At 45.4% G+C, this 142,692-nt stretch overlaps 1 protein-coding gene and 1 long non-coding RNA gene across 10 annotated transcripts; both read left to right on the top strand.

The window, feature by feature from the left end:
- Positions 1 to 43,562: 43,562 nt before the first annotated feature.
- Positions 43,563 to 141,962, top strand: TNRC6C (trinucleotide repeat containing adaptor 6C). 9 transcript variants are annotated; one of them, XM_069032844.1, is made up of 25 exons: positions 43,563 to 43,862; positions 43,980 to 44,648; positions 63,812 to 63,911; positions 64,760 to 64,781; positions 87,277 to 87,630; positions 104,812 to 107,403; positions 114,470 to 114,679; positions 115,881 to 116,047; positions 116,691 to 116,795; positions 117,239 to 117,319; positions 117,943 to 118,000; positions 118,208 to 118,353; positions 123,610 to 123,783; positions 125,028 to 125,174; positions 125,612 to 125,734; positions 126,980 to 127,063; positions 127,384 to 127,615; positions 129,290 to 129,457; positions 130,528 to 130,719; positions 130,861 to 131,004; positions 133,712 to 133,828; positions 136,120 to 136,314; positions 137,622 to 137,692; positions 138,456 to 138,595; positions 139,820 to 141,962. In XM_069032844.1, exons 3-25 carry the CDS (start codon positions 63,849 to 63,851, stop codon positions 140,178 to 140,180), a joined length of 5,946 nt encoding a protein of 1,981 aa, XP_068888945.1. In that variant the 5' UTR covers positions 43,563 to 43,862; positions 43,980 to 44,648; positions 63,812 to 63,848; the 3' UTR covers positions 140,181 to 141,962. The 9 variants fall into 9 exon arrangements, with proteins under 9 accessions (XP_068888945.1, XP_068888946.1, XP_068888947.1 ...); XM_069032845.1 differs by lacking the exon at positions 43,563 to 43,862 and having other exon boundaries at positions 43,875 to 44,648; positions 114,473 to 114,679; XM_069032846.1 differs by lacking the exon at positions 43,563 to 43,862 and having other exon boundaries at positions 43,875 to 44,648; positions 123,634 to 123,783.
- LOC138120304 (uncharacterized) lies at positions 68,549 to 76,112 on the top strand. Its single transcript, XR_011155820.1, has 3 exons — positions 68,549 to 68,603; positions 69,791 to 69,847; positions 74,734 to 76,112. It is a non-coding gene; the product is annotated as an uncharacterized lncRNA (long non-coding RNA).
- Positions 141,963 to 142,692: the final 730 nt, after the last annotated feature.

The raw sequence follows: 142,692 nt of genomic DNA, 5'->3' as shown, positions 1-142,692 counted from the left end.
TGGGACTCCATCATCCATCCCCCTTCTCAGCTCTCTCTTTCATCTTGGCCAGCCACCCTCGAGGTGTGCTTTGTCTTTAAGCATCGCCTTCATCTCACGTGAGAAGCAGGCGAGTGAAGTGGTGCAAGGTGAGACAGCTGGATTTTAGCAGAAGAGCACAAATGCAATAAATACAATTTTGGCAGTTGCTTCTGTGTGGAAGCTGGGATGGATCCCTGGGTTAGGACACCCGGATCCTCAGTTGAGCTGTCCCTCCAGATTCCCTGTGCAGCTGCTAGGCAGTGCTAGTGCACAACTCAGCTCCTCCTAAGGTGCATGTCAGAAAATAGGTCAGATGGATTGTGCTTTAAATGGGCTCGTTTTCCTAAAGGCGGTTGTGCTGACGAGCACAGATGCAGATCCTTCTGCATGTCTGGAGTGGGGGCAGCACCCACCCTGGGGAACCAGCAGCATTGTTGTGTGGGAAAGGATGCTGATATCACTCCTGTTTTCCCCAGGTAGCATCAGTCTCCCACACCCAGAGTTGTCTCAGGGCTCAGTGCCAAGCCCCAAACCATTGTCAGGTATCCTGAGCACACTGAGCTGCCAGGGTGCAGCTCCTGCCACGCCAACCTGTGTCCCCAGGGCTCCCTGAGCTTGGGGACTGATGGCAAACTGCAGAGAAACTGTTCATAGTCATTCCTGCACAGGGCAGCAGTGGGAGCAGCCTGGTCCTGGTGCCTGAGCATCTCCTGCTTCCCTCCTGGAGCAGCAAACTCGTTTCTCAATGTCTTTCAGAGACAGCTTGTGCCCTGCTCACCCTTTCCAACAATCAGGCTGGCTGCAGGGGCAGTGCTAAAGAGCCTCCTTGAGAGAGGAGGGCTGGGGAAGCCTCTTTTAGGGGAAATGTCAGCTCCCAGATCCAGCCTGAGCAACCCCTTCCCAGCAGCTGGAGGCGTGAGGTGCAAGCAGTGCACTCTGCTTAGGGAATGTACTCAGTTTCAATATTTAGAAATGAGATTGCCATCAGATGGGGGCAGGAAGCACAGAGAGCTGCTCAGGAGGGGCAACAACCAGCACAGGGAGGTGATAATGGCAGAGACTGAGTGTAAGACCTCAGAGGAGGTAAGCAGTGTGTTCAGTTTAGAGCCATTCCCCCTTGTCCTGTCACAGCAGGCCCTTGCCCCGAGTCCCTCTCCAGCTCTCCTGGAGCCCCTTTAGGCACTGGAAGGAGCTCTGAGGTCTCCCTGGAGCCTTCTCTTCTCCGGGTGATCATCCCCAGCTCTCCTGGTCTGGCTCCAGAGTAGAGGGGTTCCAGCTCTTGGAGCACTTCCATGGCCTCCTCTGGACTTGTTCCAGCAGCTCCACATCCTTCTGATGTTGGAGACTCCAGAGCTGGAAGCAGCTCCAGGTGGCAGGTCAGAAGCAGAAGTCCTCACCCCTGGGCACAGGAGAGCAGAAGCACCAACCCAGCAGCTGAGCAGAGCCTGCAAACCCTCTGCGGCTGCTTCCAACCCGCAGGCAAGCTCTGGATGTTCTCCCTTCCTTCTCCGGGTGCCTGCCCCGGGATGGGAAGGGAGAAGCTTGCAAATAAAGGGGGGGGGGGGTGTGTGCAGACAGCCCCGCCCGCTGCACGCGTGCTGCAGCCCTGCATCGCCCCCGCATCGCCGGCACTGCCACAGCCCCGGGCTGCTGGAAATGTCTGCGGAGAGCTGAACAGACGGGAATTTGGGGAGACAGGGAAAAGAGGGAGGGCGCTGCAGCCTGATGGAAACCCCGGCAGCACCTTAACCCCGTCAGCACAGCCTGGCATCACCCGCCGCGCTGATGGGAAGTGGCAAGAGAAGGAGATGCTTTATCGGCGCTGGGTTATGGAAGGGGCAGGCAGCTGAAGGCGACGGGCTATTGTCTGAGAGAGGAAATTTATTACAGGGCACCGCACAAAGCCTAAATTAGGCTACCCAGGAGCAGGAAAAAAAAAAAACCCAAACCCTTGGTGTGTGTGATATGTATGCAGAGCTTGTCATACCGAGTAATGTGGTGCAATAGGGCTGAACCAGGCAGAAATGGGCTGTGAGGCTGCTGCTCTGCCTCCCTCTCTCTCTGTGGTGTTGTTGTTGTTGTTGCAGCGGGACCTTAATGGTGTTCTTTAAACAGATGCTTGAGAAGTCGTACTCCAGCGAGCAGCGATTAAAACAAAAACAAAAACAAAAACAAAAACAAAAACAAAAACAACCAAACAAAACAAAAAAGAAGAAGAAAAGAGGGAATAAAAAAAAATAGGAGAAAGAAAAAAAAAAGAGGAGAAAGGGGAAAAAAAGAGGGGAAAAAATGTTAAAAGCACAAGATTGGCAGAAATCATTTTTCAAAAGAAAAGAGCTTGGGGGTGGGGATGAGATGGGAGAAGACTGTCAGGCTGTGGAAAAGTTTAATAAATTCCATGTCACTCTAAAGACCGTCATGTGCAGAGTTGCCCAAGGCCAATAAAACCCGATAAACCTCTGATAGGCTGGCTCTGCTGCACGGGCACGCGTTATTGCTTTGATACCTTACACAAAAATAGGGTGCTTTTTTGTTGTTTTTGATATGGTAAGAGGCCTTGCAGTGTGCTGTTCTTTATAAGAGATATATATAAAATCCATGATAAAAACACCAAAGGATTTAAGTGTGTAGCTGTCATCAGTTACTATTTAACTGAGCGAAACATGTTAAAAGCAGCAACAATACAATATAGCAGTGAACGCATGAGAGCTCAGGCAATCTTCCTCCCACATTTAAGAGAAAGTGCTTTTTAAAACCGTAATCTTGGTCGGATTCACGGGGAGGGGGAGAAGGCGAGATGAAGAAAGCACGGAGAAACATCTCTTCTTTTTGTTTAACTTCAGCAAGTCATTTATTTGCCTGATGTGGCAAGCCTTGGAGTATTTGCTTAATTTCTCTCCCAGGAATGGCTTGGCTGAAGGAATGTGTTGAGGCTGAGAGCAGCCTGGTTCTCAGCACAGGATGGGAAGCAGCAGCATCACCTGTGCTCCCACCTTTGGGTGGTTCAGCCGAGCTCTCCCAGCCTTTATTTCCCTCCGTGGTCCCTGTGGGAGCACAGGGATGATGTCCAGGGCACGCTGGCACAGTGCACCTTTGCACACTGGTCAGTGCATGGAAAAGGGCTGCTGGAGCACCAAATCTGGTGGTCTCTCCTTGCTGGGAATGGAACTGGTGTTTGCACCAGCACTGAGGCAGTTTTAGGTCCTTGCCTGTGATCCCTGAGCTTTGAAATGACCTGGGAGTCACCATTAAAAATGGGGTGAAGCTGCCTGGCTCGTGGCCAGTGGCGCAGCGTGCAGCTCTGCCCAGGGCTGGCCCAGTTTCCCTGGTGTCCCTCTGAGCTCCAGTAAAACCAAAGGATGTGGAGTGGGCAGGGAAAACAACGCAGATGGGCAGCGTGGGGCTGTGGTGGTGGGGGAGGCTGGCCCCAGGGAGGGGTTTCTGTGCCAATTTTCCAAGCCCTTTTCCTTGCCCTGGAGAAGCTGGATGGCAGAGCTGGATCCCCGCTGTCCCACAGTGCAGCACCACCACTTCTCTATTTCTTACCCTTTTTTTCCCCTTTGCTGCTGTTTGTCCTGCTGTACCTGGAAGGCAAATGGGTCAGGATTCAAACACGCCCAGTGCCAAACTGGTTGATATTTGGGGCTTAATGGTTGCCTCTCTAAGGAGCTGGAAGTCACAACCACGAGTTTGGAACAAGTGCAGGAGCCTGCAGAGAGCTGGGACCAGCTCCCCCCAAGCCCTGCTCTGAATTTCCACATAACTTTTCTCACACATTTATCTCCTGGGCAAGCTGAAGTTTTGCAGGTTTGGGTGTCTCTACAAAGCTGGATAGTTGGAATATTTGGGCAAGGGCAGTTTGGTTGGCTGCAGCAGGCAAGGCAGTGTAAGAAACCCTTTTTTTTTTTATTGGTACATGAGAAGTACTTGCAGGGTGTCGTTTCCAAAGATGAAATTTGGCCTGGGAAGAGCTGCTGTTGAGAACTGCTTCTCGTTGTTCTGCAAGAAATTGGATTTGATTCATCTGAGTTAAAAACCTTTGATAATCATACGCTTACCATAGCCAATACATTTTTCTCCTCAACTCCCAGCTGTTTTCTATAATTCTCTCCCTCATCCAGACACATTTCTCAGGGGAAAACACAACTCCAGAAAAATCCTCCTCTTCCCTCAGTGCCATAGTCGGCAGGAAGGTGCTCACTTCCAGGCTTTGGAAAATACACACAAATATAGGCTCTCAAAATGGGGGAGTTTGCCTGTTTTCCCCCTCTGGGAATGACTGAGATTCTTTCTGAAGGATCTTCGGAGCAAAACTTAAGAGAGCTTGAAATTTAATTCCAGCAGTTTGGAAGATCCAAGCTGAATCTCCTTTTGTGCTGGGGAACTTTGGGTGAGTCACCCAAGCTCTTGGCCTTTCCCTGGCCAAACAGAGCCAGGACTTTGCCTTTTTTTCCACAACTCCCTGCTTTTGCCTGTTAAAGTTCAAAATATTTTGTGTCTGGAAGATGCAGTCCTGGATGGTCCCTCTCTCTTATATTGTATTTGCAACATCTGTCTGTGGAAGGACAAGCCAGAAGCACCCAAGCAGCATTTTACAGAGGGAGAAAATGTGGCTTTATCCAACGTGTTGCTTCTGGTGAGATAAACAGTGATTTCCTGGTAAAATTCCTGCTTGCATAAAGCTTTTCCTCTCCTCTGGCTTCCTTCAGGAGGCCACAGCTCAGCTCAGTGCAAGGAGGATGTGCTTATACAGATACCTGCTGAAGGGAAAGGTACAGAAAAGGATCTGGAAATGTTTAGTGTTGTCCACATATCAGCAGAGTTCACTCTGTTCATCATAATCCCATTTTCTGCCTCAGACGTGTCATTACTGCCCACCGGATTTGGGGAGATAGCAGCAGGAAATGAGCTGGAAAAACATCAGACAGTTTGGGTCTTCTTTTAAAAAGTCATTAACACCTTTAATATATTTAATGAACTACAAGCAGCCCTCGGAGTGGAGAAGGATAAATTCCCTGCGGGTGAGACAGTGAAGGGAGGCTCTGCAGAGAGGCAGGAGGAAAGTGCTGGGTTTATTTGGGCTGGAGGGCAAGGAGAGCTGAGGGCATGCCCTGTCCAAGTGGCAAGGGCAAGAAGGGAGATAAGAAAGGCAGGAGAGTGTGGTTCCCTCTCCTCGGGGCGCTCCGTGGGCAAACAGAGATGTGCAGGTGGCTCCCACCCGTGCTGCCCTGTGCCAGCAATATTGCAAAGGTGTTGTCACCATGAAGGTGACACCATCACCTGCCTGTAGTGCACCTCTGAGAGAGGCACACATCACCCGCCCCTGGTTCACAGCAGGCAGGCCCAGCTGAGCCCACCCCTGTTTGCTGTTCGCCGCTTTCTGAAGCAGACCAGAAAAGGGAGGTGAAGCCAAGGTATTGTCCCAGGCTGAGCCAAATTCCTCACTGCCCACAGTGCTCCAAAGTGGCAGCTGTAGAACTCCACCCTTTTAGCCATTGTTAGGCTGGGGCGATGCATCCCTGGGGAGCCCCTGCTGCCGGCTGATGCCGGCCAAACTCTGGCACTTCTGGTTTGGCACCGCCAGCTCCGACCTGTGCACCTCTCCAGAGCCCTGGGAGCTGCACACAGGCTCTGCCACTGCCCTTTCCTGCTGGCTGCAGCCTTCTCTGACTGTGATAAAGCACTGGAGATATTGCTCTTCCTATGCACACCTACGAGCAGATCTAATTTGCAGCACATCTCTCGGGTGGGGAGAGGAATTTATCCTTCTGACAGGTAGAGAGGGGCCAAGCACCTTGTCCAAAGTATGGAGAGAGTCTGAATTAACAGGGACTCAACCCAGACCTGAACTGGTGCCCCAGCTCCTGGCACACACTCCCTGCCTGCTGGCAGCTGCTGAAGCATGAGGGGAGAGCAGAGCAATTTGTTTTGCAGGTTGCTTATTTGTAATGACAAGCTCTTTTTGGGTTTTGCAGCACTTTAAAATTGTCCGGGTTGTCATGTCCCCCGTCCTCAGGGCTCCCATGGGGGGCAGAGGTGGGGAGCTGGGATGAAGAGGGGGCACAGGCTGGCGAGGGGCAGTGCTGGGGGCTGCCCGGGGGCTCTGCTGCACAGCCCTGCTGGCAGGGAGTGCTGGCTCCAGGCAGGAGCCCTGGGCTCCCTTCCAGGCCAAGGAGAGCTTACAGGATTTAGCAGGCATAAGCTACAGTGCCACTTCCCTGCTCTCTTGGCCCTTTTCATATTGACCCCGTCAGTCTGGTACAAATTTGTCACCTCCCCAGTTTGTCCCAGTCACTGCATCTCCAGTCCCATCCCAGTTGCTGCCCCTTGGGCATCTCAGCCCAGATCCTCCCTTCTCTGGCTCTTTCCCAACCCCATCTCTGCACCAAGGCAGTGTCCAGCACCCAGGGGACAGCCCTACCTCCCTCCTCACCTTTGTGCAGCACAGTGAAAAGCACATGGCAAAGGGTAAGGCCTCGGCCATCACACTCTGCATTTCGAGTTCCTCCTCCAAAGCGGGAAAAATTGGCCAAAAAATTTCCTGCCAACACAACTCTCCCCATCCTCCCCACAAAACCAGCTGGGCTGCAGAGGCTGGAGATGGTGCTGGGACATTTGGAGAGGCACACGCTGCAGAAAGTTTCAACCCAAACAATTAAATCCCTGAAAGAATTTCCAAAAGCGCCTAAGCAGGTTACGTGCCTAATTCTCCGAGCCCAATGGGACTTGGACATCTAATCTTCTTAGCTGCTTTTGAAAATCTTTGCCAGGTGCCTGTTTGCATGTTTAGGTACTCTAAAACCTTTGCGAGTCTGAGCTGTGGAGTGTGGTCAGTTTGGGTCAAGCAGAATTGCAGCAAATCCCATCTGGAGACGGTTATTTGGGCTTAAATCTGAGCTGGGCAAGCAGCAGGGTCCCCAGCCCTGCTGAGGGACACCATATGTCCTTCGTCATTTTGCTTTATTCTACTTTTTGGCAGATTTATCATGGGTAAGGCAGCAAGGCAGAGCCTTCCCCGTGGGCCCTGCCCGGAGAGCATCGGCTCTGTCAGGTACCACAAAAAGAGACTCTGCTGTCAAAACACTCCCTTGTGCTGTGGGGTTTTTGGCAAATCTGGCCCATAATGAGCATTGCTGTGTGTGACTAAAGCTCCAGGCCAGGAGGAGCAAAGGCAAAGATTCCAAACAAGAGCAGTGCCTGGTTGAAATTGGAGCAGCTCTTCGTGGAACAGCAACGCTTCTGTCCTTGCAGTGCTGCTGAAAATCAGAAACTGACTGCACAAAGCACTGAGCTCTTGGCCAACACCTCTGATAGAAGGAGAAACACGGACTCTTCAGAGTTTTGGAAAATCAGGCCACAGGTTTTGAGTCTGAAACACAGACCTCTATGAAACCCTTGGCTGTAGGACAGCAAGGACAATCCCGATCTGTGGGAACAGAGGGAGATGCTCCTGCAGACACCGTGAGAAGAAGGACTCAGAAATGCTGTGTGCTGAAACCTCAGGAGAGCAGCAGCAGCGCCCAGCAGCCCGGGGGATGCCCACATTGCCACATCCACCAACTCCAAGCCCTGCCAACCTCCCCACGCTTGGGACTCTGACCCCTCCTTTATCCAACCCTACCCCACCCCCAAAAAGTGACCCCGTTTTCTGGGAAATTATTTCCAGTGCTGTAATTGCAGGCTGGAAATTAGACCCCAGCCTTCAAAGAGCGGGCTCTGAAGTGCACATTAGCTCTCTGCCGGGATGAGGCATCGTACCAGTCCCTGCTCGTCTCCTGCCTGAAATTATGTTTGACTACAGGGCATGAAATGTTATTCATCCTTCCCCATCTCCCTCCCATCCGTTTCTATTCAGATTCAGCACCGAGTGGTAGCAGCAGCAGGTATATGAAAAGGATTTTCAGGTGTTCATGTGTCTTTTCTTTCTTTTTTTCCCCCGGTTCCCCTTTTATACATGAGAAAGCAGCATGAAAGGCAAAGCAAATGAGAACGGGGAAGAAAGTGCTGGATTTAGAGCAATCTGTGAGCACGGGGGTGTTTGTTATCTGCAAGGATGGCACCGTGGTGTGCGGGGTGAGTGGCAGCGTGGCCCCAAGAGCCACCTCTGCGATGGCTGTGGTCAAGGCTGGCGTGGAAAGGGTGGTGCCGAGGCAGCTGATGGGCACGAGGTTAATTCTCATTTCACTCCCTGGCAGTAGCAATTTCACGGATCTCGTCATCTGTGGACAGTTGCAGAAAGGGGAGATCAGAAATGACAAATATCTACATTACCTTCAGAGATTAAAATGCCACCAAATGGTCTTTTAATATGAAAGCACCGGTGGTTCTGGGATTTGGTTGGTTTAAGGGACCGCTGTCAGTTTGGGATTCTTTAAATTCAATTTTATATTTTTTAAAGAACAAAACATACCGAGAAAAACATTCAAAAATTGCAGAGGTAGCTGGAATTTGGAGGCTACCATGAAAAGCAGACTGGATATCCAGGCTGGACATCTCCCATCTGCATGGATAATTGATAATCATGTATTTTTCCCACCAGTCAAAACCAGAGTTAGTTTTAAATAGATAGAACTGGCTCTTGCCATTTTCTTGTCAGTGTTATCTCATTAGGATCAATACTTTTCTTTGCTTTTCTATAAGCCTGGGAAAATCAGGGGGATGGATTTCCTCTAACAGGATAAAATCCTTGCAAAGGACTTTGGAGAGGTGAGATAAGAAATTAACATTAAGGAACGTGATCGCTATCGTTCGCAGAGGTTTTGCTGCTGAACCCCACCTGAAGCTTGTTTTCCAGCACATTTACATTTCCAACAAGCTACAGCTCTTGCTGATTTGAAGCTGCAGGGTGTAAAAACCCCCCGGGGCTCTGCTTGGCTGAGAATTGTCTATCCCTGCACGTAGGAAAGCTGGTGTGATGCCGACCTTGAGGCTCCAACGGGACACGGGAAGAGGGGCAGGAGGGTGGAGGGGATGTGCAGACGTTGTGTGCTTGTGATCCTGCTCAGGGCAAATTAAAGCGGAGCTGTGCAAGGCTTTTATTTCATTTTTCCTGCTGGGGAGCAGCAGCGGAGGTCCCTGATGGAAGATCCATCCCTGCTCCTGTGCGACCCGAGGGTGCTTTGGGTTATTTTTCCTTGTGTTGTTTCTTCCCTCCCCTTATCTCTGCTCCTCTGTAGCTGCCACCAGCTCTGTTCTTGTGCTGTGGCAGGGGAGAGAAGGGGAGTGAGGGAATCACCGTGGGGTCTGGGTCAGGTCCTGGGGTGCTCAGGTGAGGAGGAGGTGCCTGGCACAGCAGCATCCCTGTGCTGCCCTGCCCAGCGCCGGCTCTGTCCCGGCTCTGTCCCGGCTCCCGGCTCGTGCTGCTGTTCGCTGCTGGATGCCGGGACACGCCATAAATCAAAAGCTTCTTGTGCCCTTTGATTAATGCCCGGGGAGGCGTGGGATGGCATTGCTGGTGTCCTCAGCCTGGGAGGGGGGTGGCAGAGATGGATCTGGAGAGCTGCCCCAATTAGCATTTGGGGAGCAGTGCGGGCACGGCCAGGGCAGTGTCTGGCTGGGGCAGGACAAAGGGGGGTGCTCTCTCCCCCCCCTGCCAGATCAGCAGCTTGGGAAGGGTGAGAAACAACCTGGATCACATCTTTGCAGGTGTCCTGAGCAAGAGGAATTTAAGGTGTTTAAAGAGAAGAGACAGGGTGACTCTCCAGGCATTTAAGGAGAGTCCTTCTGGTTTGGCTTAGAGAGAAACCAGAGGATGGAAAATGAAATGGGAGGGTGATGGGAGCTGGCTGATGGGGGTGGGAACTGGACAGCTCAGGAGCAAACGAGACATGACAGAAAGGGGGGAGATAATTTAACAGGCTTGGCCTGATATTGTCCTTCATAGTCATGTCTTGATTTGCTCTTGCTTTAGGTTTGTCAGATCTGATTTTGCACAGAAGATGCAGGGGGGGACTGGTCTGCACCGCCTGTGCTGCGCAGAGGTGCCTGCACAGCTGCCTGTTGCTCCTCCAAGCCACAAACATGCAAGAAACATTTGGTTTTAAATGCCTGGAAGTATTTTCACGTTGTTAGAATGACCTCTTCTTCACCATGTGCCTTCTTGAGAGCTGTTGTGCTATTTTTGCTCCGAATTTCAAAACAAATCCCACCCCCTAAGGCAGAAACCAAGAGCAGGAACCATCAGGAACTGTCAGCTTTGCTGAACTAACCAAAAACTGAGATTTCCAACAAAAGCCTTTGACTTCTGGTGTTCACCTCGAAGCAACAGGCTGCAACCCCCTCAGCTTCACCCCGCTCCCGAGGCTTGGCAGCTCCCCCGCTGCAGGAGGTGTTTGTGGTGGAGCAAGGGGAAGGTTTGGGGGGATTTATGTTCTGCTGGAGCCTCAGGCAGGCCCAGCCGTGTCCCCGTGGCTTCAGCTCACAGCCCACCAGGCTTCTGCATCAGCTGTGGTGGGATGTTGAGGTTGAGGTATAAATCTGTGCCCTGAAAGCTGCTGGGCACCAACTTTTCCAGCGAGAGGGGATGTCACAAGCTCCCCTTCAGGGCAGCAAATCTCCCGTCATTCCCCGTGGTTCCTGGGCTCACCCTCGCTGATTTTTTCCCTGCTGTGACAGTCTGGGGGAACAGGACACACAGATGGCTGTGAGGACAAGCCACAGCCCCTGGGCACTGCAGTCAGACCCCAGGGGCTGGCAGCACCAGCTCAGCTCCAGGAGCCCACATGGATCCTGCTCCCAGCCCTGCCCAGTGCAGGTGGGTCCTGAGCCAACCTTGTGCTGGTCCACGAGGAATTCCCAGGCCTTGATGGGTGAAGGGTGCTCCCTAAGAATGGTGCAGCCTCAGTCCCCAAGGTCACCACAGGTTGGAGGCCCCTCTTCCAGTTCTACAAAATAATAATAATAATAATAATAGTAGTAGTAGTAGTAGTAGTAGTAGTAGTGGTTGGCTGCCCCCTTTTCCAGCTTCACATATAACAATCAACATCGTCATCATCATGCTTTTAATTTTTAACCGAAACGGCCACATAAAACAATTTCTTAAGCCCTTTTGCCCATGGAAAATGCTTTACAAGGGCATAAAAGACAAGCTCTAATTTTCCTGCCTGGCCTTTTCTCATGGCTGTTGCCTGGCACAGCTCCTCAGGCACAGGTTCTGGCAGCTTTGCAGGCCGGTCTTTCCCCGGAGGGCAGGCAGGACATGCCTCCACCCTCTGCAAAGCCAAGGCGGGGGGAGCTGCCGGCAGCCAGGAGCTCTCAGGACGGGGCTGCTGCTGCGAGAGGCTCTGATTGCAGCTCCCCTGCAGGTATTTGCTTCGGTCTCCTCAGGCCAGGCTCTCCTGGGCTCCTGCTGGGACATGAAGCCACTGCCCAGGGCACAGCACCGCAGGCTGGCACGGCTCTGCAGCAGCTCTGACGGGGCACACGCAGCTCTGCAGTAATTTAAAAACCATCCCTCAAATCCCAGCCTCCTGGACCGAGCCAGATGGGGATTAGAAGGGGTTTGCCACCAAAAAAAAAAAAAAAAAATCTCAAGGCATGTCCCGGTGGTGAATTTAGCGATCACAGAGGTTGGTAATTACAGGGAGGGGGTGAATCCTGGCTCATGGGATGCCCTGCAGGGCTGGGAGCTCCGTTTGCTGCTCCCCAGCCGCTCGGGAAGCACTGCTGGAGTGCTCAGGGTGACACTGCAGGTGACACAGCCCTGGTCACGGCTCACTGAAGTACCAGGGGGTCCTGGGGGCGATGTCACAGCCCCGATGAGCCGTCCTGGGAGCTGGCACGGGGGGACAGCTCAGCGGCTGTGTCCAAGGGGGTCTCTGCTGGGCTCTGGGTGTGTTGTTAGTCCAGGGGGGAGGCTGGGCTGCCCCTCCCAGGCAGCTCCTGCCGAATCGGTGGAAAAAATGTCTGTCCTTCCTTGGGTAAATCCCACCTCGTCTTTCCCAGGCTGTGGAGGGGCTGGCCCTCTCCCCCAGGTCTGAGCTGCCCTGTCGGGGGGCACAGCGTGAGGGACTGGGAGGAGCCTCTCCCCAAATGCAGGGTGCCGGCGCTGTGCACAGATGTTCCCACTGGGAAAAGCCCTGCACTGCTCGATCCTGATAGGAGCTCCTCTTTGATACGAACTCCTCTGTGGCTGTGTGGGAGTGACACGATGTTCCCTGTGGGTTTAACACTGCAGAGCCACAACCAGAGCTGGAGGAAGGGCAACAGGACCCCCAAAGCCCATGCTGGAATAAACTCTGCTGGCCCTGGATCTGCACTAAGCCTCATGCATGTAATGCAGGGATGAGATGCTGAGGCTCAGACCCTTTTCCTCAGGTGTTCCTTCCTGGGAGAAAGGAGCTGCACAGTGCCCAGGGCAGAGATGGACATCACCAGCCAGCCCTGCCATGCTGCCTTCCCTTGTGGCAGCCCCAGCGCCACTCAGTTTATCAGCAGCCTGGTCCAAGGTAAATTTTAATTGTCCACATCCCTCTGATGCCCACTTCAATAGGCTGGGCAGGCTGCCCCAGGATCCAGCACACAAGGAAGGTGAGATGATCTGTTCTTAAAAGGACGTTGCCCAGTGATTTTTCACAAGGCTTTGAACAGTTTTGCTGATTCTTTTATTTTTAATTGGTTCCCCTTGGAAAACTCGTGCCGGAATCTGTGTCCTTTCATCATTTTGTGCCGCCGTTGATGCCAGCAGTGTGCTCAGAACCGCGCGGGACGTGCGAGGGGCTGGGGTCGCCTCAAACATCCTGCCCATAAACTAGGTCAGCGTTTGACAAAGGGATTTTAGCTGGTGCTGCCATCCCAGTGCAAAGCCAGTGGGGGTGGTTCTGGGGAGGTTTGGTTTGAAGAGCCCCATGGAAAGGTTTTCCTTGCCCTGAGCAGCGTCCTCTGTGTCTGGAGGAGGTGCTTTGGGGTCATGGGTGTCTGCAGCCATTCCCCGGGACCAAAACCCGACCTGGAATGACTGTGTGGGTCTGCTGTGTGGTGGGGAAGGGGAAAGGCAGAACTGCCAGCTTTGTGCTGGGGTTAGATGGGGCTGGAGCTGGGACAGCAGCACCTTGCACCCACCACCCCCAGACAGCACCCTCCAGCCCAGGGAAAGCCTTTGAGCAGCATTTGGGGATTGTGTCACTGGGTCTTGTTACTCCTGGGCTCCACCCTGGCTCCTTTGGGAAGTCCCTTACGTGCACCATCCTCTCAGCCATGGGGTGACACCTGAGCAGTGCCACAGTCCTGGCTGCCACCACAACAACCCCGGTCTGGGACCCACCACCATCCCCACCAACCTTAGCTGTGGCCTCAGGGCCACAGTGTATGGACTCCTGTTCCCTGCCAGGCAGGAGGGTCACCCATGAGAGCTGCAGGAGTCTGCCACAGAAGGAGGGAGGGAGAAAAAATACAAGGAGATAGAAACTTTTTTTTTTTAAATTACTTTTACAAAACAATGATATGCAAAGTGCCTGATTTCCTTCACTTGAGGCCAGCTCAGTGCCATGTGTGGCTCAGCAGTGATGTTTCCATTGCCTGAGTAGGTGCAATGAGGCACCACCCACACACCAGCACTGCCACTTTCACCTTTCCATGAGCTGAGAAACCCATCTGGGCAGTGCTTTCCTCATCCCCTTCTCTCACTGCTTCCCCTTTGCTTGTTTCTTGCTCCTAACAGTCCTTCTCTTATTTAACCTCCTGCCCTTTGAGCTTCACGTTTCCTGGGCCAAAGGGTTCAGTGCAGCCTTGTCCTGTGGAGCACAGCCATAAGGGGCAGGTGTGAAGGGAAGCGTTGGGGTTTTGGAACAGAATCACAGAAATCTCAGAATGGTTTGGGTTGGAAGGGAATTGAACATCTTGTTCCATCCCCCTGCCGTGGGCAGAGACTCCTTCCACCTGACCAGATGGTTCAGGGCCTCATCCAACCTGGCCCTGAACACTTCCAGGGAGGGGGCAGCCACAGCTTCTCTGGGCACCCTGTGTCTTCATAGATGTAATAAAATATTGCTGCAGTCAGGAGTGGACCAGTGGAGAGAACTGGGCAGTGCTGCCCATGCACAAGAGCAGAGCTGGTGTCCCACACCCTGCTCAGCCTCAGAGAGGAGGTGGGTGTGAGGCTGTGCCAGGGCAGGGGTGTTTCATCTCCTTCTGTGAGCTCAGCACTGCCCATGTGATGGGCTGGGGACACAGACCTTCACCCTGACCTCTGCTTGGGCACCGGTGTTGTCACCACCTTTGAAAACAGTTTTATACTCCTCACTGATTTCTCAAAATAATTTGGTTCGTGGCTTTTTGGAGTCCAGTGACCATTTAGAGAAGCTGTATATGTTTTTCAGCACAGCACAGGGGATGTTTTGGTGGGTCACAGCAGTGCCAGATCCATCAGTGTGTCCAGGGATGCTGCTCAGAGCTCAGGAATTCAACTGGGGTCAAACCCAGGGGAGCTCAGCACCAGCTGCTGTGACCAGGGACAGGTCTGGAGAGGCAGCACCAGGGAGCAGAGCACCCCCAGCACCTCTCAGCAGCACTGGGAAGCAGGAACCCACCGAGGGAAGGTGCTGGCCCCACATGCACCACCCCAGCTGTGGAGCAAGGGGGTGACGGTGCTGCTCGGGGTCACAGCTGGCAGCCTGGAGTGGAGGGAAGAGTGTTCCAAAACCCAGCAGGAAAACAGAAATCCCCCACACAGCAAACTGCCTCCACTTCCACCCTCGTTCCCCCGGTTGTGCTTCCCTCCCCAGCTCCCTCCGTGGTCCAAGACAAAGGGGATGGTGACACTTTGTCACTTCTTTCAGCTGCTGTGCTCACCAACACTTCTCTTTGCTAGAGGAGGTGATGGGTGTCCCAGAAGTAGCTCTGGAGCTGGCTGGGGATGGAGCCTGGAGCCAGAAACATCTCCGTGCCCCTCCACCTCCCCCAGGTAGGCTGCCTGCCTCCATTTTTCCTGCTGCCATAGACCTGCCTTTAACAAGTCTTTAAAGATAATGAAAGGACTTACAAAGCTTAATATGAGTCAAAGTGTTTTCAAGAAATGTCAGCTGCCACATGTCTCTATTTAAATAGGGAAAGGGGTTTTTTTTCCCATCTGTAAGGCACAAAACCACACCGCTGAGTTAATTCATGAAAATGCCATGGAAAGTGGCAGTGAGAAGTAAAAAGGGAAAAATGACCAGGTCAGCTCCACTGCCAAGGATGAGTGAAGTGCTGAAAGGCTGAACAGAAAACGCGGTGTTTGAAGAGATTTGGTGCCTGATTTAACGCCTTCCTTCCCTCTGTAGTTCCTGTGCTATTGTATCGCACACGATGGGCCCTGGAGCAGAGGCTGTGCTCCAGCCGGTACATTTGTACCTTCAGCAGGAAAGAAATATGCAAAAAAGGATTTTTTTTTCTTTTTGTGGGGGGGTGAGTGACATTTTCCTTCAATAGCCTTTATCTCCTGTCCTTGTGCAACAAATCTTGTGCCCAGCTCAGACCTGCCCTCGACCTCCGGAGCCTCCGGGTGTTTCCCAGTGCAGACCCCAGACCTCAGGGCTCCCTCCAGTTTTGTTTGCATGTGGAAAAGGGTCTTGCATCTCCCTCCAGGGAATCTGGATGTTCCTTTGAGAGAGAAAACCCTTTCTCTGTGGCAGTAAGAACCCCCAGTCCCCACACACACAGCCACGTGCTCGGGTGTTGCTGCGCACATGCTGTGCCAGGAGGCAGGAGCTGGGAGCTGGGGTTCAGGAGCTGGGAGCAGGAACTGGGAGCAGGAGCTGGGGTTCAGGAGCTGGGAGCAGGAACTGGGAGCAGGAGCTGGGAGCAGGAGCTGGGGTTCAGGAACTGGGAGCAGGAGCTGGGGTTCAGGAGCTGGGAGCAGGAGCTGGGAGCAGGAGCTGGGTTCAGGAACTGGGAGCAGGAGCTAGGGTTCAGGAACTGGGAGCAGGAGCTGGAGTTCAGGAGCTGGGAGCAGGAGCTGGGGTTCAGGAGCTGGGAGCAGGAGCTGGGTTCAGGAACTGGGAGCAGGAGCTGGGGTTCAGGAGCTGGGAGCAGGAGCTGGGAGCAGGAGCTGGGGTTCAGGAGCTGGGAGCAGGAACTGGGAGCAGGAGCTGGGAGCAGGAGCTGGGAGCAGGAGCTGGGGTTCAGGAGCTGGGAGCAGGAGCTGGGAGCAGGATCTGGGGTTCAGGAGCTGGGAGCAGGAGCTGAGGTTCAGGAGCTGGGAGCAGGAGCTGGGAGCAGGAGCTGGGGTTCAGGAACTGGGAGCAGGAGCTGGGAGCAGGAGCTGGGTTCAGGAACTGGGAGCAGGAGCTGGGAGCAGGAGCTGGGTTCAGGAACTGGGAGCAGGAGCTGGAGTTCAGGAGCTGGGAGCAGGAGCTGGGGTTCAGGAGCTGGGAGCAGGGGCTGGGAGCAGGAACTGGGATCAGGAGCTGGGGTTCAGGAGCTGGGAGCAGGAGCCTGCAGCCCAGTGGCTGTTTGCACAGTGAGATTCTATTAGCTGAGTTACTGCTGTAATTTCCTAATGGGACGGGGAGCGCTCAGAAAATGATAGAAGTGTGTAATTAAACCAAGCCTATCTGAGGATCTTCCATTACACCATGGTAATTTCTGGATCTCCACGTCCTTCTCTCCCTTTTTTAGAAGTGGGAGAGAAGGGAGGCGTGAGCGTGGCGCTTTTCCCTTGAAGCCGTAGGTAGCGCACCTTTATGGTCATAAATCCCTGCTTATTTATGATCCAGGGAAGTTAACCTTCCAAATCAGATTACACAGATAATTCTGTGCCTTGCCTTTACCTGGCTGGCAGGAAGAAGAGCTGCCAGGGAAGAGGCACTTATTCCAGCAGTGGAATGTGTTGTGTGTAGGAATTTAGCAACATCTTTCTGAATAAATGGAGAGCTCTCCTTTGGGACTCACTGTTTTTTATTGCAGGAGCTATTAAAACACCATGAGAGCAGCAGGGATCAGGGCAGCAGGTTTGGTCTATTTGCAGAGGGTAGTTAACCTGGTTATTTAGAGTCCAGCTGTAGATGTTCCTCCCTATTCCTTAACTGCAAAGAGTAAAAGCCACAGCAGTTTGCAAATTCTCCTTCCACGCCCCACTTTCAGGACTTGCTGCTCTCTGCCCGTTGCTCAGGGACCTGCTCCTGACACCCAGGGCAGGTCTGCCAGTACCTGCTGTGATCAAACACTGCCAGACCCAGCAAAACATCACAGCAGAGATGCAAGATTCCCACTGAAGCAGGCAAGAGCCAACATTTTAAAGACAAAGCCAGGCAGCCCAGGTTTTGCTCCAGAAAAAGCCTCACTGGAAGATGCCAGGAGGCTGACAATAGGTGCTGTGCACAGAACAGAGATGTCTCCTTTAGGGTTGTTCTGGGCACAAGCCCTCTGGTGACTGATGTCTGACACCTTCAATGCAAAGTTTCTCTTCACTGGGTCTGGTTTTTAACGCTGCAGCCCCTCCACTCTCGGTGAGGTGAGCACAAACTTTGCCCATCCAGGCAGCTTAGAATAAAGCACCAAGGAAAGAGCATCTGCAAAACACCTTTGCCTGGCCTTTCAAGTTATCCTGATCTTCAAACTGCTGCTAACACAGTCCCATCCTCATTGGGAATATCAGCTTTTCTTAGATCCTTTTCTGATTTACAGTGTTATTGTTGGGACAGGGTAAACAGTTACTTAATGCAAGCAGATATTTTATGGCAAGGAGGGATCTGAGATGCAAAATTTAGACCTGCAAGAAAGCAAAACATCCCCAGAGCTGCACTGAATTTGATTCAAGGCTCCTGGGGTTATAGTGGGACAAGAAGAATAGCAGATTTGCATGGCCCTTCTTCTCCTTCAATCAAGTATTTCATCATTTTGATGCAAATAAGAGATCCGTGACCGACTTGCTGAGATCTGTGCAAGGGCTCTGTGCATCTCCCTGGCAGCTGGCAGAGTTCTTCATTATCCCACAGCCCTTGGACCAACATCCCACACCCTTTTCTTCTCTTCCTTTGAAAACTTTGGCTCTCCTTCTAATTAAATGGCTCTGCTCCAGCATCAGCATCCCTTGGTGGGACCAGACTCAGCAGTCATGTGAAAGGTGAAAGCTGGGGTTTCCCTCTGAGGAGATGTTGGGCACACTGGCAATTTGGGGTGAGTTTCCCCCCTCTGTGCCCTCTGTTAGTTTTAGACAGGTTGGAACACAAGTGGAAATGCAGAACCTCTACCTTAAGAGAGAGACAGAGTAACTACCCAGCAGGTCAGACATGCAAATCTGAATCTGAGGTCCTCATCACAGCCTGATAATATTGGCTAAGGGTGGCAGAGAGGATATTCCTCATACAGCCTCTGTGAGTCAGTTCTGGAAAGGAATAAATCCTGATGCCTGGAATTTCCTGGGCAGAGGCTGCAACCTGCCAAATTTGACCACAGAGACAGTCCAACCACCAGGAATTGTTTTAAGTCCAACAAACGAGATCCTCTAGTGACCTAAGATCCATTGGGATATGGCCCTCCAGAGATGACAATGGAATAATTTAGGTCAGAAAAGACCTTTAAGGTCATCAAGTCTGACCATTAACCCAAGGCCAAGGCCACCACTGTCCCATGTCCCCAAGTGCCACGTCTATATGTTATTTTAATACCTCTAGGGATGGCAACTCCACCACCTCCCTGGTAAGGATAGAGCAGATGACAGGAAAGATGGGAATCTGACAAAAACACCTCCCTGCTGCATGAAATGAGTGTCACTACATGGAATGAGAGTCACTACATGAAATGAGAGTTACTACATGAAATGAGTGTCATAGCAGTAAAAAGGATGGGAGAAGAGAGACGAAAACAACCCAAACATGCAGAAATCTGTGAGGTCTCTGGAATCCCACAGCTACTTCAGGCCTGCCTGGGATGCCAAGTACTTGGCAAAGACAAGATTCAGGCAAGCAGGATGTTATTCTGCATTCCTATCAGAACACTCAGAGATTTGTATCCTTAGGTTATTGGCATCCTGGGACTGTGGATTATTATAGAGCTGTGAATTACCACCTCTACCTGTCACAGACGTGACTGAAGTGCCCAGCTGGAGACAGCAGACTCCAGACAGCTACTGCAGCACCCAGGACCTGTTCATTCAATGTAACACATCAGCAACTGGACCCATCTAATCACTTGGATGCATCTAATCCTGGAAGGAGAGGTTTGAAACAAACACTCCTGGTCTTTCAGCAAAGGGTCCCAGCTGGAGGTTTGGTGGTGGCAGGAACCGTGCAGAGGGGCACCTTCCTCACTGCTCAGGTGCCTGTGGATTCACCTGCTGTTAGTTTCTTAGAGATGTGCTGTGGACTCTCTAAGCAAAACAAGTCTAGATTTCAGTACTTGTCCAGGGTTACTCTGCAAAGAGACCGCAGGCCCTTTGAGCAAAATCCTCCCCTCCCCATAGATCTTCGAATTCTGCTCGTGCTAAGGAGGTAATGAGTGTGATCCATGCTGCAGCCTGGCCCCTGCATCAGGAGTATCCATTGCATGGACTTGATTAGGCTGTTGGGCAGCAATGGGGTCGGGGAGGTGGGTCAGGAGGTGACAAGCTCCTTCATTTATTAATGCCCACGGAAGGGTGTCCTGGGCAGCGCTGCTCTGCTCTGCAACTGCTCCAAGGACAGCAGCGAGGTAGAGACGAACAAATCAGCTATGAAAATTATACCCTTGCCTTTCCACTTAGGAAAACATTATCTGTGCACCCTGGTGGAGGTCTGGCTAATGATAAATGGGTGCTAATGGGAGGGAGGGAGTAGATCTGCCAGTCGTGGTACGTGTTACCCATCCCTTCCCCAGCACAGGGCACGAGCTGTGCAGGGAACCTTCGTCCTCTTCATCACCTGGGTGAGGAAAATGAGAGGCACACCTGGGCATGCACAAGGCCCCCTCTCATTCCCAGGGAGTTCCTGACACTGTGGATTTTGTGACCTGCGTTTTGGATGCAGCTCACCTAACCGCAATTAAACTTTTTAATTAGTGAAAGCTCATACCCAGCAGTGAAGAAACACGTCTTTGGCATTTGCTCACACCGTGCTCTGTGTGTCTGTGCCTTGCAGCTCAGCCTTGATGGAGTTCTGGTTCCCTTTCTCTGCATGACTACAGCAGTATCTTTCTGCAAATTAATCTGTTTTAGCGCTTTATTTTTGCTGGAGAAATTCTCAGCACCAAAACAACCCTGGTGTGGGGGTAAGGGAGTGATGAGGAGTGAGTTCTCTCAGCTGATCCTCACCGTGAGCAGAAAATGCCTGAATTTTGGTACAGTTTTGATCCAAATCTGCATCTCATTTTGGATGGGATGAACCAAACCAGCCCCTCAAACCTCCAGGGCAGATTGTAACTCATTGAAAAAAGAAAAAAAAGAGCAGTTACTTTTTCCTTTATCCTTCACCAAACATGCAAACCCCATGCTTTCAACAATTAGTCTCAAACATATTTTTTCTCTTCCCATCTATTATTCCTTACCTGAGTAATCTCCACCTATTGTGTGGAGCTTCTTAGATCAGACATTAATGTATTTCTCAAAGGTAATCTTTAAATACCCAGGCTGATTTCATAAAGGGGAAGATATTTTTGGTCTTTTCTAAGCCATTTGTTTTGAGGGAGTCTTGGAGGAAAGGTTATATGTATTTATTATGAAAATGCAAGAACATTTTAATGAGAAAATACAGCGTTAAATATATTTCATGTGTATTTATTTCTCAGAAAACTCATATTGTTCAGTCTTTGGTTGGAAGCCAAGCACTTGTAACAGTTACCTGGCATGATGTGGCCCCGTGACAGAAAGTCTAATGAAGACTTTCTTGATAGGAATGTAATTGTAAAGAAAAAAATGATTAAAAAATTGGTTCCAGTGCTCTGTGATCCAAGGGTTCATTTGTTTCCTCATTCATGCACTAAACAAGTCCCTAATTAATCTTGAACCTTGGAGAAAGGAGACTAGATTGGCATCTTCTGAATACGAACGTACTTCTCATTTTGGAAAGTTTGAAGAGGCTCTTAAGCATTCTCTTTTAATGGTATTTTTGCAAGGATTTAAAGTGGCTTCATTAGCCTGCCAAAGCCACTAATTGCATTACCATATTTTTAAACTTAGGAGATTCCTTTAAAAAAAAAAAAAAATTAGATTAATTTGCTGGCTGAAAGCGACTGAAGTGTTCAGTGGAACCAGCGTGGCACCCAGCAGCGTGTGGCTGCTGGGGCTGCCCCCGGAGGTGCCACCTCTGCTGTCCCTCCTGGGCGATTCAGGCAGCAGGATCTCTCACCCTGGACACGGCTCTGCCCATGGAAACCTGCCTGAATTCCTGCCCAAGCCGGGCAGGAGCAAATCCTCATGCAGGGGCAAAGCTGTGCTGGATCTGTTTGGGTCAGAAATGCAGAACCAACTGACCTCTCCCACATCAGCTTTAGCTGGGGAATAAAGTGCTGATTGTGTTCTGAGCAGCTCTTCTCCATCAACGTGGGTGCTGAGCAAAAGCCCCCCCAGCTCTGGGGGTGCAGGCCATGCTGAGCACTCACCCTGCCACAGCCCTTCCATGTCCAGCAGGCAGAACCCTCCTGTAATCCCAGGTCTTTTGGAGGAAAAGTGGCGGTGCTGATTAACTCCTGCTCCTCCGTTCCTCTGTGCTGTGAAGTGTGAAAGGGATCGAGTCAAAGCCTCAGATGGAAAGTGCCAGCCAAGTTCAAAGTGTGGCTGTGTTAGTCCAGCTGTTCTTATTACAGTAAATAGGCACCTGAACTGTAATGAGGTCACTTCCCTGGATCTTGCTTGTGTTCGGCCCCAGGTGGCTTATCTAAGGTAATATGAATAATAGGAACAAGATAAGATAAGGCTGTTAGCCCCAAACAATATTATCAGCCTGTGATTTTAGCTGCCTACCTACTCCATCCTGACAGCGAGGGATAAAAGACAACCTAAAACTCCAGCTTTGGAGACTTACAAAAGCCTTGTTAAAGCCCGAATGAGAGCTCCGAGAAGAAATATTACCCTGTCTGGGGGAAGGGGGTGGAGGAGAATCAAGGGCACCAAGAAGAAAATACAGCTCACGGTTGAGGGAGTTGGGTTTTTTTCTTCCTTTGCAAATGTGTTCTTGCTCATTTCATTGTGAGCACCACAATATATTATCAGCTTTCACGGAAGTGAAGAGTCGCCGAGGTTTCATTAGTTATGTTTATGCCAATAGGAATAAATCTCTGCAGTCATCAGAACAGGTTTGCTCACACTCCCGGTCCTGACTGGGGAATTTCACTGGCCACATCCCTGTTGTGCTGGTGGAGCAGATATAGTTTGAGATATACTTTGGCCTTATTGATTTGAAGGCTTCTTCATTACTTCTCCAGCACTGCAGATCAATAGCCATGCCTAGAGCAGCATAATAGATTTTTTTAAAAAATCAATTAAACAGAATATTTTTAACAGAGCCTAGTGCAAAATTCTGTTGCATTTGATATGTGCGTTTTAAGCCTTGCTGCGTTCACCTGCAGACCCTTATGCCTTGCTAAGGAATGGGAGTCTTTGTTTCAGCATCCCTGTGCTGTGGTGTTCAGCCTCCAAAGGAGGAGGAATGACTCAAGATTAGAAACAAGAACCACCCAGCTTTTCTCCTTTGAAACCCATATTCATCACTGCAGCCTCTCCAGAAAGTGAAATAATGTTTGTGGTCTTGGCTCAATCCCCAGTGGACAATAATTCAGTTAAAATATACCAAAATCTGTCATGCTTTTTCCTTGCTCCACATCTCTGAGCACCAGGAGATGAGCTCCTCTTAAATTAGCTTTCATGCTCGAGGGGTTTCCTTGTGCATGCAGAGCCTGATCCTGTCCCCGCTGGGGCTGGTGACAAATTCCCTATTGATTTTGGTGGCCTGGGACTGGGGTCAGGCAGCAGCGTGGCTGAGGGCAGCCCTGGGTCTTGCTGCCATCCTTGAGCTGGGAAAAGCAGCTCCTCCTGTCCTGGGGTCCTGTGGGACTGTGTAGGTGGTGCCTGGCCCTGGAGCCGGCTGGGAATCTTCTGTGTCAGATTTTTGCAGCAGTGCAAGTGGTTAACATGGTATAACAGAGGCAGGTAAACCCTTATGGGAAGGAAAGCACTCATATTTCAGAAGCTTTTCCCCAGTGGAAGGATGTAATGAAGGGTTCCGGTGGTGTTCTGAATGGTGATGCTCAATAAGACCTTTTCCCAGCCAGAGGTCCCTCAGATGGGGCCACTTAAGGTCATCCCATGGGCAGCCAAAACCAGATTTCCCCATCATTCTTCTTCCTTCTCCCTCCTTCCCACCTTTTCCAGCTCCATACCAGCTGCTCTGGGCTGCCTCAGCCACTGGCCACACTCCCACCATTTCTTCCTAAGCCCTGGGTTGAATTACTTCTTTGAATTATTTGCATGGCAAACGACACAGGTGGATATTTTCAGAACCTGCCTTGTCACATCCCAGCACGGCAGCTGCAGCCACCTTGGGCTGGTTTGGCTGGGGCCTTTTTCCTTTGCAAAATGCAAATATTTGTGGCCACAACCCCTGATGCACTTGGAGCTGCAAACTGTGGGAGTTTCTCAGCGATCCGAGCCAGGTGTGCACGTTGAGGGCCTCACACACCAAAGCTTTAGGGCAGAGGTGCAGATCCCCCTCCCACTGTCTGAGAGCCAGGCTGCTCCAGCCCCATTCCCAGGGAGATGCCGTCCTGGGAGATGATTTGGAGGAGACAGACTCTGCATTGCTGTTGTAGGAAGAACGTGTTGGCCAGGCAGGGAGCTGAGAGAGGCTCCTCTGATACAGCCAGCGCCTCAGATGTCTGCAGCTGGGAGGTCTGGAAGCCTCCTGGTTTTCTTCTTTCTGTCATCCACGTGTGTGGGGGATGTGAGAACCACTTCCAGAAAGCCATGTCTTCCCTCTGCTCCCTCGGTTTTAAGTTTAAACATCTCATGCAATCCAAACAGCTTAAAAACATTGTTTAAACCTGGAAAGGGGAGTGAGGCACAGCTTGAGCACGTGGGTTGGAGCCCACCCAGCCCATCACAGCCTGGGCAGCTCAAGTTTAAAGGCCAGGGAGGTGTTTTCTGTGTGGATGTGAGCTGGGGAAGAAGCAGCAATGACAGTGAGCTGCCAGGCCTGCCTGGGGCAGTGGTGGAGGGCTGGGGGCCATGGGAGGGCTGGGCTGGGGGCTGCCAGCCGGGGTGGGCTGTGCCAGCGGGGCAGGTCGGGGCGGCAGCGCTCGCACATGCACTCTGCTCATTCATTTTTCATGCCTCATTTTCAGGCCTGCCTGATTTATGAACCTCATTCTTCCTTCCCCTTGGTTTAAATTTATCTTCGGAAAACAAAGCCGGGGTTTAGAGCAGACCCTCCCTTCCCTCGAGACGGAGGAGCCCGAGTTGGTTTAAGGCCACCAGCTTTAACCAGGGCACGAGTGGTGCCCTGGGGACCTGGAGCCTCTTGGGTGAGCAGCTGCCCCCACAAGTGATGATCTCCCTGCTCCAGGTCCTGCCTTCACCTTGAGGCCCATCCAGTCCTTGGCAGGAGCTCAGCCAGCAGAAAGCCACCCCGTTTGCCAGCAGTGGGTTTCCCTGGGAAGCACCAGAGCTGGAATCTGGAGTGGGCTGGGAAAGCAGACAAGGAAAGGCAGTGAGACAGGGAATACGGAGACAAGGGGAGTGGCTGGATATTGTGGGGATGGGAGGTCTCCTGCCCCACCTCTGAGGCTTCTCCTGCTGTCCCACCAGCCTCTGGCTTCCCCCCCTGACCTCGCTAACCCAGCAGGGACCACCACGGGGGCTGCCCCAGCCCTTCACTGACACAGCCAGCAGGGCAGCTCCAACTCCTCGCTGGTGCCAGCAGCTCACTTTGATATCCTGCACTGGCACAGCTCCTCTGGAATTGCCCCATCTCCCTCTGGCACAAATTACCCACCCTTAGCTCTCATGTATTTCATGCAGACACCCGGGGAACAGAGTGAGGAGCTGAAGAGCTCGGGATTAGAGGGGAAATGCAGCCCATGGAGCTGGGATGGGACTTGCAGCCAGGCTGCTGTGGTGGCATTGCTGGAGCTGAGCTGTCCCCTGGGCAGCCAGGCACGAGGCCTTTCCCTGATGGCTCAGGGCTACCTGGGGTTCGCCTTTTCCATGCTGCAGGGCTGAGGCAGGTCTCTGGCCTTTCCAAAGGTCACCACGATCCCACAGCATCCTTCTCCACTGAAAAGGTGCCAAAGCTGGGGACAGCAATTCCCGTGGTGGCACTGCCCTGGCACAGGTCCTGGCGTGCCCATGCATCTTCTGCCGGGCATCGCTGACCTTCCCACGGCTTCAGCAGCGCCAGCACTGCGGATAATTACTCAGAGGGCTAAGAAAAGACCTCGTTATTAGGAAGCTTTTTTTCCCCCCGATTATCTTTCAGCTAATTTTTCCCCAGTTCTTAATTTGCGCCTGGCTCCTCGGAGCCGTTTCAGATCTGTCAAGTGCTCTCGGTGAAACGCTTGTTTTTGTTTGACTAACACGTTCTGGGGGAGGGGGCCGGCGCTGCTTTGGAAGAGCCGGTCTGTTTGCTTTGGTGATAGCAATGATATTTGGGAGAGACAGATGGAAGGCACTTTTTATTTTCTGCAGACACTTTATGATCCAAGCTGCTCATATTGTATAAGAGAGGCCAGATGCCTTGTTAATTCATAGACATGTTTACAGCATGGAGCTTCTAATAGGTGAATATGAATACTAAATAGTGATTAGTGCTTGTCTGACAGACGTCTCCCTCCTGACTGAAATTGGATCTAAGTTTGACCTTTGGTGAGGGAGGAAGGTATTCTGGTATATTACAAGCCTTTTTTTAAAATATAAATATCCCTTCCCTGCATGTAGAAAGACAAATCCTTTACCGACAAATCCTTTTTCTTCCCACTGAAGGATGTATTTGCCCTAAAGACACGCCAACCTGCCAAGCTGGGTTCTGGCCCCTGTCCCTGTGTCACTGTGGAAATGGAGGGGGAATCTTCTCTTTAAGAAGTTGTGTTAACCGGGGAGCGTGAGCCCAGTGGTGCTTTAGTGCCCTTGGGTGGCATTTTGGCTTTCTGAGAGGGACTGAGCAGCACCATGGCTTTCCCCCTGCATCTCCAGGCTTCTCTGGGATGTTCCTGGTTGGACAAAAGCTGGTGCAACCCATTGGTGTCTCTGCACCCTGTGCAGGGGGAGAGGCTGGAGCACCAAACCAAACACACAGGATGGAAGGGTTAGAGACGGGAGAAGGGAAAGGCAATGGGGAGAGAAAATAATTAACAAAGAGACTTAATTTAAGAGCAACCTCAGCACTGCTGGTGGAAGGGGCCACCAGCTCTTTCAGAGCATGGACCAGGGTGCCAGGACTCTGTTCATCCCATCCACGAGTCTTCACAGCACCTCCCTACAGGACCCAGAGCTTCATGCACATGGAAAACCCTTCAAGGAGCAGCATCCAATGTACCTTTAATTGTCCTTGATGTGATGTGACACCCATAAACAAGAGCCAGCACCCCGGGATGGGCTCTCTGACACGTGGTCTGGCTGCTCTGGAGGCAGCAGAGGTGGGGGGCTGGTTTGTGGAAGAGAAAGCGAGGAAAGAAGGCACAGGTCTCAAAAGCAGGTGTTATTTCGGTAAACTGCTCTTTAAAGACAAGCAAGCACAGACTTCTCATCTTTCCTCAAGGAATCGCTCCCATTTGGGGAACTGCAGATGTCTTTGGGAGGACCTCGAAGCAGAGGGAGAGCTGCAAGGGGCTGTCAGCAAGGTCCCCACCTTCTGTGGCTGTGCCACTTCTCCCTGGGGCCTGCTTCAGTGGCACCAAACCCATGGAACCTGGGGAACACAGCAGGACACCTGCACAGCCCTGGGAGCACCTCGGGTGACCTATCCAGGGCTTCCCAGGAGCACCCCCTTGACCACACTGTCTGTTATGGGCACCAGGTATTTCCCAGCCTGCTTTGGCTGGGAGAGCTTTGTGACACTCAGAGACCTGGTGGGACTTTGGGAAGCAGAGAGGATGCTAAGGGAAAGCCGAGTGTGCAGTAACCCAGCTTCCAGGCTTTATGGCTGTGCCGAGCAGTCATGGGGCACTCCTGGGTCACCAGCTGGGCACATCCAGGTGGAGGGATGGTCCTGAGCCAGCAGGAGAGCAGAGGCAGCCGAGGGGGCAGCCAGAGTGTGGAGTGAGAGAAGAGGAGTCAGGCCCTACATCCCAAGCCAGGCTTCCCACCCCCAGCCTGGCTCCCTACGGGTGCAAGGCAGCAGCACTTATGATGTCCCTGCATCACCAGAGCATCCTTTAACTGGTGTAAAATCATCTCATGCCCATCCAAGGTGCTTTTAAGGCTACTTTGGGACCAAGGGACAGCGTATGAATTATCACCCAGCATCGCCCCACTAAGCTGAGTGGGGCTGCACCCAAGGTAAGGGAGACTGAGCTCAGTCCCCTACACCCAGCACCCACCGTGCTCCAGCTCCTCCCAGCACCCAGCGGTTCCCAGCTGAGGCTGCTCATCATTTTCCATGGTTCCCCAGGTTCTGGTGGTGGCAGGCACTGGCACCCACCAGCTGTGTGGGGCAGAGAAGGGCCTGACTCCTGCCACAGCCCCACTGACTCGCAGCACATCAAGGCAGAGCTGCTGCTTCCTCTGGAGATGCAGCCCCAGCCTGCTGCCTGTGATCACGGCTGGGTGCAGTGCTTGCCTTGACTCGCTTTCATCCCTTTCCTTTTCACTTCATCCTTAAAATTAGATATTAAGTTTATTCCCCAATTAGACCAGGAAATGATAAAATGTTTGGTTTGGGGGATTTTTAGTTTTATTTTTTTCTTTTAAAGGCTCACTCTTGCTGTGAATTTATTGGGTATTGCTGACAGTAGAGGAAATCCTGTGGTTTTTGCTTTCCCTGCTTGTTGTTCAGATGTGAAGGTACAGAGGACGCCTCAACCCTTGAGTGAGCTCAGCTCTCACACGAGGCAGAGAGAGCACAAGCAACTGAGCAAAATCAGTCCCCGACTCTCATTTCTGATCTCAGCCTCCCCTCTGTTTGGACTGGGAGCTGAAGCAGGAATGTGGTTTTGGCAAACAACCTTAAAAAGTAAATTGATTGCTCTGTGGACTGAAAATCACACTCTTTCTCCTCTAACCAGCTCCACTCTGCAGGGAAACAAGCCGATAAATGAACAAGGAAAGAGACCTGGCCTTGAGAGCTCAGCAAAGCTAGAAGGTGGCAGGTCATGGGGGCTGTTCCTGCAGGTTAGTGGGGCTGATGCTCCTGCCCTGCTCGCACCCTAGAACCGGCCTCTGTCTCTGGAGAGGAGGAGAGAAGGGATTTACCACATAAAACACCACTAAGGACTTTGCTTTCTGTCCCAGCTGAGTGCACGTTGGTGACCATAAGCCAGATGATGTGTATCTATTTTGTGTGTGTGTTTGTATGTATGTACAGAACAGAGATAAGCTTGTTGCAGGTTCTCTCAAGGCAGACTCTGCCTCCTCCCAGCTGGAAGGGAGGGAGCAAACCCACAGCATCTTGCACTGGCATTAGTGCCTTCCCCAGACTCCCTGGGCTGTTTGCCTGTGCTGGTGTGGGGCTGGTGCTGACAGCTTAAGCAGGTGGTGCTGCCTGCTCCCATCCTGGAGCTGCTTTGGGTCCAGCCCATATCCCTTCCCAAAATGATGGTCCAGCAAATTCCAGCACCCTTGTGTACACTGGGCTGGATGGGACGAGGGGGCTCTGGCTCCAGGGCAGGGGTGGCAGAGGGACTGCAGGTCTCCCAGTGATGCCCTGCATGTATTTAACCCCCTGCAGTCAGCAGGCAGGAGAAATGTCCTCTGCCTTACCAAAGCTCCAAGTGACTCCTCTATTCTCTGCCTGTGACATTTCCAGGGGGGCCCTGGCTGCCACGCAGGGCTCTGGCTCTCAGCTCTGCCAGAAAAAAATGATGGTGTTTGGAGCTGGGGTTTTGGCTCAGACCCATCTTGAGCAATATTGTTTCTCTTGTTTTCGAAACCATAATGCACTGCACTTGGTGGTGATGTCAGGTACTTGTGGATTGTAATTACTGTGTAACCCAGCAGCCTGGAGAGGGATGTCTCAGGAGGGGCAGCATGAGGGGAAGGAAACTTAGTCCTTTATGAAATGCAGATGTTTTTAAAGGGCTGTAATTAACTGGACTGGATGCAGAGTACTGCAAATATAAAAGTTTAACAGGCTTTTGATTTTAAATGTTTGCTGTGTACTTCCAGGGTTCACTCAGTTCTGTAGTGCACAATTTCAGTCCTGTCTGTGCTGCCCCCAGAATCATCCTTGTGCTCCAGGTTCAGATCTTGCCATGGTGCTTTTTCTTCTTAGCCCAGACACTGAGGAGCACCTAAACTCTCTGTGCAGGGCTGTGTCCCTCAGCCCTGTCCCTCAGCATGGCACAGGCTGGAAACTGGCTTCAGGACGATGAGGAGAATGAGGCAAGATGGGCAGCATGGAAAAGAAAAACAAACCCCCCCCCCCCCAGCGCTCGCAGCTGAATAGGAGCGAGCTCTCCAACCCCGAGTTATGAATTTTGTCAATGAAATTAGCCAACAATGTTTGGGAAAGAATAAAAATAAAGCAGTGAGAGCTCAAAGGAAAACTAGACGAGCCCTGGGAGTGAATGGGGGCTTTGTTCGGGCTCTGGTCCCTTCAATAGGCAGCCTGAAAGCCGGTGAGTCACGGCGCTGCTGCCCGGGCGCGGGGCCTCCCGAACGGCCAGGGGGAAAATCCGCCTCGCTCCCATCCGACAGGCTGACCAGCGACAGAATAAAGTTAATTTACTGTTAAAGCTAATTTGTTGGGTGAGAGAAGGGAAACGAGAAGCACGTTATAATAAATGCAGCAGCGGAGAGGCTGCGGGAAGAGCGTCTGAGCGAGGGCTGTCCCTTGTGCCCGGATAACGGGGTCGCTTGTGGCTTTGGGTCTCACGTTGCTCCAGGGCACAGCCCAGGGACCCCAGGAACACTCTGCAGGGAGAAACCACCTTAACACAGGAGCTCCCTGGTACAGCGGCGGCGTGATGCCAGTGAAGGGATGTGCAGGAGCTCAGCCACATCCACGGCCGCGCTTCCTGGGGACACCCCTGAGGCTGGCACCGGAGCCCCAGATCCGTGTCAGCCCGAGCTGGCGGCGAGCCCGGCGCGTGTTCCGGTGGCTGCAGCGCAGGCAGGGGCGGGCAGCACCTTCGGTCACAGCAGCTGTGGTTTGCCCACGGGGTGGGCTCTGTGGGGCTGCGCAGAGGGGTGCATTCCCAGGCTGTGATTTCATCCCCATCCCTGGCCACGCACTCAAACCTTTGGAGAACCGGGAAGCGCTCCCTGCACAGATCCGTGAGGGTGAAGATAGCACGGGGAGGGCGGAACAGGGACCATTTTGTGCCAAACCACTCCTGTCCGTAACATGGGGTTCTGCAGTGCAGAGCCCTGAGCGTGGTTTGGTGGGAGTAGCTGCTGTTTCCAAACAAAGGGCTCCTTTCTTCCCAGCAGCCAGAGGTAGCTGGTGTGAGCTGAATACAGCCTTCCTCCAGCCTTTGTTCCATGCTACCTCGCCCATCCCAGCACTTGGTACTCGGCATCGGACAAATATAGAGCAGGAAAGAGATGGTCCATCCCCCACGGGGCTCGGAGAAGCTGCCTGGCTTTGTCCCACCACTTCATCCCTGGCCCTTCCCAGAGCCGGGGACGTCCCAGCTGAGCGTGGTGGCTGTGCAGGGTGAAGGACTCCCCGCCTGGCACTGGCTCGGTGTGCCGGCAGCCGTGCCCCCAAGCTCCTGCCCCCCCGTCCTGGCCCCGGGCACGCCGCCACGCTGCTGCGCTTTCAGACAGGCACGGCTTGTCTTGGGAGGCGGCTGCTGAGCCGGGGAATTAGGGCATTGCCGGGGCTGTCCGGCTGGAGGCCGGGGCTGCACTGGGGGAGCGCGGCAGCGGCACTGCTCAGCCCTCGGAGGTGGAAAAGCTGGGACCAAGAGCCAGTGCCAGGGACTTGTGTGGATGTCCAGGCTGTGACCCAGTGCCATGCACTGGTGTGGATGTCCAGGCTGTGACCTGGTGCCAGGCACTGGTGTGAGTGTCCAGGCTCTGATCCAATGCCAGGCACTGGTGTGGATGTCCAGGCTGTGAGCCGGTGCCAGGCACTGGTGTGGATGTCCAGGCTGTGACCAAGAGCCAGGCACTGGTGTGGATGTCCAGGCTGTGACCCGATGCCAGGCACTGGTGTGGATGTCCAGGCTGTGAGGTGGTGCCAGGCACTGGTGTGGATGTCCAGGCTGTGACCCGGTGCCATGCACTGGTGTGGATGTCCAGGCTGTGACCCGGTGCCAGGGACTGGTGTGGATGTCCAGGCTGTGACCCGGTGCCAGGCACTGGTGTGGATGTCCAGGCTGTGAGGTGGTGCCAGGCACTGGTGTGGATGTCCAGGCTGTGAGCCAGTGCCACAAGCCAGTGCAAACATCCAGCCTTAACAGGGCTCTCCTGTGGTCCAAAGGGCAGATGTCCATTATCAGCTCCCTCGCCAGGCCAGCCAGTATCTAATGAAGCAGAGAGGCACCAAGATCGTTTCTGGCTGACACATCGCTTGGGAGGGAATTGTAATGGTTTGTTACAGTGTTTTAAAATCTGGGTTAAGCTCAGGAATGGCACAGCAGAGGTAAATGTCAGACAGCAACAAAACGGTGCCATCTCCCCTTCCCAGCTGCATGAGGCCATGTTGTGACCAAAGCAATCCTCCTTTCTGCTCACATCACCTTTCCGGATTTATCATTTTAATGTTCTCTGGGCCACCAAGCCCCACAGCTGTAAATTAATTTTTAAAGTAATACAGGTTTTAAAACTTCCATCTGCTTTAATGAGCTTGGGGGAATCCTGTTGTATTAAAAAACATGCATGCAATTATTTTTCCATCTTGGGTTTCACCAGTTCCCAGCACCACTCGGTGATGACATCTTCTTCCCCTCTCCAAAGTGTTTTCTTGTGATAATGTGGCATTGTATCCTGATGGTGTGTGTGTTTTGCTGCACGTGGGCAAGGCTAGAGAGGACTTCTCTAAGGACGAAGCAGTATCATTAGCAGGTCCCTCGGTGGCTCCCAGTCACCTTTCCATTAATCCAGTTCTGCATCACAGAATTACGCAGCGGCTAATGAACAGCTCCAGCGCCAGGAGCCTGGAGGTACCGCATTAACCGGACGTCTCTTTGAACTGTCTGATTTCTGGTGGGAAAACTTCATGGAAAAACGAGATTGTGTTTGTTTTCACAGCCTTCTGCATCTGTTTTTAAATATTTGCTCACAGTAGTTCTGGGGTTTTTTTCTCTCTCTTTTTTTTTTTTTTTTATTAGCAATTAGCCTAATAAGGCACCTTTTCATTGCTTTGCATGTAGATTAACCACTTCAGAGAGTACAAAATAAACATTTTGCAATGCATGCATGTATCTTCTGGAAAAGATGAGTAACTTGCTTCCACTGAGACAAAGTCCTCTTAACATCAGGGTTTTGTTCTAATCATTAGTGCCCGAGATTTTTTTTTTTTTTTGTTCCCTTTTATTTCCCCTAAGACAACTCCTTACAGCGTTTGTTAACCTGAATTTTTAACACAATTAATCCTTATTTAGCCGGTGCATTCAAAATGATGCTCTTTATAAGTAACAAATAAATAGCCTGAGATTGTGCAACTTCCTTCTGGTGTTTGAGCATTTAGAAGATGCATCTCGATCAGCCTGGCTGGCTCTCAGTCGCACCAGGAGCACAGCCAGTGAGCTGCTGTGCACTTCGTGGCGACCCTCCTCTAGTTTTTCTCCTCTGTATTTGTAGGATTTAAACTTTTTCCTGGCTTCTCTGTAGAGCGTTGTGTTCCCAAATGAGCAGGGAGCAGCAGGGAGAAACAGGCAGCACGACTGCACCGGTGTGATGTACTTGGCCAAGGAGGTTAAAAACAACCTCATTGTTGACGCCCTTGCCATGGCAACCTGGTAGAGCCCCCGAGGTCCTGGATGCAGCACGCTCCACTTTCACCTTCATTTTCACTGTTAGACTGGAGCTACCCAGTGCTTGATTCAAAGGCACCAAGCACAAGTGAAGCCCTGAAACCTCAGCCAAAATCAAGCCCTGGGTGAGGGATGCCGAGTGGCTGCACTGACCCAAGGTGGTGGGGGACACGGGCTGCCTCTGCACCCCACGATGAGCCCCCCAGGATGTCCCTCTGAGGATGTGCTTCCCAGGATGTACTCCCAGGATGTGCCCTTGATGATGTGTCCCCGAGGATGTGCCCCCAGGGATGTGTCCACAGGGTGGGCCCTGAGGATGTTATCCCAGGAGGTACCCCTGAGGATGCGTACCTCAGGATGTGCCCTGAGGAACTTATCCCAGGATGTACCCCCAAGGATGTGTCCCCAAGATAAGCCCCTGAGGATGTACCCCCAGGATGTCCCCCCGAGGATGTGCCCCCCAGGATGCGCTGCTGGCTGCTGGCTCCTCCCAGGCTGGCCCGGGCATGGCCCCAGCTCTAATAAGATCAGTCCTGCGGCGCGTTCCCTGAGCAGCAGGAACAATGAGCCTCTGTCCCACACGCTGCCACAGTGAGAACAAGAACCAGGCTGAAAAACAGAGAGAAAAAACAGGAGGAGGGGAGGAGAAAGATCTTCATTTCTGAGCGAAGCTGTGCCCGTGTTCGCCTACTGCCTGGGCGAAGCTGAGCCACGCAATCAGTACTCAGTGCTGCTGAGGGACAATGTGGATTTTTGCCTTAACCACCTCCCTCCAGGGACCCCTTGCTCCTCTCGTGCCCACATGGCCCCTTTCCAGAGGGGTGACAAATTCCACATCACTGCAAAGGAATTTGCTTTCACTTCCAGAGATATTGGACCAGGCTGGGTGCAGCAGGGTGGCCCCTTCCCTGTCAGCATCTCCCGAGGGGGGCTTGCTGTGCTGCCCTGGGGGCAGGGAATGCCTCCTCCTCCTTCTCCTCCTCCTCCTCCTCCTCCTCCTCCCATGAGCAAATGGAGTCAGTGCTCCAAACATGGAGGATATCCAGCAGTGAAATGGAGATCGATACATGGACACCACACTGTCCTAAACCACGGAGTCACAGAATGGTTTGGGTTGGGTTGGAAGGGACCTTAAAGGTCATCTAGTTCAACCCCGCACCTGGAGGCGTTGCAACTACTTTTGCTTTTGTTCCAGGCTCTAGCCTAAATGACAGCTGCAGGTTCTTGGGGAATTTGATCTTCCTCCCACCTTCAGGGCCAGGACAAGCCCAAGGTTTCCCACTGAGCTCCTGGCCCTGCTCCGGGCTGGGTCCCCTGAACACTCCTCACCCTCCAGGAGTGCGGCCACAGCAGAGCCCAGGGCCGTCAGCAGGACAGCGATGACCTTGGACCAACCAGGTTGTGCCAGCCCCACAGCCTACGGATTTTCTTTGGAAAGGATTTTAGGAGAGAAGCTCTCAGGAGAAGGTCCTGAATCGTGCTCTTCCCTGCTGCTTCTTTGCCTAAATCTTTCCCCTGGGCCAAGCAATTAGTTGGTGTGACTCAGTGGCTTTGATGGAGCACTGCTGATTTACACCAGCTGATGAGCTGCTCTGATTTTCTTACAGAAAATCACAGTTAGGCTGTTACACTTAACCTGTACTAAACTGTGCATGAATGATTTATTGTGTACTTCTCATGCAAATGACATTAATAGACTCTGTCATACATAGGAGAAGATGCTAGAAGATTACTAAAAGCTGCTGCACTTAAAAATGTTTCAGAAGAAAATAATGTCTTATATTGTATCACCTGAGAAATCCATCTGATCTCCCCTTGAAACACGAACATGAGAGAGCAGTGAAGGTTGTGCTGCATCGTGTGCAGTACCTTGAGGCTGTAACAGAGAAGCTACAAGAAGTATTTTAAAGGAGTATATATTGATACCCAGAGCTGCGTTACGAGCAGGGAGAGAGCTGTTTTCCTCACGGTACATCGTTCAACCCGCCTCGTGATCCAGGAGTGTTTGATGACTTCAGGATCAGACTGCAGAGAAGAAACAAACCAAAAGCAGTCCTGTCTAATTAACTGAACATATTTACATGTGTAAAACTCTCCTGTAGTCCTCGTAATGACTAATGCATAATTATGCACAGACAAATCCCCACAGTAAACACAAATATTTTTGTTTGTGATTATTTATCTCAGGAGAGCTTGGCAATTTGTCAGGGCTTTGCTGAGCTTCTCGGCTGAGCCGGGCGAGGTGTGGGCAGCGGGCGACTGCCGTGGTCACCACGGGAGCCCTTTCAGCCATGCAGCAATAGAGGAGGGCAGCTTTGGGCTCACAAAACGCCTTTGCATTGAGAAATGTAGATTTATGGAATCACAGAATTGTTTAGGTTGGAAAGAACCTTTCAGATCAAGTCCAAGCGTTAACCCAGCACTGCCAAAACTACCGCCAGACCATGTCCCTCAGCACCACAGCTACACATCCTTTAAATACCTCCAGGGATGGTTTGGATCAAAACAAAATATTTTGCAAGTTTATTCTGATTCCATGGAAATACTGTGATTTCTCCCAATTCTAGGCAACATTCACAACCTTGTCATTCGACAACCCCCTCTCTTTTGTGTTGTCTCCCCCAGACTGCTGGGATGGAACAGGCTCACGTGTGCTCATCCTGTCTAGATGTTACCAGGTGATGTTTGTCCACAGAGAAAAGTCATGTCCCTGTGGCTCCTTCCTCTCTCCATGTTCAGTTATCTGAGCTGCAGGAGCCAAGTAGGTTTTGTACTTTATACTTTGACTTCAGGTTTTGCTGTCCTGGCTCACCCCAGGGCATTTCACTGCTCAGCTGCAGGGACAGACAAATCTCCCCTACCCAGCCCCTGACCAGGGCCTGTTTGATATCAGCCCTGATGTCCCTGGTTTCAGTGGGGCATCTGTACCAGAAAATCCATCGTGTTTTGATTCTACCCAGCACATTGTGGTGGTCTGGAAGGCTGTGGGGAAGAAGAGCATGGGGCAGAATCCCCAAGCCAGCACTGCAGCAGGTACAGGCAGCTGTGGGAGTGTTTGCCCAGTGGCCTGAGCTCGCTGGACATGTGGGAGCTCTGATCAACCCTGCTGGTGTCACATCTCCTCCTCAACTTGCCATCACCCTGTCTGGGAGCCGTGTCACATCTCACCCCACCCTGGTGCTCCTGCCTGAACCTCCCCAGGGCCACCAGGATCTCGGTCTGCTCTCCGAGCCCTCTGTGCCACATCATCTTAATCCATGGAGCCATGCAACCCCCAGTGATAAATTCATCACTTACTCACTGGCTTTCCTCCGAAAATCCTCTTCAGGGAACAATTCTCCCAGGTCTAATACAGTGACTAATTGATAACTTTCTTTAAGGGGACTGCACGATAACTTTCTTTAAAGCAGTATATTATGATCAGCGGGTCTTCCAAGGAGTGTGCTGTTCTCTTAATTCTCACCTTCATTATTTTAATACCTCTGTAAAATGGATTTCTAATGGATCTATATTGCCATAAAACTTTAGGGATGGTGGGTGGGTGTCAATAAATTCTTTGCAATCTGAGCAGCTCCGCCAGCCGGGTAGGGAGCAGAGTGACAGGCTCTGGGGAGAAGCCAGGTCTTGACTCAGGATTGCAGCTTCCAGCGGCGTGACCTTCCCTGATTTGACCCAATCCTGCTGTTTCTGAACACCTTGCAAAACTTCATTAAGCAGCATGACTAGTATCTGTCACAAGTAATTCTTTCTCTCCCACCTCCTCACCCCAGGGATAAGTCATATCAGCTCTGTCAGGAATACAGAAGCTGCCCTAGGTACAATCCAACCCGAAGTGTTGATTCCTGGTGAGTCTGTGCAGAGTAACAGTCATGACATCAGAGACATTCACCCAAAGTTCCCAAGGCAGGCAATAAATGTACATTATACTGGCATCAATCCCTTTCAAAATGTTCTCTGCCCCCGACAGAGATGGAAGGCAGCACCAGGATGCCCAGCTTAATCAAAGAAAGAAAGAAGTGGATGTTACAGCCCTCTGAAAATATGGGAAGGTTTTAGAGAGGTCGAATTATTCCCATGTCTATCAGCCAGGACATTGGGAAAAGCTCTTTTACCACTGGATCCATCACCTGGTCTCACAAAAACTGCCCAAGAATCTCATTTTTGTCTCATCTATACGGGCTATCATAACTCATTTTTACCTTGAACATTGAAGTTGCTGGCCCAGCAACTGCTTGGAAAGGAGCTGCAGCTGTAAGCATTTGCCATTCTGCCATCCTTTACCCTGCAAAGCTCCCAGGATTAGGAGGTGATGGAGTGAGGGTGATGCCCACACTTAGCACCTGTGATAAAAATAAATCCTCCAGCAGAAATCTTGGAGGCCAAAATCTGTTCTGTTGCCTTGTTCCACTGCCAGCATGAGATGACTGACATATGTCATAAAAGTCCTGCTGCAAAACCCCACCAAAGGCTGGTGTGTCCTAAGGCAATGGTGTTGGGCTGCCACAGGCGCTGCAGAACCAGTGTGGGAGCAATGCCTGGCCTGAGGACTGGGGTTTATTTTTTAAATTAAGTATTTCCAAATTCTTTCACCACTGCTTTGATAGCTGGTAGGGTGCCAGAAGGAATTCTCCTGACCACTGGTTTCAGAAGAATTTTCATCCCTTAGGTGTTTCTTGGGTGCAGCTGTTTGAGCTGCCAAAGAAGGTCAGACTGGTATACACAGCAAATTAACCTTTTTGTGGCCTGCCCCCAACTCCGCTTTATTTCCATTGGGCTGAGAGACTTGCAAACAGGTAGGAAAACCAAAAGCACCTTGACATTTGAGCACATCATGAAAACAGCTCCAGTGCTTCCCACATGTGCAGGAGGCTCTGTATGGGGTGAAGATAAAAATCTACAAGCTGAATTCTAGCTTGGAAAAACCTTTTTGGAATGGCTTCTTTTCAGCAAAGAAGCACTGGCAGCTTCCTCCCAGTTCATTGAAATGTTGGGTAATCAGGGCTTTTTCCCTTTCTGCTGCAGGATTTTTATTACACACACTTGGCTTGGTGCCCCTATCAGCACCAGAGGTGACAACTCCAGTGTTTCACTGGGGGTTTGCATGCTCAGCAAGGGTTTTCTGTACAAAACCGGGGTTTTCTGTAACATCCGCAGCCGTGCCTGGATGATGAGCGCTGTCTGTGCCACTGCAACACTCTGTGTCTTCCCTCTGCTTGCTCCAGCCCCCTTGTACCAATAAGTGATGACCTAAAAAACAGAGGAAGAGAGGCTGATTAATGGCAGTACTTTTATTCTCAGAAGCACAACGGGAAATTTGCATCCCTGCACATTCCTCCAGCCTATAGACTTAACCCGAGGTGCCACATTCACAGCTTCCAACCTCTAAACCATTGCTTCCTCTCCCCCAAAACAACCTATAGGGTAAATTATGGGGTGAGCTATAGGGTAAGCAAACCCTGGGCTCTGAGCCCTCAGGATTATGTATTTATTGTAAAACAGCTATTGATAATAAGCAGAACGTGTTATCACTGCTGCTGCGGCAGGCGGGGTAGGGAGTCATGTGCTTCTCGCTCGCTTTTTGGCCTCAGGACACTTGTGTTCCTGTTTGTACAATAGCTCTGCTTGGAGAGCAAGAATAAAAAATACCTTGTTTTCCCCCCTGCCAGATTGCTGTTTAGCATCGTGCTACATCTCTCTCATGGGAAATACAGGTTAGAGACTCTCAGCTTGGGGAGGGATTGAATCCAGATGTTGTGTTTTCTGGGCGAATGTTTCGAGCATTTCGTTGTTACACAAAAAAAGGGGAACTGGCTCATCCAAGGCAGGGGTAAGAGGTGAACTGTCAGACTCCTGCTCACCACAGTGGGTTTGCTGATGTGAAATGTGTGGGCCAGACAACAGGAGGAACCCGGATACCAGGGTTTCAGGAGCCCTTTCTGCTTCAGGCCAGTGCCATGGAGAGGATATTTCATATAGGTACATATGGGTACATATGGGTACAACCACCCTGATGTGGAGGTCTCACAGCAGGGCATGGTCCCAGCGAATGGGAGGAAAGTGTGGGGAAAGAAACATAAGTTATGAAAGTGAGTTTTTCCAATAAAAAATGATGTATAAGTTCAGTACAGTTCATTAATGGTTGAATCAAAGATCTTTGAGGTCTTTTCCAATTTAACAATTCTATGATTCCGTGATTCTATGATTCTGTTTAAGTGTTCACCCCAAAGACACAATTCCTGGTAGGGTGGCCAGGAGGGATGTGCTTGCATCCTTCAGAGGGACTCTGTACAAACATCTTGCACGTTCTTATTCTCCTTGGAAAACTCGGGAAGAGCCCATGGTATCCTGGATCCTGGCTGCCCAGTGCAATCTTGCCCACTCAGCCTCTGAGCATCAGCTCAGACAAGGGAGAGCCTTGGAGGTGTAGCTTCACTTTGTGTGGGCTCTGGGAAATGCTGTTCAGCATCAGAGACCGGATTGTCCTTAAGGAATGAGGTTATGCCATTGGAGCATGGCCAGTGCTCGAGTCAGGCTTTGACACTAATTTTGTGTGTGCTCATTATTGCTGGGTAAGAAGTGCAAGAAGTGCTTGGTGACAATTTTGTGCTTGGTGACGATTTTGTGCTCGGTTGGATGATACAAAACCAAGCAAGAGGTGTAAAGCCTGCAGTGGAGGAATATTTTGCCTCGGTGTGATTGAGCCACCCCAACACAGCCCTGAATGTGTGAAGACCTTTGCTTAGCTCCTCTTTGGCACTCTCAGCAGAGAAAACGCTGCATCTGTGTGAGTGCCTGGCTCTTTGTGCTCAGAGCCACCCACCCACCATGGGGACACTTTGGTCACAGCCCTTTCCCCGAGACACAAGCAGACTGGGGAGGTGGAGGTTTACAAGGCAGCAGTGGAATTCCTCCTGCTCTGCGAGCACTGAACCGCTGGCATCATCTGTCCCTTTTCCTCCCCTTCACACCAGCTCACATCTGTTCTTACTCACGTGTGACAAAAAGCCACTACCTGAGCGCTGGGGGGAAGGAGAGGCTTCAAAGGCAGCAGCAGCTCCTGTGCTGGAGCAGCTCTGGAAAAGCACAGCTCAAGGAGAAGCCTGTGCCCTACCAGGGTCCTGTCAGCTCAGGCTGAGGGGCAATTAGGGGACAGATGTACCATCCGTGGTGACAGCAGCCACCAGCTGGTACCGAGCTTCAGCTCATGGTGCTGGGGGGGCAAACGTGCCCAGATCTATGTGAGCACCCAGGATCTGTGCAAGCTCCCAAGGAGAACAACCGGGGGAGTGGGAGGGCAAAACCCCAGCAGGAGAGCAAAGTAGGGGAAAAAAAATCAAAATTACATTGGATAAAGCCCTGTATTCATATCAATGGTAAAAGAGCTCAGGTAAGATAGGAAAGGTTTATTAGAATGTGTTTTTACCCGTTAAGGACAGTATTTTAGAACACGGGTGTCAAACACAACGGGCTCTCTGTGGGGCTGTGGTTACATCATGCTTTTGATGGTAATTTTGCCAGGGCCAAGAAAACAGATTAGTACACAAATCACTTTCAGTTTTATTCCATTTTGACATTTCAGGGTCTCCAGCAGCTTGGCACCACTCTGCGAAGCCAGAAATATTTGTGTGTTAAAAGTGTGTTTTGAATTACAAATATTTCAACGTTCACAACACATAATTTAGGGAACCAGGAACATTCCTCGGCGCAATTGCCAAGCAGAGTTTTTGGTGCAGGGCAGCCTTCTGTAGGTGCACGGTGAGAATGCTGTGCCATAAGCAGGGCATGTGGCCTCTTCTGTTCTGCCTCTCTGGAGTGGATGGCTTATCAGGAGAGCAAAAGCTCCTTGGAGAGCAGCAGTGATGAGCTGCTGCTGCTCCGGGGCAGGTTGGGAAGGAGTCTATAGGTGCTGACCTACATTTAAGCAAGGAGAGTGAGGGGAAGCTGAGCTGGTCCTTGGGATGACAAAAAGGCATTTTCCCTCCAAGCCAGGTCTGCCACCATCCTGGCGGATGAATTCACTCCCGGTGAAAGGTGCCAGACTGACATTCAAAACGTGGGGAGGGGGAAAAAAGAGCCTTGTTCTTAATAATTCTTTCCTTTCTTTGTGCTGATGAAGTACAATGGGACATTTAAATCTGATTTTTATAACATTTTGCATCGCTATAGATCACGGTCTGACCTGGAGAAGACACTTTGTTCTGACTACAATGATCTGGTATTTCATATTTTAGTGGTTTTTTTCGTCTTCCCCATAGCGTTTCTGTTGCATTCTGGCACAATATGGGCTCCCTCCAGTGGTCAAGGGGATCCGGGCTCCTGGTGTCGTTTGCCCAGGGGCTGGCACAGGCTGGCTTGGGGGCTGGCATCACCAAATGCCAACAGGAGTCATGCTGGGGGTGTGCTTCTTTCACCCCAAATCCCCTGCTGTGGGTGCCGTCCCACCGGCCGCAGTAACAGCCCTGCTCTGTGACCCGTGCTCCATTCAGATTTAAGTGGAACTGAGCAAATAAAGATTCAGGCTCTGGATTTCCTTGCAGTTCCCAAGACGTTCGCTGCAGAAGGGGGAGAGGAGGCAGGAGAGGAGAGAGAACCGGCGAAGATCTGCTGAAAGACCCAGACACAACAATTTTTAGCTAAAATGACTCATTTCTTTGCATTCCGCTCTTCCCGTGGTATTTTGAGACCAGATCCTGACTTTCTCCTGACAGAAGCAGTTAATGTGGTTATTGTGGGGGACAAGTCAGCCGCTACCACTCTGAAATGTGACATTTCCATCTCCACCTCCCCGAGGTGCACAATTCCCGGCGGCTCCCCCGGCTTGCTCAGCCGCGAGCGCATTTTAAACCCCAGAATTATTTTTGGAGGCACCTGGGTAGGACGGGGATCCCCTCCGATGGCCAAGAGCCCAGCAAGGGCTGTGCTGGAGGGTGTCCTGGAGGGCTGGGCCGTGTCCAGGGATACCCCGAGAGTGTCACCCAGGGGTGTCCCTGCACGTGTGTGCTCACAGCTCTGTGCGCACCTACAGCTGGGTGGGTGCGCTCGGACACGCACTCCGTGCACGCTGCTCATGCCAGGGCACGGATATATCCAGAGGGATGGATGTTTAAGGCAAGGGATGCTGTCAGAGAGGGGGCTGCTGGAAACTCGGGGTGCAGCAGGACCGTGGTTAATCCCCCTTTCCACCCTAACAGAGCCCCAACCTGCGGGGGGGGGGGGGGGGGGGGGGGGTGAGGAGGGGTGAAGGCACCGACACCCATTTGCAAGGGGTGCGGGGGAAGGCACCCTTTTGGGGAGGCAGCCCCTTTATACCCCTTTGGGGGGTACAGCTCTCCTGCCACCCCCATCCCCAAGGGTAGAATGCTCCTAATGCTGCTCGCCCGGGGTGTGCGTGTGTGTGAATGCACCGACACCCATTTGCACGGGAGCGGGGATGAAGCCCCTCAGCACCGCTTGGGGGGGGTCGGGCACAGCTCTCCCCTTCCCCCAACCTCCCGGGGGGGTGCGCGATGGAGGGGTGAGTGCTCCGACGCCCATCTGCATGGGGGTGTGTGCGTATGAAGCCCTTCTGCACTCCTTTCGGGGGGGGGGGGGGGGCACAGCCCCTCTACACCCCTTTGGGGGGACACAGCCCCTCTACACCCCTTTGGGGGGACACATCTCTCTCGCCTTCTCTCACCCCCCCCACGGCGGGGGTTTGTGCGGGGGAGGGGTGAATTAGTGAATTCGCACCTGCCGTTTGCACGGGGAGGCTGTGTGTGTGTGTGTGTGGATGCACCGACACCCATCTGCCCGGGTGGGGGGTGGGGGTGACCCCCCTGCACCCCTTTAGGGGTGGGAGTGGGGGCACAGCTCTCCTCCGCCCCCTCCCCCCCCCCCACCGAGGCGCGCGCGCGGCGGTGGCGGGAGGGCGCGCGCCTTCGCGGGGGGGGGGGCGGAGTAGGGGGCGTGGCCCGCGGCGCGCGCGCGCGGCCTCGTCGCTGTTTGGCTGCGGCGGCCGCGCTCATTTGCATATCGGCGGGTGCTCCCCCCCCCCCCCGCTCCCCGCCTGCGTCACGTGCTCGGGGGGGGGGGGGGGGAGCGCGGCACTTCCTGTTCGCGGCCAGCGCGGGAGGGGGCGCGCGCGGAGCCGCCCCGCGGTCTCGCGCTGCCTGGCGGGGCTCTGTCAGTCAGCGACAAAATGGCCGCGGCGGCGGCAGCGGCGGCAGCGGCTCCTCTGCTCCCCAGGGCGGCACCGGCGGCAGCGGCGGCGGCGCGGAGGAGCGGGGGACCGGCCCGGCAGCACTGAGCCCGGCACCGCCTGCCCTGCGAGCGGACGAGGCGAGAGCGAGCGGGAGAGACGGCGAGAGGCGCTGCGTCCCCCCCCCCCCCCTCCCCCTCAGCACCCCGGCGGACCGACCGACCCTGCCCGAGGCGCTGCTGCGGCTCCCCGGGGACACGCCGCCGCCTCGGCTGCCCCGCTCCCCGCCGACCCCCGGGTCCCAGCTCCTCCCGCCGCCCACCCGGGTCCCTGCCGGATCTCTGCGGAGGACACGGAGAGAGCCGCGGGATCTCCCGCCCCCCCCCCCACCCCCGCCTGCCCGCGGATCCCGCTGCGAGCCAGGCACACAGACTGTCGGGTTTCCCCGCTCCCTCCTCCCTCCGTGAAAGACTTTGCTGGATCCTCCTCCCCGGATCCCCTCCCCGCGCTCGCTCCTTCCTGCGGGAGCGGCTGCAGGATCCTCCTCCCGCCCCGGATCGCCCGCGGGGTCCCTGCGGAGCCGCGGACCCTCCTCCCCTCGCAGAGACACCGCTGGATCCTCCGCCCCCCCCCCGGACCTCCCGGCGGGATCCTCCTCCTGCCCGCAGCCCCATGTGAGACTCCGCATCCCCCCCGTGCCTCCGAGGTGGTGTTTTATTTTTTTTTTTTTTTCCCCTCCTCCTTTTATTTTGAAGGGGGGATCCATCTTAAAACTCTTTTCTGGATCCCCAGTTTCTCTTTTTGATTTGCACTTTTTGAAAAGCCCTCAGATGCTCCTCCATGTGGACTGAGAACCCATCAAGACACACACACGAGAACTCATCCCGATCAACTCCAAATCCTGGCTTTTCGTGGGTTTTGCTGCAACACATAAAAGCAAACTTGTATTTAAGACACACTCGTGCAAAAATTTAGCTGGGGACTTGAACGTGTATTTTGTCTTGGTTTCTTGGTCTTGGTTATTTTTTTGTTGTCTTTTTTTTCTTTTTTCTTTTTTCTTTTTTTTTTTTTTTTGCTTCACTGGAAATCGAAAGCTTGTTTTGGAATTGGACCTGCTTTTGCTGCACTTCTCTTCTGGGCTGGATAACACTGAAGCTCTTTGCTTTTCTACTTGGATAGTGTTTTCCTGTTGATCTGTTGGGTTTTTTTTTCATCTCCTGTGTGGCAGACTTTTTTTTTCCCTGAGGGGGGTAAACAAACGACGACGACAACAACAAAAAACTTAATTTTTTGGCCGTGTGAGATTTTTTTTCGTATTCATATTCGTGAAATTACGGGTACACTTACAAAAAAAAATTTTAAAAAAGCGTTAAAAATAAGAAAGGAACACGTCAGAAAGACCCCTACACGGTAGACAAAATACTCACTTGTTTCCTTACAGCAAGACTGAATCGAAAGCTGCCAAAGAGCCCCATAAAGAAAAGACTAAAAGGTAAGAAGGGGTAAGAGCCTCTCTTAATCCGGGCACGGTAGAAGTTAGCAGGGGAAGAGACCTGCAAAGCCGGTGCATTCCTCCTTTTTCACAAGTCTAAACTAGATTATTATTATTTTTAGACTGCTTATTAGTCAGCGAAGCAAGAAACACCCCAAAACATTTCAAAATCCATTTTATTTTTATACAATTCTTTAAAATGTGCTCAACCTCCGGATTTTTTTTTTTTTTTTAATGCTAGAATTAATTCCGTAATTTTTCTCTGTCCGGAATCGCTGTTTCTCCCTGAACAGCGAGCAGAAAGTGCCATTTGTGAACATGTTGTGCTGCTCAGACCCGACATGAAGGCAGCTTCTGGTGCAAGGCATGAGCGTGTGCTCTTGCTTTAGAACTTACACCGTGTGAAAATTATCGCAGAGCGGCTTGGAGATGATCCCAGGGCTGGAAAATTGGCATGGCCAGCGGTGCTGTCCTGTGGGCGAGCACATGAGCTCCAGCTTTGTCCTTCATGGCTGCTTTCTCTTAAAAGTTAAATATCTCGATTTGGGTTATTTTTCCTCTTTCCCGCCACGTAATGAGGTTGTGGGGATCCGCAGTAATTTTCTCCTGAGTATTCACAGAGAGATCTTCGTCTAAACCTGGAATGTCCAGGGGGAGAAAGAATATTAAACAGAGTTTATCCTTCAACTGCGACACAGAAGGGGAGGAAAATGGGGAGGGCTCAGTTGTTAACCTGAGAAATCTTGAAACACTGGAAGTTTATTAATTGTTTTAGGCTTCTTTGTTTGTATCACAAGTTTGTGTCAAAGGTTAATCTTCTTAATATGTAATTAGTTGAAGGTTCAATTATGGGATTTATTGAACTCAATTGGGTTTTCCCCCCTGTTTTCCCATTAAAAATAATACTGCAGGTCTTTGTGGCTAGTTTATTTTCTGCTACAACTCGAGTGTATCTGCGAGAAGAGATTTATTCAATTATTCTAACAGCCAGTTTAAATTTAGAAATAATCTTTGGGACGTCATACCCGTGTCTGTTGCATATTTTTCCCTCTCGTTTGCATATGTATGTATCTGGTGAATTATGCTAATTTATATACAGAAATTTGCTGTGGACATTAGGCCGGTTAAGGTAATTAAAATTCCAATAAATCCCGCTGATAGTGGGCTGGTCGGTGGTGCAGAGCTTTAAATCAGGTGGGTGTCGGTGGTGCTGTGGACCTGAGGACAATGCCAGAGCGGAGGAGCAGAACATCTGCACTGCTGCTGGATGCACTGGGAGAGCGAGGCATGGCTTCCAAATCCTGCCCTCATTCCTTGCGGTGGGTGGGTTTTTTTGGATTCCCCGACGACTGAGAATTTAAATGCAGCTTCCTCTCGGATGTTACAGTTTTTTAAAAATAATAATTTAGAGAAAGTAGTGGGAAGGTACACACAAGATTCTCACTGCTTCCCCTGGTGTTTTCCAAGGAAATAGGAGGTGACTTGGCAGTGGGTGCAACCTGTGCTTAGCACATCACAGAGTTTTCCACAACCGCGGTTCCTCGGGTTCAGGAATCCCTGGGATGTCTGGCTGGCTGCTCCTGTGTGTTATTTGTGAGCTCAAAATGGTGTGCTGAGGAACAGCCCCCGGATGCGCTGGCGTCCCTGCTCTGGCTTCTGGAATTCTTTCCAGAACGTGAAAGCATCAGTGTTAGCCATGGATACCCCAGTGAGGAAGCTGCTGCAGCCTGTGGAGGCTCGGTCTGCCCTGGGTAGCCCTGGTGGTGCTTTTTGGGTGAGATTGCAGAATGCCGGCTGGTGGGTAACCTAACCTGGCTGCTTCCGAGCCCGCGACTCAGTCTGTGAAAAAGGCTGTAGTAAATCAGATTAATTTGAACTTTTTTTTTTTAGGGAAAATGAGTGCTTAAGGGCACCAGCAGTAGAGCAATAAAGCCTTGTGTGGCTTTGTCCTTATCTTCAAAGGGGAACGGATCATTTCTGACTGGAAGTGATCTGCCTGGCTTCCTGAGATGAGGAAGGTTCATTTCAGTCCAGCCCCCGGAGAACAGGTGCTGCCATAGGGGAAGCTGCTGGAGCCAGGACTCGCTCCAGGGCAAGAGGGATGGGTATTAGTAGGGGCTGTATTTTAGGCGATATTTTATACTTTTGTTTAAAGGTTTTGTTTGTAGCAATGAAAGAAACAGGGCAGACAAACCTTTTTATTGAGAGCTCCTCTGGATTGCAGCAGGATATATTTAGGGTGTATTAATGTTCCTGTTCTATGTGTGGATTCCCGTATTGATAGATTTAAGTCTGGGTATCCATCAGACTAAGAGCTGTTGTGTTACACACGGGTGGTTTGTGTGTGCTGTACATCAGCTTTACAGCACATGGATTATTTTGGAGCTGTCGGTGCAGGGCGTCAGTCCCAGTGCCTGGGAATGTCCTTGTGAGCAGCCTTGGGCTGTGCCATTTCCCCGCTGGCCACAGCAGAGTGGAGTTTGCTCTGGGACACTGCCCTTGGGCTTAAAAAACCATTTTGGGGACTTGGAGGTTCACCCTCAGCCCTGGCATCTTGGCTTCTTCCAAAATCTGTATCTGATCACCTGTGAGTGGATGGGTTTGCCCACTGCAAAGCCTGCTGGACCTGGCTGGGATCAATGAAAACCCCACCTCTCCGGCCTAATTTCTGGTTTCTTTTCCAGGATTTGTCTTTTCTAATAAGATAACACGCTGTGCTTTTGATAAGTTGAGACCTTTCACTGATGTTTGAGGGAAGTAAGGTAATTCTATACTCTTTTTGCTTGAAAGAGGTTTTTAAGACTTTGAAAATAATGGGATGAAAGTTCCTTAGAATGAGAAAAACATAATTGGGCATAAGACTACTTTTAATCTAAAGATTCTATGTTGAAGTTCTCAAAGCTCCCATGTTCCATACCTTGCCAAGTATGGACTGACAATAAAACAAGATAAAAGTTCAAGGTTTTGTCAGGCAGGGGCTTATAATCTCCTGGTGTAGTGGAGCCAACTGTTGCTGAGTGGCAGCCTTGTAGAAAGCATAGCTTTAAATTAGTCTAGAAATAAAACCGCTTATTTTTCCGTTTTTCATTCACTTCATTCAGAAAGGCCGAGAATTTTATTGACAGAGTTACTGCCTGCTGTTCACTCAAATTGACCTACACTTCTCCAGACCGTTCAGATGCTCCATGCGATGGAGACTCCTTTTCTCTTTCGTGTTGCATTTATTAAAAGCCCAATGGCAGCGTTTACTTTCAGTTTTAGCTGTGAAGACTTAACCAAGAGCGGGGGATGTGGGAACGGGTAATATGTTAACTTAGCAGCTGGCCTCGCCGAGATAAACATGCGCTTTTCCAAATGCTGTCATCTGGCCCCTTTCCAAAACAAGCTGAAGGAGGAGGTCAGGGGTGGAGCCATCCCCTGCTTCAGTAAAAAGAGGCTTTCATTTGGAAAGAATTGCCAGATCTTATTGACTACAAGAACTGCAGATTTAAAATAAAAATGACCAAACCTCTCCTGAGTAAACCAAATGGTCTCTCTTGATTACTTAAATTTAAGTGTCTTGTTACAGTGCTGCTTCTCTTTGAAGGTTCAGCAGCTTCAATGCAGATTGCATATTGCTGCTTTTTAAAAAAAACAGTGCTTTATGTAAGACTTTGAACACGAGAACTGATGAAAAATGTATAATCTTTGGTTGCAGTAGAGACCTGCAACACAGAAGTGCTATTGTTTTAATTGTTTAAAATTCAGATTACAAGATAATGGTAATACCATTAGAAGGTTTCCCCTTGGCCTAGGAGCTGCAGGTAGGAGTGTGTCGATCCCTCAGTATTAAAGATGAATGATAAGGAAACCTCTTAAATGCCTGTGACGCTGCAGTCTAGCCAATTTAGGATCAGCTGATGCCTTCTAGTGATAATGGCTTGAGGTTTTCAGCTGTATTATGAAGATATCAGCCAGGGCAAATAGTGTTTAGAAGAGAAGTATACTTTATTGAATGGAGAGATGATCTAGAAGTGACAGTAAATTGCATTACTAAATGATCTATGTGCTCTGCGCCATCTCTTCACTGGCAAATGCTATTGGTAAAATGAAAGATGGTTATTCTTAATATATGAAAGCAGAGGAATCAAAGTATTATTTGATCTCCCTTTAGGAATCTGTGCTATTTAGGAAAATTGTCAACTGAAAGCATGGCTAAGTTGTACATCTTAAGTGTCAGAAGGAGATGTACTTATGCTTATTTTATCATTACTTAATCATGGTTAACTTCACTGTGAATTCCCAAACACAGTTACAACTGTGTTTTCTGAAACTTCATTTGTGCACCTTCCTACCTTGTAGGAATACCTCACGAATATGTTTTAAAATCTCCCACCCAAGATAAAAATGTCTGGATTTCATCCTAAACAAACTGCCTGTTCCTGCACAGAACAGTCACTGTGCTCTTTGAGGTTATGTCAAAGATGGTGGAAAATGCAGCACTACCTTAAAATATGCATCTAATTCTTTTGTCTTTTTTTTTTTGAAGTGTAGCATGTCTCTCTCTTCCTCCCAATAAAAAGGCTTCTGTCGCTGGAGGCAGCTGTAAAATGACTGGCTGTTCATGCATCTCAAGGTTCAGGGTACCAGGCAAATCTGAGTGAGTTTTGGTCTCAACCCTGGGTGTGAATCAGCACTGTAATTTTTCAGCACTGAGGTCTTGAACGTAGTTGTAATTCAAGTTCATAAAATATTAGAAGCCCTGACGGTCCTGAGGTCTGGTTTCTGGAGCTCTTCCCCATGGGTTTGCAGCCAAGGATGGCTGAGAGTGAGAACAGTTATCTGTGCTGCAGCAGTGATGGTTTATGGCTGGGTGCCCAGATTGTCTGGCTTTGCACACAGCTTTATAGTTTGCCTTTGAGGGCTGTGGAGGAGGTGGAAGTCATTTGTAATAAACAGCTATCTGCAGCCTGCTTTTTCTGGGGTTTGAAATGTACAGCCATTTAAAAAATTGCAAGCTAGATGTACATTTACTTAGATTTCAGTCCAGAACTTCTATGTTTTAGGAGCTTTGATTAGGAGAAATGGTAACAATTGCTTATTGCTTTGTATTGAAAATACCTAATATTTATCCCTTGGATGTTTGGGCTGTTTTTTAAGCTCTGCATTGCTAGACAATGAGATTTTTCAGGTTGGTTTTTTTTTTTTGGTTGGGTTTTTGTTGTTTTTTTTTTTTTTTTTATTTGAGAGAAAAATTGACTTGTCAAATCAGTCGGCATCCTTTGTGGTAATTAAGCCCCAGAGAAAAATATGTTTATATTTCTCAAAATAGTTTACATGCAGCTACCAGCTATAGGCTCATTTAGGAAAAGATAACACCCATCTCCCTTCCACCTCAAGGAAAACAACCACCCTGGGCTATGTTTAGTGGCTGCCCATGGGTGTTTTCCGGAGGCAGATCCGTTCTTCCCTCCACTTCTCTCCCCCCAGCTTCTTTTTTGTGGGGTCTGTGCATGTTTTCCCATGCTGACTTTCTGAAGGGATGGTGGTGCTCCCTTTGTTATGGTCTTGCCCAAGAGGAGTCTCTTAGAATGGCATTACCTGATTTTTCTGAGATGTGCTGCTTTCCTTCCTATTCCTTTCTTCCCTTCCTGTGTTCTGTATGCTCAAAGTTTACAGTTTTCTCTCTCATCCTGCATTTCCAAAGCTTCCTGATGGGAAGTGGGAGAGCGTTTTGTTTTGATGGAGGGATAGGGGCACTTGCTGTGGCTTGGATATGTTCTGGGTGGTCAGTACGTCCACAGATCGATTATTAGTCCAGGCTGACTTCTGCCAAGTCTATTTTAAGCTCAGCCAGATATCTGTGTTGTGTCAGTCTGATTTCAGTCCTGCTCTAGCCTCCGACTCTCAGGTCTTTTACTTCTTCAGAATTCCAAAGTGTTTTCATGGCTGATGCTCCCGTCATTCATTGGTGCTGACAATGGAGATCCTTGTTTTTAAACAGTAGCTGGTTACTGGTAAACAAAAGAGCATCAGCCCAGTGCTTTAACACAAACCATTCTAGAAAAAAGGAGCAGTTCAGGGAGAATGCCAAGGAAAAAAAAAAATCAGCTGTACAGATGCATAATGTGCCGACTGCCATTTTCCTGTGTTCCTACAAGGTCATTAATGGGCCATAGAAGGTGGTCTTGGGTGGTGTTTGTAATGTTTTTGCTTGAACATACTGTGTATGTTCACAGTAGCCTTGAGGATGATACTGCACATGAAATATGAAGTTAAAATCTTTAGTAGCACTGCAGGCATAACCTAATGGGGGGGGGTGTAAATTAAGTAAGTCTCTTTACACAAGTGTTTTACCAAAGGCAGTCTGGAGCAGGATTCCTCATTATCCCTCTGCTAACATCATTCTGTCGATCTGCAGGTCTCAACTTTCCTCTTCTCAGTGTTTTTACTTGCACTTACCAAGTGCACAAGCTTACTTAACAGGAGAATTGCTTCCAGTGTTTGTGTTGTCTGAATTTTTACCACAGTGTCAGCTTTGAAATGGGTGCTGCGCTTGAAATTTTTTCTTTTACAAAAGATGCTCCATCTCTGCAAATCTAATCATCCTTATCTCCTTATGTTGTCGTGGCTGGAATGCTGGAAGTACCTAGTACTATACCTCATTCCTGTTTCATGATGCAGAAAAAATTGCTTTTAGTTAAAAATAACCTGTTGGCATACATATGCTGTTCACATCTTTCTGCCTATTGGTTTCTCTTTGCTGATGTAAACTATAATGAAGTATATGTTTACCTTAAGTCTTTCAAAAATAAATTAATATGGAAGATGCAGCATCCTCTGATAGGGAAGGAGGAGAGCCTCGTGGTAGCGAACTAAATGCTATTTAATGGTTTCGAGTATGATCATAATAAAATACATCTGTCTGACCCAGGTGTGGAGCTAAATTTGGTCTCTCACAGTAATAGAACTGCTGCTGTTAAGGAGCAGAGTCTCTGTATAAATAGCACTGTTTTGGGTGAAAGATTTATTATCTGGGACTTGGTGGAGCTTGGTGAATGTGTAATTTTTACTATTTCTATTCTTCTAATCAATGTCATAGAACTCAACTCCTTCACTCTGGAAAAGAATGGTCCGAGTAAGTCTCACTACACCAACAGTACATTAGAGATGTCAGTCTTTATACTCTGCTACCTCATTTACATGTAATAATTGAATAAAGCAATGGTTGGCTTAGTGGATGGATGTTTACATAATGTAAAGATTTGCTTAAAAAAAGACCCTCAACTTTAATTTTTTCTTACATTTGTGAGAATGAAATTTGTTTCATAGATTTCTAGGTGAAATACTGCAGTGATGACAAAACTCGTTGCTTTTGAAGCCAACAACCCAGACTGATAGATGTAATCTGTTTTATCTGGGTGATACTGCAACACTGATAGTCCAACTGCACTGAAATTGTGCTTCCATCCTCCCCCATCCCCAATCCCTCAGTCAGCATCCAGACAAGCAAGAGCTGCTCTTTCTAGAATTCTGTCTGCATCTACTGGTCAGATAACGTACTTGGAGACATATTGGATATATTTCTGAGAATATTTGCTCCCCTGGGTGTTTCATGCAGTAAATGAAGGCATGAAATAGTTGTTACTAAGATCATAATTGACCATAAATTGATTTCCAAAGTGGTATTTACTGCAACTAGTTTTCCTGTCCTGGAAGATCATTTATGGCTATTTCCTTTCCTGATCTCTCTCCCACCCTGCCTCTCCTCCCCCACGGAGCTGCTATTCATTTGCTAAGTTGAAAAATGGATGATGGCCCATTCTGATGCTGGGTCTGATGCTCTAATTTATGCTTTTACTATGGAAAGTGAAGTAGAGGAACAGAGAAGTTTATTTCCATTAAGTTCATCAAGTTCTAAGGATTACCCTTTCAGCACTGCAGAGCTAATCTTTTAAACTCTGGTAGGTTTGTGGAAGGAAAGGTGCTAGCGTGGATTATGCTGTTTCCTTAATTTTGGATGATAGGATAAATCTTTTACTGAATCCAGTTTCCAGCCTAAAGATAGGTACAGAGTAACTGTTTCTTATCTTATTCAAATTATGTTACTATCTTAATTTTCAAATTTAAAACAGCATTGCAGCTGAAGATACAGTGGAACAAAAACATACTAGCTTCAAAATGGATTAAAATCTTCAAAAAGTGTTGTCTTTAAGTTAAATGACATGATCATGGTGAACAACATTTTGATTTTTGTAGTTAAATACTAGGAGTGTATAAAGTGCACAAACCAAGTAGATTTTCTTCATTTGTGTTTAAATTTTCATGTATTTGCAGTGCACAACTTTTAGTACAGTTCTATTAGTCTGTAGTATGTTTTGTCTTCCTTGACTTGGATCAAATTTGGTGTTAACCTCCTGCCGAGAATTCCAGGACCCCTGACATTTTATTGTGACTCTTGATTAGCTCACCAGGGTTCCTGCTAAGAATTCTTCTTTCTTTCATTTGATAAATTGAATTCCCTATTCACAGTGCCTTTAAATAGAATGGTATTTGGAAAACTTGAAGACAACAGCTTGAATGTTCAATGAGCTCACTCAGCAAATTTAAAAATGCAGAAGAAGGAAATTATGGGTTTGTGTATTCTGAAATCTTCTAAAAGAATAAACATTTTACAAAAACTTAAATCTCCATCATCATATTTGCTTTAAGTGTATTTCCCTTTTGGTTTCTAAGACAAGGAGTTCTTTTATCATCTCTTTTCCCTTTTGCCTCTTGTTTTGCCTTGTTGTGTCAGGAGCTGTGCGTTCACCTCACCTGTCCATGTGGGGCAGCTGTGGTGAGGTGACACAGTACAGAGGGACTTCAGCTTCCCAAGGCAGTTCGTGTGTTGTAGTGTGGAGAGAGAGCACCTCGTCCTTCCCATGCTGGGCTCTACAGCATGAGGAACAGTGTCCTGACTTCTTTCTGATCATAGATCTTGAGACACCCCTTCCCTGTGAGGCCACTGTCCTTTGACTCCCCCATCCAGGTCTCCCCGTGAGCTTCCTGGAGTCAGGGCTGCAGCAGTGTCCTGTATCTCCCACGATTTGTGCCTTCTGAGGTGACACCTGGAGATCTCAGTGGGGTGGTAGCAGAGGCTCAGCCCCTGTCTTCCTGGAGATTGGCTTCTACAGTTTCTGCCACACATTTGGGGTATGGTTTTAATATCACAGGAAAACCTGGGCTGGAGCGGACCTTAGGTCATCTCAGATGGGCAGATGAGTGTTTAGGTGGAGTGACACATGTGTCTGGTCACTGCTGCTCCTCACTGTCTTGCTGGTGTGTGGTGTTCTTCTTAGACGTGCCTGGTACAGTTTCCCTGCCTGTGGGTAGGAATGAAGGAAGTGTGTGTGCATTTTTCCACTGTGCCTGTGGCCGGAAGTCTGCCTAAGGATAGGTATTGCTCACCTTCCTGGGCCTGTTTTAATTGCACTGGAACCACTCATGAACATGGACACTCAGTGGTGGACCTGTGTGCCTCTGCCTGCTCTAAGCTGAGTGTTTTTTGCTGAAGATGTCAGCATCACCTTATTCCCAGAGTAAGCACAAGAGCAGCACCATCAACACATCTGTCTTTAGGGTAAATTCTGTTTCCTATTTTTTGATGCTGTAGGTTGTGTTGTCCAGCTCCACCTATGTGAGAGCACCAATCTGATCTTCAGCTCTGGCAATAAGTAAGTTCACTGTGCTTTCACCTGCTGCTGACAAAGTGATTTGGCTCAGAAATAATTCAGTACTGGCACCTAACTGTGATGGAACGGGGAAAGGAGGATTTCTGGAAATCCCTACAGGCAAAACGGTGCATCATTATAGTTACGCAAACTTGCTTTTCAAAAGTCTTTTCAACAGAGGAGCATAAAGGCTTAGCTGTGCTTGCTGGAGGGCTCTGAAGGTTTGCTGTACAGTGCTCCCAGCTGTGGCCTGTCCCTCCTGAACCTGGTGCTGCCAGACAGGTGACTGACTGACTGACTGACTGACTGACTGACTGACTGACTCCATCAGGCTCCGTCCCTGGGAGTGGTCAGCTCTGAGCCTGGTGGCAAAACATCCTGTGGAGCTGCTGCTTCTCTTCCAGTTTCCTGGCTGCCTACATTGCAGTATCCCTGTGCAGCTGCCCCAGGAAGCAGTGCTCCTCTAAAGTGTTCTTGGAGTTCAGCTAAACAGAGCCAGCAGCTTGTCCATGGATTGCTTCTGCTCTCGGGTCAGCTAAAGGGTGACACTTGGTCAGTGAAGGGGGCTTTTCCTCTGCTGGCACAGGGCTCTCATCTTCTGAAGTATTTGCAGATACCAAAATAGCCAACAGTATCTGGAGAGACAAACATGCTGTGCCCTTGCTGAGCTGCTGGATTCCAAAGCTGTTTTCCTTTGTGCATTATGTCCCAGGAAGACTGGGGACGAGCTGTGGAGCAGATGCCAGATCAACTGCTGGTAGCTATCACCAGGCCTGGGAGGGAGGCAGTGCTGGGCGAGTAAATCTGGTTATCTGCACTCTTCACAGTGTGTAGCTTAATTTTTCCATCAGTCTGTGTTTGCTGGGGGAGGAGGGCTGTTTTTCGTAGCATGTTTCTTGCTGTTTGTAGCCTGCTTTGAGTGATGAATTTAATGCAAGCTTTTTTTTGGGATGTGGGGCTTTTTTTCTCTTGGTCTTTGCACACCCTGAGTGGTGCCCATGGTGGGGTACTTAAGGTCTTCTGGGGTGTTGTCAGCAGATTGAGGGAGTAAATTCTGGTATAGTTTGTGCCTGAAATGCATAAATGGGTGAAGTTTGGTGTACAGTATTCTAGCCCATGCCCAGATTTACCCACTGACTCCTTAAGCATGTTGGAGCTTGTGTGTACACTAATAGGCCTGCACTGTGGAGAGCAACACCTCCACAGGAGAGGGGATGTGCCTGTGTGGGGGCATCCCTGTGGGATTATCTACATGAATCTCTTCATTTGAATTGGAACTTCCATGACTGATCAAGTGATTGTCCTCACTTGCTGTGCTTTGATTGGCGTCATGTGTCTTGGAGTGCAGTTATCAGATTCCTTTTAAATAAAACGTCGCTGGATGATGAGTTCCAAGGGTGCAGTTAATGCTTTCTGCATGGGAGCAGGCTGGAGCCAGGCTCCACCTGAAACAGGGATGGTGTGAGTAGGAAATCCTCTGCAGTGACAGTTTTGCTCTGCAGGTGCACTCTGGTGTGCACTACTTAGTAATGAAGGGGTAACAAACATCTGAAACATTCCCATTTGTACTCCAGTACTCTAATCAGTACCCATCCCTCTCAGCTAACACACCAGGAGAAACTGGAGTGTAAACAAACCCAAAAGGAAATCTCTAGATGAAACACAAAAACTCCCAAGTCCTGCAAACATTTTCTGTGACTTGGCAGTGCTCAAATACGGGCTCTTCAAACTTCTGGCTTACCAGTCATAGTTCATCTGCATCCTTAGTTTGTAAAACATTTTCTTCTCTGGAATTTCCCCCCTCTTCTAGTCATTGGTAATAACCAGTAGAAGCTGAAACAAGGCCAGGTCGGTGCACTTTTGAAAAATACCTTGAATTGAATGGTAGTAACTACCTGTTCTGCTATATTTTTCTTCTAATCTAATCTAATGCTTGAGTGGTATTTACCTTACGTGTACATAAAGGAGGGTCACAATAAGTTAACACTGGGTGAACTGGAAACTTCCAGTGGGAGTCCAGGTCCTGCAGCACACACCAGCTGGCATTCTCCTTTTCTTGCCTTGGGGTCCTGCCAGGATTTTATTGCTCTTCAACCATTATTCCAAAATGGCCTTTTGGAAACACTGTGTGCTACTGTTGGAAATGCAGCCTTGAGACAGAGTATGGAACACAGAAGCTCTTTCTGATCCCGGAATTTCTATTTTATAGGTTGTAGGAACAGGATTATTAATTTAGTCTTTTGGACAACCTAAAACCTGCCTCTAGTTTCACCAATGTTAATTGAATGTGTTGCTTTTCACACCATATTCTCAACTAATGCTGTGATGTTCTTGGGTGAATTGAATGGCAGCTACACTGTGGTCCTGCAGAGACTTCAAATTTGGTGGAATTTCTAAGTGAGTGCAGGAATCAGGCTGCTGTTCCTGTTCAGGAGATAAGTTTTCTGTTATGCACTTCAAGATAAGTTCACGAGAAACTGGAGGTATCAAAGTCCCAGCCCACATCTGTTAGCAGTGGATGATAGCTTGATGTCTCAGAGGCAGGAATCCCCTGTCAAGGCAAATAATCTCTTAAGGAGGGTTAAGTGCAGGACAGGGACATAACTGGACAGCGAGAAACCTGAAAACATGGGATTAAGAAATCATAAGTTGAGATCAAACAAAAACTCTCATTAAAGTTCATTTATGGCGGGAACAAATTTTGCACCCAGACTTTCAAGTTACAGGCTGTAGTTTCAAGCTGTGTGATCACACCTGTGCATGGAACTCCTCCACGGACTTATCTTGTCCACAGTGGTGTGACTGAGCTCTTTTCCCCCACTAATTCCGTGGAAAGGAGATTGTAGGATTTCACTTTGTGGATGGGTAGAGGCCTCCAGTTCCCTAATTGTTTTTTGTATCTAGGAGTCAGTGTGGTCTTGTATCAGTGTTGCTTCATAAAAAAAAAAAATCTTATTTTCTTTTTGTGTTTTTCCTCTTCTTCAAATGTATATTTATAAAGACTTGGTATACATTTTAATGTTGGGGTTTTAAAAATACTTCAGTGTGGAGGATTTTTCTTTATGCCTAATCCAAATCTTCTTTGTTGCAATTTAAATTCAGTGCTACTTACCGCAGCTAAAGGAGAAAGATTTTACTCCATGCTTCTCTACCTCTGTTTTTAACACCTTTTTGAATAATGGGGTTGCCATCTCTTTAGATTAAGTGAATCCAAGTCTGAAGTTTTTTCCAAGGGCCTGTGCTTTTTTGATTTACGTGGTGCTGTTTTCTGGGCTCTCTCCAGCTGACCTGTGTCTCTGTTGCTGTAGATAGTCCCAGACTGGGCACAGCGCAGCAGCTGATGAATTTCTGACCGTCTGTGACATTGCTGCTTTGCCTTTGGAGTGAAATCCACTGTAGCACCTGCTTTTTCTCCTCCCCAAAGCCACTTGTTCCCTATGCTATATTTATATAGGATTTTTCCTGCCAAACATGGTACCCTGCACTTTTTATCACTGAATAACTCTTCTCCCTTTTTTCTGCATTTTGAGTTCATCAAGGTGTTCTGAATATTATCCCTCCTTAATTGTTTTGCAGCCCATGACGTGACATATTCTGGAAACTAAATAAGTGTATACACATTTTTCCAGCAGCAAGGTGGTTAATAAAAATTTTGCTGCTGGACATGTGGCATACTGCAACAAAAATTCATCAGGTCTCTGCCTTGTGGGAGGGGTTCTGTGGGTTTTTATTGTAGTTTTGTTATGTACCTTAAAACTATTAAATAATAAAGCAATCATATTCTTACTAATCCACGTGGATTGAAAAGTCAGTTATGTAGTTTGGTTTCTTCTCTTTCGTCCTTTTTCTAAAAATGCCTGGTACTATGCTGTAGGAAAAAAAATCAGGCTTTTTTTCAGCTCCACAAATCCTTGTTAGGTCTTGCTGATGTTTTTCTCTCTTCCCTTGTAAGTTTTATGCACAGTCTTTGCCATCTGCTGCTCTTCCAGAGTGCCATCCATCCACCTGCTCATGCTTTAAGGTAACCTGCAATGACTTAGGTGCAGTTGTTCCTGTGGTAAATGACAGCAGGCCCAGCCAGTGGAGAAACATCCCATTACTCTTGGGAATTTTAAAGTTGTTCTTGCCTTTGTTGGCCTGATTTCCTCTTTGGAGTAGTAGCAAAATGTTTAGCTCCATCTTGTTGTCTTCCCTGCCAGGTCATGTGAGTTTTTCTGAGAAAGCCAGATCATTCCTTTCTTCCCAAATTCTGGGAAAAGGTACCTTAAAACACATCTTGAGCTTCTTGCTTGGAGCTGGATTCAGCAGCCCTTTTGGGAAGGAAGCCAGAATGGACCATTGCAGCAGTGGAGATCCTGGGGCAGGAGCAGCCTGGCTGTCGGTGCTTTGCTGCCCTTGGCACCAGCTTGGACAGAGCCCCACGAAATCCCTGGGAGAAATCCCTGGGAGAAATCCCTGGGAGAAGTGTCGTCATCTGCGGGCTCCGCACCAGCGCAGGCGGTTGTTGGCCATCTGTTCCCCGCTGACCTCTTTAGGGAGGGCTGAAGCAGAAAGAAAAGTACTGTCACTTTAGCCCTCACAGGGTCATCTGTCACTGCTCCCCCTCTCCCACCGAGAATCAAAACTAATATTTCCTCCTGCATATTAATGAAGCACTTAAAGGTTGATTTGTTGTTGCTTTTTACATGCACAGTGCTCATATTTTTTCTGGCCTTTCTCAATTTGTCCCTGTGTGTTTGTGCTGTTTTTTTAATATTTCCTTCTTATTTATTTGACCTAGTTTTGCGTGCTGCTTTCTTTTTTGAGGTGATTGGAGAGCTTGTAATTAGGGACCAGCTTGACTCTTCTTGATTAATGACTGAGCCTGGATATCAAGGGAACAAAGCTGGCACTTTAACAGTCACACCAGCTCCTTCCCTTCACCCTTATTTACTCTGGAAAGGTCACAGAGCTGGGCCGTGCAGAGATGAAGCAGGAAACAAAATTAGCGGTAGGCAAATACAGAATTTTAGTTTATCTGCTCCAGCACTTGTGAAAACAAGGATTGCTGATGCTCTGGTGACCTCTTGCTTTATGTAGGATTTGTCCCATACATGTGGATATCTGCATTGTTATTTAGATTGCTGGTGATTTCTAAGAAACAACACCTGCTGCTTCCTGTGGGACAGTATTTTAGTTTGTCCTGAAGGAATCAAAGCCTGCCTTTCTGGAGTTTGATGTTCTTCTTTTAATGTTAATTTTTCATCCCGTTTCCTGGCTACCCTTCAAGCTGTTTTCTGCCTTCATTATTTCAGCCACTTTTTTCTTACAGTCAGATCTTGAAGAACTTCCTAAGTAGTAATTTTCGTCCTTTCTGTTTGAAACTCTATGATACCAGATTGGAGAACTTGTCTGTGAGAGCTCATGTCTGTGCTGTCCAGACCCTCTGTTATCTGTTATCACCTGTAACAATGCATGGATCTATTAATTCCTTCCAAAAAGCCTCCCCAGCCTGCATTTGGATGATTGTTTGCCAGTTCCTTACAATTCTAGTTTAAAGATTTTCTTTTTTTCCATTTTTTTCCCCTCCCATCATCACTGTTAGGAAAAATGCCTGTGCAGGAATGCACAATGGCCTCTTGTATGGTGAGGGAAGTCAAAACCAGAGCAGTACGTGAGCAGTTGTGTGCAAGTTGTAGGATTTCTGTCAGTAAGAGCAACTTCCACAACTGTCACGGGAGGTTTTTCCAGCATAAAGTAGGATTTAAGGTACAAGAGGAATTAAAATATGGTCGCTAAACCAGACAAAGGCATTTGTAGACAAAGGTTAGGAATGCTATGCTGAAAAGGCAGTTTTCTTATGTTACTAAATAAACCTTCAGCATCTTGCATGTACAACAAAATTAATGAGGTTGTTGAGGTTTGGAGCAGTGCGACATAGAATGACAAGAGAGATAGGTCTCTGTTTAGCCCTCAATTACTGCAGGAACTTCTGAACTCTAAAACACTGTACGGGCAATAATACAAATAGACTCTGCCTGAAGGTTGTTGAAGAACACAAATTTTCCTTTCCCAAAAGGAAAATTGCAGAGTGCTGTCAGAATGTCCCAGCAGTGCTGACCCACAGCACCAGCTGTGCCTTCAGCTGTGGAAGCAATCCAACGCCTGATACCAACTAGAAAACCCAAGTCCTTACTTAGTGTAAAAAAATAAATCAGCCTAAATTTGTTAATTTTTAAAAGGGATTAATAAAAATTTCTGCAACAGGCACTGACAGGCCAGAGCCACAGTGCTCCAGTTGTTCTGGCCATGACCTGCAGCTCCTCTTGCTTTCCTGTTCCCAGAGCTTTCAAGCACATGCACTTAAAAGATAACCTTGGGTTAGGCGATCTGTAAAAACACTACTTCATTCTGTAGTAAAACTCCTTGCTCATAAAAATCCTTCACGATTCAGATCCATATGTAAGAACAAGGCAAACTCCTACAGGGATATTCTGAGACACTCCTGCTTTAGAACATGAGCTTTGTATTCATAAATGTTTTAGCGTGTTTCCTGCAATAAAGATTAAATTGTCGCTCAGGAAGTAAAGCTGCAGCACATGCCTTTGACAATGTAATCAAACTTTATATAGCCATGTTTTTATTGTTTTCCTTTTGTTTTGCTCTTCGATGACTCATTTCTGCCTAAAAGTGACAGCAAGAGTTGCCATCTAAGAGGCCGCTTGGAGCTTAATTTCTATTTTAAGCATATTTAAAGCACATGTATTCAGAAGTGTCATTATGTAAATCAGTTTTGAAAATTGAACTCCATTAAAAATTACAGTATCATTTTCTGAGCTAATCTGAGGCTATTTTAATCTCAGAAATGAAAAAATAGCCCCACAACCAAACTGCAGGTTTTTGTGAGGAGTGGCACTTCTACCTCTGATGTTGTAATTGCTGTGATAATACTGTAATAAAATATGTTGTATTCTTAGTGGAGCAAAATGTTTGCTCTTCTTTGATTTGGAAAATCTACTGAGATGGTGCATTGCCTGGAAACAAAAGTTCATGGTGAAGTCCAGTGTAAGGAATGATTTTGGCAGTGGTGAAAGTTGATCCCCAGGGTTGGATACTTTTAAGGCTTGGCTGGACCAAGAAAGGTTGGACCAGATGATCCTTAAGATCCCTTTCAACCTGGTCTTTTAGGGAAAGATTAAAAAAAAAGAAGCCTAACAAGAAACTTGGATAATATGTATTTTCATAGCGTAAAGAAAACTCTGCCTGTTAAGCAAAGTGGTGGTGGTTTGTTTTTGTGTGTGGTTTTTTGTTTTTGTTTTTAAATACTGCCCTGAGTATTGAAGGGGATTTAAATGTAACTGTGGTGTTTGGAATTGCTGTAATGTCATGGGGTTTCTTAAGTACTAGCAAGAGGAAACCAAAAAGTTTCTCATTTTACATGGGCTTGTTTCATTCACCTGCTTTCAAAAACCGAAAAGGCTGAACTTCCTCTGGCAATAGTCTGACAGCTTGGGAGAGTTCACTGGAAGAGGGCCTTTGTAGAGTCTGCTGTGACTTGGGTAGGGAGCACTGAAAATGAAGGGACTGGATGTTGTTTCTTTGTAGTTACTGAGATCCTGGGGACTTCAGTTCTCCTCCGAGCTAACAGGAATAAAGGCAAATCTATGACTGAGTTTCAACTCAGTTTCTTTTGGCAACCTAAGTCATTGCTTTTTTTGCAAAGTCCTAGAAGCCATTTAAAAATACAGTTTCAAGTACCTTTGCCTTAAGTGCAATTTAACTCCTAATGCAAATACTCACCTGCAGTTCCTAAGGGCAGGTGTTTCCCAAACCTCAATTTACAGTACAGTATTTAAAGGGTGGCCCTTTGGAACTGGCATAAGCTGAGCAGTCGTGCAGGTGGTGAATTTTTGGTCATGACAGAAGGTTCAGTATCTAAAATACAGACACCTAATGCCATTTCAGCTGTCTGGACCTCCAGTGGTGCACCAGGAGCTTCCAGATGTGCCTGACCTCTGGCTGCTATTCCAGACCCTGGGTCTTGCCATATCTCTCACTTCTGTAAATAGTCTGAGTGCTGTAAAGTGTCTTTAAAAGGCACTAACACCTAAGTTTAGACCTGTAAATTGCTTGCTGCAGTGTTTATAGTTTGGGGTGACACAAGGAAAGGGAATCTGCTTTTAATTTGGTCTGGAGCTCCATACAGGATCTGTGTAAGCGTTAAAGCATCTGCAGTGGCCAGGATCAGCATTTTCAGGCAAGTGAAAAAGCCAAATCTGGGAACATCCTTCAGCAATCCAAATATCAAAAGGCTACAATGTTCCTTTTTTATAACAAAGGGAAACTATGTAGGAAAATGCAAACTTGCTAAGAGGCAAAATGTTTCATGGGGAGCATTGAAGACACAATGTGCAAAATCTGAAGAGTGGTTGTTTTCTCCTTTAGGTGAAAAGCAGTCTCACACCTTGTGACCAAATAAAGAGTTCTGTAACTAAAAACCTCTTTTTAAACAACAGCAAAAATCCAAACAAAGAAAAGGGAGGGAGGGCTGCAGGCTTTGGTAAGTTAAATGTAAAGCAAAAGTAAGTTAGGCTAAAAGTGGTCTTGAGGAGTAATTGGAAGACATTAAATCTAATAATAGTGATAGTAAATGGCTTCAGCCCATCAGAAACAGCCTTCTCAGAAGATCTGTAAGGTTGATAAATGATCAGGACCTGAAGAGCTGTCAAGGAAGATAAAGGAGTTAGAGAGAAGTAAATGAATTATTTGCATTGGTATTTATTGAAAAGGATGTTGGGGAGGGTCATTGCTATAACCATTTATTACAGTGATGGACACAGAAAGCAGAGATAGGAAGGTTTCAAATAGATTTCCTTCTTGATTTGGAACAATTCAGGTTAATTTTTAATCAAGATGGTACCAGAACAGTCTTGTTTTGCATTAATGCAAATTCTTCAGCTAGAATTTATAGGACAAACACAAAATATGATTATTGGAATTCATCTGGGCCTTGGTTTACAACTCTTGAGAACAAAATTGATGCGTATGGAAAATTAATGCAGCATGTGTTTGATCAAAAAGAGAAAAATAGTTGCAAAATAATGTACTTGCTCATGATCTTCAAGGTATATTGTGAATCACAGCTGCTGAAAGCCAGCAGAACTTGCATTAATTACTTGGGTTTGTTCCTTTTTTTTCCAGTTTTAAACTTTCTTTCCCTAGAATATGCTAATATTAAGTAGTACTTATGAGTGATTGTGGAAAGAGGTTCAAAATAAAATCTACCCTTTCTTAATTCTCACTGCCTGCTATTTTATTTGTTGTGAGTTTCAATTTTGGAACAGCTTTTTTTTAGTGCTTTCATTGCAGCATTAGAAGCAGCCTTTTTTAGACACGAGATGTAGAAAGTTAGCAATGCAAATATGGATTATTCACCTTCCTAGAGAAACTTCATCTTATTGAAAAGCTCTTCCTAACCTTTGTTTTTATCAGGGAGAAAGAACAAGAAACACAAGAAGAGGAACATTTGATGGAAGAAAAGAAAAAGAAAAAGCAGGAAGAAAAGAAAAAGAAGGAAGGTGCTCAGAAAAAGGTTTGTTCGTGTTCCTGTTGTAAATGATCCCTTCACTTTTAAATGGGAGTGTGGGTACTGATGCTGCAGCTTCACTTCTGGGAGTGAGCCTGGCACAAGTGATCGTTGCCACTGGCTTGTGGAAAGGCTGTGGTCACAGAATCCCTGCCCAGGCAGTTGTGCCAGGGCTCACCGTGCCCTGGTGGGAAGGGGCTGCTCGCACACCTGGCTCCCGTGGCCATTCCTCAGCCACAGGTACCTGGATCAGTCCCAGCAGTGCTGAAGGGACTCTGGGATCCCAGGCTCATTTTCACTGCTGTGCATTCTCCTCCCTCATTTTCTGGATTGCACAGTTAGTTTTAATTTTAAATAAGAATTGATCACCGTCTTTTCTGGTATAAAAATCAGGCATCATAAAAAAAATGGGTAGATTCCAAACAGATTAAAAAATAAAGAGGTCTTCTGTGTAAGCTGGTAGTGTGGGTGGATTCAAAGGGGGATGCTGGACAAAACCACAGAAGTTAATTCTGCTGAGTGCTAAAGGGTTCACAGATACAGTGTGGGTCCAGAAAGCCTCCAGCCTTCAGGAGAGGGAGGGCTGTGTGGGTGGATGGGGCTGCTGTCATCTCTTGTTGTGCTTTACACTGCCTCTTGGGCATCTGCTTATGGCTTCAGTCAGACAAAGGTTGCCATTCTCACATTCCTAGCACATGGAGTTAAACTAACATTCTCTAGTCCTTAAATGAAATGAATGCCTGATTTATGTGTACAGTTTCTGCAAAAAAGTTAGGCCTGCAGCCCTATAATTATTAGGTATAATTTGCAGTATTGACAAGTAGTTGATTTGTTTTGTTCTTCTCTTCTTTCAGGCTGCTGAACAAAAAACCAAAGGTAAGTTCATGTTTATTCTTTGTGAAATGTTTGATATTTTTATAAGCTTGTTTTAAGTGTGTTTGTACTTTTTATTCTTTGTATCTGTTTAATGAGGGGAGTATAGCTTACTAGGATTGTTATGTTCCTGAAGTTTGTTGGGATTCTCAGCATAAGCTTTGGCTTATCTTCCTGGGTATTCGACACCAGCCTCTTGACAAGAATATATGGATTAATTTTCTGTGAACCATAACACAGTATATGTCATCTCTTTTGTCAAGACAGATGTAGTTTCCCATTTAGTTGTTAGTAGTTATTTATCTGTTTCAAAGACAAGTAATTGCCCCTCTCCCCTTGCACAATTCAACTCAGTTTAATGTGTAAACTCAGTTCATGGAGCTTAGGAGAAACTACTTCCCCTGCTGCCATCACTGCCTGCTTTTCTTTCTGTGTGGGTTTTCTGCTTGGGAAGTGAGTGGAGCTGGTTTGCAGCCTGGTCAGGAAGCAGCAGAGGTAAGGAATGCCTTCCCTTTGGGGGCAGTGGACTGCCAGGTTCCCCAGGAGAAAAGTTAATGAAGCTGTGGCTCAGAAAGGCGAGGAAGAGAGGCAAGGTAATGTCTCTCTTCTGCAGCTGATGGCTTACAGATCTTTTTGTGTTGTCTGTCCTTTGATTTGAACAGTTTGAACCAGTTCAAATGCACTGTAATTTATTGGTGGGTAATTAGGTGACAGGCAAATGGATCTTCCCAGATTCCCGAAGGCTGAGAATTAGAGAGGAGCCAAGCCTAACGTAAGGGGTGGACAAAACAACGTAGGTTTCAAACACTTCTTATGATTCATACAGCAGAAATTAAGTATTACTTCAATACTATGAATTCAGAAAAATGGAGTAATAACTGCATGATGAAGACACTGTAACAGGAATTTATTGAAACTCTGTCCTTTTCTTTCCAAGTTTTTCCTATGTAGAAAGTGAGAGGTCTGTAAGTTTTAGTTTGAATTCGGTTGCATTTGCCCTGTGAGATCTCATGTAGTTCATAACAGTGGATTTTACTTTCAGGAGAAGGGAGCAGAAGTATATGAGTCCCATCAAATCTTAGTTACATAAAAAAACTTTGGAATTAAGATACATGAGAGAAATTTCTATCTAAATGGAATATTTCTGTTTTCACAGCATTGCCTGTTTTGTTCTCTGTATCAGCTCGTTTCTGTGTGAAAAGGTTTCATTGTTCTGTAATGGATTATAATGACTTTTTAATATCACAATTGAGCAGCAGATGTTTTTGCTGTCAGAGTAACTAAATTCATTTTCACGTGTTAATGCAGTGGCTCTTCATTTCTGTTACTAGTGAGACACAGAGCCTTCTGCTTTCCCTCTGTGGGATGTTACTATTTCTGTCTTTGTTGTGACAGCTTTGCTTTTAATTGCTTGAAACTGCCACATTTGAGTTTCTAGTTAATAACTTCAGTTTTTCAGGTATGCTTGTGAGTTTGTTTCTTTCAAATTTAGGGACTGCATTTCTCCATCTGTTGGATTTTTTTGGTTCACTATCTGTGTATTTCAGCAACTTCTATCGCTATAAAATACGAATCAGGAAGAAGACAGCAGTGAATAAGCATAGTTATGTTAGAGATTAAGCAGCTTTGGCATTTATTGTTTCACCTGTTAGAAGCAGTGATGCACCTTTTTCAGCATTGTTGGAAGGGGGGACCTGTCCTAGAGAGAACCCAAACCTCCTGATCATGCTCAGGGCAAGGGCCAGGGGTTATTTCCAATCCTGTAAGTGACCCTTCTTTGAATTTCCTTTGTCTGGCAACTACTCGTTGCTTTTCAGGTTGCTCTGTGGAAATGCTTTATTTCCACTTTATAGTCCAGTTCCTTATCTTTAAGGAGTGATGTGTATGAGCTTATGAGAGGTAGCAGGAATTTCTTAAAATATAGAAAATATTAATACAAAATTAAGTAAGAGGAAAAATTTGACTGAACTTTTAGAATATTCGGAGTTGACTGTAAACTTTATTGCAGTGCTGGACCAAGTGCTTTATTTGGATACATTTTCAAAAGGTTGAGTGACAAATGCGACTAGAACTAAAAGGCAACACAGGGATTATCATTGACTTCAGTTAATTTATTTCCTATCTGGGACACAGCAATTAAATTAGTTGTGAAGACAGGATGGCACAGTAAAACTGAGTGAATGGACTGCTGCAGGTAATGCATGCCGATGGCAGGATGTATTAAATCAGAGATTAAAACTGGACTGGAACTGGGTGTTTTGCAAAATGTAGGTTTTGGTAGGTGAGATCTTTATAAATATGATTTAACGGAGCTGGTTTTGGTAGCTTTAAAAAAATTGCTTCATTTTATGTGTGTGAGTTCTGCAACTGGGTTGCCATGGCAGTGCGAGGTGCTTGCACCAGTTGGGCCCTAGTGGAGAAAAAGAAATCATACAAGTGCAGATGGGATCTGGAAGGGTTTTTGAGTTTGTTTTTCAGCTGACTGGGGCAGAGTGTTTGTGCAGTTCCTTGTTTGCTCTCAGCAGTGTTTGTGCAGGAGAAGGCACTTTGCTGAAGTGGGTGGGCAGGGCCAGGTGGGGGGGCTTGAGGGGGGGAGGGAGGGTTTGCCCTTTGGGTTGGCTTCTTCTGTGCTAGAAGCCTGTGATCAAGCTCTAATTCTTTTTAATTAATAGTAAGCTTTGATTTGTCTGTCACAGAGGTGTGAAGTTGCTGTCCTGGCCAATCATGAACTCATGTGTTTCGTACATGTAGCTCTGAGCTGATCTGGGCTGCTGCAGGTTCAGTCACTGGTGAGGCCTCAGGAAAGAGAAACGAAGTAAGAGGAAGGAGGTTTCCTGTGGGGGTGTGTTTGTGGTGTGTTGTCAGTTCAGTCTTGCTCTGAGGCCTCAGCCCCAGCTGAATGTTTCCATTTGTGATGTGGAGCACAAACCCCTTCCAAAATAAACACGCATTTCCACCCTTAGGGGAAAGGTATGTGGCTGCTGCTGGAGTCCAGCCCTAGGAAGTGCTCCCTCACACAGCTCTTCTGTCCACTGAAACAAATTATTTTTTCTGTTCAAATAATGATCCAACCCTTTAAGTCTTCCCTACATAACAGCTCCTTCAGTTTCTGGGTTTTTTTCCTGCAACATTGTTTGCCTGAGTATTTTTGTGAGGCTGGATCTTTTATAAATATGCTGTTGGCAACAATTCTAGGGAATGTGTGAAAGGAAGAAAGATTGGAGAGCTGATAAAGACCTGAAATGTTTCTCAATTACTTGAAAACAAATGAAAGTAGTCTTCCTGTTCAGCTGGAGAGAAGTACTGCAGAATTAGATGAGGTGGGAAATGAGCAGGTTTTTATTGCACATTCAAGTTGCTGTTCTTTTATGGTAATTTTTTTGAGAGCAGGACTATTGAGCACAGGCTATTAGTGTTTATTTTACGTGTGTAAACTCTTGCCACTTTATATGCACTTGATCAAGAAACTTTGTGTATAAAGGCTTTTCTAATGAAAACATTCAGCTGTAACTACAAGTTCTGTTCTGTATGGTAAAGGGTCACTAGTATGGGAAATTTAATAACTACAGGGACTTTAAGGGAGCTGTGCTTGTCATAAATACTGTCTCAGGGTGTGTTTTGCTGCCTGCTTCTCATCTAGCCATCCTCCTGCAGGTTTAGTCAGCACAGGTGATCAGTGTCTTGCCTGTTTCACTCCCACTGCAGCTGAATGCATTTGCCTAAAGCTGATATAAAATAGCTTAAGTGTTTCGTTACTCAAACATCCACCCTGGTAATTGAAGGGCAAAGTATGCATCCAACCCTCCAGCATTATCTGCAATAAAGGTAAGTGCTAAGTCTGCAAACAGAGAAGTAGTTGTCTAGACCACAAATAGTCCAGCATAGAAAGTATTTTGGTAAATATTTTGATTAGAAATGTTAGCTGGAAAATATTTTTATTCCTTTACTGTAAAGCAGAGCTGGTGAATCTCCTCCTCTTGGACCTCCATGATCCTTGTAGGTCTGTCTGGCATGTTCATGGCGTGGGACCAGGAAGGGAGAGGTGGGCTTTCCAAGGGGAAAGTGGGACCTTGAGCTCACTGCTGGGGAATGATGAAGCAGGATTGCAGAAGCCAGAGTGGCTGCAGCAATCCTGGGATTTAGCAGCCTGTCCAGCAGTGCCCATCCTCTGTTCCAGTGGTGCAGTGGATGCTGAGCTGAGCATCATTCCCTTCCATCTGTGGTCTGTTGCGGAGCTGTCCCCTCCCCCAGGCTGTCTGGGCTGTGTGCCTTGGGACTCCTCGGTGTGTGCTGATTTTAATATGCAACTCGCAGAGTCAGGGAGGTTGTCTGCAGACTGGGAGATTATTCTGCCAAGGTTTACGCTTTGATACATTTTATTTTGGGGGACTGAACAGAAAACATTCAACAGAGTGTGGTTGCTTGGTAAACCGTTGTGGTGTCACCAATGTTGGCATACTTCCTTCAGGTTATCTGTTATCCCACAAGCAGTGCTGTGTATTTCACCTGGAGGAACATGGTGCACTGTATTAGAAAGGGGAGTTAAAAGGAAAAAAAGAATGGATGAAAATATCTGAGATCCCATCCTCTGCTCTGGCATTTCTTTTGGGATGACTGAAGTAGCAGCATACCTGTTTTCAAAGCCAGGTTATTTTCATTTCCAAATCAGCCATGTAGATTGTTGCGTATTTTTAAATTGATTTTTTTACTTACTCTGCCCAAATGAGCTGTTAGAATGTTCTCTGCCTGTCCTTGTGTGTGTGAATCACCTTCCTGTAACCTCCATTCTGCTCATACAGGAATGCAGTTTGTGTATATTGATAATGTGCTCCTTTTGGCTGTGGTAGGTGTTACTGATGTTTAGTGGTGGTTCCATAGGAAATAAGGGAAAATGAAACTTTTTAGAGAATCCCATCAATATTTTAAGTAGAATTACAACAGCGTGTAATGCAATCAGTCTTTTTTAAAAAGCAAAGTCTTGAGTTTTTATGGTTCGTGTCATATTATTGTAGGAACCAACAGAGCCTTTTTCCATAAGATTAGAAAATGTGTTCCAGCCTACAAATCAGGTATGATTTACAACAGATTTACAGCCTCTGACTCATTTGAGTATTTATAGCTTATGCTTGAATATCTGCCTCTGTCATCTTGTTAGGTAAGTGCTGTGTTTGTACTGAACTGCTGCACATTGTAGTGACAAAATGTGCCATAAATCATCATTGCAGAAGGAGGGGGAGCACTGCAATAAGTTCTTCAATTAGATCTTAATATGCAGTCACTTGATAACTTAATGATAACCTGTGGCCATACGTTAAGGCTTTGTAACACAAAAATGTTTTCTTTTTGATAAACGTTATCATGGGGGTGTTTTGCTATTATAAGTATCTTTAAACAAACATGAATTTGTTCATAAAACCCACTGAGATATCACTTCTCTGATAGAGGAGTAATTACCATTTTACAGCCTGCATAGAATAGAGGATGGAGGTAATTTGTGAGTCCAGTACTGGGTGAAGAGGAGTAGAAAATGCAAAAAGATTGGAGCAGACAGGAGGAACAATTTGCGTAGTCAAGGAGACAAAGCAGGAAGGATGAGCTGGGAGGGTTGGAGTTAAATAGTAGAGAAAAAAACTTTGGTTTCCTACCTACTTTTCTTTATGACTGTGACAGGCAGTAGTTCAGTGGTATCTAATAGGCTTTTTGCTCTCACAAGTGCAAGAATTATGAGTACCTTCAACATTGCCATTGTGAAGTGAAGGAGAAAAATTTAAGGTAAACAGTAAATGCATGAATAATCTTTGGTAAACTTTATTTGGGTTTGTAGCTCTTTCTGTGTTGGTCTTGCTGGTTTGCAAGTCAAAGGTGCCCAAGGAGGGTTTTGCATTGAGAATTGGTGTCTTTCTGCAGGAAAGAGGGTTTGTCAGGGCTGGACACCCTGAGCCCTGTGAGCAAGGACTGACAGTTCTGAAGGTTTAAATCTTCTGTAGCTCCTGGGAAGCTGTAGACTCCTTAGCTTTCAAAGAAATGCTCTTTTCAGACAACAAGACACCAAAGCAATTAATACAGGTTTTTGGGAAAAAACATTTATCTTTTAAAGAAAAACAAACATATAACTCCAAGCCTGAGGTGGATGTACAGGACAGCTGTCCCCTTAGAAGTGCTTTAATGTCTTTGCCTGGTGTTGCTGCTGCTTTGCTCCAGTAAAGCACCTCCAGTCCTGGTCAGTGCTTACCTTGTGAGCTTTGCAGATTCCTCATCTGGGAATAGAAAAGTAGGTAAGGGCTCAAGTAGATACCCCTAGTGCTCCTCAGGTAGTTTTTATTCCCCTTAGAGATGGTCTGTTGTCGTTTGTTGTTATGCAAATTTAGGCATGTGCTCATAACATAAATACAGGCAGAATATTGCTCTGGTCCTCCTCTTGCTTTGCTTTTTCTCAGTTTCCTCAGTTAGGAATGATCTGGGTTTATCAGATTGAGGATGGCAACAGCCTGACCTGTAAATAGTTTTAGAACTAGATAAAAATGGGAACTTTCCAATATTAGACACAGTTGGTTAAAAGCACTTTTCAAATGCTCTAGGTGTTGCAAAGGTTGACACCCTGCTTGAAGGCAACAGGACAACATGTGCATCATCAGATTTCTCTTTACATTGTCAAATACATTTCTGGCCTAGGACATTATCTCTCCAAGAATACCATTTGAAGAGAGAGTAAGCACAGATTAGGTAACAGCAGCCTGGCTTTTTTCCTCTAGGCCTAATTGTCAGGGTGCTCCTTGGTAGGAAGTGCTCTCAGATAAATCCCAGTTTGCTTTCTCAACAACAGAACTGCCAATAACGTTGTTGACAACTGGATATTGTAGAAGATAAATTGTAACACAGCTGCACACTGATAATGATGTTGGTTATGATCAAACTGCACGCTGGGTTATGGGTATTTATCTGCCCACAGTGGCTGCTTTCCTTCCTGCTGCTGTTCCCCAGTGCAGTGTGTGGAGCATGTGGGTTGTGAAATGGTCAAACTGCTGCACTTCAGGCATTGCAGCAGCTCAGGCATTGGCAAATGCTCTCTTCTTCTGTCAGTCTGCTTGTAAAATAACTGTTTTACAATTATAAATAGAATGTTGTCTGATATTTGCCATCCCTCAGAGCATATATGCCCCAGTATTTCCTTTGTAAGATGCCACTTTTGTATGGACTGATAGCAGCAGACACCCATCCCACACCTCTTCCCCATCCAGCAGAGTCTGAGATTTGTTTCCTTGGAAGTGACTTTACAGCACAGCTCACCTGTTCATCAGTGTGCTGCTCCTCCCTTTACTTTCTGAACTAAAGTCTGTTGTTCACTTTCATTCTTCTTTTAAAGAAGCATGTCCACAAAGGCAGTTTTCTTCTCTGCCTCGAGGCCAGGCTCACGCAGGTTTTCATGGAGAAGGCAGCTAACAGTTTCCCATGAAAAAAATGACCTATCAGCTTTGATTTATCTGCAGTGTGCTGACCACTTTCCATTATTAGATTATCATCTTGCTACCTGGAGGAGGCTTGTAAGGCATATAAATATAATGTTGATAAGATCTGCAAACTGTGAGCTGAAGAGAGGTTCATCAGGAGATGTATTAGCTCACTTTGGTAATGATTGTTTTGAGATACATGCCGGGTTTCTAAGGTTACCTGATCCCTTCCTTGGGAAGGATGAAATCCACTTTGAACTCTTAACGCTAGTACATGCTCCTAGAATAGTTACTGTACAAATTCTGGAGAGGGTTATCTTGGGAAGATGAAGGGAATGAAAACGTGGTTTTGATTCCTCTACGCTGTGTGTGAAGCGTTTGGCCTGAGGGACTTTGTGTTCTCCTGTTGACTATGCGGTGTTGACATTCCTCTGTAAGGTTACTCTGAGAACCCTTGGTTTTGCTAGATTATTTTAATGTTTTTCCTGAGTTGTTAAGGTGGTAGCCCATACTTTACAAATCCTACAGGACTACTTAAAATGTCGGTTTAACCAGCTGACACTCTGGTAAATGCTCCAAAGCTTCTGCTCAGGTGTGCATTGTACACCTGATCCTTCAGGTTATTCCTGAACTGGTTCAGGCAGTGCAGTGTGCATTAGCATCCCGAGAGGAGGTGATTTTCCCTGCAGGCATCCTGCCCGTGTGGGGTGGCAGCAGTGGCTCATGCTAAGCTGTCTTGTGGGACCTGTGTTTAACAGCACAACTGAATGCTTCAGAGGCTCCTCAGCTGCCCCGGGTGTGGCAGCCACTGTTATTATTGTTTGCCCAATAGGAACAGCTGAACTTGGTGTGACTCAGGCTCCTGGTGGCCTCTTCTCATGTTAGCAGAAATAGTTCTCTGTCTTATCATAGTCTCCTGAAGATCTGTCCTCCTGTTTTCAGGATGCTCTTAATGGTTCAGGCATAATTTCTGGTTTGGCTGCTGTGGCTGTCTTTTTTTTCATCAGTTTTTATGGAGCCAGCCAGACTTTTCACTGTTAGGAGGCCAGACAGGCTCTCATGAGCTTTTGCTGTGAAGCACATCAGTTAGTAAGCTAGAGAACTGGTGATTCTTCAACTCCATAAATTCAAATGCCACATTGAGGTCTCTCTGTCACAGGACTAGATATATCCCTTTTGATGAGCAAAAAAGGATGATCCTAACCCTCTCTCCTTTCTCAGACAGGCCAAACAGATGTTCTTGAAAGATATTTTGATTATTGTTGGAAAGTCATCTTCAAATTCAGCCTGAGCAGTCTTTCCTGTAACTTAAGCCCCTTCTTTGTTGGCTGCTTTGCCCAGTTTGTGGAGAGCTGATCTTCCCCTCCACTGCAGAGGCCTTTTTGTGTCTCCTGTTTTTTACTTAACAGCCCATCCAGTTTTTCCTTGTGCTAGTGTTTTCAGGCTGTTTTTCAAACCACAATAATTTGTTTTTCTTCTTCAGAAGTCCTTCCAGTTAGTGCAGAATTATTTTTTAAATGCAGTATCTGTATGTCGTGGTTTAACCCCAGGCAGGAGCTCAGCGCCTTGCTCACTCACCCCGGCAGGATGCGGAGAGAATATGAGGAGTAAAAGTGAGAAAACTCGTGGGTTGAGATAAAAACAGTTTAATAAGTAAAGCAAAAGTCACACACACAGAGGCAAAGCAAAACAAGGAGTTCATTTCCCCCTTGCCATGGCAGGCAGGTGTTCAGCCATCCCTGACAGCAGGGCTGCATCACAGGGAACAGTGAGTGGGGAACACAAACACCATCACTCCAAACATCCCCATCTTTCTCCTTCTCTCCCAGCTTTATATGGTGACACCATCTGGTGTGGAATATTCCCTGGAGTCAGCTGTCCTGGCTGTGTCCCCTCCCAGCTCCTTGTGTCCCCCCAGCCCCCTCGCTGGCAGCGTGGGGTGAGGAGCAGAACAGGCCTTGGCTCTCTGTGAGCACTGCTCAGCAGTAATGAAAACACCCTGGGTTATCAGCACAAATCCAAACCACAGCCCCAAACCAGCTACTGTAAAAAAATTAACTCTGTCCCAGCCAAAACCAGCACAGCCTGATTGGAGAATTATTAAGTAGCCTTTGAGTTAATCTGTGGAACAGTAACCTGCTGCTGTTTACAAGTAAAACCTAAGGCTGATTTCTGTGCCTTTCAGGCTCCCCCATTGCTCCCTCTGTAATCCAGGCTGTTCCACAGCAGTGCTGATCCTTCTCTTTCACTTGTCTGTCTGTAAACTCAGCTTGCTTTGAGAAGCTCCCAAGTTTCAGATGCCTTCTTTGATTCTGTCAAGACCTCAATTTGATTATCTGCAGTTTCTTCTTCACTCCCCATTTCTCCTGTTTAATCACTACCCATTTTCCCTCTGCAGGTAGTCCCCTGAAGTATACATTTAAATATATTCCTAGCTTTAACTTCCCCACAGTTCCTACTGCACTTGTTTAGACTTGACTGACAAACCTTGAGAACCTTTCTTGCAGGTGCTGGGGGTTTCAGGCTGTCCTGTCCTGCACTGCCTGTTCTTTCCTGCCATACATGTGAGCACCTGGCATCTCCTTTCTCAACAGGAGAAAGTCTTCAGAGGGAAGCAGAAGAAAATAATGTGTTCAGTGCCAACTTTCTGACATAGGCTCCATCATAATTCATATCTTGCTGCCAGTTTCCAAGAGTAATCATTTAATTTTTTGGTCTTTGTTGTAATAGTTATCTCTAATCTTGTCCAGTGATCACAGTGGGAAATCAAATGAGAGGTCGCCTTCAGCCTCCTCAGTTGTTCAGCTCTTCTTCCCAGAAAAAAATCCATGGAAGACTTTTTGATATGGTGCCTTATTATGGATACCAAGACTTTTAAAAAAAATCTAATTCTAACTTAAAATCTGTGGATAATAATTTAGATGCATTGTAACACTGAACACTTAAATCCATAATCCCATTTTACTGATACCTGGGATGTAGGTGGGATGTTAAAACTCATCTTGTTCCACCCCACGGGGTTGTCACAGCCTTAACTCACCGTTGCTTTCCACATTTACTGGAGGTTCAGGGAATGTTTTAATCCTTATTTACCGTATTCTTTTAGTGGCAGGGCTGCCTTTCCTCCAGTGTTGAACTGAGCTGGTGCTCAGGCTGATGTCATTGTCATCCTGTGGCCAGTGGCAGATGTGGCAGCTCCGTGTGCTCCCTCTGCTGTCACCAGCTGCCTTCTCAGCACAAACACAGCTTCTTTCTGAAAACTCAATAATGGATAAAACTGAATAATGTGGTTTGGAATTGATTATTGTTAAATAGCCCCCGTTTTTGCCCAGAGTGTCCTGGTGAGTGTGCTACGAGTTAAAGTCAGGGTCGTGGGGACAGCACAAACACCATCAGCTGACAATTTTAACTTTTTATTTACGTGAGCAACTGGGAGCATCTTAGATTTGCCTCCCAGCTGTCTGTCCTACTCCAAAGTGCAAGAATCTACTTTAAAAAACAAACTTAATAATGCACTGTTAGATGGATCTGCAAAGCCGTTGAAGAGCTGTTATTTTTGTACCCTCCCTAGCCAGACATAGCGTTTTCCTCTTCCTTTGCAATTGACTTTACTGCAAGACATTTTTATTTTTTTTCTGCAAAAAGCAGAAATGAAACTCTCTGGAACCTGGACACATTCATTGAAAGTGTGGAATTTACCCAAAGTGTGCGGGTAGAAGGAATCTTAGGATGCCACTTATTAAACCAAGCTGTATTTCTTCTTAAAATTCTGGTGTTGCTTCTTTTAGCTAAGTCTAAGCCCATTTCTATGAAGTAACTGTGTGTAATGCATGTGCAGTAATTAGGTATTCCTTCCTAGTGAGGGGAAGACATGTGTCTAAAATAAACTGAGCAGAATTTTTGAATTAAAATGAAGTAATAATATTAAGTTATTATTAGTAATCTTTATTAAAACATCTTTAATTTCTTTTAACATTCATGTAATAGAATCTGATTTACTGGGAGTGGCATTTAATTAATTTAATTCAATTTAGAGAGTTAACTCTATTACATATTAGTACAGAAAATTACCTCTGAACAGTCATTTCTCACTGGTGACATGCAATAAGTTAATTTAGCTCGGAGTTCGTTTGGGTGCATTGTGAGTTCTTGGTGCAAGTTGCTATGGTGACAGCCCGATCACCCAGGGCTGTCACTGGGACAACAACCCCGCTGGAAACATGGGATGGATCCACAGTGCTTCCTCTGGGCCTGCTCTTCCTGCTCAGTGTGGGTGCTGGAATCTCAGGAAGAGCTTCCCTGGGCTCTGCTCACTGAAGGGGTGTCCTGGCAAAATGTGCTCAGCAAATGAACTCGCTTTGTTCTCAGGGTTTTCTTCGGTTCCACCTTATCTGCAGGGAAATGATTGCTGAATCCCCATCAGGTTTTAGTCTGCTTTTTTTTAGGAAGTTTTCCTGAAGGACCTGAATAGGAGAAGGTCTGTAAACTGCTGGAATTGCTTTCTTCGTGTTTCTGAATAATTTAAATCCTGTTTTTCATATGTGGCATTAATGCACGATGGCACTGGAGATGTAAAAAATCTGTTCAGCTTAAACTGAATTAATGACGAGTTTGCTTCAGATTCAGTGTTGAATCAGAAATGAATTTTGCTTCAGACTCACCAGGCTTGGCTGTCAGGTAGATGAACTCCTAGTTCCAAACAAAAACCTTCCAGGAAAGAGGCCAGCATTGAGAAGCTCATTTGGAAAAACCACTATTGCATATGAAATGTCATGTTTAGATTTAAAAGAAAGTATTAAAAAACTGAAATACAGTTTTTAACGTCAGTGTATTTTCTTCCTCTCCCCCACTGCAGATCTGTATGCAGACTTAAACACTCGTTTGTTTGTTCTATCTCTAGAGCACGACTTAAGCTGGGTTTAGCTGAATAAGGGATCACTCTTCATTTTGGACTTCCAAGTTCTTCTCAGCTGCTCCTTTCTGAAAGACATTTTCATGTCTTTCAAATGCTAGGAACTGTATCCAGAGTAGGATGTAGAACCCCAAACAGGTTTCTATGATAGAAAATCTGTGAAATTTTATCAGTATAGTCTCCTGAAGTGGTAATGGTGTCTCTGTGGGTTCTATATGTTAAAAACCTACTTGCTCAAAGCAACGATTTTCAAAATAATTTTGTGAAGTATAAATGAACACATCTTCAGTTACCCTAATAAGGACACAAGATTTTGACATCTAAGGCCAAAATATTTCAAGTTTACCTTTCATTGAGTTGGCTCCATGCACAGTTTCTCAGGGTGATGCTACCTGAAACTTGGAATAAATCCACACTGCCCAGGAATGGGGGAAGCTGGTCCATTCTGGACACTCTGTTGGCTCTGCTTCAGTTTTTCCTGCAGACTGATATAAAATGATAGCTCAGATAAGTCTACACTATCTTCAGAGCTGTAGTATAAACATATTTAGTCTTCTTTTGAGATAGAATGTGAACTGGAAGGGTTATGCCAAAATTACAGAGGGCTGTTACTGGTTGCTCACAAAATTCTTGCTGTTTTAGTGTTGCACATGAAATATTCCATGACAGGAAGCCGAGGCTTTGTGTTTCCACAGGCCTTTAGTCAGTGTGTCATGTGTGCCCAGTCCCCTGATTCCAGCAGCACAGGCAGTGTCAGGCAACATTACACTAAATATCTGAGCAGTAGCCCTGTCATCTGCAGGCAGTCACAGCATGCTTCCATGGGCAGGTCTGAAGGGAATTAAATAGCAGTGCAGCCTGCTCCCCTGAAACAAAAATGAAATATCTGGAGGAGCTGTATTTCTGGTTTCCAGGAGAAAAATGTGCCTATGGGTAGTGATGTGATGTGTCCAGGCTGTTGGGCCCAGGGTGTATCCACACTCTCCAGGCCTGGGGCTCCCTGGACACTGATTTTGGGCACACAAAATCACACAGGCTGCTTTGCACACCCAGCAGCTCAGAGGTGTCCTGCACACACTGATCTCTCTATCCTCATGTTGGGATATTGATGCCTAAACGCACACTGGCAATTTCAGGCATCCCAGAAAATAGCCAGAGTGAGTCCTTACCTTCTTTCCAGCTCAAAGTGGAAAAAGAGCTTGTACCTGCTGTAACATGAGTGTGTAGTATTCCCAGTTGTCCTGGGTGGGATGCCAGACTGACTGTACCCTGAGACACCCTGAAACTCCAGGAACATCCACCTTGCATGGACAGGCCATGGGTACAGCACACATTCCAAGTGTGATACCCTCTGTGTACCAGAGCTGAGTGGATTTCTGTAGAGGCAACCCAAGGTAGAAATGATGGGGATATGAGGTATCTTTAGAGTACCCAACCACTTATGTGTGAAACTGGAAGCATTTACACTCTGATTAACTCTTCAAGCCCCAGCTGAAGAGTGGGCTGTACCTGTAGATCCATCACTGTTCAAGGTGAAGGAAATTTCAGGCTCTTGTATACAGTAAATCAGTGGATACTGAGGCTATCCTCATTTTCAGTTTCTTATGAATGTACTATTTACTGGGAATTTGAATATTTATCTGTTTGTGTGTGTGTGGTTTAACGATTGGGTTTCTGCTGGAAAGAATATTTAGTCCTCAGTCTGTGCCTAGAAGTGGTCTGTGGAAAGGAAGAAGAGCACCACGTCTGGTGTGATGGCTGTGCCATTTGTAAATTTGTTTTTAAAAAATTCTTTTGCATATGAAAACTGTGTGTAAAGCATTGTCTAATGAGATTAAATGTACACAGTCAGCTTAAAATTGAAGGATTCACTTCCTGGGTCTGCCCAGACTTCTTACGTGGCTCTGCATGAAGTTATTTAATCTGTTATTACATGCTTGAATTTTCCCACTGGTACTTGTGGTGATGATAGTGTTGGTTTTGTGTAATTTAACTTTAAGATGTTTCCTGTCTTCTCTGATTCTTTTATTGTGTAGTTCCTGCTTGGGGGTACATTGCCTGGAGCAGCACTGAGGAGGGTTTGCAGGGTGAGATGGGGGTGAAAGAGGGAGCCCTTGGCTGGCTCCTGACATGTCAGTGGTGTGATCCTTTGCTGTGTTCCTGAATTGCTGAGATCGTGTTTGTGATGCTCTCGTGAACTGCTGGTTGCATTGAACTTACTATGTTTCCCTAGTGGGTCTTTATAAAATTAGTGGGGGAGTTCAGTTCCTAAATACTCTGGGAAGGAATACAAGATGTGAATTCTCTATCTGTGAAGAGTTCTGAACACTCTAAGGAAAGTCTTACATCAGAAACCTGAAAATACTCTGCCAACATTTCTAAACACTTGCTGAGAGTCCCTCTCTTCATTCAGAGCTGCCCTCTCACTTAAATTTTACTGTAGTAATTTCCTGCACCAGCTAATTCATCTCAGCAATGACTCTTATCTCCCTCCTGTCCTTTTCAGACAGTTGTTAATGCTGTTGTTTCTTAACATTATTAATATGAGTGATTAAAAACTTCTAATAGCTTCATTATTTTCGTTTAGAATAGCCAAGTTCTCTTTCTAATGCCAGTGTATTGCCCTGCTCTGGAGGTGGGAATTGGGTTTGCAGGGGTCTGAATTCCAATTCATAATTATATGTATTATAATTAAATGTATGATGATATGTTAAAGGAAATACACCTGTGCTGACATATCAGAGGCTTCAGGACAGAGAGCAGCTTCTAGTTAGGTGAATTCATTTATTCATCTGTTGCTTTACAAGGAGTAGCATTTGGCCAGGTCTGTGTGTAGAGAGATGTACATGATTAATATTGGTATTTGAGTTCCCAGCGCCTGCCCGTTGGAGAGCTCTCGCTTGAAAGGAAACAGATGAATTGTTAAGTCTTGAAAGTTACCATCTGTTATCAGTTCACGTCCTGCAGGAATGCAGCTCAGTGAGTTTAACTGTTCCATTGCCCACAGTCCTGATTCCTAGCTTGGACTGCTGAGTTTGAGGCCTGATGTGTACAGTCCAATTTCTGCTCATCAATTAGCTGATGGCAAACCCCATGTGTGTGCACTCAGAGCCTTCAATAAACATGAGAGAGTTTGGCTTGCAGTGGGAGAGCATCATATTTGCTTTGGATTATCAATCTATTGTTGATGACAACCTATCAACCTAATTAGCTGTACCATTTTTAATGGCACAGCTAATTAATTGTGAATTTAAAATTAAAATTATAATCAGTGCTAACATGGAGGAAAGCAGTGAGGAAAATATTAAAACTGTTAAAAGTATAAGTATTCCTCACAAGACTGCTGCATGTGAAACCAACCTGAATAATGTAGAATAGGATTGAAAGAAAACTTAAAAATACATGTTGAGTCACCAAAAACAGGTTTTGTGTCTTTCTGTCAAAAGAAGTATTTGTCACCCTCTCTGCTGACAGATCTGCAAGAAAAAAAAATGTAGATGCTGTTCCAGAAAGGGAAACAAAATCTTGTGTCTGAGCTCTGAAGTACTCAAGGATCTGTGTTTTTGTTAGGAACTTCTCCAGTTTTTAGGAAAAAAAGTTCAATTTGTGAAGAGTTGGGCTCTGACCCTTGGCTGCACAGAAGTTCTGCCTCAGGGTGGGCTGTGCTGGGCTTACACAGAGGATTCACCATGGTGGTGAAGGGATAAAATGTCACTCATGATTGATACAATTTCAAATTTACATTACCTTAACAAAGAACAAAATGGAGAGGATCTGCAAGTAGGGCTGGTGAAGAAAGGCCACATCTGAAAGTTATTTAAAAATCAGCAGAAGCTGGGGGGAGTGCTGTGACTATCAGCCTGAGAGAAAAGTGATGTCTTTGTCATGGCTGAGGGAAGTGGGAGAACTGAGTAAGATGGATTTGGAGCTCTGTTTTACACGTAGACTGGTAGAAAATGTGCTCTAAAGGTTCTTGAGAGGTCATTTATTCCATCCTCTCTTGCCCTGAGACAAGATCACCAAACCTGTATCATGTCTGCAGATAATCCTTAATCATCCTTATTGTTGGAAATGTAAATCTAAATCTCCCTGACTGCTATTTAAACCCAGCAAGTCTTGTCTTATTCACTGTGAGGTGGAGCAAATTATTTCCTCCTCCTCCTTTGTATTTTTTTAAAAATTTGTGTACACAGTGTCTTGTAGACTGACTGCTCCCTTGCCTCGGTCTGCTGTGGTAGTTCCTGTTTGCAGATTCCCATTTCCTTTGTACCCTTTCCAGGTGGTCCAGCTCCATCTGGAAGAGAGATGATCAGCTGTGGGTACAGACAGAGAAGGTTTTGTGATGCCAGGCTTGAGTAGATGGGTTGCTGGGTGTTTATCCCATTATACCACCTGGCTTTTTACAATCTTGATTATCTTTTCCTCCTCTTTGGTTTGCGAGCTGCTAAAAAATTGCTTCTTTTTCTGCAGAACTGCTGTGGGGCGAGTTGTTTGCTGTTCTGCATTTAATTACATGATGTGACTTTCCTTATTGAATTGTAGTAGTTTTGTCACATCACTTCTCCAGTTCATCACTGCTGAGCTCTGATCCTGTCACACAGCGATCTGACCACCCCCATCTTCCTTCTCCCATCTTGGTGTCATTTGCAGATTTAATAAGGATATTCTCTAGTCCATCATCCAGCTGTTAACGAAATATTGAACAGCGTAGGCTTGGATCAAGTCCCCGTGGAATCTCTTCTGAAACATACTCTGTTTTGACAGCAAGCCATTGATTCTCCCAGAGAACATTTCAACCAATTTTACATTTTGCTCACATTTCCCCACTTTGCTTATGACAATATCAAGTAAGAATGTCATTTCAGCAGCCATTACGTGGTTAAGATATAGAGAGAAAGCTTTGGCTGGTGGGACACGGGTGGGAAATGTGAGCAAACAGACAGAACTTGTTTGAACTGAGGTGAATGCCTGGGTCTGAGGGGAGGGAGGAACAAATGAGTGTCAGGATAGGAGTCAGGGGTCAGCTGGCTTTGTGGATGTGTTGCTTTAGAGTCAAAGTGGAGGTGGGTGGGGAATGAAGTCCTCAGTGCTTCTCTATTTCGTACCTTTGCATTAAGCCAGCAGATAAGAAGGTAAGACCTTCTATTGCTGAGAAATCCTAATAACTGGTTTAGAGGTTTCCCATGAACTTTGCAGCTTCCTGTTAATTCCTGCTCTGATTTCCAGTTGCCTGGCAAAAAAAAAAAAAAAAAAAATCAAATTCTATGTAGAATGTCCCAAGTTGGTAGAAGTGAGAAGTCTGTCAGGAGAAGTGTGTTATAGAAGAGATTTTAGAACTGGGATGGTGAACGACTGAGGAAGGAAGTGTTGTAAAAGACAAGAGAAGAAAGTGGAGAGGAAACGTCTGGAAGAGGAAGCAGAAGAATCTGCACCATGTCAGTTGGGAGGTCACATGGAGGGGGGAAATGAAGTTAAACCAGGAAAAGACGTTATTTGCTCTGAATATTAGATAAATGATACCATCAGGAATTGGCCCAAAGTCAAGGCATTTCTTTAAATAAATGGTGATAAAGTTCTAAAGCCACAATAACGCTCAGTGTGGGCTTTGATGTCAAACAGCAGCTTCTGGTTGCATTATTAAAGCCATTATAAGAACTGTGGAAAATAAGTTTTGGGATTGTCTTGGCTTTAGAATGTAACTTTTCTGCAGGTTTTTTTTTTTTCCCCAGAAGTTTATGATTATGAAAGGGATGATCCAGGCAGAAAAATTGACATTTTTTTGCGTAAAAACATTAGAAATGTTTTTTATGCAATAGTTCTGAGCACCTTTGCTGTTGCCAGCAGATGTCACTGTGGATAACAAATCCCAGCACTTAGGAGACAAAGGAGGTAATTTGCTAAATGAAAATTCAGCCTTTGAAAGTAGATTGGGGGGGGGGGGAGCAAGAATTTTTTTCCCGTAACAGACTTTTGTGAGCAAATAAAAATGGGTTTCCCACTAATGAGGACGTGTGGCTTTGCCCACTCTAATGCTGTGTTTTGTGGCTGTCTTCACCCGACTTGGGTAAGTTGCTGGTGCTCTGTGTGACCTCGGAGGGGCTGTCTGGGGGATTGTGCTCCTGCTCAGCTTCATTTGGAAAGCCTTTAGTGTTTGGAGGGAGCTTCAAGCAGCAGTGGAGGTGCTGCAGTGTCTGTGCACAGGGAACTGGCCATGGAGGAAGTGGCTTCATTAAGGTTGATTTGGAGGGGGGAGCAAGATGAGGAAAAAAATTGCCCATATGATTGGCTGGGAGAATAGCTCTGAATTATGGGATCCATCTGTTTCCTGTAATGAATTCATAAACCCATCAAACAATGACCTGAACGAATTGCTGAAGGAAAAAAATAATACACTGGCATGATATGTTTAACGCAGTGAGGCATTGGCATTGTATAATCAAAAATTCTCCTCACATCCAGCACTTTGTAATGGAGCTGCTGTGTTTAATAGAAGCTGTAAATAAATCCTGTCACAGTAGCAGCCAAGAATGCATTTCTGGGTTTTAACTGTTTCTCTTCTGGAATGTCTGGTCCTCGAAGGCTTTAGAAATGCAAGTTTTATAGAGCTGGAGTGGGGGATTCTGAAATATAGAGAAATGTTAATGAGGTGAATGAAAGGAAAAAGCTGCCATAAATCAGTATTATGTGGCTTAACCAGTTTCTTTCATTTATGCATGTTCTTTCCTTATGTCGTAGAAATGTACTTAAAAGCTATTGTTGTAATTGAAATCTGTTAGACTGATCCTATTCATTATATTAATAAAATCCACCTACAATTGCTCGTAACACTTTTTTTATGCAGTTGGGATTCCCGAGATTGTAATCATCAAAAAGCATATGGAGTAATTATTGGATTTGTTTGGGTAAAATTGGATTAAGAAGTTTAGATACCATTAAGTACTGATAATTATTACAAGCAAGCTCATTGTTTAGTGTATGTACAGCTCGGAATGGAGAGTAAGCAGATACCCATCACAAACATCTTAAGAGCAAGCAATCTCAAGGCTTTCATTTTACGCCTTTAATTGTATTTTTGCAAGAAGCTTTCCACTTAAATGTTCTTGCTTTAGCTCTTTAATCACGTGCTGGTTATGAAAATCACTGGGTGTTAAATCCTTTCCCCCCACACGATTTAAACAACCTTTTTTGCATTCAGGCAAATTTAACCATAAAAGCTGTGTTTTAATTCCCGGCTTTCCAGCAGCTGCCCACATGCCATTAGCCGTGACAGTGGATTCCTTGCAGGTGAAAGGGTGGACAGGCTGCTCCTGGGGGCTGCCAGGGCTCTCCACGGATTGGCAGCTCAGCCCTTGGGGCTGATTAAAGGCAGAGCTCTCGGTGCCCCGGCTGCTCTGCCTTTGTGCCCTGCACTGGGGAAAACCCCATGGTTTGTACCCTGTGTGTTCTGCCAGGGGTACCCATCGTCTCAGGGTGCAGCCCTGCAGCAAGGGGAATGGCTAAAGGGTTTACAGAGATGCTGTTATTGCCAATATTACACAGCAATTAATAATTAGGAGATGCAGGGTAGACACTTGGAACATTTGGTATTTCTCACAGTGCATATCAAGTGAAAATTGCTGGTTAAACATTGCTGAGGATGACTTTAGAACACAGTGGTATTGTCTTTGTAATATATATTCTCTAAATATTGTTGCTGTATTTGAAGTCTAAATTCCAGCCTAGTAGGAAGCTGGTATTTAGGGCTCAAGCCCATTTGTGTGATATTGTTCACTCTTCTCGCTTTATTCCCTGTCATTGGTGTAATTAAACAGTTCTTTTCCAGCTACTATGATTTGTAGACATAGTATTCTTGCAAGAGCTTCCATTTAAGTACTCTTTAAAGACATTTTGATGTACAAAATAAAAATTACTTTGCTGTGTTGGTTAAAGAAAGACCAGTAGCATGAATATGCAGAAATATTTTAATTCTAAAGTACAGTGATATTTTGATATTCTTTGTTCTTTTCTCTCATCTGTGATTCAGATATGTAGAGGGGAACATTGTCTCTAACACTGAAATTGGGTTTCTCTGGCTTCACCTTTGTGATGAAACACCTTTGTTAGTTCACATTAAAGTGAAAAGTGTTGTCTATTCTATGACTTGCATTAGTGATTTTTAAAAAATAAATATATCTATATACACAGCACTTTGGGAGTATCAGATGTGATTTATATATACACAATACTGAGAATATAATGCTTTTTTAAAAGCAGCCTGTCTTGTTCTCTAAAATATGTTTCCAATTAATTAATATTCCTCGTGAAAATCTTGGGGCCAGACAAATCCCAGCTCTGCTGGCATCGTGCCAGTGAGTGGTTTCCATTCTCTTGTCCTTTTCCTCCTCTTCCCTGGCATTCCCTCTCATCTGCTGGCACCAGGATGTGTGTGCCTGGTCTGTCAGCTGAGCTGGAGAAGCTCCCTGGCTGGAATGATGGGTTATTTTTGGTTGATCAGCCTGTGTCTGCAGTGCTCTGGATGAACCTTGTGGTAAATGACTTTGCAGAAATCCTGAGTCCTTCAGATCTCACTGTTTGTAAATGTTTGCATCTCTGTGGTGGTGGTGGTAGTAGAGGTAAATGCTTACATTGCTGTAACAGTAGCAGCAGAAGCAATAGGAGCTAAAACAAACCCATTAAAATTAAGTCAGACTTACTTTCTATCATGTGAACGACAGATCTAGTTGTATTGTGGAAACAATATAGTTTTCACATACATGTTGAAGATGCAGATTTGGTATTTGAAAATAATTATTCTGCATTCCATGACACTTTAAATCTACTTTTTAAACTGTCAGAGTGAGGATAAACTGTTTGTTTCCAAAGCTGATTGTGTGTTTTGAAAAGCTACATAAGGTTTGTTCTCTGCTCTTCAGGTATTAGTGGTACTTCAATTTTTTTTTTTTTTTTTTAAATACTCAGAGTTCCTTTTTTGTTACAGACAGAGTCACAGGTGAAATTGTGTAGGCTTCCAGAACAAACATCTTGGAGAAGTGAAATGCTGATGGTTCTGTCAGACTTTTTGGCATATTTTTGCTTGGTCAGGTCCCTGCTTGCTTTGGAGCAGCCCTCAGCATTCCCTTGGTGCCTGTTCACTGCTGCAGCTGTGGAAGTTGTTCAGTTTTCCAGGTGTGCCAGAGCCTGGAGAGAGGCTGAGTGTGGGTTTATAGTGTCCATGACAGAGTTCAAGCAACATTTGGACAGCGTTCTTGGGCACAAGGTGTGACTCTTGGGGATGGTCCTGTGTGGGGCCAGCACCTGGGTGATGATCCTTGTGTGTCCCTTCCACTCAGCCTGTTCTGTGACTCTGTGAATGAGCTGGAATTTTACACTTGTTGGATGTGGCTTGTGATGAGGTGGAGCAGTGCTCGCCTCTGTTCATCCCAGAAGCCCAAAGAGTTTCTCTGGGTGGCCAAACAGCTCTGGCAGCTCCTGCCAGGTGAGCTGAGCCAGGGCTGCCATTCCCCAGCGCTATGCCCGCTCCCTCCTGCCTGTCCCAAAGGGACCTGGCACTGCTGGCCTGGCTGGCTCATTGCAGGCTGGGTTAGTGTGGGGAGTGTCAGATGGACGCCTGGAGTGCAGATGTTGGTGACTGGAATGTCCTACGTGTTTGATACAAAGGTTTGGATAAAGACCACAAGAAACCCAAGTTTATGTGACTGCTGAAGAAGCTGGTGTCTCAGGTCTTTTAGTTTGTTTTTTGAGAGCTTCTTAGAAGTCTGAAAATGTTTGTTTTCATGGCTGTAGGCTGTGGGATTTCATGTTAATGTTGGCAAGGTTGCCCCGAAAACTGCTGAACTGAAAAGGCAGTGGGGGCTCAAGGTGGGTGCAGCAGTGTGCCACTCACTTTAAATGAGCATTCTGTCCAATACTGAATTGTCACAGCTCTCTCTTGTCCTCCCTCCTGTTTTAAACCATGCAGATGATTTGTTTCAGTAGGGCATAAAAGCTTCTGATACCAACACAGAAAGTAAACCTATGCAAAAAGTAACACACTGCCAACTTTTAGGCTTGGTCAGTTACAGTAAAAAAAAAACAAAAAACCACCCCACAGCTTTTCAGATCCTAAACCAATGATTATTATTATTTTCTTTTGCCGTAGTGCCAGAACCTATTAAGACCAGTTTAAGCCAGCCCCAACCTGCCGGTACCGGTACCAGTACTTCCACCAGCACTCTCACCAACAGCAGCAATGGCAAGCGCGCGTCTGCTAACGGGCAGCAGCCTGCGGCGTCCCGATACCTGCCCCGAGAGGTGCCTCCCCGCTTCCGCCAGCAGGAACAGAAGCAGCTCCTAAAGCGGGGGCAGCCACTGCCCGCCGGGGCTCTGAGTGCCCCCGGCCCGGCGCCGGGCACGGCAGCAGCGGGAGCCAGCCCTCCTCCTCCTCCTCCTCCTCCTCCTCCTCCTCCTCCGCAGGGAGCAGCGGGACAGCAGCATCCCGGCAAGGCCCAGCCAGGTAAGAGCGGGACCCTGCGGGGAGCAGCTGCTGTGGTGTGGAGCTGCATCTTCTCTTGTCGACAGCGGGATGTTAAGATTGTTAGAAAATCCCACTCCTGTGCTGTGCCGTATTCTGACAGAATATGCCATTTCTAGCATCCACTCTGTTACAGCGGGGATTACTGTAACGAGCATATATCAAAGCAGGAGTCCCGGGGAAAGGAAATCTATGTGGATGGATTCTTGGTAGATGTTTCAGAGATGTTTATTTCTCCAGCCCCATGGCCAGGGCTCTGCTCAGGAACTCCTCGAATCACAGGACCCGAGGGTCCTTCCCCCACAGGGGAACACCAACCAACCAATTGGGAATGAGGCTGACCAGGGGTAGGGAAACCCTGTGTCTCCCCCCCAGGGCTCCATGGCAGGGGGGAAGACCCCAACACACTCGTAAGAAATCTTAATGTTTGTTCACGTGCTGAGATCTGTGGGGTCTTCCTCCAGTTTGTTTATTTTCCTCCATGTTTCTTTGATAGTTATAATGGATCTTCAGGAAATGTAAATGTTTAGTGATGATTCTTACAGAAGCATTGTAATTTTGGGTATTTACAAGTTTTGATCTATCATTTTGGTCATTTTAATGCTCCTTAAAGAGTGTTTTGCATGTTTGTAAGGAAGGAATAGGAACTTTGCCTGTGTTCTGTTGTGACGTTTTTATGCCTTTTTTTTTTTATGGTCTCCAGTGTTATTTTCACCTTAGGAAAATAATGCTTTGGGAAAAGTAGTGGAGTGTCTTAGGCACTTCTACCACTTCATTCTGTCCTTTGCAGGTCACAGAATGGTTTGAGTTGGAAGGGACATTAGGAAACATCTATTTCCAGCCCCCTGCCATGGGCAGGGACACCTTCCACTAGCCCAGGTTGCTCCAAGCTCCATCCAGCCTGGCCTTGGACACTTCCAGGGATCCAGGAGCAACCACAGCTTCTCTGGGCACCCTGTGCCAGGGCCCCACCACTCTCACAGGAAAGAATTTAATCCCAATATCCCATTTAATCCTGCCCTGTGCCAGTGGGAAGCCATTCCCTGTGTCCTGTGACCCCAGGCCCTTGTTCAAAGTCCCTCTGCAGCTCTCCTGGAGCCCCTTTAGGCCCTGGAAGGGGCTCTGAGCTCTCCCTGGCGCCTTCTCCTCTCCAGGTGAACACCCCCAGCTCTCCCAGCCTGGCTCCAGAGCAGAGGGGCTCCAGCCCTTGGAGCATCTCTGTGGTCTCCTCAGGACTCTCTCCTGCTCTCCGTCCTTCTGATGTTGGGAGCTCCAGAGCTGGACACAGCACTGGAAGTGGGGTCTCAGACAGACACAGAGGCCTTCCTTTGGCTGGAAATAGGATGTTGAGGAATAAGTCTCTTACCTAACTTTATTTTCCTGAAGCTGCTGATGGGAAATTAGCAGCTTTCTTCTTATTTGCCCTTCTGTGCTAGAGATCGTGTGAGCTTTGCAGTGGAGACGAGCTCGGTGGTGCACATCTCCTTCTCCATCTCTGTTCTGTGTGGGTGCCAGGCAAAGCAGGGACTGTTCTGGCATACAGTTATCTGTGGCTTAAAAAAGTGATCTGGACTAAATCATAAAGGAGGAGTTTGATATCTTGAATATTAGGCATTTCTGTATGATCTCAGGAGTTGCTCATTATCACTCATTAGCACTGTCAAACATCACAAAATTTGGATCTGAATTGTCTGCAGCTTTTCCCTTTGGGCATTAGCAAATCTTCCGCTATTTTTGCTGCTGAGCAGAACTACAACAGAGAAAATTCTTTGGTGATGTCCTTAGAAGTTTTAGTTAGATAAGAGAATAATCTCTCTCTGAAATGACAGCTTCTGTAGTTCTTGAAATTTGAAAATATCATTCAGCTACTCCCTGGAAACCCAAAACTGGATAGACAAAATGAAGCAATTGATTATTTATTAAAATGGTTCTTTTAGGGAGGGAAGAGATTCTGCTTCTGTATTCTCAAGTATTTGGCTTTAGTGAGATGGAAAGTAATCATTTCCCAGCAGTTCTCTAACTTTTCTAACAGCATTCTCATCTTTCTTGCAAATCCCAATTCATCAGGGATGGTTCTGACATTCTTGGCTTCTTCTGGATTGGGAAATGTTTGTTAACTGTTAGACTAATGTTCTATGTTGGAAATATGTTTATTATTTTATTTTCAGAATTCTGGAATCATAGAATTGTAGCATATCCTGAGCTGGAAGGACCCCACAAGGATCATCACAGTCCAACCCCTGGCCCTGCCAAGACACCCCAACAACCCCACCCTGGGCATCCCTGGCAGCGCTGTCCAAACGCTCCTGGAGCTCTGGCAGCCTCGGGGCTGTGCCCATTCCCTGGGGAGCCTGGGCAGTGCCCAGCACCCTCTGGGGAAGAACCTTTCCCTGATATCCAACCTAATCCTTCCCTGACACAGCTCCAGCCATTCCCTCAGGTCCTGGGGAGCAGAGATCAGAGCTGCCCCTCTCATCATTATTTGTGTGGGACACACAGAGCAGCCAACTGAAGTGGCTCAGGCTGCCTGAGGGTGAGGATGAGGTTTCTTCCAGGCATCGTTATAGGTGTATCTGAAGCATCTGTGTTTGAGTTTAATGAAACAAAGTCCACTGTAAATCATAACATAACTCATAAAAGAACTTTGCTTGTAAGAGTTTAGCAGGAGCTGTCTGACTTTGATCTTGCCAGATGCATTTTTACCTTCAGGCTTTATTTTTTCCCCCATTCCTATTTTAACTTGCTGTATGTGTAGTTTGTCAGCCTGGTGACCTTCAGCAGATGTTTTACACTGTTGGAATTAGTTTGGGGCTTTTTATTTTTTTCCTTCTTTTATGTTACCATTGGAAAAATTCAGAGTAGAGTAAAAGCTAGTAGAAATGAGAGGAAAAGAAACAGTGCAGCAGCTTTTCAGCTTAATACTGCCCCAAACAAGTTAACCCAGATCAAACTCTCAGCAAAACTAACTCTTACCATCATGGTCATGGAATGGTTTGAGCTCAAGTAACCTTAAAGCTCCTCTGATTCCAGTCCTCTGCCATGGGCAGGGACACCTTCCCACCAGACCAGGTTGTTCCAAGCCCCATCCAGCCTGGCACCGGTGTCTCACCACCTTTGCAGTGGAGAATTCTTTCCTCGTATTTCATCTAAACCTGCCCTTCTTCAGCTTACAGACATTCCCTGTGGCCTGTCCCTCCACCCCTTGTCCAAAGTCCCTCTCCAGTTCTCCTGGAGCCCCTTTAGGCCCTGCAAGGGGCTCTGAGCTCTCCCTGGAGCCTTCTCTTTTCCAGGTGAACACCCCCAGCTCTCCCAGCCTGGCTCCAGAGCAGAGGGGCTCCAGCCCTTGGAGCATTTCCATGGTCTCCTCTGGCCTTACTACCCTCTGAGTAAATAATTTCATTCTCACTTCAGTTCTAAACCTGCAATTTTAATTACTCAATAGCAGTTTGTCCATAGATTCACAATTGTCCTGTTGCTGTTTACTCTGTAAAGTCAAAACAAAAGGTTTCAAAGGCACCACAAGATCTGCACACTGAACAGACCCCTTGGGGACAGAGTCTTAAACAAGCAACATCTTGGCTACCTTTTTGTCTGCTGACACGAGGTGGTGTTTTGAGATTTCAGTGATGGCCTTTTCCACGCAGAAAGGACTTGCTGAATTCTGGAGCTCTCCCATCGTTCTTTCCAGCAGGTGGAGCATCAGCTCATTTACTGACTGCAGACACAGGAGGGAAAAAAAAAGTCCAGCTCAGCTTATAACGACAGCAGCTCTGTGCCTGGCTGCCCTGGGAGGCCAAGGGAGGAGTATCTCTCTCCTGAGAGACCTTTGCAGCCACGAATTGTACATATTCACACTGTTACTCAGGCTCTGATCCAGGCTTTGTTTGCATCTTGTCGAGCATAAAGAGCAAAGAAGTAGGAAGAGTACCCAGGGAAGGCCCAAAGCCTTTTCATCTCAGCTGTTGGGATCTGAGTGACTGTTAGATTGAGAAAAAAATAGGGAATTCTATATCCTGTAAACGTAAGAATTTCCCCTGAAATCTTATTGAGACTGGTCGTGTCCTACATGAGCATCTTGTATCCAGAAGCAGCTTGATGTGAGTTCATGTCTGTAGCATTTCTTCTTATACCTTCATATCCCTTCAGAGTTAATTTGTAATTATGCATCCACGCTCCTTTCAGACCTTATTTATAATATCTGGATACAAGGAATGCTGTTAGAGAGTCACTGCCAATCTCTCCACTCTAAAAATCCCACTATTGTATCTCTTTATTCTCTTATCAGCAGCCCCTGTTATCTACTGCCTTGGCCTATCCAAAACACTTATCAGAACTTAACTGCAATGTCGTGAATTAAAAAGGATGTTCTGCCAATGTAAGGCAAGTGGGAATTAATGGCCACTAATATATTCTTTGTCAGGTTTATCACCTGGAAATATCAGTGAAGTGGGTGAGAGTAGGGATTTTTTTTGTTTCTTAAGGTAATCTCTAAAACATTAACCAGACAAACTGTTACAGAATTTAAACATTTCAAATTGCATAGAATATTTTAGAAATCTTACCCCTTGAAAACAGTCTTTTATTCGTTGTTAACTATTATGAAACTTCTGAAGTTATGAAATTTCTGAAGTACTTAAGAGTGGAATAGTTATTTGTCTGGAACTTCTGTCTTGAGCTACAGAGCTTGTTCTTGACCTGCCCCCTCTGTAATCCTTTCCAGGATTACACTGAAGGAAAGCTGTATCTCTGATTTATGAGCAGTATTCTATTATCTAGTCTAGTTTGTTATTTTTACTTAAAGATGGGACTTTTCCCTCTCTCCCCTCTTTGTCAACTAACTCCTCTAAACAGGTGAATAGTTAACTTCCCTCATTAAGGTGTGAGGCATTAACTGAATTAATAGAATGGTCCTTTGCCACGTGATCTAAAAGAATTAGGATAACTTCTGGAAGCTACCAGGGGAGATTAAAAATACCAAGTAATGTAGATTTCTTAGTTTCTTTACAAATGATGAATTTTATATAGTAGTCTCCAGGCAACCAATGTGTTTGATGATTATAAGAACAGAGATCAAAAGAAGTAATCAGTTCTCCTCCAAGATGCCTTTGACTTGCCTGAAATTCAGCAATGTGAAACCATCTGTCAACTCAAAAGCAACCTACCATGTCCTTCAGGAGTCAGGGTGGAACTTGTACCCATCTTTTTATTGGCAAGTAGAGTATTTTGCAGAACAGATCCATATCATCTGTTTCCAAAGTCCAGAAAGAAATGAGAGCAAGTAACTCCTGCAGTAATCAGAATGAGTAAACACAGCAGCCTTGTGGAAACTCGAGGTACATTCTTAATTTGTTCTATCTGTTGTTTGCTGTGGAGTGAGAATTTGACAGCAGTTACAGACACTGATTTATTTTCCTCGTGTGGGCTGATTCTAGATTTTGTGCTGAACTTTATTCTTCTTTTTCCTGGAGCTGGAAGGTTTATTTTGTGTTTGAAGATTTCTTTAGCTGCAGAGATTCATGCTCCTGGCATGGTATGGTGTGCACCTTGAAGTGGGCAGCTGCAAGTTGCTGAGTGCTGTTGTGTGACAGGTTAACTCTTCTTACAATCTCTTTGCATTAACTTTGGTTTTGATAGTTTTTTAGGAAGCAAGATTAAAATATGCTGGTTACTGTTAAAATCATGTCTGACAGTATTCATTCCAAGCATCCAACCCTTTAACTGCTGTTACTTCAGAATTCTTTCTAACTGGGCAATTTTATATGGTTGTAAAGTCAAATTTGGAGAAAAGCTTTAGGGAGAGACATCATGCCTTCTAAAGCCAGTCAATATAGTTGGAAAACACTGATAAGCTTTGACACAGTTTTTTTCATGAGATCCAGCAAAGTAATAGAGACCTCTCTGCAAAAGTCATGCTTGAGGAATTCAGCTTGAGCAGTTCAGCTCATTGTGATTTGTGATGGCTGTAGGTGAGGCATGCACATGCCAAAGCAGTTCTGAAATACATTAATAAAGTTTAATTTCAAAAGTCTGAAAAAAGATTTAGCTTGATCTCCTGGAGGCATTGCAAACAGACTGAGCTTTGACAAACAAAGCACATGTGCAAAGTGCTTTTATGGAAATGATTTGCTGAACTTCACCTCTTTGGGCCCATATTCTGCGATTTCATTAGCAGCATATCTTTGCTGGCAAAACATTACTGTGTTTTTGCTTTTAGTTGGAAAGTTACACAATTAAAACCAGAAACTTTAGAAATGGATTCATTCTTGGTCTCCCAGAGCAGAGTTTTTCATATGTAATAGTTAAAACACTAAAAGCTATAAAGCAGAAATTAGGTAGTATTTGTTCATTCTGTCTGCACACTTTCTATGTATATAACTTCACACTTTATATAGAAAATACACTTTTTAAAAAAAGTGTTCTGCATAATACCTGGATGATGTGCTTCATAATGTCATGGCTGTTGATCTCGAATGAAGAAAGCAGCCATCGTGATGTTTCTTTAGAAACACAGGAATTGGCTCTTCATGCTACTTCAGTGGAAGGTGACTGTATATGACAAACACACAATTCTATCCTGCCAAAAACTCCTGACAGCTCCAATCCTTACACACTGGTGTTGGCCACGATTTGCAGAGCAATTCACTGTACAGCTCATCACTGTACACACACTTCTGTAATGTGGCTGTGGAAAAGTCTTCCTGCTAGTGGGATCAAAACATGGAAAAATTACCAGAATTTGGCTAGATTACTTTTTTTGCTAGTAGTCTCCCTGAATTAGCACTCTAAGGGGATGTTCAGGTGTAAGAGGTGATAGCGTTTCTGTCTTCTTGTAGTGGTTCTCAGGGCTTTGTTTATTATCTGGTAGCACTTTGGGGTGTGATGTGTGGCCCTGGAAATCAGGGAGTGTTGCCAAAGGTCACTGGTGCCAGGTGTATATTTAGACAAAAGGAAGTTAAAACATCACACAAGGACAAAAATGTAGCAGGTAACACAAAGAAGGGATCTAACCCATGGTACTGTCTCCGGGATGATGAACATTTTCTGAATTGCAGTGATAGAAAAGTTGTGGGAAGTGAGTCTCAGTTAGTGGAGAGTTTTGTCTCCCATCTAAATTTTCAAAAATTCCATATAATGCTTTGAATGCAGGGAGGTGGCAAGCTCAGTGTAGCTTAAATACAGGCATTAGGAATGAAAAATTATGGTAAAAAACTCATCAGAAAACTAATATTTGGAACGATTTTTTCTGTATTGTGTACGTTATCTGACATCAGGCAGCAGAGCATGAAAAATAAATCTGCTGCTTCAAATCTCTCTGACAGTGATTAGAATTTTTCACAGGGAGAAAGAAAAATAGAAATCTGTGGAAGGATAAATAACTGAGGTGCTTTTGTAGGTTTTGCTGTCCTCACTTTCAAAGAGTGGGGCTGTGCAAAAACTTGATGGCTCACAGGTGGCTGCTTTTGCTTCAGGAGCTGCAGAGCTGCATCTCCTCCAGCTTCACTGTGGATGGCTGTGCTGCAGTGACAGCCAGGGACAGGAACTGCCCAGGTGTCTGTGGGGAAGGAAAGGTTAGGAAACACTCTGACAAGGTCATCAAATGTGCAGGTGGCTGTTTTCTGACAAAAGCATGTGAAGAGACCAAGTAGCAGGACCTGTCGTGGTGGTGGAGAAGTAAAAGTTCGACAGCAGCAGGAATTACAGATAGTGCTACTAGAAAGAAATAAAGACATTTGTAGTAGCTTGGAGGAAAAAAAGCCCCAAAGAACAAAAAGCTAACTCTTTCATAAGTCACTCAGTAGTAGAAGCAAGGTCAGGGGGACACAGGGAACTACTGATGGATGGCATCAGGAATACTTTAAATACATTTCCCCTTCATCTGTAAACTTAGAACAAAAGCTACAGCAAATACTTCAGGAAATAGAGTTTCCAGTTGTCTGGAAATGATGACATTCATGGGAAACTAAGTAGAAGATGGATTGGAGAAATGTGGTCACTTTAAGAGTATGAAAACTACAAAAGAGAAAAAAGCCAACCAATGTTAAGAGGTGAGAAAGTTGGAACTGAGGAAGTGTAAATCAGACAGAGTAACTGTTAGAATGATCCTAGGGAAAAAACCCAAAGCAGCCATTTCTGTGCATGTTGAACTTTTCAGGAGAGAAATGCAGAGTCACCAGGGTTTGTGGAGAGCAGGTTACACCAAAGGGGGTGGTTCCCTGTCAGCAGTGGGACAGGCACTCTGGAATGTCCTAGAAATCAACTTTGTGCAGCCTTTCCTAGTGGCTCAGAAGACTTTCCCGTGCTGGATGTGTGGTGGTGTAAATAAGTGGGAAGTACAAGATGGAGCTATTGTAAGAAATGTCACAGCTGCTCGGGAAGGTGCAGACAGGGAGTAGCTGTCCTTCCTGGCACAGTGATGAGAACGTTTTGAGTGAGAGTGCAAATCTGTACTCGGATATTTCAGTCAAGCTTTTGACTATAAACAACAGCCTTCAATAAATTTTTGATCGAGACCAACTGGGAAAGAGTGTAAGGCAACAGAAAGGCAGAATTACAGTATGGAATAGTGGTGACACACCTGTGTAATTGGATAAGAAATAAAGAAATTGGAAAGTTTCTTAATTTTGGCCAGAGCAGCTCTGTACCCAAGTACAGGTGTGTGGGTCTCACGCTGCAAAAAGGGATGTGGTCACAGGGTAAATTTAATTAATGTGTTAAAAAGAGAACAGTCACTGAGGGATAGAGGCAGCTCTGCTTCCCATGGGACATGTGGGATAACATTCCAGTGGGAGGTACTGTGCCTTCAGAAGGAAGCACTTGGAAGAAGCAGAGGAATGCAACAGGAATGGGTAGAGATCTTGGAAAAAAAAAGCCTTGCAAAGAAGGAAGGAATTGAAGTTCCTGAGTCAAAGGAAGATTGGAATTATAAATGCTGAGATGGCTTAAATGATTAAATGGCTGCTGCAGGGAAGGAAATGATATGTTCTGTGTGCCTGTGATGGATCAGATAAGAAATAATGGGCTTAAATTTCAGCAAGGAAGATTAAGGGTGGACATTAGGAAAACTGTGCCAGTATGAAAGCTGTCTTGAGAAGTGTGAGATAGAGCACTTGGGAATGTGCAGGCTCCATTGCTGGAGGCAATGGGATAATGTCACCTGGTGTGTGTCAGGAATAGTTCCTTAGACCAGGTGAGTGGGCTGCATCACCTCTCATGTCGCCATTTTTAGTCTTCAGTTATTAATAATTATAAATTTCAAGTTTATGAGGCACATTCCCCATCGAAGTTGGCCCAAGATGGGAAGGGAACAGATGTGCTCTGCCAGCACAGTTGGTTGGAAGCTGCACTTCATTTTGCTCCCAAGCTCTTTAGTGGGCTCTGACTCATTTCTTGGGATTCTTCTTTGCCTTTCTGTGTACCCCCAGTGGTAAAAACAGTCCCCTTCAATGGGTGCCCTGTATAAGTACTTACCTTCATAAATGGAAGTTGATTATAGGAAGTTTGTGTTATTTATAGGAAAAATACAAGGAGTCCAGTTTTGACCTATTTTAACTAATGGAAATTTCAATCATGTATGGTTAGTTTTAAAGGAATGTAATGTACCACAACAATAGTTTCACTTAAAGCTGTTACTGCAAAATTGTCTCTCAAGCCTAGTTCCTGGGTGCATTTGAAATAATTTTCTGAATAAAAACAAAACCAAACAGATTCGATTTTCATTTATCTGTTGTTTCTGAAATGAGGTTGAACCCGACCAGTATTCAGAGACTATTGCAGAGAAACAGAGAATAAATGTTGTCAAGAGGAAACCGACTATTTTCAGGAGTCCTTCAGTGGAGCAGTTCTCGAGCCAAGAATAGCAGCAGCGATTGTGCCTCGGTGTGGAGTAGCAGCGACCCTGAGAGCGTGGCCAAAGCTGTAAAGAGCCATCGGTGTGAGATCCAGCACAGAGGGGCCAAACCGCCCTGATGAGCCACTGACAGGAACTGAAACAGCAAATTTGAAATGTGCCCCATTTACCACGCCATTAATATGTATTTGGGGCAGGTAGGAGGGGAAATAATTGTAAAGGAGTGCGTTGGACATGCTGGAAGTTTGTGTGAATTAGCCTTCAAGATTTGCATGGTGCACTGATAAAAGCCCTCTGCGTGCGATCTCGGACTTGGTGATGATCTTTTAGGTCCTAAAAATGCAAAGCTGACCCCGTTCTGCTCACTCTGAATGTTCCTGTGCCTCGCAGGGAGCCGAGGCTCCCGGCCCAGGGTGTTCCAAGATGGTCGGTCCCGCTGTGCAGGCGCAGCCAGCGCCCGCTCCTGCCGCATTGTTCGGGCAGCTCTTCCCTGCCGCTATAAACAACCGCGCCGCTGATTAATGCGCTCGCGTTTGCCACTTAGAGCTGGTTTAGATAGAGGCAGGGAAGTCATTAAGGGCTTGGCAGAAGTCCAGAGTACATCTGGGACTTGGGAGCTGCCACTGGGGCAGGAGGAGGGCGGCAGGCAGGAGCTGGGGCAGGGGAGAGGACGCTTGGCAAAGGAAGGAGCTCTGAGGCAGGGAGGAGAACGATGAGGCAGGAGCTGGCATTGGAGCAGGGAGGAGGGCGATGGGCAGGAGATGGGGCTGGGGAAGGGAGGAGGGCACCGGGCAGGAGGCAGGAGATGGGGCTGGGGAAGGGAGGAGGGCACCGGGCAGGAGGCAGGAGATGGGGCTGGGAAGGGGAGGAGGGCACCGTGCAGGAGGCAGGAGATGGGGCTGGGGAAGGGAGGAGGGCACCGTGCAGGAGGCAGGAGATGGGGCTGGGAAGGGGAGGAGGGCACCGGGCAGGAGGCAGGAGATGGGGCTGGGGAAGGGAGGAGGGCACCGGGCAGGAGCTGGGGCAGGAGGGAGGAGGACTCCAGGCAGAAGCTGGGGCAGGAGGGAGGAGGACTCCAGGCAGGAGCTGGGGCAGGAGGGAGGAGGACACGGGGCAGGAGCTGGGGCAGGAGGAAGGAGGACTCCAGGCAGGAGCTGGGGCAGGCGTTCGGCAGCGCCCGCGTCTTCTCTTGGCTGACTTTCAAAAGCGGCAGAAAAGCAGCTACGGGCGCTAATTGTAGCTGGGTCCTGAAGTGAAAATGTTTTGTGACAGTTGAAAGAATTTAAAGAGGAAGGAAGATCGGTTTAGTGTCAGCTGCAATTAGATAATCAAAGCTTAAAAATCCTGCTCTGTTGATACCTTCACCTAGAGCCGAGGAGCGGAGCGAGGGGAAGGGGGAGGAGGGCTGTGCGTGGAAAGGGCATTTCCATAGCCAGTGCAGCCGAGGCCCGGCCGAGCTCGCAGGTTGTCTGGGCGCGCGCTCGCACTGAGAGATTTTCTTGGCAGCTCTACAGGATGAGGCTTACACTGTACACAGCCGACATATTGAAGCCGGGAGCCCCGGAGAACGTAGAGGCAGGAGTAGAAACAGCTCTGCACACAATGTAGCGTCTCCTAGGATGGTTGGGCGGCTCCTTTCTTCAGGTATTTTATTACCCATCAGCCCTTTTTAGAGCCAAAGAAAGGGAGAAAGTAACCCTAACCCTGAGAAAATAGCATCTGCTTCTGTTAAATCAATTTATTACATAACATTTCAGCGAGAGAGCAGCAGCACAGCGTCCTGAGCTTTTGGCTGCGTTTCAGGTTTGATAAAATGGCGTCTTCGCAGCGAGCTGCTTGTAAAGATATGTTGCACTGAGCAGAAAAATGCAATGATTTGGTGTTTTCTACTGCTGCTTTTGTGTTGGAGAGGTAGCATTTAGTGGAATCTCTACTAATAATGAAAAATCATGTTTATTTTTGCTTGTTTTCTTAATGCATTTGAAAGCTTTCAGCATCAGAGGAAAGGAACTACGTTCGAATGTCGTAGTGCAGAAAATGAAAAGGGGATAACAGGCTTTCCCCCGTGTGGGCTTAGCTATGGTTTAGTTTTAAAATAAATAAAGCTGCTTTATTCAAAGCTTCCATCTCTTTTCTGCCTTTCCACATTATGTGTGCTGTGCAAGATTTCAGCTTCCTCAATCCATGAGACTTGTTGTGAGTGAGCTTTGTAGGGGCTTCAGATAGATGCCAGTTTTCAAATTTGTCTCTATGCCTAGAGCTGGATGCAGCAGGTAACCTGAAATATTAGCACTACAATGCCCAAATTTTCTGCTTTGTGATATTTTGTGCTTCAGAATAGATGCTTAGGTCATGTTTTCTTTATGAAATTAGGCTGCATTTGATTTAGCACTTAAAATGTTCCTGGCAATTCCTATTTAATTTAGATTTGGAAAAACTCATTTATAGTATTGGAAAGATCTGCTCATGTTGAATTGAAAATTATACTGGGGGGGGAGAGTGGGGAGAAAGTAATTTGCCCTTTTTTTCTCATCTTCCTGCTCAGGATCACCAACCTTTGTGTGCCAAGGAAAATCCCCAGTGGGACTGTCAGTGGCCCTTGGGATTTTTCTGTGTTCTGCATGTCAGAGCAGAGAGCACCGTCTGTCATCTGTCCTTTGGGCAGCACAGGGCGAGCCAGGGGGTCTGCTTGTTGTTACGTGATGAACATGGACTGAAAAATAAAACAAGTAATAAGAGAGGAGTCACTGTTAGATCTGATTTAAAATGGGGTGAGCACAATTTATTAATAATGTTCCATAAAAAGTTTATCCCAGACTTTGCCGTTTCGTACCCTGTCCATCCTTTGGTTCCAAAGCCAGCTGAATGCTGTGTTATAGTTGGGGAAACAGGGTTTTACTGTGTAGCATTTGAAATAATTGCTGCAATGGAAACTATGAAGATACAGTTGCTTTTAATTCAGTTGAATAAAAAAAAATTAAATGTGATTGTAAATGACATTTTCAGAGGAGGATGGAAGTTTGGGGTCAGCTGCTTGTGCAGGCAAAGTATTTTGCTTTTCTAAGAAATGCATGCAACAGCTTCTCCCATTTCACTCTACTCATACTTTGCATTTATAATCTATGTAAACACTAAACTGATTTAGTAACTAATTATTCATTACCCAACACAGCCAAAAATGTTTTCTGTTTTTAATAAGTACTGAATTGAAGCTGGTCAAGTATGTTGGCTACAGTATGTGATAACACCAGCAATCTCCTCCCACCCCATTAAGGATATTATTGAAAAAAAAACCAGCAACGCAAAACAAAACAACCCCTCATGCTATTGGTTATATTGATCAGAGCTGTGCATTTTTCAGGTCATGTGTATGGTTGCAGTTGGACAGAAGTTCTGTGCTTGTTTAAAACAAATTTGAGCCATTGTCGTCCAATTAATATTTCCTTCCTGGTGGCCGAAGAAATGTTGTTGATCAGGGGAACTGTATTTTATAAAAGATGCATAATTAAGATTTTGAAACACAAAGTATTAATTTAAAACTCATTTTCACTCTGTGGTGTCCCAGCACCAGGATTTGCTAACACGGAATACCTGTGGTTCCTGTTCCTTGTGCCTTGTTTACAGTCTTTGCTCAGCTCACAGAGGAGGGATAGAAATGCTTCTGGTGGACTCAGTACTTTAATTTCACATATTTGCACAAATAAGGAGGAACCGATTCTTAAGAATTTTTAAACTGGGTTTTCCATTTCAGTCTTAACAACTTTGAAAAGACAATACCAGGAATTTCTGTGAAGAGTTAGTTTCCTAGAAAGTTGGAGGAAGTCGGCATTTTCAAAAAAAATCCCCAAACAAACAGAAAAGTTCTCTAGATGTAATCATATAAAATATTTTGCTTTCATTATTTTTCCCAAATATTTAAGGTCTTTACAGAGTAAGCAAGACTGTGCTACTCATTATTTATTTTGTAGGTGCAAACCCCTTTTAGTTAGAATGGAAAAATGTCTTTTTGTTATTTGCTTCTAGAGACAAGAATATAAAACTTACTTTCTTCAGGATCTGTACTCCTGGTTTGTCTGACAACAAAGTCCCACTTTTTGCAGGTTTCTGTTCATTTTGTGAATTTTTTTTCCATTCTCTTCATCTCTCCTGTTGCTTACGAGCTTTATGGCAGCAGCCTTTGGTGGTAGAACCGATTGTTCCAGTGGGTGTTGGATACTATGAGGTTACTGCATGGTTCCTTCTCTGGTTTTTGAATCCATGACTTGTGGAAGGCACTGGCAGGATCCTGCTGCCTCTGGAACAGGGAAGGTGCAGCACAGGGACCCGCTACTCCAGAGGGGGATTGCTGATTTCATGTCCCCTACACGGAATTATTGTAATCCCCACCAAAGTCACCACTTTCAGGTTAGTCCGTAGTTACTGTTGAGGGAATCATCTGAACCTCAGGAAGAGCGACTGTGCCAATGGTACAGGAAAGGGAGCACCTGGATTTGCAAAGCCTTGGGAAGCCCAGGGGTTGGAGCTGCACGTGTGGCACTTCCCAGCCCCGCATTCCTGGTGGGATCCTGCCTGGAGTAGCTGTGCTTGGCCAAGCCCAGGCACTTGGCCGTTTCCTACTCTTAATATGGCCGTCTCTTGAGTTTTATAGTTCTTCTCCCTCATAATTTTCTTCTTGTTTCTCTTACTGCTCCTCCAAATCTGATCTCTTACTTAACAAATTCTATTGCTCCCTCCTCTCAGCAGTCATTCTGAGCTGTGTTGTCATCTTCAATCCCACCCCTTCCCTTTATTTTCTGTCTCCTAAGCGCTCCTAAATTTGAGCACTGCTTTAACCACCATCTTTGGGGGAGAGGAGAAAGGAAATGATTAAACAAGCAGCTCCCTTTCTCTCATCTTGTCGACCAAGGTGCTGTTTCTGTGAGTACGGAGACGTCCTGGGCGCTCTCGCTCCTTCCCCAGCCTGCCCTGCACGGCTCTGCTCGGGCAGCGCTGTCGCTCTCCCAGCACCCGCACACGGAGCTGAGCTTTGGGCTTTGACAAGGCCTTTCATTGGAACAATGTATTTCCAGCCACTTTCAAATCCTTCTGTCAAGGCTCAAACGCAGCTCCGAGCCGCACCACCCACAGGGTTGAAAAAAATCTCGTATAACTCCTCTTATCTGATTCCTTGGTTGCCTGAACTTCTTATCTTCTGGCCTGGCCTGCCACTGCTTTTTTTCCCCTTTGTTTGTTCCTACTCTGCTAAGAATGTGCCTCGGCTCATTTCTCTGACCCTGCTGACCCTTTTTAAGTAATTTCACAGCCTGCCTTCCCCTTCCCTCTCTTATCTGGGATTCTGGTCTCTGTTTAACACCTGTGTAGCAAATCTAGATCACCAGGTAAATGTTCAACATGCTTCCTTAGCTCTGTGCTGGAGCAGTTGGCTGTATAGAGGAATAACAGGATGCTTTCTTCCTTTCCAGCCATTGCATGTAGAAGAAGGAATCCAGGTAATTCCAAGTGGCTCCGTTCACATTCTTTCAGATTTGTCAAGCACTTGTCAATTACTATGGAAGAAATTCTTCCCTGTGAGGGTGGGGAAGCCCTGGCACAGGGTGCCCAGAGAAGCTGTGGCTGCCCCATCCCTGGAAGTGTCCAAGGCCACGTTGGGCAGGGCTTGGAGCAACCTGGGATAGTGGAAGATCTCCCTGCCCGTGGCAGGGGGTGGAATGAGATGATTTTTAAGGTCCCTTCAAACCCAAACCATTTGATTTTCTCTGATTATTTAGGTCTTTCTGTGATTTAGGTCTTTTCCTGGTATCATGAGAAGACAGGTGATGAATTAAGAATGTTTTCCCTTCCTTTCTCTACAATTCTTTCTTCTGCTTCAATTAATTTAAACTTTAAAAAAAAAGGCAGTCTGGGTTGGTTTATCACTTTACTTCTTCATCCTGCAAAATCTTCATAAGGCAATCAAGTAATCACCTTAAAAAGCAATAGGTGAAATGTGTGAACAAGACTTTGCTGAAGAGGGAGAGCTTTTTCTGATCTTGGGAGTAATTTTTGCTCTATCAGAACACCTCTAATTGAAGGAGCTAATCACACCAACAGATTTTTGATTTAAATTAATTCATATTAGGCATTCGTTGTTAACAACTTGTTTGGGAGATTTATTGCATCCATCTTCCCCACAAAAATATTCTTTTTTTTCACAAATCACAAAGAGCAGAAGCCAGATTTAAAGCAAGTAAAAATAACTGACATCCAAAATTTGTTGCTTTGATATGTGCAAGCAGTTAAGAGGAGCTGTTCTGCAGGTTGTCTCCTGTACAGATGCCTTGGATCACACTGAAATACTTGTTATCAAATTCCTATCAAAAGAAACTAAGAGAAGTAGTCTTGTACAGAGCAGTTGGCATGGAAAGTAAATGCAAAATCTTGACCAGAGCTTGAGCTCTTTCCATGAGACGTGTTGTGCCTTCCAGTTTAACGCCATACCCTGGTGAGCAAGCAGATGCTCAAGAGCTTTTGATGAATTTTTTGGGTTAGTGTCTGTGTTGGAGGATGCAGTAGTGCTGAAAAGGCACAGCATCACTTTTCATTGGCCTGGGGACACAGGGGATTGTGTGTACAAATGCAAAATGATGTTTACACCACAAGTAAAGCCTGTGAGAGGTAAGTTTCTTGACAAAATTCCGTTATTTCGAGAATCCCAAGTTCTCTGCTAAAATATACGTTAGTGGTGTTTATAATTGGCACCTAAGTAAAAGTTGTTGTCTATGTTTGTTTCTTTATTTACAGGAAGGGTTGAAAACCTTGATGAAGTATGAATTTAGTGTGTTGTATGTGGGTGTGTATGTACTATCTCAGGGCAGGCAGACATTTTACATTTTTTATTGGATGCTCTTTCTTTGTGTTTCTCTGAAGAATGAGAATTGAGTCAAAAGAAATGGTAAGGGTCTGCTAGATACTCTTCTGGTTTTTTTCCAAATTTGCTTTTCAGACTTTTCACATAGATTAGTGTATTTGGTCTTATTTATTGCCTGCTTATTATTTTTACTGGTACACTGGGGGCTACAAAACACTTGCTCTGTTCTAAAATGAAGTTGTTTAGTTATTTTAATTGTGAGTTTTGCCAGATTAAAAAAAAACCCCAAACAAATTAATAGGAGCCTCGTGCTCCATTGTAGTGAGGTAAACTGCTGTATTATGTTAGAGAATGTACTCTAAATTTTAGCAGAATGTAGTGTTGCAACTAATGATGTAAAACAGTGCTTAATAGAGGGCTTTTGCAGTGCTTGAACCATGGACTCATTTTTAACCTTGGATCCTTTCAGATCTCAGCCACAGTGGATTGGGAGACCATTATGAGAATTCCCACTGGGGACAGCAGCCCGCTTTCAGGAGTGAAGGCAACTGCAGCTGGGATAAAGTGATAATAGACAGGACTGACAAGGAAGCGTGGCCTTCCATTACCGGAGCTGAGACTGAGTCTGCCTCAGAATGTACTACAGACACTGACTCTGCCTCCAACTGTGGCTCAGAGAACAGTAGCATGGCTACAGGGAGTGCCCAAGGCAACTTCACTGGACATACAAAGAAAACTAATGGCAATAATGGCGCCAACGGAGCACTCGTCCAAAGCACTTCTAACCAGAGTGCCCTTGGAGCTGGTGGAGCAAACGGCAACGGCAGCTCGGCCAGGGTGTGGGGGGTGGCTGCAGGCTCCAGCTCTGGCCTAGCTCACTGCTCTGCCAGTGGTGGGGATGGAAAGATGGACAACATGATGGGAGACGGTAGAAGTCAGAACTGCTGGGGTGCTTCCAACTCAAATGCTGGCATTAATCTTAACCTTAACCCTAATGCCAATCCAGCTGCCTGGCCTGTACTTGGACATGAAGGAACTGTGGGAGCAGGCAACCCTTCCAGTATTTGCAGTCCAGTCAGTGCCATAGGTCAGAACATGGGCAACCAGAATGGGAACCCAACAGGCACTTTAGGTGCCTGGGGAAACTTGCTGCCGCAAGAGAGCACAGAACCACAAACGTCCACTTCTCAGAATGTGTCTTTCAGCGTACAACCTCAGAACCTTAACACTGATGGACCAAATAACACTAACCCCATGAACTCTTCACCAAACCCTATCAATGCAATGCAGACAAACGGACTGCCGAACTGGGGGATGGCCGTGGGCATGGGGGCCATCATCCCGCCCCACCTGCAAGGCCTTCCTGGTGCTAATGGAACAGCGGTTTCTCAAGTCAGCGGGGGCAGTGGTGAAGGAATGGGCAGTTCAGTGTGGGGGATGTCCCCAGGTAATCCTGCCACAGGAAACAGCAATTCTGGGTTCAGTCAGGGGAATGGAGACACTGTGAACTCAGCATTAAGTGCTAAACAAAACGGATCCAGCAGTGCTGTGCAAAAGGAAGGAAACGGAGCGAACGCGTGGGACTCGGGGCCTCCCTCTGGCCCCGGGGTCCTGGCGTGGGGCAGGGGCGGTGGCGGCGGCGGGGTTGGCGGTGTGCATTCTGGAGCGTGGGGCCACCCCAACCGCAGCACCAGCAACGGTGTCAACGGGGAGTGGGGCAAGCCCCCAAACCAGCATTCCAATAGCGACATCAATGGGAAAGGATCAACAGGGTGGGATAGCTCGAGTGTTACCAGTCCGAATCCTGCCATGCAGCAGGGCAATGAACAAATGAACTCTTGGGCCAAAGCTGCAGCATCTGGCACCACGGCTAGTGAAGGAAGCAACGACAGCGGTGGGAGTCAAAATGAAGGCAGTACTGGGAGGGAGGGGGCTGGAGAGGGCAGGAGGAGAGACAAAGGGATGATAGACCAAGGGCAAGTTCAGTTGCCAAGAAATGACCTTGACCCCAGGGTCCTGTCCAATACGGGGTGGGGACAGACCCCTGTAAAGCAAAACACTGCCTGGGAATTTGAAGAGTCCCCAAGGTCTGAACGGAAGAATGACAATGGAACAGAGGCCTGGGGTTGTGCAGCTACTCAATCTTCAAACTCAGGGGGGAAGAACGATGGGTCCATCATGAACAGTACAAATACCTCTTCAGTATCTGGGTGGGTCAACTCTCCACCGGCAGCTGTTCCAACAAATACAGGTTGGGGAGACAATAACAACAAAGCACCAAATGGCCCGGGGGGGTGGGGAGAGTCAGCAAGCTCTACTACTGTTAATAATGCTGCTGCTGCCAAAAGCGGCCACGCTTGGAGTGGGACCGCAAATCAGGAGGACAAATCACCTACCTGGGGTGAACCTCAGAAACCCAAATCTCAAAACTGGGGAGATGGACAGAAATCAAATCCAAGCTGGACTTCAGGAGGTGGAGACTGGACAGATTCATCATCTGTTCCTGGACACTTGGGTGATGGGAAGAAGAATGGATCTGGATGGGATTCTGACAATAGATCGGGATCTGGCTGGAATGATTCCACAAGGTCTGGGACCAGTGGGTGGGGAAATGGCACAAACAGCAAGGCTAATACAGGTACAAGTTGGGGGGAATCTTTAAAGCCAGGCCCCCAACAAAATTGGGCTAACAAACCCCAGGACAACAATGTGAGTAACTGGGGAGGAGCTGCTTCTGTAAAACAGACGGGGTCAGGGTGGGTTGGTGGGCCAGTGCCAGCCAAACAAAAAGAGAACTGTGAGGCTACTGGCTGGGAAGAGCCATCTCCACCGTCCATTCGCCGCAAGATGGAAATCGATGATGGTACCTCAGCTTGGGGCGACCCAAATTACAACAACAACAAGACTGTAAACATGTGGGATAGAAATAATCCTATAATTCAGAGCAGTACCACAACCAACACCACCACCACTAGCACCATTATCAACACCAACATGGTTGAACCTCAGCCATCGCACCAGTCAAGTGCCCAGCCGAACCGGTCCCCGCTGCTTGGCCCAGGTATGACAACAGTTTTGTGAAATACTTCATTAAATGGGTTTATGAGATACTTGATACCAGTACCAATTGCTGAATGCTGTCTGTCTTGCCTGTGTGTTACGGTAGAAATCCTGTATTTATATCACAGAATAGGATTATTCCTTTACTCTGAAGCGGTCTTATCTTGAGGACGGAATCCATGGAAGCTGACACAAATTCCCAAGGGAATGTAAGAAAGGCTTGAAACAGTATTTGGTCAATAGCGTGGTAGGTTCTTAGATTGTGGATCCATATTTATTTTAACATCTCTTCCACAGTTACTTAACACCTTTTAATTCAACCATTTGAGAGGTTGAGGGGTTTTGGCAAACGTTTTCTCTCTTATTTGTCTGCTGTCCCCACTGCGCAGGCTCGGTGTGTTTAGACAGTCTGCATCTGTTTCTTTTCTGCAAAACATCTCTTGGCAACAGATGTTTGTTAACAGTTGCATGAATTTAGGCTGTTGCTGTTTCTCTGTCCAGTTTGTTGTCTTTTATGAAGAAATGGTTCTCTTCTGTACCTCAGGGCTCAGGCACGGGCAGCATCCTGGATTTTTTGTGGTTCTCAAAAAGCAGGACTGGTTCAAGATGTTAATATTCAGGGTGGCTGCAGTTAGGTTTTCCTAACTTCAGCTGTGTTTCAAAGATACGTTTTTAGGCATTTAGGAATTTTTCTAGTCAAAGGGAAGGTGCTGTTGTAAACAAGCAGCAAGAAATAAAAATGCATGAAAATTTAAATACCTCTTAAAAGAGAGGTATTTAAATAAAAGTTACACCAGCAGCCCATATCTATATCATAATCACAGACCTCTCCAAAATAAATGTAATTATGCAGAACTCTTTCAAATTCTCCATCTGAGTTTTGTTTCCAAGTTTTTGTTTCATCATGGTCATGGCTAAGTACTGACTTTTTAACCACGTTTTTTTTCCAAGTGGGATTTGTTTTCCCATTTCCATCATATTTCGCTTTGATATTTCAGAATGATTTAAATTTGCTCTAATGTCTGTGTAAATATAGTCTTATGTTCCCCACTCTGGTCAAATATTTTAACAGTAGAAGGCACCTATTTTAATAAAATAACACGTGCTCCAGAAGGAGAAATCTTGAAATGGCTTTGTACTTGGTCAGCCCAACATATGTGACTAACTTACTTCATCCATATTTAAAACTTTACCCATGAAACAAGAATTCATATTCCTGAATTGTAATGAAAGTATCATGAAAGTGGATTTTTGGTTGAGTTTGGGTGAGGTTTTGTTTTTCATGAAAGTGATTTTTGGAGGATTACATTGGTGCTTGTAAAACTGCTCATACGCAGCAATGTGCTGTTAGCGTTATTCAAATAATTAACGCCTTGTTTAAAGAAAACTTACGGTCCTGAGCCCTTCAGATTTTGAAAATGGAATTTAAAAGCTGGTGTTAATCTGCAGTGATTCCTTTGGAGAATGGACAGTAGCAAAGGAAGGGTTTCTTTGGAGCAGTATGTTCATATACTCAGGAAACTGCCTATGCCCATGTAACCAACCTGCTCAAGCTGCCCCTTGACCAGGTTAAAGTGGGTGCTGGGCTTCTTGAAAAATGTGAGTTAGAAGGATTCTAAGATCTTTTAAGATAAGCAAATCTTCTATCTTCTCTTTTTAAAAAACATTTCCAAGATAAGCAGGGCCAGCTCTCAGAATATACTTAAGTCAGCATGCAAGAAAATGTGAAATGAGTAGTTGTGAGACAATTTAAAATACGGTTCTGATATTAAAATTTAGATCGAGTTGTAGCAGGCATAAATTAAGCCTTATGTTAAGTATTTTTGCTCCATAAACTTTAAACAGAGATACAGGTATAAAGGCCAAACATGGAAATACTTTGAAGGATTTTTGTCTAAATGGAAGCAAAGAGCAGTCCCTTGTGTCTTGAGCTCTGCCCATGTTTACTTGAGACCGTGCCAGAGAGGGACCTTTCCTGTGCTTATCTCACACACAGAGAGCAGCAGCACAATTCCAGGTGATCCCAGTGACTTCCCTTCGGAGTGCTGGAGGCCCCATTTTCCCAGTGCAGGCAGCACATGGCAGCTGCAGAGCAACATCCTCGTGGTCTGTGTGGAAATATACACAGTCCTGAAACATCTACAAATCACCTCCCATCTGGGACAGCCAGAAGATGGGAAGCAAGTGGTGAATGTTTTCCCTCCCACGCAGACAAGGACCTGCACTTTGGAATTGTGCTGTTTAACTCTTTTTCCTACTCCAGTTCTCTCTCCACTTGGCTGTGCATTTCCAGCCTCTGCAGTAAGGGAGACAAGAATCCTGGAACCAGGAGACTTCTGCAATCCACAAGTTCATCCAGCAGCAGTTCTTTTCCATGTACAGCATTTCCATGCAAAGCATGATTGTGTCATTAGAGCTTGTGCCATAGGGCACAGTTAAGTGCTCATCTAAAATCCTACAACTCTTGAACTACGTGGTTACTATGGGCACTTTGTCATCTGTATGGGTCATGACGTGCTCTGCCTGTCACATTCAGGGAATATAATGAATAAGGAATCATGGATTCTGTTTCTGTGTAAGTAGGGAAGTGTTGGTGCAGATGGAAGTTGTTGCAGTCACACGTACTGGAAGCAAAGAAGTGGATTTTAATTTTGCTGCACGGCACCTAGTTAGGGGTTCACAAAGGATTAACAGTCCCTTTTGGGGTTGAAGTTTATGCTTTATTAGTTTGGAAATTGAGGCCAAGTTACAGTCTTGTTATTCAAGTTGTCACCCATCCCCAGAAGTTCTCCAGGTCCTTTGAAGGCAGAACTTAAAAGCTATTGATGGGAAGCAGATGTTGGTACACGATGAAAATGAAGAACTCTCTAAGGAGTTTCATTTTCTACTGGAAAAGAAGGGGGGGGGGGAAAAGAGGGATAGATAATGTGATAGATACAGTCCTTTCTGGTTATAGGAGCTTGTTCCCAAGCACCAAGGCAGTGATGAGTTACTTAGAAAGATGAGCAGAAAGCTGGTGGGTTTGAGTTAGATTGGGGTTTAATCTAACTTAACTTGTGCATGATTCTTCCTGGCACTTCTAACTCATGCAGCTTTGATACAAGGGGAGTAAGAAGCAAGAAGAGGTTTTGCAAACTGAAATGATTAAAAGAGATTTTTGGATCCCAAACAGCATCATATCCTCCCTCCAAGTGCTGAGGAGTGGGCTTGATGCTTTCCTGTTCTCATTAGGTCAGGAGAGCCTGGCAGGGTTCCAACCACCATTCTCCAGCTGAGGAAAGAAACAACAGAAGATAACACAGGCTTCCCTGTGGGGGTTGTAGGGCACAAATTAAGATCTTTGTGGTTACTAGGGAGCAAGGAGCTTAAGTTTTAAAAACCTGAACTGGGTCTAAGTTCTGAAAGCTGCAAACATCTCTGTTCCTTTTATAATCCTGTGCCACTGAGTGGCAGCTCACGTGACAGTGTTTTTCTTACTTTGAACTTCCATCAGAATGGATTTGAAAGCAGCTCAGCTTTGGGCTCCTTTAGGATGCTCATGTGAAAACCTAAAAACCCTGTGGTGGGTGCTCAGCCCATGAACAGCCAGGTTTTGGGGGGCAGCCAAGTGATGCTGAGAGAGCTGCCCTCGATTTTCACACAAGGGCAATCTCGCTGCTGAAACCCAAATTAGAGCTTTCTGAATGCTCAGTGATGAACTGGAATGCTTTTCAGAAAATCAGGATTTGAAAGGTTAAGGGTTGGAAGTGGCTCTTGAATGTATATATAAAACTCAGAATAACTAGTGTGTAGTTAGTAAACAACTTCTTTTCTACCTAATTTCTTTTTTTTATCTAGATAAGGTTCTAATATTTTGCTTTCCCTGTATTGTATTCATGTGCTCTGGTATTTATCACGGACCAACAACTTGAAGGAAAACAATTTCTGCCATCCAAATGGCTGTAGGGTTATTTTGAGGGAAAACAACTGCATCCTGCCACGGCTTAGTTAACATTTCACTTTCCCTTGAGGATTTCCTGTTGGCCGTGGCCCAATGTTAATTATGTTTTTATTTCTATAAAACAAAGCTCTGCCAATGTGTCCGTGTTTATTACTCACTGTGATCTTTTCATTTCTTGCAATTCTAACAGTGTTTAAAAACTTCAGTACTAAAACCTCACTTTCTTGCCAAAGAAGGCTTTAAGTGGAGCATGTTCTGTTGCGAAACAACATCCATGCAGATCTGGGCAGGTTTTAAGGATCTTTTTACCAGGAGAGCCTAAATCTGTATTATTTTCATTAGAAAACACTAAGTTTTCTCCAAGCAGAATTTCTGTAAACCTTTGGCAGGTTCAGGTTTTGAGACCACTCAAAGGCTTTGGTTTGCCTTCCCAACAGCTGTGTGGAGTTTTGCATCATTCATTCAAAAATGTAACTTTATTCACCTTTAAACTTCCTAAAACAGAATCATTTGGAGTCATAGAAAGGTAGCACAGAGAGAGTAGCATTGAGACAGCAGTATTTACACAGAGGGAAACAGGTTTGCAATTGAGAAGTGCTCCAGAATTTACAGACAGGTTAGTTTTTGCAGTGCACAGGTTATTTCTCCAGAAACCTTTAGGGTTTTTTTACTTATTTCCTGCTCTTAATTTTATCCATTAAGATAGTTTGGAAAACTTTCTGTTGATTTATTTTGTTTGCTTTTATGTACTTGTATTCTTTTCTATTAGTAAAGGCTGATTCCCCCATTATTTGTAATCCCATATTATTTCCTGCTCAGTGCATTTGAAAGCACTTAAAATAATTTGGACACGCCACATCTGTGGCCTTTAGTCAAAGTTGTTGAATTTATAGCGAAGAGCAACAGAAGAACCAGGTTTTTTGAGGTTTTTATTCTATAACGCAGCACACTTTGGCTTTTTAATATATGAATTGTGTTTTAAGGATGATTTCATAAATTGAATTAGGTACAGTTTCCAGTAGAGGTTGCATGAAGTCAGGGAGATGTTAGTGCTCTGCACTGTCTCTGTAGTCTGGTTGGTGCTGTGGAGATGTTTTGTTTTCTGTTTCATTTGCCTGCAGTTAATCTTTCTCAGCTGCCAATATGATTAAATACACGCAGTTGTCTGCCAGTTGCCTCCTGAGTAGTGAGGCAGAAATTCAAATAAAGCCGCCCTGAAATAAAGTTGGCTTGAAGATAGAAGCAGGAACCTTGAAATAAGCATGTCAGGTGCAGCACCAAGGAAGCTGTCATGTTAAGTACAGGTTCATTTAGGTACATCTGTGGATCTGCCAGTTTATCTTCTTTACACACCTTAAAATAACCAGAAATATAAGGTATGTTGATCGAGCCTAAACCATGGGATTTTTGTTTCAAATGGAAATCACTTGAATGAAACAGGGACGTTTTGGGTCGTTTCAGGAGCTTGCTTTTAAACTCAGTGCCTCTTGCTGGTAGAGAAGGAGTTTTATGAAGCTGCAATATGCCAGTGGAGAGTTTGGCCCTGGCTTGTGCCATCTGCACTTGGATCAGTGTCTGAGAGAGCTGCAGTGGCTGTAAGGAATAGAACCTAGAATAAATATGTAATGCAGGAACACTGGAACGATGGACAGCTCTGGGCCCATCTATTTGAATTTTTTCTCAGCCAGGCAATGTTTGAGTTATTACTGGCAATGGATGTTGCTGCCGTTTCTGGTAACTGGAATTCTGTGGAAATCAGTGAGTTCTGCAAGGACTTGTTGCTCAGTGAAGAATTATTGCTTGGTTATTGCAGTGTATTTCAAGGTACTGTTAGACACAGCTCCCTTGCCACTGCCTACCTATTCTGGGTGTCAGTTTGTGGAGAAAATGTTGTTCCTGCTTTTTGAAACAAACCTTCCCAGAGTATTTTTACAGATACCATTGTGGAGCAAAAGAAGGAAATACTGCTGTGGCAAAGCAGCATCTGCTCATTCACTTACAGAATACTCATCTTAATAACATTCATCTCCAATGAAAAGAGAACAAGTTCCTGGTTTAACAGCCTCATTACCAGTGGGAGTTTTAAGCCAACTGAATTTTACAATATTTGTTGAGATCTCAGCTGGCATGTCATGGGATGTAATTTTTTTTACAATTATAGAAAAATAGGTTAGTGTCAGGGGTCTGTAAGAACTTTGTTTTCTTGCTTGTTGTGTGTTTTTTGTGCATGTTTAAAAAGTACTCTATCTGTGATCCAAGTCCTCTCTCCAGAAAATCTCTGGTAACAATGGTTGTAAATTCAATTTACCTTTTGCTGTGTTGGTCAGTGTTTCTCTGTAGGCTCAGGAGCCCTGTGGCTGCTCCTGCCACGTTCAGCTGCAGGGCTAAAATCGTGTCAGATGGATTTAAGCTCATTACATTCAAGCCGAGGCAGACTAAGGCTGTTTCTTTGGAGTAGCTTACGTCTTTCAGTGAGTTAATGTAATACTCTGTAGGAAAACAATGGCTTCTACCTGCTGTTCCCCGTGGTTTGATTATGGATCCTAATTGCAGTCTTGATGAATTCCCCTTAAAATAATATTTATTATAATGTAGAGGGTCAGGGATGAGGGATAGGTAGGTAACCGTGAGCTTTAAGGAATACATTCAGCAAAAATAATCTTCATAGAAAGTGGGAACAGTCAAACAGCATCTTACTGCCAGGGCATGAGAAAAAGGGATTTTGTAGTTTGTAAATAGTGAAAATGAATTAAAATAGGTTGAAATCTTTCAGTGAAGCAAGGCCCAACTCACACTGGGGTCCTGGTCTCCGGAATGCCGGCCCTGGGCAGTTGTGAGCAGCTCCTCCTTGGGACCAGGTGTGGTGCTCACTTGGCAGCCTGGTTGCTTCTGGCTGTGGAGAAAAACCCTCTGTCTGTGTGACAACTTGGCATTAGTATTGAATTAAGAAAAAACTCCTGAGACCAAATTTAAGGGATTTTTTTTAACACTCTTAATTAGAATCACTGTGTGTACTTACTGGTTCATGCTCTTTCCAGAGAAACACTTGAATAAAATTAAAAGTTCTTTGGAATTACTGGCTGAAGAAACCTTTCCTCTCATCACTGTTCTCCTTGCCTTGCTCCAGCAGGCTGGGGAGAGATGCCTGCTGTCCACACCAAGAGCGAAGCTTCCTGGGGAGAGCCCTCCTCCCCTTCTGCTGCAGTTGATAATGGCACTTCGGCGTGGGGGAAGCCCCCCAGCAGTGGCACCGGGTGGGGAGAGAATCCTGCTGAGCCAGCAGGGACCTATGGAAGAACAAACGCTCCAGCTGCTGCCCCAGCACTGTGCAAACCAGGTACACACAGGGGTGCCACTGTCCTGGCAGGGCAGGGGGTTTTTGCTTCTGCCACTTCTGCTTTTCTGTGCGTTTCACTCACAGGCTGCCTTCATGATTTCATTCTCAGAACTGCATTAGCTGTCACAAGACCTCGTTATTCCAAATACTCAGTGAATTAAAAAGTACAAACATAGTGCATCAATCTGTACATTTAAAGGAGAGTAGTTTTGTGTGTTTGGAAAGCAGCATAGTAGAGGTGCAGGAAACTGAAATTGCAGAAAAACGTGACTAGGACTTAAACCCTTGGTGTCTAAAAGAAACCTGTATTGGGATGAGAAGCAGTGGAGAACAGTCAAGATAGAATTGATTCTGGTAGGAAAAGCAACACCTGAGAACAACTAATCAAAACAACCTCATGTTGGGTTAAACTGAGGGAGTGGGTGTTTTCTTCAGCCATTAAAACTGTTGCCAGGTTCAGGAACATCCTGAACCACTTCCTGCTTTGTGATTCCTAACTCATGGTATTTGATCAATATCCTCTGTCTCTGAATGTCCAGAGGGCCACAGTAATTGCTTTAGACTCCTGTTTTGGCTGTGGAGGTTGCCTAGAGTTTCACTCCTGCAAAATACCATAGTGAGACATAGTTAGAAGTCCCAAGAAACATAAAAGGAGGAATGAGAGCTCTTAAGATGAGTAATCCCAGCTTTAAACAGAGTCAACAGAATAAAACAGTCTGAGGTGACACGACCTTGTCACTGAATATAAAATGTTCCCTGCAGCCCACAAGCTCCTTTCAGATTCTGTTCTTCGAGGTGGGAATGACTTTCTGAACATTAATGACTTCGAAATTTGGGTTTGTTCTTGGAAGAATGTGTCAGGTAAAATGGTGAGATTCATTGAAAGTAAAATAATACTTAACAAGTGTGTGCTCATACTTTGCTTCCTTGTTGAGTGGCATGGCCATGACCACAGATCTTACTGGTTCTGGGAAAAGCAGGACTTGCAGTTCCTGGATTTTTTCTTCTCAAAGTATTTAGAGAACTTTCCCTTTTTTTGCTAGCTTCAAAGAAGGCATTCTTATAATTTTAATGCCAATTAAGCTATTTGATGAACCTCTTTCTCTCTTGAAAATAGCGCACTGGATATGACACGAAAGGATATTTCTGTAAAATTTTCTGGAAACAGAATAACATTTTTCTTCTCCCTCTTTCCCTCCAGCTTCAAAATCTATGCAAGAAGGCTGGGGCAGTGGTGGGGATGAAGTGAATCTCAGTACTAGTCAGTGGGAAGATGAAGAAGGAGATATGTGGAATAACACTGCTTCACAAGAGAGCAGCTCCTCCTGTAATTCCTGGGGGAATGCCCCGAAGAAAGGACTTCAAAAGGTAAGACAAAAATAAAGACACTCTCCGGCAAGAGTGGAATTAGTATAACGTTTGTAGAATAAGTTGTCACAAATTTGCTGGTGCGTTACACCTGAAATTAGACCTCTGACACCTGAACACAAGCACAGCTTGCCACTACAGTGGTTCAAGTACAGCCTACCTTGTTTCCAGGGGAAAACGGGAGATCTTTGAATTTAGGCATGTCAGATGCTTCGGGAGTTCTGTTGTTGTTGCCTTTGTTTTCTTTAAGTTTTGTAAGCTTCCATGTATTCTAAAGAAATGATAATGTATTAACAGAAGGAGGAAAAGGTGTTAAGGGGGCTTGCAGACACTTGCCATGGTGGTGGAAAAGCAAACAGTAGTTTGTGATGGAGGTGTTGAACAAAAAGAGCTGTTTTCTATTTGTGAGGACGGTGTGTGTGTGTGTGAGAACAAAGCGAACTTGTGTTAATGCTGCACTCAACCAAGAACATAGACAATTGTGTGAGGAAATTTTCCATTGCACAGTCTTTATTTCAGGACAAGGCCAGGCTGTAACTTAAAGGAATTGGGAATGCATTTAGCCACTTTGTTTGTTATTCCATTAGCCAACAGTTAGGCCGGTGATTTGATCAAGTATGGTTGTTTCTTGTACTGTCCGCAGCCCAAAACAAATCCGCGCTTGTCCCTTGGTACTTTCTGGAGAACTGAAAGGAAGAGACTTCTTAAGGATTTTGTGATAGAAAAGCTGCACAGAGATCTTTTAAAGGTGTTTATCTAGACGCTCTTGTTTGTTTTTAAGAAAATACACTGAGTAACATTCTTAACTTCAAGGTTGCAAACTTGTTTTTGGGAATGTTTTTCAGGAAGTGTTGTACTATTTCAGCTTTATTTCATTATATTTTTCTGCCAAGGATTAAAATGAAATACGTAAATTCAAAGGTGGCTTTAATTCAGTGGCCAGCAAATCAAATACTAAATAGTACACTGAACACCTATTCAGCTGAGATAAAATTTTACACTTTTGGGGGAAGAGAATCGTAGTCGCGTTGCTCGGAGGGTTCTTCAATACTTTCTGAATTAATGTACTAATACATCTTTCAGTAGCATGTGTTATTAATAAAAAACCACTTACCATTTCTTTTGTGTACATCTCACCACAATGAACATGGAAACCAGCCCATTAATGGAATCTCCCATTTATTTACTAAGGGCATGAAGACATCTAGCAAGCAGGATGAGGCCTGGATCATGAACCGTCTGATAAAACAGCTCACAGACATGGGCTTCCCTGTGAGTAGTGCTCAGCCAGCACACTGTGCCTTAGCTTTTAGCTTGTAGCTCTGACTGTGGCTGTTTCAGACTGTAGCTACACCAAGATCTTCAGTTTCTGGGCCAAGAAGTAGCTCTGACCTGCATTTAAACACATACTGGAGTTCCAGAAGTCTGCTCTAAGCCTCTAGAATGCTCTGAGATTAGCTGGGGATATACTTTCCATGAGGACATTTATAATATTTTGAAGTTCATAGTTTTATAACAACAGGTATTGCTTTGAACTGCAGTAATAATTCCCTCCCATTCCTCTTCTTTTATTAAACAGGTGAAATGAGAGTACAGCTGGGTTGTTTCTTAGAGAAAGTCATATCATTGTGATATTTGAGTAGTTCAAGGACAACAGGAGGACATTAAAACACAACAGTGTGTTTCACCTTGTAGAGCTGGTCCTTCCTTGACAAACTGAAATACCTGAATTATGGGAATTGCTGAAAGCAGAAAAAAACCCACAAAGACATTTTTTAGGCTGCTGAGTAAATATTAAACCCAGTATTTAAGAGATGTGTCTGTTTTCTCAGGTTACTTTGAAATCATATGAATGTGATTACTTTTCCTCTTAACATAATTCCTGTTTTTCACAGAGAGAGCCAGCAGAAGAGGCCTTGAAGAGCAACAGTATGAATCTCGATCAGGCCATGAGTAAGTATCTGTGTAAGTAATTTTTTTGTCTTTAAAGCAACACAGGAACCCTGCATAATTCAGAGCATTTGATTATGTCCAGACCAATTGGATAATATTTATTTTCTTACTTTGCTTTTGTAAGCAAGATGGATTTCTCTGAACTGCTGTTGGCAACTTGACTCTTGCTGCCTCACCTTTTCCAATATTTTTCCCCTTTCTGTGCAGGTGCTCTGCTGGAAAAGAAGGTGGAAATGGACAAGCGTGGAATGGGAGTGACCGACTATAATGGAATGGTCACCAAACCCCTTGGCTGCCGCCCACCACCAATCTCCAAAGAGTCTTCCATGGACCGCCCCACCTTCCTTGACAAGGTGAGTTCAGAAATCTGCACGAGACAGAATGTGCACAGTGTAGAAATAGTGATGATTTCCACTGTCTGCTTAGAAAGCACAGAAAGAAATGTGGTAGATATGGCTTTACTTCTTGGTTTTTTTTCAATCTTGTGGGGAATTCAGTTCTTGTGGAAAAGATGAACGATTTGATTTTTACATAGAAATAAAGAATGGTCATCCCCAGTTTTACACTTCAAAACTTGCTAAGGAGTCAGTAACACAGTGGAACTAGAAATGGAAAAAAGAGAGCAAAAAAATGAAGCACAGAAGTCTTGTCACTCTGTGAGAGTCCAGTCAGTGACCCTTGCCCAAATTCATAATCAGGCAGGACCAAAGCCAAAATCTTCAAAAATTAGGCTCTTAATTTCTCTTCTTCTAGTTTTGAGCTTCTTAGAGATTTCAGTGCAAGTTCAGTACCTAAACAGGAATGAGGAACTCAGGTGTTTTTGTTAAGTCTCAGAGCAGGCATACACAGTCATAAACAGCTTCTCCAATGAGCTTCTCTTTCTGTCATCATATATGACAAATTTTCCAGCACCATTTAATGACTGAGGAAAAGGCTCCAGGAGTTTGTGGTGTCCAGGATTCAAAGTGACTAACAAAAAGAATACATGGAAAAGTGCAGCCAGGTCTTCAGTAGAAAATGAGATTTACAGCCTGACAGAAGGTCCTGCAGAAACTCAGCAAATCACCTAAGAATCCCCCTGAAAATTATTGATAAGGGAAGAAGAATCTCAGATGTCATTCTGTATTTCACAGGTTGTTTAAAGGTTAATACAGATGGGTGGTGGAGGATTCTGAACACAGAAATCAGTGCTTTTGACAAACTGTGCTGAAACCAATTCATTTCACATGAGCTGTGTACAGGGTGTGAGGCAGTAATAATATCCACTCATCTAAAGTTCATTCTTAGCCATGGCAGACTTTAATGAGTATGTTAATTGAAGGCCACAAAAGATGCATGCATGCCAGTTAGCCTTTCCTTTTCTTGGATAGCAGTATCTTCAGCAGTAAAATTCTTGCCAGAGAGAGAGGTGCATTATGTGCAGCATGATGCATAACTCTGGAAACGTATGTTAAACACAACTATTGAGAAGGGAGTACTAAAATCATTAATATTCATACAGCAAGTAAAATCTATCAGTCTAGGCATAGTCTGTCACAGTGACTTTGCTCTAACAAAGGAAATAATCCCACACTGTATTTGTTAGCTATCACAGTGTTGAGCAACGTGAATTAAATAAATATAGTTTCTACTCTAAGAACAGAATTTTTTTTTCCCCCCAAAGAAGTTCTTTCCAGCTTTACAGCTCATGCTAGTAGAGCAACTCCTCCAAAACCTTTTTGCCCTTTGAGGTGCTGTTTCAGAGCGTGAGTCTGGAGCTGCTGTGTTTCTGCTTAGGTCATCCTTGGTGAGGAACAAGCTCTCCACACAGATGGACAGAGCACTCCAGCCAACATCCCTTGTTTTACTTACTGCCTTATCAAGTTGACATCCTTTTGTTGGCTTTGCTGAGTCTTCAGTAAGTTCTGCAAGGTTCTTCTTCATGAAGTTGTACTTTGGGTTGGTGTGCTCATTGTTACCACTCTCAGCTCACCTGCATTGAGACTCCATCATTTTTCTCTAAACATCTAAAGCCAGCACTTACTATTTTTTTTAACTTTATACATTTGAGGAGGGAAAATTTCCAGCCCTGACATTTGCTTCTGGACCCACTGAATTCCCTGTTCTCTCTGGGCCAGGAGTGGTCTGTGATTCAACATCACCTTTGAGTGTTTGCTTTCTCTGCTTGCTGCAGGTGCTCTTTATTCCATGTCACACCGAGTCAATCTTCAGCACTTGGTGCTTTGTTAATTTATTATTTCTCAGGGTGTTATCTTGACCTCTAGCACCATGAAAGGAGAAGGGAGAAAATCCAGTGGCCTTGAGGGAATAAAGATCCAGCCCTGATACGTGATCTCAACCACATTATCTTACACTTGGTGGCAGACATGCTGTGCTTAGGTGTCAGATTTGCCTGAAGATGTTACCTGGTGTCTTCTGGAGCCATCAGATTTGTAAGAAAAACAGGTGAGATTTTCCTGGAAGCATCCTTAAAATACCAGAAATAAGCCTAGAGAAGGGATCTTTTCTTCTGAGCATAGAGTTTGGCTTGGGACTCTGAAATTCTCACCTTGCAGATGAAGTCTCCTTTTCCCTACCCTCCCAGTCAGTGATCAGCTCCTCTTCTCTACTACTGCAAAATCCAGGTCTACAAGCCTTGATGCCTCCTCTTAGCTGCAATCCTGTTCTTCCAAAAATCTTCTGACTAGACCTTTTTCTTTGTTTCTGATTTGAACATAGTGTTTGTTGGGTTTTCTCATCCTCATCTTTCATGTTCTGAGCCTGGTAATCTCTGGTGACTGTGATTGGTTTTTGTCTTTGGAACAACAAGTAGGATATTGTATTATCATGGAGAAACTCTTCTGCACCCGTCACAATTTGATAATGATCACTAGGATTTTAAGGTTAACTTCTAAATTCTTCTTTCCTCCATCTATGTTACCTGTGATCCAGTGACTGAAATAATTTTCATCATCCCTTGTATGATGAGCACTTCTCTGAGTATTGCATTTCCTTCAGGTTTCTTTTGCCTAATTCCTGTTTTATTTGAAGAGAACTTGCTTTTAGATGAGATTTTATTACTTTAACTTCCTCTTTTAGGAAAGAATTTTTTATTTCAATTTTTTTTTAAGAAGTCAGTGTGTATTTTCTGCCAGCTACTTCTGTAACTGACTTTGTATAAAGACTTCTGACAGATTCATCAGGCTCTCATCTGTCTGTTGAGACATTTTGATTCATGAAGTGGCAGTTGTTGGCAGGTGACTGCCAAAGTGTCCAGGCATCCTCTGCTAAATTGTCCATATCTCACAGGGCTAAAAATCTTTGAGTAATTCCACTTGCATTCTGTCACATTTGGTACTTGAGACTGTTGTGAGAGACTTCCCAAAGTCCTAAAAAACCCCACTGTGGTGCTTTGTGTTAGATAACTGTAGTAGGAAACACTGCTACCAGTAGGATTTTATGGGTGTGCCAAGTCCCTTCAAAAAATTGAAAAGCAGTGCTGGATTGAGCATTAATGTGATGATTCAGTTTTTAATTGAGTAGCCTGAGGAAGAAGTATAACAAAAGTCTGTAAGAAAATCACTGAAGAGGAAAGATGAGGTAGAAAAGATTGTTCTTCAGGGAATAATTATTACATAAAGGATCCTGAGAAATAACAGGTCAGAAACCACTGTGAGCAATAAAAGCGTCCTCTAGTCTGGCTTGAAAATGGCTAAAGGGTGCTTTAATTTGACCAGCTAAAATACTTCATGTTAAATGAATTGATTTTAGTTCAGTTATAGAGCACAGATTTGTGCAGTGCAATGCAACAAGTTCAAATTAAATAAAATAGAACCAAATGAATATGAACCAAGTGTTATAAACTTACACAAAAGCCATTTGCTGCAGTTCAGCCAAGGAACACACTTGTGAAGGAGTCTGGAAATGAAATGCCTGAGTTTCCAGTGTGGCTTCTCCTCCACCATCCTTGGCACTGCCTGTTTCTAAATTGAGAAAAAATAATGTCAGTAAGACAAGACTTGAATAAATTTGGGAGGCAGGGAGGGTCTTTCATGGTCAGTAGGTCTGTTCACATAGGAAACAATGGCATCTGAAGGGGAGAGCGAGCACCAAGCTTGAAATTATTTTCTCTTTGAAGGGGGAAGGGTAGAATTGTAAACATATGTCTGTGATCTAAAGAGAAATCCTTGAACCTGTTACTGTCATGCAAGCTGCAGTTGTTTGTGGAGTGTGACTGATGTCCAGTAGAATGTAAAATATCTCGAGCTGAAAGGCCTTGGGGATATCATTAGAAAATGTCAGTGTCCCCCTCAGGATAGCCAGACAGCATGTCAAGTGTCACTTTGCCTGATAGTAAAGAAACTTTTCCTTTGCATCAAAGGAGAGCTGTAGAAAATGCATTTTTCAGGATTAACTTAAAACATATCATTCACTGAGCATGCCTGCTGCATTAGGTCATCTGTTTGGGTATGTGGTAAGCAGACTGGGCTGCTTTTTGAACAAAGGAGGTTCACCAGTATCTCACAATCTTCTGGGGCATTGAATTTATTAGTTGAAATAAGCTAGCTCCTCACCTCTTTAAAAAGCCATTCCTTGCAATGAACATACTGCCTGCAAAACACCAGCCCAGCCCATTGCAAATTAAAGCTTTTTCTCTCTGCCTGGTTTTTTTGGAGCCCTACTTTGTACACAGTGTTATTTGATCATGCTTGCCGCAGGCTTCCCAGACATCAAAGCACAGTTTGAGATAGAACTCGGTGCCCTTCTGAAACACGAGCAGAGATCTACCTGTTTGTTTGGGGCTTCTCTAATTTATTTTATTTTCTGCCTTGCTGTTCGCCCCCTGTGGGGGCTGCCTCCCGTGCCTCGGATCCACGCTCAGCCGTGGTTCCTCACAGCACAGTTAGCAGAGGGGGCTCCTCCTGCCTTGCTAAAATCTGCCTCCTCCTGGGGATGTTCAGGAAGGCTGCCCAGCCAGTACTGTCATTACTGGCTTTGATGGTTTGTGTTCATTGGGTGCCTCGCTCACAGTGTAATGTTTCGGAGTGGGTATTAATAACTCAGCGCTATGTGAGCATTAAAAGAGGCTCGTGTGTCTCAGCTAGGGAAGGGGGTTAATGCAAAAATGCTTTTTTAAGAGCAGAGCTATGATGTGGAACCAAATCCAGACTGGTGTCAAATAAGCTGATGTGGCCTTTCCCAAGTTTTGGGGTTGCTAAAGCGCTGTTTTATGTGTGTGCTCCGCTGCTGGAGTTTTCCAGACAGACCGAGGGCTTCCCTGAAAAGTGCTGGGCCTCTCCCCTTTCCACCTCTCAGCGTGGTGGAGAATGGAGAAAACCTAAGTGGGGAGGAGGCAATGGGCACATGATAGCTCTGCAATCAGCTGCTAAAATCTCTCCTTTCCTCTGGAAAGGTGGGCGAGGGTGATTGTGCATTTGGGGATGAAGTGCAACAAAGTTACAAAAACAGTACCTTAATCCTGTTTCTCTCTTTCTTCTCCCTTCACTCCATGCTTTTCATTCCCTGTTGTTCATACCTTTTTTTATATATCTCTTTTTATTCATCCACGCCCTTTTCTGTCTCCATGGGACACTGTTTTGTGCGCTGTGGGCTCCTGGCACCGCACACAGCTCACCCTTTCTTTCTCCAATCAGGATGGCGGCCTAGTGGAAGAGCCCACTACTTCACCATTTTTGCCTTCACCAAGCCTGAAGCTCCCCCTTTCAAACAGTGCACTCCCTAATCAGACCCTGGGCGGGATTGCCTCAGGGCTGGGCATGCAAAACTTGAATTCTTCTAGACAGGTAAGGCTGTTGGGGGAGATCCCAAGGGGAATTGGAGTAGCTACTAGTGCCCGTCAGCCACTTGCCCAGGGAAAAACGGGTTTAAACTGGAAGTGCAACAGCTTTGTTCACGTGAATTATCTGAGGAGGAGCTACCTGCTGTGTAAACATTTCACCTTACAGACATAAAACAACTGCTTGGTTGTAATTAGCCTGCTGATGACCCATATCCATCAAGAAGAGACTGTAGTGTTGTGGATTTATAGCCCTGAACACTGGTGTGGCTCTGCCTTCATTGGTGGGAAATCTCTTTTTTTGAGGCGTTGCTAGTTGTCACAGACTGTAAGGCAGTGAGATTGCTCTAAGTCGTCTTTCTTGCCTGGTATAATTATTCTGTGATGAGATGGGGGAGAAATGATTTTTTTATTCCTGCTCCAAGTGTCAAGGTAGCTCATAGTTTCACCAGGTGGCAAGAAAGAAACTGGGCTTCCAGCATCTGGCTCGGGTAGAGCATCGAGTTAAGGGGGATGTTTTGGCCCCCGAGTACAACAGGCTGAGAAGGAAAGAAAAGGAAAGGAGATGAAGCAGGGGGAAACTGATAACCACCATGAGAGTGAGAAGCCATAAAGTACTGTTGATTGTGACAAGATTATTTTTGCCACCAAACTGAAGTTCCAGCAAAGATACAAAATAACATAGAAAAAACTTCATCATTCTCTTGTGGCTCTTTATTATGTATATTGTTTCAAAGTTAGTTTTCTTAAGGCAATACTTGTCCAGCACTTCCAGCCCATTAAGCACATCTTTCCAAGTAGTCTCCACTAATAACATGTCCACTATCAGTAGCTTTGTAAAATGACTAAATAAAAAAACTGCTTAGCCAGCTGGAGGATGGGGTTGCTGTGAGTTTAATGCCTCAATTCTCCTGTCCCTTGCTATACAAATACAAACATTTTTGGCAAGTACTTTTCGTTGTTCATCTTGTGACCCTCCAGGGTTCTGCATCCTTATAAAAGCCATCTTCAACTTCTGCTGCCTTTTGTTCAGGCATCTGTACAGCGTTCTGGAGGTTTGGGATGCTGGGTACATGGCAATCTTTGCCCTGCCTGATTCTAAACCTGGTTTTCAGTACAGTCTCTATGTGCTGGTCTCTTGATTCGTGCCTGTCATAATCACTAAGAATAAAGCCTGCCCAAACAAGTAACACCCAGGTGATGTGCTGAGTGATGTCATTAAGTGCCTGTGTCACTGTTGTCCTGCTGCAGATACCGAGTGGCAATCTGGGTATGTTTGGCAATAGCGGAGCAGCACAAGCCAGGACCATGCAACAGCCGCAGCAACCGCCAGTGCAACCTCTTAATTCATCCCAGCCTAGTCTTCGTGCTCAAGTGCCTCAGTTTCTATCCCCTCAGGTCAGACAACACCTCACTCATACGTTTTCCCTATCCCTGGAACTCTTCCCATGTGCTCTGTCGTGCTCCTGAGGCTTCGCAGCCACTGCTGCCTGCCTGTGTCCGTGTTATTGATTTCTTTCCTAGGCAGGGAGATGTGGCATGGCTGAGATGTTCTCACATGTATATCCTGTAATTACCTCTGAGAGCACATTCCCGTGCTCCTTTTTGCACAGTGGTGTTTCTGAGGAGTCTGTTCTCATCTCTTTTTTTATAAATGAGCACTCGAGCACAGTTATTAAGATTCTATTAGAGCCTCTTGTTAATTTTTGGATAGTTCAAAGTATTACTTCTGGTCATTGTAACATTTTCCAGCTGATGTCACTCTTCTTAATGGCTCACACAGTTGCCACTGTTAAAAGTAAATGTACAATGTTTAATACTCTTCTCTTCTTTAGGTTCAAGCACAGCTTTTGCAGTTTGCAGCAAAAAACATTGGTCTCAGCCCTGCACAGTTAACCTCGCCAATTAATAATCCTCAGCATATGACGATGTTGAACCAGCTCTATCAGCTGCAGCTGGTAAGTTAAAAGATGTGGCAGATAAGCTCTAAATCAGAATTGAAGGCATGAAGATAAAATAGGAGAATGACTAACGAAGTTTTTAAATGACATGACTGATCCTCAAAACAATCAGCTGCTGATTTCTTCGGTGAAGTTTTTTTTTAAAAGACAGAAATTTGTATTTTTTGCCTTGGGCTTTATAAATAGTAATTTGCAGAATAATTATCCTTTACAGCTGATCAGTGGAACTAAAAGTCAGTTGTGTTCCTACTGGTATAATAACAGTGTACTCAAGCAGCACTGGTCTGTGCGTTACATGTCAGTAGGAAGAACTGTTTAATCTGGACACGTGTGTCACAACATAACAAGAGAAATCTTGGCAGTGCTGGTCACCTGAGTTACCTACAGAACTTCTCCACTTGCCTCACTAAAAAAGCAAGTGTAGGGTAAATTTCCTTTAATTAATGGAGCGTATATTAGACACACCATGTGATAAGAACGACTTACTTCTGTGTGCTTTTGGTATGTTTGCAAATTTTACATCGATATTTTTAATGCATATGAAAATACTTAATTGGATTTTAAGAATATTTTATAAAGAGGTAGTGTGAACTCAGTATTGACCAGGGTTAAACATAAGATTACAGATGACAGACTAGTTCAGGTGCTGGTCTCAGTGTGCTACTCAAACTCATTTCTAATTATTTTCCCTAGTTTTGCGGAGCACAGCATTATTCTCATAATAATTGAACAGTACCCAGCTACCTGAACAATACCTGTACAGAATTCCTTTGGATTTTGAATTCATGTGTTTCAGAAAAACTTACCTTGTAAAAAAATTTGCTGCCGAACCAACCACTTGAAAATTGTGGATTTTTTTCAGGAATAAAGCAGCACAAGTGCTTTAACTCCAAAGTGCTGTCAGAACTTAAAATGGCTAAATCAAAAATAATGATTGGTATTTATCCTGTTTAATTTTTGCTTTGTGCTACAGTTTTTTTCAGAAAAAAGGTAGGTTCCTATCTTTAATGACCACTTTTTGCCATGTGGACTTACTAATTTTTTTAGTATAGGACATAAATAAATGGGACTTAAATAAATGTATTATAAAATACATTTGTGACAGGATTATTGCTGTTGCTTCATGGAGTGGTTTTCAGAACATTGCAGAGTTTGCCTTTTCTGTGTTGTGGTGCAGCAGAGCAGTTGAAGGGAGCTGAGCTTGTTGTGTGTGCTGTGTCTGACCTGTCCCTGTCCCCGCAGGCGTACCAACGTTTACAAATCCAGCAGCAGATGTTACAGGCTCAGCGTAACGTTTCCGGACCCATGAGACAACAGGAGCAGCAAGTAGGTGTCCCTGCCAACTCAATCTCTGCTTTAGAGTTTGGTTTCAGTAGCTTAGAGAGGCTGAGTGACATTTACCAAAGCAGCTAAAGCATCCTTTAATCAGGAATGCAGTGCATGGCTTGAGCGCTGGACAGGGAAGGTGCTGAGTGATAAAGCTGCTCCAGGCCTTGCTGGAGGAAAGCTCTTCACCCCTTAGTGCAGCCAGTTTTTATTTGTAAGGTGGGTCCAGTGTGTTATTTCACTGTAGAGAAAGGCATAGAAATGTGTTGTGTTTTGGTGGATTGACAGCTGACAGTTGTTTGTTGGCTCTCTCTCTGCAGGTTGCACGTACAATCAATAACATGCAGCAGCAGATCCAGCAGCACCAGCGCCAGCTGGCCCAGGCCCTGCTTATGAAGCAGCAGCCTCCCCCTCCACATCTATCTTTGCACCCCTCTGCAGGCAAATCAGCCATGGATAGCTTTTCACCCCATCCCCAGGCTCCCGGCCTACCTGACCTGCAGACCAAAGAGCAACAGTCTTCACCGAACACCTTTGCTCCTTACCCTCTTGGTGAGTGCCCTCCTGCAGCAGCTCCACACAGGGGGTCCATCTCCTTAATTCACATCTCAGCAGTTTGCTCCACAGTGTAACAAATACAGATAGAAGTATTATATATGGTTATTAAATAGCACTGAAATGCCAAAACAACACCGTGCCTCTGTGGTAGCTGTTCAGGTGGGCTGTATCTGCTCACTTGTGTTCTGCCTACAAATATCAGAGCAGAAAAATTGCCTAATTAACTGCTTACATATGTTGCTGTTTATGAACTAAATAGAAATTAACAGTGTTATGTTGTAAAATACACAAATGTCATATTGATAAACAGGAGCATCATCTGGGAAAGTTGTGCAAAGTCATCTTTCTGCTGTAATCAGCACTGGTGAGGCATCAGTTTTAGTCAGTGTATTTCAAGAAATATGTGGATCAGTGTGAAGGAATGCAGAAATATTCTAGTGGAGGTGATTAAACATTTCAAAAACACAACTGTTAAGGAAAAAATGAAATCCTCTGCTCACTGGTCTAAAGAGAAGATTTAAGAGACGTGCAAGAATCTTCAAAAATGTAAAGGAGAGCTAGGAAGAAGTTTTCTTTCATTTCCTAATGCAAGAGGTAATAAACTTGAGTTGCACAGAAGGAGATCTAGTTAGACAGTAAGGATCACATGGTTTAAGCAGAGTAGAGTACTGGCATAAATTATCTGGGAAGTTCCTGAAATCTGCTCCAGCATTTTGTGGTAGGTTAGACATAGATCTGTCAAATATGATTGAAGTCAAAATAAATTATTGGGCCTGGAGACAGAGTGAACAGAGCAACCTTTCAGACCTGTTTGCTGTGTGATTGTTTGATGTATGCTACAGACTTCCTTTATGACATAAAGGAATTAATTTAATCTCTTTGTGACTCTCTTTATGCTGGGTACAATAGTATTGCCAAGCTTTATCTGCCATGGAGCAGTTAAGAAGGTAATTCTGACTGCTGTGGTGAGCTGTTATGGCTGGGAGCATCAGAAGGCAAAAGAATTTGTGAATTAAAGGCCTAAGTCTAAGAGGTTCTTAGGATATTTCAGCTTTCTGTGATCTGCTAACATTCAGGATTATATATCAGAAAAGACCCAGATTGGTGTCACAGAAGCATGTCAAAATTATTCCCTAAATAACAGTCTGAGTGATTTTGTTCTGTGTGTACAAAATAGAAGCCCAGTTAGTGCAGAACCTGCTCTGATGAACAGCAGCTCTTTGTCTGACCTTTAATTAGTTGCTTTTTCGGGGATTTTTAAAACATTATTAGCAAAATGAAGTGGCAGACATCATGGGAGGGTGCTGGGGAGACATTAGGAATATTCTGCCTTAGCCATGGAATGCTGCAAACTGGTTTAAACACAAAATTCCAGTGCATTCTTCCAAGACAAGAGACTGCAAGTAGAAACACAGCTTTAAAATATTATCCCTACATCTTTATTTCTCCCCTTTTCAGCAAGGTTTTAACATTTTCTGAATTCATGGGAGTTCTATTGGTGTTCTATAAAAGCAAAAGTTCTTGAAAACGTGCATTGTAAATGCTACACGTTCATCCAGCTGTCTGAAAATCAATGTTCAGTAATTCCTGCAGGTGGATTTTCAAACACAGCTTTTCAATCCCTCAGTTATATTATGGATATCTAAGGATCTCTTTCCCCTCCCCCAGCTGGACTGAACCCGAACATGAATGTAAATAACATGGACATTACTGGTGGTTTGTCAGTGAAGGACACTTCTCAGTCCCAGTCTCGCCTTCCTCAGTGGACACACCCCAACTCAATGGATAATCTGTCTAGTGCTGCTTCTTCGCTTGACCAGAACTCCAGCAAGCACGGTAATGTCCCCTGGGGACCCCCTGGCAGCCTGGCTTTTGGTGATTCCACCCACAGTGCAGTTGGAATTATTTCTCTCATGTTCCTTTTTTTGTGTAAGTGCTCACAGACGGTTGGTACCGAGCGCCTTTGAGCCCGTGAGATTTTATAGATGGTTTCTGCAGTGAGGGGCTTGCAGCTGTCACTCCCTGCATACAATGTAGGAATGGTTTTTTCATTTGTTGAATTCTGTTGCTGAGAACATGGAGTTCAAGTCAAACAAGCCTTTAGTGTTGGCAAAACAAGTCCTACAGTCTTCTCCTTATTCCACACCTGCATACCTTCAATCCAAAAAAACTTTACATTGGCTTTCTCCCACAAGTTTTCCAGTATCATCAACCTTTCCCTGCACAAAGGTATGATGGATTACAGTTACCCAGCCTAGAGTTAGGGGCACAAACTCCTTATTTTTCCAGAAGTGATTGCTAATCTGTTTGAACACCTTTATCCCTAACGCCTCCAGTATCCTGAGCCAGTTATTCCTTTATTTCCTGTACCAAATGTATTCTGTTAGAGCATGGGGCTCTGTTAACTTTATTATATCCTGGATTTTATTATGAGCAGCATGAATTATTTCTTTACAGCAGTTTTTTATTCTGCAAGTAGCTGCACTGCTGATGCCAAATTGTTGTTTGATAGTTTGTAGGAACATGAGAACAGCCATTTCAAATCATCCATCCTGTCAGCACTGAATGCCTAGGGAAGGATGAGATGAGGGATATTCCTTGGTATGCTGTCTCAGCAAGTTCCTATTTACCATCAGTGTGATGGTTTGAATTACTCAGTCTCTTGTTGGCAGGAATTTAATGCAGAACTCTTTAACTTGAGTGTCTAGATTGTACCAGCAGTGTGTCTCTCAGCTGTAATCCCTGCTAAGGCTTCAGATGCTGTTAAGCCTGGCTTCCTGTGTTTGCATTTTAGTTTTCTTTTTATCTTTATAATACAGAAAGGAAAAAAAAAAAAAAAAGAAAATAATAACAAAATGTATCCTGATGAAATTCCATACCCAAAATCCCCATTTCACTCCTTGCAGGTGCTATCCCTGGAGGTTTGAGTATTGGTCCTCCGGGAAAGTCCTCCCTCGATGACTCCTACGGCCGCTATGATCTGATCCAGAACAGTGAGTCTCCTGCCAGCCCACCTGTAGCTGTTCCTCACAGCTGGTCACGTGCCAAATCCGATAGTGATAAGATTTCCAATGGCTCCAGCATAAACTGGCCACCAGGTAACACAACCCAAAGCCTTGGTGTTGGGCTGATGTCCCTAAAACGCGTTGCTGGGTGGGTTTGTCGAGTCCTTCTGACGCACGGGAGCTTTGGAGAATTATGACTTCACACACTTCTCTTTTTTATTGTGTTTGACACAGAGTTTCACCCAGGAGTGCCATGGAAAGGACTGCAGAATATTGATCCTGAAAATGACCCCGATGTTACTCCTGGCAGTGTTCCAACTGGGCCTACCATAAACACCACGATACAGGATGTGAATCGCTATCTGCTCAAGAGTGGAGGTAAACACACAAATTGCTTCCACATCTGTGCATACTTTCTTTTCCCCTTCCCAAAAAGTTGACCTCATTTGGTGCAGATACAGGGTATTTTTGCATGTGCTCCTAATCTAATAATGCTTCTGCTTGGAACTGTCACTGAATATCCAGAAATAATTGTTTTAAAGGAGGGATTAAGAAGTTTCTTGTTTTCCATGGGAATGTAAATATTTTTATATTGGAAAAGGCTGTGAGATGTAATTTAAACTTCTGTGGTCACTGGAAGTTTTTCTAACCTGTATCACATGGTTTTGAGCAAGATTTTGCTCTCCACACTGCCCACCCTCCTGCATAGACTTTGTGAAATTCTCAGAAGACACAGCACAGTTGTTGCTGAGGCAGGAGGCTTCTGGTACACTAATTAATTGTAGCTTTGTTAGAAGATCAATAAACAAAATAAATTAGAACTGTTTTATCTCCAAAGGCGTAGAAGAAAAAAAGGGAATTGAGTAGTAAACTAGTATTTCCCAGTGCTATTTCCATTCCTTTTGTTCTGGCAGTGCTTAGTTCAGAATAAAAAGGGAATTCTCTAAAATGATAAAGCATTGTGACTGTGCTACTTGTTAGCTACATGTGCTGGAAGTTGATCAGGGGAAAGGTGGCTTGGTTAATTGTGATCTGAGTGCCAAAATAGCCAGGTTATCTGCACTCTGTCAGAGCACTGCAGTAGGCACAGGAATAGCATCATCAGGCTGTCCAGAAGAGCCTGTCAGGATTAAAAATGTGGGGTTTGTTCTACCAGTTACATCTGTGGTACCAGCACAGATTGTAAATCAGGACTATCCTTGAAGTGGGTGTCCAGCTCTGGACTTGTTACCTCAGGCAAGGGATGTGAAACATGAGGGCAGGAAATCCAGAGTGTTGATTGCCTGCAGTGATTTTTAGTTGCCTCTTAGCAGGAAGCAGCCTTTCTTTCAGCTGAAACATGGAGTATTTGAGTAATGAGTAAGGTTGAATTAACTTCTAATGACTCCAAAGTGCTTCAAGGGGGCAGGCAGGTTTGAAGTTATAAAAAGAAAAGCATAAAGATGTAATTCAGTGACACTTCAGATACAGTGCACCCAAGAAATACCCTTCAGGCCAGAAGCCTAAACCTACAGAGCTGTACCTGTAAATCAGATGATGCCCACTACAGGTCTTGCTGAGAAGGAACATGAGCTCTGTTGGTGCATAATCTGCCTGTGGAACAAAGAAATAACTCCTCTCCTTAAAGAGGGTCAGCAGAGATGGTCTTTGCAGAAGTAAACAGGCCCTCAAGAGCTCAGACCTTCTGAAAAGCAGTGCCTGGGGTGGGGGGGGGATTAGCATGTGCTTCCTTTCCTCATTAGCTTTATAGCTTGGTAATAATAGAATTCTAATAAAAGCTATAGTTGCAGAATCTGTTTCTTTATGCTTGTATAACTGCAGCCTGAAGAACAGAGCTTGTGCTGACTGAGCTGCTCCCCAGTTAGAGGGTGAGGCTGTGGGGTGTGCTGTCCTTGCCCTGTGCACCTAAAAACAGGCAGAACTTAAAGGTTTTCGTTGGTTTTTCTTTGCCCTGTTTGCTAATGAAGCTTTGGAGGGTCAGCTCCTATGAGCTGAGAGTTGTAGCCATGAGGACTCAGGACCAGTTTCAGCTCTGTGGGCCTTTGAATCTGCTAAAATTCCATAGTTCCTGCCTGGGGAATAGATTATTTCCAGAGAAGGCCTGATACAGAGTTCTCTTGCTCGAAACTGATGTCTGTATTGGTGTCCCTTGGAGCACAGGGAGTCTGGTTAAGGTAAAGTTTGGTTGGTTGCTGTTCCAACCAAAGCCTGTGTTTTTTATTGAGCTGTGAAGGATGAGATTGTCCTTCTAATTCCTCCTTTCTACCTCAACACAGTGCTCTTTGCTGCAGAGCTCACCTGTTTTTATTAGTCAGTTAAAGATGTTTCAGTATCACAGCCCATCTCTGTGTGTCAGGAATGATAAGTCACCCAGGATACACACTTGATTTTGTTGGTGGCTAGAGAGAATACTTCCAGCTCTCCTGGTCTTTGCAATGAAGATTTTTTATTTTATGTTCAGTTTCTTTCATTTGCTGCCAGTAAGGAAATTGTACCTATACTTAGATAGCTGCTCAGATTGTAAGTGATTTACTGAGGTGGTTTCGTGCTGTTTCAATTATGTTATCAGTTTGAGAAGAGATTGCTGATATATATCCTTGCTTTTACTGAAAGTCTGCAAAAATTTAAAGATATTTGTGGGCATTAGGATGTAGGGGAAGTGTTTACCTTGAGTAATTTAGGACAGATCACCCGTGGTAAGAGGTTAGTTTATCATACACATCTCTGCTCATCTACAGTTGCCATTGCCTAAGTCAGCTGGCAGAGGACCTTTATAAATGAAGCCTGTTCCTTTGAGACTAAACACTTTAACACTCATTTTTTGAGTCATGTACCTTAAAGAAAATGCAGAATTTACCTTCTGCACTACAATTGTTCCTGTGCCAGCTTTCTTCTCTTTCCTTCTGAAGACTTCTGCCCCGCTTTATCACGCTTCCAGTAACATTTCATTCCTAGACTTCAGAGACCGGGGCTGATTAAAGAGAATGCCTTGCATGGTTTGTATTTGCACATAATAGATTTGCTTATGTCACACCAAACATCATTATGCCCATCTTTCTTAGTTGCTTCTCTGCTGGTTCTGCAGGGTCATCCCCAACATCATCTCAGAATGCCACGCTGCCTTCATCGAGTGCCTGGCCGCTTAGTGCCTCCGGCTACAGTAGCTCTTTCAGCAGCATTGCATCTGCACCTAGCATTGCAGGTACGGCCTTTCTGCTTCCACAGCTTCTGCATTCCCAGGAAAAGGCCCTAGAGAGTGCTCTCCCAGTGCTTACAGGAGCACTCCCCCAGGCAGAAGTGTGTTTGTAGCCCTGTGCTAGGTGGCAGCTCTCCTGTCAGCTCTGAGGTGAGGAGTGGTGGATGGTGTGCTTGGAATTGTGCTGAGGAGAAATGGATTGATTCCACTTGGTGCCACTCAATGCCAGCATTGAGATCTTTGGGGGGAGAGGAACACTGCCCAGGGCCTCAGAAGGAACAGACCCTTCCAGGAAGAGCTGATGTTGAATTTGTGTTACTGAACTCACTGTTAAAAGTGAAACATCTTCAGCTTTAGAAGTGCCTCCAGGAGGTACTTTTTGCATGGCTCTGGAGGGGTTGGGTTTGGGGCTCTTCAGTGTCTTTTAATAGTCAAGCCAAAGCCTGATGCTCCCCTATATGGCTGAGCTCATAGGTGAGCTAACTAATTACCCCATTTTCTTTAATGAGCTCTAAATTCTGGATCTTCTTTTTGCAAAACACGGAAATTTTGCTTGCAAGCTAGCTAAACTTTATATTTAACCTAAAGAATCCATTTTTTCCCATTATAAAAATGTGTTGGGCTGTATAGATGGATTAGAAAAGAAAATGCTGATCCACTGAAAACCCTCCACTTCTCTGAAGGTGCAGCCTCTGGGTCATGCTGCAGAATGCAAAACAAAAAGGGCTTGTTTGGGATATTTTCCTCCAGTAAAAGGAAAAGAAAGGAGTGGCTTGCTTTTCTTTATCTGCCATGCATTTCTGCTTTATTTGCTGCCTTTTTGTTTTTGTTTTTGCAGTGTCATCTAATGTTTGTGTTACCCCCATGAGAAAGAGTGACATAGCAACATCTGACCTGTGGTGCTGTGCCTGTACCGGGTGCCCCATCACAGGCTGGGCTGCTCTGAGCTCTCAAACTCAGACTTGCTCCTCTCCTCCCACCATTTTACACTCATTGATGTCCTCATTGTCATTGTAAAATTATTTTTGCTGCTACAGTTTGTCGGAAGATGGGGCAGTGGTTGCCCTTTCACTTAAATTGTTATGATTCAATATGAAATAATTGAGTTAAATTATTTAGATAAATTGAGGCAATTTGGGGAGTGTGTGTGTGTATGTAACTGAGTCTGTGATTTTGCAACTGGTAAATTTGGCTTCAGGACTCATAAAATTATTCAGTGGCTGCCTGATGCCTTAAAGTACTGATCCAGTGTAAACTTACATCTGCCAGTTCTAGTTTTATAAAAATTCACAAGATCTTTGCATCTTGGGCTTTGTCAGACCAAATTTTTGCTTACTCTCTGCAATCTGCATTAAAGCATTAGGGCAGCACAGTCACAGCATCATTTGCTGGGGCAGAAGATGCAGGACTGTGTCCCTTTCAGTCCATTCCAGCCCTACATGTGCTGCCAGTGTTGGTAACTGTGCTGTGACAAGGAAATTGGGCTCTAATTGCACAGCACGTGTTGGTATGAGGAGGAAAGGCAGGGCTGTGTAAGTCTAAAGGTGAATAAAGACTTGTTTTGTGAATCATTATTTAAACCAATTCTGTCTGCCCCTCTGGGTGCTATACTTTTGTGTTTGCTGTTCTTGGGTTTGTGTTATTTTATAAAACTTTGATTTGGCAGGAACAGCAGTAAGAGTTTGAAAACTGATCAGGGAAAGAACAAGCAACAGCAGAAAGTTATAAAGACTGACAGGTTGTGATATGGTCTGATCTTCTGGAGACTTAGTTTTTCTCAAAGATACTTGGAAAAAAGAGTGTAGGTTACTTCAAATATTCAGAAATAAAGTTTTTCTTGGCCTTTGATCTTGAGAATTTTAATAATGCATCAGAAGAACATATGGATAATACTGAATTCTTAATGTTAGATAAAATGAGTTGTGCAAGAAAAAGTGTTTAAGTCCTGTTAAACCTTTCAGAGAGACAATCTTGAAGTGTTTCATTATAATTCTGGTGAAATCAGATTTCAAATACCTACGTCCATTTTCTGAACTTTTTTCCATGCATCATCTTCTACAGAAAGCAAAACAATAGATTTTCAAAAGGGAGCTGTGTGTGTAGCAGGTAGTGTGAAGTTCACTAAGCACAAAAGTACTTGAAATTGTGAACACAGGTGTAAGTAGGTTCAAAGAACATAGGATTTATAGCACTGGATGGTACAAGAAGTTGTTCTTTTCCTCCTGAGAAGTTGGAAGAATGTAGCCCATGATACCCATGAATGAAGAATACACAAATGCATTGTTTTTCTCTTGCAGGTAAACTGTCAGACATCAAGTCCACGTGGTCCTCTGGCCCAATCTCTCACACCCAAGCCTCTCTGTCCCACGAACTCTGGAAGGTACCCAGAAACACTACAGCTCCGACAAGACCTCCTCCAGGCTTAACCAACACCAAGCCATCCTCCACGTGGGGTGCCAGTCCCCTGGGCTGGACCAGCTCTTACTCCTCTGGTACTCACAGCTCTCTCTTCTGCCTCTTTTTTGGCACTGTTTGCTTTTAACTCTGCGTGTGAGGCTCCAGAAACCAGAGCTTCAGCACAGCTAGAGTGGGTCTGTTCTGGGGATGCATGTCCTGGCTCTTTATTTCAGTTTGGATAAATTGTAAATGAAGCATCTTTCAGCTGGTCATACTGGTAATTTTACATAGGAACTGCCCAATTTATCTAGCTCCCAACTAGGATTTTTTTTCCCCCAGTTCCTTAATTTCTAAAAATGTCTTTTAAACATGTGTCCTGTCTTGTGGTGTGATCGAAGACTGCCCAGGAGGCTTCAAGAGGAGCCCATGGAATTTAATATGGAACACATGGATGTGAAGCATTTAGGACCTGATGGCATTGCAGGGCCCTCAGGGAATGCCTGAATTTTTTCATGCAGGCACTTTTTTTTAGATGCCATTGTTTTGCTTTAATACAAATATGAGAAACCATGGATCTGGCTGTATATATATCTATATTTAGATATCTCTATCTGTATAAATAATGGATATATATGCAGGTATTACTCCTTTTTTATAAAGCTGACTGTTTTAATAATCTACGTACACTAAATTGAGAATTAAATATTCTTCCATCTTCCTGCCATTTCTTTTGGATGTTTCTTCACCAAAACCCCACCTGGAAGGGCAGATAAAGCTGTTGCCAGGATTCTCTCTGGAGCACCCACAGGATCCACTGTGATTCTCAAATCCCTCTCATAACTATCAAGCTTGTACAGCTTCTTACTGTAAACTGCCAAGCTGTAAAGCACCAGGCTGAGGTTGGCAGAGAGGTTCTGTTGGTTATGCCCTTGTATCTTCAATCAGGACTTTGTCAGTGCAGAAATACCTGTTTTGAATAAGTCATACACATTAATCTGTCACTGGCAAGAGAGCAGAGTGCTGCAGTGCCATAAAAATCTTTATTAGCAGCAGCAATCTGAGCTTGGACATCAGAATTGCTTTTAAAATGTGTCTTCCAGATTAATTCTAATGCATCCTGAGGATCCAGTTTGTTGCCATACCTGCATCTGTTAGCTCCCTAATAGTTACTGTGGGAGTATGAAAAATGCCACAGATCTTTGAAATGTAACAAGAGCAGCTTTTCATTCAGCAACCTTTCATTCCAAGGGAGACAGTAAATCAAGGTGTGAGGCAACTGCTGTAGGATTTATTTCCAGCAGCACTGAGGCTTGTTAGTGTGTTGTGATTCCAGATAAATTTGCCTGTGAGATGCTCTCCAGAGACCGTGATCAAATGTTTTGTTGTGGAATTTGTGTTGCAGGTTCTGCATGGAGTACTGACAGCTCAGGGAGAACAAGCAGCTGGCTGGTTCTTCGCAACCTCACCCCCCAGGTAACTGGAATTGTACAGGGCTGGGCAGGAAAAGACACTTGGGTTTAAAAGATGATGAGAACAACATTTAAGAGATGATGAGAACAACATTTAAGAGATGATGAGAACAACATTTTAGCAGCCTTGGCTATTTGATTCATTTGAAAGAAGAATAATTATTCTGCATTTATTACAAGTATCTGTCTTGTACAGGGAATTTGTTTTCAAAGTGCTGTCAAATCAAGTATGAACTTTCTAGCCTGTAATTAGTCATTCAGTGGGCACCATTGCTGTGTGTGTAAGTTCAGAGGTGAATGATGATGTAAAGCACATAGAGAGATGTAAAATCTGCTTTTCCTATGAGTTTTTTGGGTTCTTCTCACATGTCTGTCAAATCCTCTACTTGTCCTTCACAGTGTCATTCCAAAGGAAGAACATAAGCCACAAAGCCTTGGATGCAGACATCCAAATTAATCTTGGGGAAAATTTAATTCCATTTATGAAGTGTGTTTTTCCTTTGACTTATTCCTGGATTTCTATGGACTTCTAATGATAAAGACAATTTGTATAACCTAAATTGGGAAAATTTTTGCACTGGACTGAAGGGAATTCTTAAAAAGACAGGATGTCTCCCTCAATGCAGAGAGCAATAAGAGTGTAATTAAGTACTTCTTTTTTCCTTTCACTTGAACTCACTCTTTAGCTTTTAAATACTTGTTTAACAAGCATTTAAGGTAAGATCACAATACCACAGGTAACCTTTCCTGCCCTTGCCTCTTCCCAGATCGATGGTTCCACACTGCGGACACTGTGTTTGCAGCACGGCCCTCTCATCACATTCCACTTGAACCTGACCCAAGGGAATGCTGTGGTCCGATACAGTTCCAAGGAGGAAGCAGCCAAGGCCCAGAAGTCTCTGCACATGTATGTTTCTTCTCCCTCTTTCTTCTGTTACAAAGTCAGTTCTAGCTCAGAAAATATTTTCCTAGTTACTAGTTACTTTAACCTTGATTTTCAGGATTACCTAATGAGAGAAACAGAAGAGTTAACTGGGGGTAGATACTCATGTAGTGCTGAATAAGAGGACATTACAAAACTTTATTTATAATGTCCTCAGTTAGGACTTGTCACCTGTAAGGCCACAAAGAATTTGTAAGATGTGATAAAAATTCCCAAGGAAGCTCAGGGAGAGCACAGGAACACGGTTTTAGCTTTAGAGAGAAACAGGGTGAAAAAATGCTAAATAAGGAATGTGTTTATGGTGGTCACCTCTTTTAAAAGGAGTTATGAGAGAAGGGTATGACAACAAAATGTGCTTTTTTAGTTCTAAAATCCATGGGACTAATTGGCATAAGGGCTGGAGTTGGACTGACAAAATCAGTGCCATTTGGGAGGATGAAGAATACAGAGAGTGATGTTTGAAAAGAATATTTGGGTGTTTAGGGTTGGAAAGCAATTCCCTTTATCAGCAGGTTATAGCTTGAGCATAATGAAAGTGCTGAGGTAGTGGGAGCATCACTTGGCTGGTGAGCTTCTGTCCTTACTCCTGAAGAGAACTGAGGCTCCAGGATGTGTCAGTTAGAGGAGGTGGTCTCCACATGTGTGGATTTGGGTGTCGGTGGGTGTAGAAAGGTGGATAGAAAACAGGACAGAGAAGGCTTTGTCAAAGACACAGGGATTGCTCAAAGTGAGTGGATGTGGTGGAAATCTTCACCTGGATTTCAGCTTGGGGGAAGATGGATCCCTATCACAGAATCACAGAATTGCTTGGGTTGGGAGGGACATTAGAGTTTATCCAGTCCCACCCCTTGCCATGGGCAGGGACACCTTCCACTGTCCAAGGTTGCTCCAAGCCCCATCCAGCCTGGCCTTGGGACACTTCCAGGTGCCAGGGCTTTACCACCCCTCACAGTGGAGAGTATTTTCCCAATATCCCACCTAACCCTACTCTCTGTCAGTCTGAAGCCATTCCCCTTTGTCCTGCCCTCCAGGCCCTTATCCATAGCCTCTCCCCACATTCCCCTATAAGCTCCTTCAGGCAGTTAGATCAGGCTAAACAATCCCAATTCTCACAGCCTTTCCCGACAGAACATCCACCAAAAGCACTCTTCTGCCACCCCACACCTCACACCTTACTCGTTCCCTCAGGTGTGTCCTGGGCAACACTACCATCCTGGCGGAGTTTGCTGGTGAGGAAGAAGTGAACCGTTTCCTGGCGCAGGGGCAGGCGCTGCCGCCCACCTCCAGCTGGCAGTCCAACACTGGATCCACCCCGAGCCGCCTGGGCTCCTCGGGCAGCTCCCACGGGCTGGTGCGCCCCGACGCCGGCCACTGGAACCCCCCGTGCCTGGGGGGCAAGGGCAGCAGCGACCTGCTCTGGGGGGGGGTGCCCCAGTACTCCAGCAGCCTTTGGGGCCCCCCCAGCGCCGACGACGGCAGAGTCATCGGGAGCCCCACGCCCCTCAACACCCTCCTGCCGGGGGATCTGCTCAGCGGGGAGTCCATCTAGGAGAGGAGAGAAAACAAAATGGAAATAACAATCATCAGCACTAAAGGAAAACAAAACAAAAAAAAAAATAATTAAAAAAAAAATAAATAAATAAAAAGAAAGGTAACCCTTTCCAGTCCCCGGGCTTGATGAAGAATCCAGCTTTAACCCATGAGACTGGCAGCCCTCCTTAGTACCTCTGTCCAATATCGAATCCGAAACTGCAGAAGTCCTTGTGAACTGTTCCTGAAACAGTATGGGCTCCTTTGGTCAGTGTCACATGCTAATGACAGGTTTTATTTTTTTTCATGGCTTTTTTTGTTTTACGTCGTCTTTTTATGTTTGTATGGTGATTTTTCAAAAACCAAGTATAAAAGCTGCTTAGAATAGGTCTATCATGAAGGGCACTTTTCAGAATTTGGGCTGGAAAGGGTTATTTTATCAACTGGGGGGGGTTGGGAAGGGGAAATGAAAGCCTATTTAAATGAGCCTGTGACTATTATGCACATTACAGAGGCGGACCCAATAATCAGAAAGGGTGAAGTGTGATATTTACCATTGGTACAGAAAAGTGAAGAATCCGAGTGGCAACTCTGGACTGTACAGGTTGAAGGGGGGGGAGGGAGGGCAGGGTTGGGGTATCTCTGTGTCCACTACTCCCATGGATCTGCCTATGCACATTACCCTTGTTTCATTACTTTTTCATGTCATTTTTTTAAATCCCAAAAAATATAAAAAGTAAAAAAAGAATAAAAAAAAAATCAACAAAGAAACAAAAAAAAATTAAAAAAAAAAAAAAGCAACAAACCATATCAACATGCAAATACTTGAATCCAGCAGGCCAATAACAAAATGTGAACACTTTCTGAGTTGAATTATTACACTTCCAGGTCAGCATCAGTACACAAAAAACAGGCTCTAAGAATTTTTTTTTTTTTTTTTTAAAGTTCAGACTCTATGTTTTTGTTGGGACAGATGTGAGAGTGTGTGTGTGTGTGTGTGTGTGTGTGTGTGTGTGTGTGCCCACGTGTGGTTTAACTCAACGTGTGAAGTTTTCTCCTTTGGTTCAGTATATGCTTTTTATTTGCTCATTGGTCAAATGTTTAATTGTTATTAGCTTCTAACTTTGCACTGAGTGTCCGCAGCCCTTCTTGTAGCTAATCCTGTAATGGTAAAAACACACAAAAAAACAAAAAAAAAACCAAAAAAAAAAAGAAAAAAAAGGAAAAAAAAACCAAAAAAAAAAAAAGGAAAGAAACTGATAGAAGGGGCCGGCGACAATTCATGTGTAAATGTTTACTCAAGGACTCTTACTGCATTTTAAAAATTACAGTGTGTATCTCTGGAGAATAATATGTATATCTACCTTTAGCGGCTTTTTATTGTGGACTAATGCAAGAAAATTATTACCGGAGTATTGCACCATTTTTCCATTCGGAATATAAAGTTTAAAAAAAAGAAAAAATACTCTTGTTGAACTGTGGCCATAGATAATTGTAAAGAGTTGATAGTTCCCTTGCAAGCAGGAACAGAAACAAGCACTTGGACATAAGTTTTGACTGCTTTTGGAGGAGCCAGGAGTTTTGGCTCCCACCTGTTTACAGACCTTTTTTTCTCCTTCAAACTTTAAAATAAAAAAAGGAATTTAAAAAAAAAAAAAAGAGAGAAAAAAACCACAAAAAAAACAAAAACAACAAAAAAAAAAGACTTCCATCGTAAAGAAAACTATTTTCAGAATGAAGATATGCTACTTCAGAGCTCTGGGATTGAACAGTGTTGTTGTATTATCCTTTTCTTTGGCCATTGCTGTGTACTATTTTTGTTGTTGTTTTCCTCCTCTTCGTCAAAGTGGCGAAAACTTTGTGATCACTATCTTGCACATGGTGGAAGATGTCTCAGGAAAGCCGGGTTTCCCGAGGAGCAACTCCACACCATTTCATGTATTTTTAAAACCCAACTCCTAGCACTGAAGATATTATTAAAAAACAAAATAAAAAAAAAAAAAAAAAAAAGACAGTAAGAAAGAAGAAAATACCTAATCTAATGTGTAGCAGTTACATATTTACCAAATAATGGACTCAAAAGAAATAGATGTTTGAAGAGTGCTTTATATATTAAAAAATCGCTTTATGTTTAAAAAAAGATCAATGTTTTTGATTGTTTTGAAAGGAAGAAAGACAATGGAATAACATACACTTCAAGTATGTTTTAAAAATTATATGAACATTGTGCTCCCTGCCTGCTTGGATCAGGAAACTTGTGCATTACATTTTTTTTTTTTTTTTGGAAGATTAGCTTTTTAATGGTTTTATCAGATTTAAAGGGTCCTGCAAGATTGCAAATTAACAAAAGCTGGTTTTATAGAGGATCATGAACTATGCACAAACTGGGTTCAAGACTTGTTTTGTTTTGTTTTGTTTTTTCCTCAAGTTTTAGTAGTGTATTTAGCTGAATAACCTTTCCTCAGAGTAATTGCATCTCATTGCCATTACACGCCTCCTACATATATATTTTATATATATATACACACACA

The sequence above is a fragment of the Aphelocoma coerulescens genome, chromosome 18 (assembly GCF_041296385.1).
Source record: "Aphelocoma coerulescens isolate FSJ_1873_10779 chromosome 18, UR_Acoe_1.0, whole genome shotgun sequence".
Taxonomy (NCBI): domain Eukaryota; kingdom Metazoa; phylum Chordata; class Aves; order Passeriformes; family Corvidae; genus Aphelocoma; species Aphelocoma coerulescens.
The sequence above is the reverse complement of the archived record's forward strand: the minus strand, read 5'-3'. Positions and strand labels throughout refer to the sequence as shown.

Bases quoted from the DNA above. Each gene is read 5' to 3' on its own strand.
- TNRC6C (XM_069032844.1), top strand. From the start codon at position 63,849: ATGGAAGAAAAGAAAAAGAAAAAGCAGGAAGAAAAGAAAAAGAAGGAA. The intron at 107,404-114,469 runs GTATGACAACAG...GCCTTGCTCCAG, and splicing joins GTCCCCGCTGCTTGGCCCAG to CAGGCTGGGGAGAGATGCCT. The intron at 125,735-126,979 runs GTAAGTTAAAAG...CTGTCCCCGCAG, and splicing joins AGCTCTATCAGCTGCAGCTG to GCGTACCAACGTTTACAAAT.